The sequence below is a fragment of the Chanos chanos genome, chromosome 2 (assembly GCF_902362185.1).
Source record: "Chanos chanos chromosome 2, fChaCha1.1, whole genome shotgun sequence".
NCBI lineage: Eukaryota > Metazoa > Chordata > Actinopteri > Gonorynchiformes > Chanidae > Chanos > Chanos chanos.
In genome coordinates, this window is record NC_044496.1 from 59,546,780 (window position 1) to 59,689,179 (window position 142,400).

General features: G+C 40.4%; 5 protein-coding genes and 1 pseudogene across 5 annotated transcripts; 4 read left to right on the top strand and 2 right to left on the bottom strand.

The window, feature by feature from the left end:
* Positions 1-25,123: 25,123 nt before the first annotated feature.
* Positions 25,124-71,590, bottom strand: LOC115805856 (ephrin-B1-like). Its single transcript, XM_030766551.1, has 5 exons — positions 71,475-71,590; positions 53,536-53,813; positions 31,091-31,183; positions 26,005-26,121; positions 25,124-25,503 (listed from the first exon to the last, which is right to left on the bottom strand). Exons 1-5 carry the CDS (start codon positions 71,588-71,590, stop codon positions 25,124-25,126), a joined length of 984 nt encoding a protein of 327 aa, XP_030622411.1.
* Positions 71,591-85,320: 13,730 nt separating this feature from the next.
* Positions 85,321-105,104, top strand: LOC115805133 (ectodysplasin-A-like). Its single transcript, XM_030765614.1, has 6 exons — positions 85,321-85,606; positions 98,083-98,259; positions 98,361-98,395; positions 103,299-103,350; positions 104,445-104,575; positions 104,844-105,104. Exons 1-6 carry the CDS (start codon positions 85,321-85,323, stop codon positions 105,102-105,104), a joined length of 942 nt encoding a protein of 313 aa, XP_030621474.1.
* A 2,258-nt stretch (positions 105,105-107,362) lies between these two features.
* LOC115805134 (transforming growth factor beta activator LRRC33-like) lies at positions 107,363-112,425 on the top strand (annotated as a pseudogene).
* A 5,809-nt stretch (positions 112,426-118,234) lies between these two features.
* On the top strand, positions 118,235-119,062 carry gjb1b (gap junction protein beta 1b). The gene has a single exon (XM_030765615.1). It carries the CDS (start codon positions 118,235-118,237, stop codon positions 119,060-119,062), a length of 828 nt encoding a protein of 275 aa, XP_030621475.1.
* A 3,871-nt stretch (positions 119,063-122,933) lies between these two features.
* LOC115830326 (gap junction alpha-3 protein-like) lies at positions 122,934-124,007 on the top strand. Its single transcript, XM_030794494.1, has one exon. It carries the CDS (start codon positions 122,934-122,936, stop codon positions 124,005-124,007), a length of 1,074 nt encoding a protein of 357 aa, XP_030650354.1.
* Positions 124,008-126,034: 2,027 nt separating this feature from the next.
* Positions 126,035-130,807, bottom strand: rnf128b (ring finger protein 128b). Its single transcript, XM_030765616.1, has 8 exons — positions 130,460-130,807; positions 129,125-129,464; positions 128,065-128,309; positions 127,592-127,663; positions 127,344-127,438; positions 126,837-126,932; positions 126,580-126,731; positions 126,035-126,129 (listed from the first exon to the last, which is right to left on the bottom strand). Exons 1-8 carry the CDS (start codon positions 130,805-130,807, stop codon positions 126,035-126,037), a joined length of 1,443 nt encoding a protein of 480 aa, XP_030621476.1.
* Positions 130,808-142,400: the final 11,593 nt, after the last annotated feature.

The following is a 142,400-nucleotide window of genomic DNA, read 5'->3' on the forward strand; positions in this document are numbered from 1 at the left end:
AAAGTTTAGCAGACCGCACAAAAGCGAATGTTTCACGAGCAGAATGTTTCTAACTCAGTCTTCACAGATCATTTTACTGTACCAAGACTACCTGAGTTTGGAGAGAGAATGAAGAGCACATTGACACATTAAAACTATATGGATATAGTAAATCATACAATAGTTTGCAAAGAGCAGTAATTCTATCACCAAATGAAATCATTTGGTAATGATTTCATTTTGTTTTTCTAATGGTAATCATTTACTATATGTATATTGATTAGTGTTGATTATTCTGTGAATGATTTGTTTTATTGTTAATCAAGGAAGATAAAAGGGAACAGGTTGAAGTAATGTCAGGTTTGAAGGTAAAATTTGTGTCACATGGCTAGTGATATTGGACTATAAAATGTGTGTTTTAAGTGTTATGTTTACTGTTTTGAGTAGTTCACGGGTGTGAGAGTGTTTTGTCTACAGTGTGACACAGATGTCATGGTTCCTGTGTAAAGTGTGCGTAGTGTGATTGCAGTGGTGATCACAATGTAAACTTGACTGTAACATATCCACATACTGATGCCCAACACAATCAGTCCAGTGTCAATCAGCTGTACATTGTCTGTCACTCCTCCCTCTCTGTCCAATCAGTGACTAGATAAAAGGCGGTAAGGCACAACCAAAGAGGAGACCAGGGGAGGCTGGCTTATGCCAAAGAGGAGACCAGGGGAGGCTGGCTTATGCCAAAGAGGAGACCAGGGGAGGCTGGCTTACGCCAAAGAGGAGACCAGGGGAGGCTGGCTTACGCCAAAGAGGAGACCAGGGGAGGCTGGCTTACGCCAAAGAGGAGACCAGGGGAGGCTGGCTTACGCCAAAGAGGAGACCAGGGGAGGCTGGCTTATGCCAAAGAGGAGACCAGGGGAGGCTGGCTTACGCCACAAGTTCACAGACTCTGACCCAGAGACTGCTGCTGTGGTTTGACCGGATGCCTGCGTCTGAACCTCTGAAGGGCTGTAACCTCCGTGTAACGTTTGATTCAGAGTCAGTGTGTGCAGCGCCCAGTGCCCACGTTGTCCCTGGGTTCCCTTTTCCTCTTCTCTGTTACCAGGTGGATTGGAGAGGTAGCAGAGTTTTCTTCCATTGCCGCGGTGACGAGAGGATGCTGGTGACACGAGCTGGCCGACACGCGTTCCCCTGCCTTGGGATTTTAACGCTCTTCAGATTGGCCGGTGGTAAACTCTGACACGCACTCCCGACAACCGGATTTGTGACGTCTTAGTGAAGTTTTATTCTGTGAAATGTGGATTTCCCTTGTCTGTTGTTGAGTATTAGATGCTTGCCCACAATTAACATTTTGCTGTTTTTATTTAGCATAATACTTCTAGGCTTTGTGGTAATAAAGTATAATACTTTGCAAAGACATTGGCAGTGTGTGTATTGCTCTTGGACATGGTTATTTGTTAAACACAGCTCACAGGGTTTGAGTGACATTTGCCCCTCTGTTTCCAGCTCAGCGGCCGACATGTCCCCACTGGACTTACGCCATTTATGCGTTTTCCATTGCCCGTGCATAAAGCCTATTTCACAAAAGAGAGCAAACACAGAAACAGTTCTAACAAATAAATGTGACAAATCTGTTTTGTAATGCTGTTTGGAAAGTGGAAAACAGACAATAGGTTTTGTAATCTGAACTGGAAATTACTTTTAAACATTCTGAGGCTCAGCCAAAGCCTACAGCTGGGCATGTGCATTCATTCTACAGCTTGATTCTCTAAAAAGTCTTGGGGCGTTGAACATTCCCTGTTTTTCTTCTTCTTTCTTATTTACAACTTCTTATTTATTCCACACACATTTAGGCCTCATATGTGTCCGTGACATAAAAGTACTGACATGTTTTCTCTCTTCCTCTCTCTTTCCGTGTGTGTGTATGTGTGTGTGTGTGTGTTTGTAGATGTTTACGGTCCAGCTCTCAGACACAAACCCAAATAAATATAAAATTAGCTTTGCATGTCAAACATGTTGCTTTCAAATGTCCAAATCCTTTGTGCATCTGAAACATAATTTTAATCAAATATTTCAGGTTACAGTATGAATTATACATTTCAACAGCCAGGTCTTACAAAAACGATGCCTGGAGTGCTTTTCATTCACGCATGATGGGATGAAATGTGGGAACATGTGTCTCAAACTGAAGCGTGACCTCTTCACAGACGGCACAAAATGATCTTACAGTCTATCTTACAGTTACTGTGCTAAATGCTGTTGACACCTCAGTGACAAAACACCACTAGTCACTGAAACAGAGAGAGATAAAGAAAAACAGAGCAAGACCAAGAGGTAGGGACAGAGAGAGAGAGAGAGAGAGAGAGAGAGAGAGAGACTCTTCGAAAGGACCAGACAATGCAAAGGGTCTTCTCTAAATACCCTAAAGAATGTGTTGAAGGGAGAAAGGGAGAGAGGAGAAAGGCTACGGGAGAAGAATAGCTCAGGGTGTTGTATTGGGTTTCTGTCTCTGTGACCGGCATGGCCAGCATTCCATTGCTTTCTGTCAGTGTTCATGGTCTAGTGGTGCTGCTGACAGAGCAGGCCAGAGTCTGGCCTTACGTGGCGGCTTACCGGCGAGTGTTGCACATACCAACAGTGTTTTAGCTCATCGCTCTCCAACGTCTGTCTGAGTCCATTTCAATTAATGCTCAAAACCTAGTGCAGCAAGACAATTGTTGCTGGATATTGTTGACAAAAGTAAAATAAATAAATTAAGGCCTACTACAACAATTTGCCATTTCAACTCAAGGCAAGTGTATGACTATGTTCTGCTAAGAGCATGGGCCAGTGCTGTCCATGCAGCTGTCACTGCTTTCCACACAAAGGCAGATGACACTCCACCAATCTAAACACACTATTCACTCTTTTTTTAACCAAAAAATTCAAAGTCAGTCTTTCAGAACAACACTCATTCTGAGAAACTGTTTTTTTTATGTTTATCTGAAATGAGACGGCAGATATAGTTACTGTGAGAACTGTCCTCCCTAAATGGATGAAAAGAGGTCAGTTAACACAAGGGCACAGACGCCTTTGCTCCCAACAGTACCAGCAACCTGTGGCAGGTCAGGGGTCCAGTAAAACCATACAGGAGGGCAAGTTTGATCACCTGAATGTGCGCAGTCAACCATATTCTGATAAGTGACTTTAATGACAGGAAATCGGGTCTGGCCCTGGTAGGTGTATTGGATGGTTTGTGCTATTTTTCATGAAGCTCATACCCGCACATGTTCCTACAGAAGCAAAACATGGATATGGCACTGGTGAAATCCATTACTGATTAAGAGCATGGATATGGCACTGGTGAAATCCATTACTGATTAAGCATAGGATTCTTCATAGCTGTGGAAAGTCCCCTCCATGATGTGACAGTGGATTTGTTAGCTTTGTTCAGGCTCACTGTGTTTTTTTCTAAAATGGCAATGTTCCGTAAGGATCCAATAAAGGAACATTCTAAACTGGTGGCTGGTTTATACCAGAGTTGAATAGCTTTTTTTGCTGCAGCAGTAAAGCCAGCTAGTATTAAGTATTTGTTGCGTAATGACAAACTGAAAAAAAAAAAGAATCATTACTTCATCATAAACATAGACATTGAACAAATTTAAGGTTAACACCAGTAGACTTAGACAGCAATGGAAATGGAGATGTGGAGTCAGGGCAGGAACTGCAATGTAGGTTCAGGGATACATTCATTTCATGACATTTGTAGGCTGTGGTGTATACTCGATGGATGATTTTATCATGTATCAATTGGCGTGCCATCCATTTGGATGCTAAATTTAATTTAGATCATATTTTGTCCCAATTTGGTTGGGAACCTGTCCAGCCCAGGTTTCTTTCCCAGACTGAAAAAAATGGATAATGTTTTATTTGAGTGATCAGTTAGCAGATTGTATAATTTTGTGACTAGTCCCCAAAAGCCCTTATTAAGTTCAAGGTGTTTGGATAGATATATAGATAGATAGATAGATAGATAGATAGATAGATAGATAGACAGACAGATAGATAGATAGATAGATAGATAGATAGATAGATAGATAGATAGATAGATAGACAGATAGATAGATAGATAGATAGATAGATAGACAGATAGATAGATAGATAGATAGATAGATAGATAGATAGATAGATAGACAGACAGATAGATAGATAGATAGATAGATAGATAGATAGGCAGATAGATGGATAGATAGACAGATAGATAGATAGATAGATAGATAGATAGATAGATAGGTAGATAGATAGATAGATAGATAGATAGACAGATAGATAGATAGATAGGTAGAGAGACAGATAGATAGATAGATAGATAGATAGATAGATAGATAGATAGATAGATAGATAGACAGACAGATAGATAGATAGATAGACAGATAGATAGATAGACAAACAGATAGATAGATAGGTAGATAGATAGATAGATAGATAGATAGATAGATAGATAGATAGATAGATAGATAGATAGATAGACAGATAGATAGATAATATGCCTGTAAGTAGTATGCCTGTGCCATGGCTAAAATTTGGCATACCCCAAACATGAATGATTACAGCGGGAAGTGTTTGTATAGGATATGTCATTTAGTGTGGGTCACAGAGACGTGATCGATAAGCACATGCTCCCTGAGTCCCTCTCAGAAACATGAATATTTACACTGGCATTCATCAACCATGTTAGCTTGTGTATGAGAGAACAGGTGTTGCCATGGTAACTGCATTAACCTAAAGTGATGAGAGCTCTTGTCAAACCAAACAGGCTGGAATCTGAGAGAGAGAATGTCTCAAATGTCTCCCTCAGAGAGCAGTAAGACTGTTTTCTCTCTGATTTATGATGAAAGCACCAACTACAAACATTTTATGATTAGCAACTTATACGCATATAGAACAATTTTCAATGGTTCAGTGGTAGTTAAATTAACAGCTTAACTGCTGTTTTAAATAAGTCTACATTTTCAAAATACCAATAATCTCCTGTCACTTTCCTATATTCATATGTACATATAATCATATAGTCATGGATTCATTTACAACACATCCTTGTGTTGTACACTTAATATGGATTAAATTGTTTATTTTATTTTATTTTGCTATAAATCAACAGAAACAAAAAACCCATAATAACAAAGTAAAAGCAAATTTTTAAAAAATCAAAAACGTAAAACAAGAACTAGAACTAGAACAAGAACAATAATAATAATAATAATAATAAGAGAATGACTAACTGTGTTCAGACCCTTTGCTATGGCACTACTGTTACAGCCCAAAAGACCACCTGTTACAGCCCAAAAGACCACCTGTTACAGCCCAAAAGACCACCTGTTACAGCCCAAAAGACTACCTGTTACAGCCCAAAAGACCACCTGTTACAGCCCAAAAGACTACCTGTTACAGCCCAAAAGACCACCTGTTACGGCCCAAAAGACCACCTGTTACAGCCCAAAAGACCACCTGCGTGTCAGTAAGCACGGGTCTACCCAGTGGCCTAACAAAACCGTACCACTGGGCATTAGATGTGTCCAAAAGGCATCAGAACACTGTTTATTTAAAACAAAGTATCAAACACACGCACACACAGACACACTCACACACGCACACTCACACACATGCACACACACACACACACACACACAAGTAAAACTAAAACCAAAAAGACACACCTGCAAACCAAAAAACCAAATTGAGCACCGATGAATCCTAGTGCTTTTGATCAGTCTTGAGATGACTTGACTGAAAATGAAGCTGACTGGGCATGATTTAGAAAGGTGCACACTTGTTTTACACCTGTGGAAAATGAAGCTGACTGGGCATGATTTAGAAAGGTGCACACCTATCTATGCACCTGCACCACAGTGCACAGTGGAGCAAAAACCATGATGAGTCCAAGGCAGCTTCCATAGAGCTCTGACATAGGATAGTGTCAGAGCATAGACAATGGGTATTGAAATAATGAGGATGATTTATTGTTGGTGGTTATGGTTATGTTGAATTGCTGCTGGTAGTCTGGTCAGAACTAGAGAATGTCACAGACTGTACTTAGTTGAGCGGTTGCAAATGATCAGTCAGGTCTCCAACAACAGGTTGTTTAATAAGTGTGACTATCTCACATTTGTGACTATTAAACTACAGTCCTTGAAACATGTGGTGAACGACAAATGGTGAACAACGTTCTTCTAGCAACTATGTTTGTAAACAAAATGACAAACAAAATGCTTGTAAACAAAATGACAAACAAATGCTTATAAACAAAATGACAAACAAATGCTTATAAACAAAATGAGGGTTTGGGTTAGGGAGGGAATTGTGGGGTGAGTGTGGAGAGGGTCCACTCTGACTGCACCATTGAAAGGCCAATCACAAAGGATTCAGAACAGTTCCACTAAGATACCGGCCTTTTTTGCAGGTATCTTGGTAAGTATTGAACCAGCAAGACTCTTCCTAGAAGAGGAAGAAGAAGAAGTACTTTATTTGTCACAAACACTGAACAGTGAGCAGTGAAATGCATCCTCTGCATTTAACCCATCCTAACACTAGTGAGCACACACACACTAGAGCAGTGAGCACACACACACACACACTATGAGCTAGGAGCAGTGGGCAGCCCCCGCTGCCAGTCCCCAGTGGGGACTCCAGGTCTTTTTGCCAGTGCCTTGGTCAAGGTCACTGACAGGAGTACTTAGCATGCATGTCTTTGTGGTGGGAGGAAACTGGAGCACCCGGAGGAGACCCACAGGGGAGAACATGCAAACTTCACACACCTCGGATGGCTGGGATTCGAATCCAGGGCTGCTAACCACTGAGTCACCATGAAGACCAAATTTGGTATTAGGGCAAAAGGGGCCTTGATCAGGGAGATGACCAAGAACCCAGTGGCCACTCTACCAGGGCTTCAAAGTTCCTGTGTAGAGATGGCTGATACCATTTGGCTAATATCATCCCTATGGTGAGGCCTGGTGATGGTAGCATCATGCTGTGGTGATGATTCTCAGTAGCAGGGACTTTGAGACTGGTCAGGATCAGGGAGACTGGAAAGCATTTAGAGTTGGGGGTGCTGAAGGTCAGTGGCATACATGCCGTGTGTAGTACAATTTCATACTATATGCTATACATGTACCCCAGTGAACTAAACAGACAGGATCATTTATATCTAATGATTTTAGCCAAAGCATACCAGTGATACAGGCTTACACAATGTGCAAATCAAAAGAAATCATCTCTAACTCAGTTGTAAAAAACTACATTAACAATACATGCCTCAGTTCAATAACTTTAACTTTTACTACTGCTGAATTAATAGGCAATGTTAAACGTTTCGAAGAGCAGATACTGAACAACAGCCGACTTAAACTACTTGGTAAACATTGTAAACATCAGCGCAAACAGAGAAATTATGCACAGGAGAGGAGTGAGATGAGGAGAGAGAGCAGATGGAGTGCCAGACTACAACAACCTGATTTGATGCAAGTGACAGAAACAACAACCACTGGAATACTGAGCTCATTGTCGGAGCTGAGGCCGCTGTTACGGTTGGACACTGCGGCTGAAGCTGAATCATCACTCGTCCTTGAAAGTTTTGTTTAGGGTTTTTGATAAAATCAGAAATTCTCTTTTACGACATTTAGAAGAATGCTACGTGCGTGCAGTGCATGTTGCGTGTCTCACAGAAATGACGTCCCTCTGTGGGTGTGTCGTAATCGGCAAAGACAAATCTGATTCGTCAATAGACATTTTGAAAATAAGTAAACCAAACATAAAAATAAAATCTCCAACCTCTCTGCTCATAGTCTTACACTAAACCCAAAATATCCCAGTATAAAAAATATTTAAGTATATATATTTTAATTGACATTGCAGTTAAACTATACAGAAATAGCAGAGGGTGCTGCAGCGCCCCCACTTCCCGTGTGCATGGTCAGGCTTGAGGGAAAGATGAATTTAGCCAAAAACAGAGATACCCTTGAAGAAACCTCCTCCAGATTGACCACAACCTTAGACTGGGGCAAAGATTCACCATTCAGCCTGACAACATCTTGAGGCACACAGCACAGACAATGCTGGAATGGCCCCAGAAAAGACCCTGAATGCCCTTGAGTGACCATGAGTGACTCAGCTAAAGCCCACACTTGAACCCAGAGGAAATTTGTGCAGAGACTTGAGGACTGCAGTTCAGCAGTGTTCCCCATCCAATCTGACAGAGCTTAAAAGGATTTGCCAGGTTAAATAACTGCCCAAATCCAGGTGTGTAAAAGTGGTACAAGCAAACCAAAGACTACTTGCAGCTGTAATTGTTGCTAAAAGCCAGTCATACAAAGTACTGAGTAAACGGTCTGAGTGCTTATGCAAATGGGAGATTTCAGTTTATTATTTTTAATTAATTTGGGGCAAAAAAAAAAAAAATCAGAAATGTGTTTTCACTGTGCTATTATGGGTTGTTGTGTGTTGACTGATGGCAAATTAATTGATCTTTAAAGTAAATAAGGAGACTGAATATAATTAGAAGGACAAAATGTATATTTCCTGAGGCCATTGTACAACTACTTAAATCCCGGTCGGTCTAAACAGAACACATCTGAAAATATTTGGATCACTGACAATAACTGTTATATCATAGAGATTGGCATATTAAATGAAAGCGTCGGCCCTTACTGACAGAACTTTCTGAATCTCGCCGCCTCTTCAGTTAGACATTTTCATTGGCATCTTCGTGTAAATGACCCTTCTTCTTCACCCTCGGATGTTTGTATTCTTGAGCCAGTCTCATGTTAGAAACGGCATCAACACACTCACTCACTCGCTGTGCATTCTTTATATACTATAATACATTCTCTCTATAACTATAATACATTCTCTCTATACTATAATACATTCTCTTTATAACTATAATACATTCTCTCTATACTATAATACATTCTCTCTATACTATAATACATTCTCTATATACTATAATACATTTTCTCTATACTATAATACATTCTCTATATAACTATAATACATTCTCTCTATACTATAATACATTCTCTCTATAACTATAATACATTCTCTATATAACTATAATACATTCTCTCTATACTATAATACATTCTCTATATAACTATAATACATTCTCTCTATACTATAATACATTCTCTATATAACTATAATACATTCTCTCTATACTATAATACATTCTCTCTATACTATAATACATTCTCTATATACTATAATACATTTTCTCTATACTATAATACATTCTCTCTATAACTATAATACATTCTCTCTATACTATAATACATTCTCTCTATAACTATAATACATTCTCTATATACTATAATACATTCTCTCTATACTATAATACATTCTCTATATAACTATCATACATCCTCTATATAACTATAATACATTCTCTATATACTATAATACATTCTCTCTATACTATAATACATTCTCTCTATACTATAATACATTCTCTCTATACTATAATACATTCTCTATATACTATAATACATTCTCTCTATACTATAATACATTCTCTATATAACTATCATACATCCTCTATATAACTATAATACATTCTCTCTATACTATAATACATTCTCTATATAACTATAATACATTCTCTATATAACTATAATACATTCTCTATATACTATGATATATTTTCTCTATAGTATAATACATTCTCTCTATAACTATAATACATTCTCTCTATACTATAATACATTCTCTCTATACTATAATACATTCTCTCTATAACTATAATACATTCTCTATATAACTATAATACATTCTCTCTATACTATAATACATTCTCTCTATACTATAATACATTCTCTATATACTATAATACATTTTCTCTATACTATAATACATTCTCTATATACTATAATACATTTTCTCTATACTATAATACATTCTCTCTATAACTATAATACATTCTCTCTATACTATAATACATTCTCTCTATAACTATAATACATTCTCTATATACTATAATACATTCTCTCTATACTATAATACATTCTCTATATAACTATCATACATCCTCTATATAACTATAATACATTCTCTATATACTATAATACATTCTCTTTATAACTATAATACATTCTCTCTATACGATAATACATTCTCTCTATACTATAATACATTCTCTCTATGCTATAATACATTCTCTATATAACTATAATACATTCTCTCTATACTATAATACATTCTCTCTATAACTATAATACATTCTCTATATACTATAATACATTCTCTCTATACTATAATACATTCTCTATATAACTATCATACATCCTCTATATAACTATAATACATTCTCTATATACTATAATACATTCTCTTTATAACTATAATACATTCTCTATATAACTATAATACATTCTCTCTATAACTATAATACATTCTCTATATACTATAATACATTCTCTATATACTATAATACATTCTCTCTATAATATAATACATTCTCTATATAAATATAATACATTCTCTCTATACTATAATACAGTCTCTATATAACTATAATACATTCTCTCTATACTATAATACATTCTCTATATAAATATAATACATTCTCTATATACTATAATACATTCTCTCTATACTATAATACATTCTCTCTATAACTATAATACATTCTCTATATAACTATAATACATTCTCTCTATACTATAATACATTCTCTATATAACTATAATACATTCTCTCTATACTATAATACATTCTCTCTATACTATAATACATTCTCTCTATACTATAATACATTCTCTTTATACTATAATACATTCTCTATATAACTATAATACATTTTCTCTATACTATAATACATTCTCTATATAACTATAATACATTCTCTCTATATTATAATACATTCTCTTTATAACTATAATACATTTTCTCTATACTATAATACATTCTCTATATAACTATAATACATTCTCTCTATACTATAATACATTCTCTATATAACTATCATACATCCTCTATATAACTATAATACATTCTCTCTATACTATAATACATTCTCTATATAACTATAATACATTCTCTATATAACTATAATACATTCTCTATATACTATGATATATTTTCTCTATAGTATAATACATTCTCTCTATAACTATAATACATTCTCTCTATACTATAATACATTCTCTCTATACTATAATACATTCTCTCTATAACTATAATACATTCTCTATATAACTATAATACATTCTCTCTATACTATAATACATTCTCTATATAACTATAATACATTCTCTCTATACTATAATACATTCTCTCTATACTATAATACATTCTCTATATACTATAATATATTTTCTCTATACTATAATACATTCTCTCTATACTATAATACATTCTCTCTATAACTATAATACATTCTCTATATACTATAATACATTCTCTCTATACTATAATACATTCTCTATATAACTATCATACATCCTCTATATAACTATAATACATTCTCTATATACTATAATACATTCTCTTTATAACTATAATACATTCTCTCTATACTATAATACATTCTCTCTATACTATAATACATTCTCTCTATGCTATAATACATTCTCTATATAACTATAATACATTCTCTCTATACTATAATACATTCTCTCTATAACTATAATACATTCTCTATATACTATAATACATTCTCTTTATAACTATAATACATTCTCTATATACTATAATACATTCTCTCTATACTATAATACATTCTCTATATAACTATAATACATTCTCTATATACCTATAATATATTCTCTATATACTATGATATATTTTCTCTATAGTATAATACATTCTCTCTATAACTATAATACATTCTCTATATACTATAATACATTCTCTCTATACTATAATACATTCTCTATATAACTATAATACATTCTCTATATACTATGATATATTTTCTCTATAGTATAATACATTCTCTCTATAACTATAATACATTCTCTATATACTATAATACATTCTCTATATACTATAATACATTCTCTCTATACTATAATACATTCTCTATATAAATATAATACATTCTCTCTATACTATAATACATTCTCTATATAACTATAATACATTCTCTATATACTATAATACATTCTCTCTATACTATAATACATTCTCTATACAACTATAATACATTCTCTATATACTATAATACATTCTCTCTATACTATAATACATTCTCTCTATACTATAATACATTCTCTATATAAATATAATACATTCTCTATATACTATAATACATTCTCTCTATACTATAATACATTCTCTATATAACTATAATACATTCTCTATATAACTATACTCCGCTTTATTTACACATGGACTCGATTGAACATGCAACGGACTTTGTACTAGTGGGCTGGAAGAATAAAGTATGTGGAGGATTCGATCCGACTGATTCGGACATTTGCGTTCACCCATACAGCCCCTCTGGTTAGAGTCTAGATTATTTTAGGGTTGCAGTGCATGTGTGAAAGGTACTTAAGAGACCAGCATTGTATCGGGCGGACACTGTGGAGCTTTCAGAAGGAAAAGGACATTTGTTAATCTTTAGTGTTCCTTAGTAATTAAAGTTGCAGTTGTGTCTTTTTCACCCTTCCTTATCTCTCTCTATCATTCTTACTCTGCCTCTCTATCCCCATCCCCTTTGATCCCAATTCTCTCTTTATGGCCCAGGCCTCCCTGTGTTCAGGACCAATGCACACCAAAACAGAAACCACCCCAATGTAACACCTAACAGACACCAGGCTCAATGTTTTAGCGCAGCAACCCCCAGACCATTTGGTCAAATGCTGATAACGTTTAATTGTGAAGGAGACAAGGTCACCTTGGGAGATTAATTCCTGGTGAGAATGGAATTCGGACCACACCACAGACCCCATCTGCATTGCTCCACTCGGGCACAAACTATGTAAGACAAAAGAAAAATTAAACTAACCATATGAGGTTATCTAATAAGTATGTGTATCAAGCCATAACCATTCCTATAGTCATAAAACCGCAGTAGGACTTAAAAATAACCAGGAGCCAAGTCACAAGCAGCTAATTTTATGACCATCGATGTAACTGTGCTGTTTTTAATGATAAAGAAACATTAATGGTAAAGAAAATATTTGGTCTTGTTCGGAAGCATAAAATGCGGCAGATACAGGTAAGCTAATGTAATTTTGCAATACTTTAATGGGAAAAAATTATGTAAAATGATTTCAACTGAGCTCAAATGAATACTTTCTAAATTTGAAGGAGTGTCTCCTCCCTTCACCCTACTGGAGATTCCAGTGCAAATCCAGTAGAAAATCCCAGTAGACATCCAGTTGAGATCCAGTAGAACACCAGTAGAAAACCATTTAAAAACCAATAGCAATTTTAACTGGTTCCTATTGTTTATTATGGGGAAATTGAAACACATTCAACTGGTTTCATAACTGGTTTCTACTGGAATGCCCAGTAGACATCCAGTAGAACACCAGTAGAAAGCCATTTAAAAACCAATAGAAATTTCTACTGGAATGTATTGGTCTGGTTCCAGTTGAAAAAAAACTGATAGAAGCTGTTGGTCTCAAATGGTCTGTATTGGTTTTAGCTGAAGACAGCTGGATTATTGAGTTCACAGTGGTGTGTGAAATGTTACAGTTGGTAAGTAAAGCTGTGTTTTAACCGAAACGAAATTCAAGGGTTTTGATTGCTTGACTTCGCGCGATGTTACAGCAGGGATTTTTGAATACACCAATCAGATTACTCAAGAAGGGCTAGAAGCCACGCCCCTCTCCCAGGTATCTCTTCAGTCAAGAGGAGGACAAGCTGATTGTGTAATCAAAATGCTCCTTCTCTTTCAATTTTCAAGTTTATTTAGAGCCCAATATCACTGTTTACAGTCTCAAAGGGCTTAACAGGCCACAACAGTCAAAATCAAAACAGGACAGCACCCCCTGACTTAATCCTCATGGCGGGCAAGAAAAAACTCCCCAAAAACCCAAAAGTGAAATGGGAAAATGGGAGAAATCTTGAGAAGGACCACAGAGAGAGGAGACCCCTCCTTGGCCAGACAGGTGTGCAATAGGTGCCGACCCAGTGGGCAGTTACAATTGCAAGCAAACTGGAGCATGAACAAAGGGGATGGCAATGCTGACAGGGGGATGAAAGATGATAACACCAGGATGGATCAGTCTAGAGGGCATGTCCAAATAAACAGTGTGTGCACTTCTTTGGTCAGTTCATAGCTGGCAAAATATAATTAATAAAAATTGATCAGTAGGAAGGCAGAAAACTTTCTTTAAGCAATATACAACTTTAAAATTTAATGTTTTTAAATTGAATATGTCCAATTGTTTCCAGTTGAAATAAATAGCAGACAACACCAGTTACATCCTATTGGTTTCAACTGGGTGGAACTGGTGAAGCAGCCACTGCCCATGGCTCTGTTGGTCTAAATGGGTTTTAAATGGTTTCAACTGGTATTCTTAACTGGGCAAACCATTAGAATCTGAAAAACCAATTGGAACCAATTGAAACCAGTACAGACCATTTGAGACCAGTTCATTCCAGTAGACTAGCTACTGGATTTTCAACTGGAATTTCCACTAGGGCAGGCAGAGACACCCCCAAAATGATAGCAGCACCCCCCATCTGCAAATCAAATAACATGCCAGACTCTCTGCTATCCTACAGTTCAGTTATGCTACGGTTCAGCTTTCGGTTCCGATACACTATAGTTCGGCTTGGTGTCAGTTGAGCTCCTGTTGCATCAGCAGTAATGTAGGTCCATCCGTTCTGTTCTGCTCGTCTCCACAAAGAATCGGCCCAGACTCACCACTACGGAAGATCCGCAACGCTAAAAGACTTTCCCGGCACTGACACCAAGTCTCGCTCACAGTCTCCTACTGCCAACCTCAGTAACTCCGGCCTCTCATACCTGAACGTGACTGGGCCTGCTTTTCTTCTTCCTTTTCCTCACTACTACAAGTGTGCGACCTCCTGCTACCTCCAGTCCTGCTACCTCCTTTGACAAAAGCCAATATTTCAGCCTGAATGTGTTTTCTCTCCCTGGAACTGGAGGTAAGACTGTCTAAGGAGTGTCTCTGGTCTTTATTCCACCACGTTTTCCAGTCTTCAGTTTTTTGTGTAAAGTTTGACAGAATTGATTTGTCAGCATGCTGCATGAAATCCATACAAGTTTAACTTGAACTGATGACTAAGGTTTTAACTCATAAAATAAATAAAACAGGAAGACATAAGGAAGTCATGTAATCAGTCAGAGCAGCACAACTGACTCTACTGTGAAATATAGAGCTCTCAACAGGATCAATGTGAAAGCCACAAAGACGGCAGCAAGAGGAAATCAGAATCTCGGAGATTCAATTTATTATTGTCATGCTGGTGGTGAGGTGCAGGACCCAAGTGCAAAGACACAATGATGACGGTGAAAAAGGAGGACTTTACTAACAAACTGTGCAAACTAACACAAACAACGATAGACAATGGACAAGGCAAACACTAGGACTTAAATACAGAGGGAAACTAAACAGGATTGGATAAAACTAACAAGGTTAATAATGAGACAAACGCGAACAGGTGGGGGGCGGAGACAGACAGAGAACAGGCGCACAAGTCCGAAATGAGGTGCAGGCTGTGACAATTATTAGTTTAAATTTCTTCATCCTGCGACTTTAGGGTCACCTTTTATAATTGTGATGTTTAGTCTAAATGCTGTCATTAGAGAGAATTATAATAACAAAACACAATCAATAGTGTGTGAAACATATAAAACACACTCTCCTCTTTCTCTCCCTCTCTGCGTCTCTCCCTGTCTCCTTCTCACATACATATGTGCGCACAGACACACACACACACACACACACACACACACACACACACACACACACAAATTCCTCAATTCTGCCCCTGTTGAGTGAAGAGCATCAGTATTTTATGGGATTGATTTCCTATTTCAGAGGACACGCAAAGCCCCAGTGGCAAAGCCAAGGGAAGATTTGAATAAAACCACAATAGTTTTACTCAGTGGGGACTCAGAAACAGAATATGCAGAAAAAGATGAGCTTACCTGCCTGTGGGTTGCACAGTGCACTTTTTTTGTTTTAAGAGATCACACTCCATGGCCAACACTGCTGGAGGCAACCTAGCTGCCCCAATTTATGCACCGTTCACTCTGTCAATATGATCAAGTCCCTGAAACCAATGGTAATGCTTCCCGTGCAGGCAGCCATCTACACTACAGTGCACAATGAAGTTAATAGCATTTCATGTTGCTCAGTCTTCAGAACCCGACAGAAAAAAAAACATTAATCCCTCAGATATACACTTGTAATAAAAAAACCTCAGTTACAACAAAGGCTTAAAAATCAACCATGACTAGCAACAAGCACACACATACACCTGTCCCACGCTAAAATGTGAGGCCAGTTAAAGTATTACTGACTCACGGCTAGAAATGCCTTCTACAGATATAGAGGTAAGGGATTCAGAAGATGGAGAAGCATGTTTGCCGTCTGACTAACGTGGGTGTTACGGCCGGGCACACCAACCGCAACATAAAGGGGGACACAGACAATTCGGCTCGAAGTCTAGGGTTTTTATTTATTACATTGAAAAGCACGAAAAACATAAATCAACGCAGCCTGCTTCAAAGTTAAACCGCCCGCCGTCTTCATGCCAGGCTTGGGGTGTATTTATAGGCAGGGAAAAACCATGCTCAGGTGAGCCTTACAGGAAGCTTATAGGTGACCCCTACCTGCCTGGAAGAATAGAAAAACAGAGAAATAAAGAAGGCCAGCAGGGGAAAACACAATCAATGTCACTGCGCCAACTCAAGGGGCAGAGGAACATAACAGTGGGGAAGGAGCCCCATCTGCAGAGGCCTGACTGTAGGGCGTGTCACTGACTGAGCTGTGCTCATGCTGTTGGGCCGTAATGTCGCTGAAGAGGTTCTGGCAGGAACTCCTCTAGGGCCGGATGTTAGAACCAGAGCCGGCTAGCCAGACAGCTGCAGACTGCGCCATACTGCTGCACCATATGACATGAGCAGTGTTCAGTAGGTGATTTCAGTGACATGAAAATGTGTAGTGTTCAGTAAGTGAGCTGAAAGAGACAAGTGACATCATAGCTCTCAAGGCAATCACCTGGCTTTCACTGATATTTCGTATTCTACACTCTCACCAACTAAAAAGCACAAGCCATAGCGTGACATTTTAGACTCTCTCACTGTGAGCAGAAATGCTCAAAATGCCTTAGCCTTTCACTGAGCAATTAAAACTGTTAAATGCCACATTTTGTTCTCCAGACCCTGGATACCTCAGACACCACTGGAATTTACTCCAAGCATTTTTTTCCTGTAGACCAGATTTAATTTTATTTGGAGTTATGAGTAAATTTTCACAGCTTGTAAGGGAGTCGCTGCTGGCCCAAAGACAGTAACCAATCTAACGGCCTGTTACGCGCGGCGCACTGTGGTTTCGTTTGTTGTGTGCGTCTTGTTTCCTCCCTGTCTTCCGCCTCTCTCTCTTCTACACTCTCCTGACACAGGTATCCAGCTGTGGCGCGCTGTCAATCCCATCTGGCCTGGTGTTGCGCCTGCCTCCTCTCTCCTGTTCGACCAACCAAGGAGGGAGTGCCCCTCTCGGTTCGACCAACCGGACGCGGAGCGCCAACATTTAAAGAAGCTGGATGTGCTGTGTTGTCAGATTTTGATCTCGTTGTTGACTCTCTGTGCTTTTGTGTTTTTCTCTATTTTTACAAACTTGCCATTCTGTGTATGACCCTGAATTTTCGTTTACTGACTTAGTCTGTGGATTGTGCATTGGCTCTGGTGTTTTGGTTATCGCAGGGAGAAGGACAGGTAAGGCAGGGGATCCCCACGGTAGTGTTCACTCTGTATAGGGACAGGTTAGAGGCGGGTGCCACTCGTGTATGTTTTGTTATTAGATAACTAGTGTAGTTAAGTTTCCTTTGGCTCTGCCACCTTTTTGTTCTGTGGTTCAGTGTATGTTTCGGTGTAGGTATTTAGGGTGGTTTTTGTTTTGTAGTACAGTGTGTGTTATTGGTGTAGGTATTTAGGGTGGTTTTTGTTTTGTAGTACAGTGTGTTATTGGTGTAGGTATTTAGGGTGGTTTTTGTTTTGTAGTACAGTGTGTTATTGGTGTAGGTATTTAGGGTGGTTTTTGTTCTGTAGTTCAGTGTGTGTTTAATGTAGGTATTTAGGGTGGTTTTTGTTTTGTAGTTCAGTGTGTTACTGGTGTAGGTATTTAGGGTGGTTTTTGTTTTGTAGTTCAGTGTGTGTTTAATGTAGGTATTTAGGGTGGTTTTTGTTTTGTAGTACAGTGTGTTATTGGTGTAGGTATTTAGGGTGGTTTTTGTTTTGTAGTTCAGTGTGTTATTGGTGTAGGTATTTAGGGTGGTTTTTGTTTTATAGTTCAGTGTGTGTTTAATGTAGGTATTTAGGGTGGTTTTTGTTTTGCTAGTTTCTTTCCTTTGGCACCGTCTGTCATCCTCTCCCATATTTGTGTGTTTTTGTGTGTGTTTGTAAATATATACCTGTAAATATTTTGTAAATATCACTTTGTAAATATATATATTGCGCACTTTTTTACACATTGATTCCCCGTGTCCGGGTCTTTCCTCCCCCCATCACACCATCCCAAATCAGCACAGGTGGTGGGTTTCCCTTATGCTGCGTCCCCTATACATAACCCTAGACACCATACCACACTGGGGAGGTAACACGGCCAAAGATTTAATGCGTGATTGTCTTATCCGGGGCCTTTGTGAGACTGCTTGTGTGATTGAAGCTACCTCTTAGCTAATTTGACTCCATTTATTATTTATGGGTAAAATTTACCAAAGTGATATTAATATGTTATGCATATTAAAGGTTTTCATTTTTAAGGATCCTGTTATTCCACAGAATTGTGCCACCGAAAACTATACTTTTCGAAAACGCTCTTTGAGGTGCATAAATTTGAAAACGCCACATGTAAAGTGGACAGAGAACACACAGACTTTCAGAAACAATGATGTATGGTTGCCATGACACTGGCGAAAGTTTGGAACACGAAAACAAACATGACGGGGGAAATGCAGTCAATGCTGCTCTATCTATCAGATTTTCTAATCTATCTTCAATTACAGATCATCATAATGCACATGCACTGCTCCAACATAGAAGACGAGCTTTATATTTGCTGCACTCAAGAGTTGGAAAACAACGGCAACGGCGGTTCAAACCCTACATGGAGCGCCGATTTTGCGCGCAACCTGGCCGAACTAGTAGGCAGGTTGGCGGGACAACTTCGTAATGGCGTAACAGCAAACACTAAGGTGTTTCAGCATTTTGGTGTGGACATATAATATTTGGAAAATGGTACGAAAACGATAGTGTGTATGGAAAAATGTTTTTACACAAAATCTGCGTTTTCAGATTTACCCGGCTTGATGTGGACATAACGGTCAAGGTGAACTGAAGCGTGACGTTCACTGTGGTGAGTGGGATGTCAGACACCCAAGCTGAGATAGTAGCCTATATATTTCCACAATTTAATAGTGTAATTAAAAAGTATAAATATAGTACAAGAATGTGCTGACAAAATGTATTTTGCAGTTTGCCTTTACTGATGATTAGCCAAAACAAAAAATAAGTAAGTAAATAAATAAATGAATAAACAAATAAATAAATAAATATACAAATATCTGAATCCCAAAATTGAAAACCAACTACCTACCCAACAAACGAATACCCGAGTGGTTGAATATTCGGGTCCAGCCCTAGACTCCAGCCTCTCCATCCACCTTATCTCAACCAGCTCCCAGTGACCACGGTGACCCAGCCTCTCCTGAGCACTGAGCAGCACTTTAAGTTATGGTGGGCAGCCAGACATAGATGGAAAACAACTCGCCCAGAAAATGAGAAGCTTCCCAGATCTACCTTCAACCAACATGATCCCCATGGAGATCCTTGATTTCTTGCACGAGAAGCGACTATAAGGGATCTACCCAAGCATGTGGGTGGCACTCAGGATATCCGTGACTATCTCTGTGACCGTGGAGTTTTTCAAAGCTCGAGCCGATCAAGACATAGTTGAGGTCTGCCATGGCCCAAGAGCATGTCTGTGGACTCTCAATCAGCAGCATCAACCATGATGTGTCACCGAAAATCTCATTTGATGCTGTCATTGATGACTTTGCACAAAGAAGTCAAGGCATGTTAAGATTTGGTTGGGGGGAGGGGGGTGCACCATTCCTTCTCAATTCGTGGGTGTTTGGCAGATGAGAAGTAATGCTCGAATGTAATTACTGCACGGATAGCCAAAAATTGTATATAATTATTATTTTGTTATTATTATTTTATTATTTTATTTAACTGATTTAAAAAAAAAAAATAGGCTAAATTAACCATCTTTTCTGTGCGGCCTGGTGCCGGTCCACGCGCGGTACCGGTCCACAGTCCACGGCCCAGTTGATATGTTGTACTTTACCTTTACTGTACTTATTCATATTGTTTTACAATCTTTAATTTCTTGCATCAAAGTGTTCAGTTAGAAAATTAAGTGGTGTTTTACTGTTTAGGGTTGAACACATATGTGGAGGGGGCACCAACATAAAATCTCTCCTAGGGCTCCAACACTGTCAGGGCCAGTCCTAACTAAACAGGTGATTAACCTAGCATGGTAAGTAGTTTGTGTGTTTTAGACCATCGCACAACCCTGCCGTGATCTAGAATCAATCCTGCACACTTATTGCCTTATACTCAAACTCCTTGTAACCACGGAAATTAGTAACTTCAGAAGATACAATATTACGGATTAACCGTTAACAATTTATTACAATGCCAGGAATAACCAAAACACTGGATGAATTCAATGAAATATTCAAATCACAAAACACCAGACTACATTAGAAATGACAGAATAAATAATACAAAGAAACTGAAAGTCAAAGATTGATCATACCTGGCAAGATTTTGCTATACAAGGATATGTGTGGGAGTTCTGTATACACAAAAGCTCAATACACAACTTACTGGCCAAATGGAAATTTGCGTGGATGGCCTATTAACATATCTGAGGACCTCAGAAAGGAAATAGGATCCTGGAGCTGCATTTTGCACCTTCAGGCTGAGGTAGAGACAATATTCTCCCAGGTTTCTAAAAACGCTACTGAAACCTATACTGAATCCTATTGTTTTACAACTGAGACCCTTGTACTTCTCGCACTGAGACTATTAAAATGATACATTTTACCCCAATGTGCTGACATCTACCACTGTGACAACAAGATGTCTTGTGTCCAGGAAGCGGGAAGGGGGAATAGAAGGCACATGGGGAACAAACACGAGGAGACAGGGGAACATTAGAATATGAAGTGACTGTCCACAGGCAACACTGGACGTGTATTGCTCACCCCTATAGTTCAAATAGTTCTCAGGAACAAATGGCATAACAAGCTCGAATTCATTTAAAACTCCAATAGGCTTCTATTGCCTTGAAGCAGATCTGAGAGTGACACCTGGAATCCGGGGCTGTGGTATGTGGATCAGGGCCAGGGAAAAACTTGGACATGTTCAGACATTTTCTCTTTTTCAATTGAGCCCAATGCAAATGACTGGTTCTCATATAACACAGAGCTTTGATTAAATCAACTACAATAAACCAACATTAATAACATCACTAAAGTGCAACACACAGATCTCCATGGGAAAAATTATTTATTTATGAGTAAGCAATATAGGGTTTTTGAAATTGTTTAATGGAAAATCACCTTCCATTCTTTGAACTGAATTCATCTGGACATGACTGAAAAGCCTCAATGTGCAAGGCAAAATCAACAGTTATGCAACAAACAAGTTCTCTACTCACATGTACATGAAACATAATATGGTGTATTGAACAATAATATACATCAGATAACAAAGTGCCAATACATCCTGAAGAAGAGATGATGTATGAGCGTTTTATCCATTCTACAGAGAAAATAACATAACCTAACAAACAATGGTGTCAAAAAATTGGAGAAGCGACAATGAAAGTATGTGACCAAAACAATCTAAGTAAAACAGAGTAACACCTTAACAGAGTAAACCCTTACCAATACTGCCACTGAGACAGCTCTGCACATGAGACCCAATGTTAATCTGCTGAAATAATGACCAATGATTGGTCACACCCATGGAAGTCACCGCACTGATCTATCTGAAAATCCTCTGGTGAACAGGACACAGTGGTGCTGAGTGTGAGACGTGAACATTTTGGCTTTGGACGACGGTGAAATCCCGGAACAAGAAACAAAGATAATGGCTGGGAAACTCTTCTGTGATTTTCGTGGGGGTTGAAGTGAAAAACGTTATAGTTCTAAAGAGTCAGTCCTCTTCCTCTGTCTGCTGAGCTCGTTTGGATGGCTTGGCAGATGACCCAAGATGTAGTGACTGATTACTGGGTTTTAATGTCCAACTCCACTCACATCTAACAATTAGACTGAAGCCTCTCCTGAGATGCAAAGACAAAAAGCAAAGTAATACATGCACCAATGAAATCTTAAAATCTAAGCTGTCTAAAGAATTAAACACTTATTACTCAGAAAGTATTCTGAAAATAGAGAGGGGAGCAATGATGAACTGCAACCCACATCCCTCCATTTCAATAGGCCACCAGTACACAGTGAATCAGCTCAAGCCAGAGATAATAGACACAGTCAATCAGTAATGGAAACTCTAAACAAAATGAAATTATACTATTTCAATTAAACCAAACACTAAGTGCTGCTAACACATAACATGATATGGCTGTTGACCTTTATACTGTAACTTTAAAGGTTGTGTGCTTCTCCAAAGCTTTTTCACTCCAACTTAAAAAAATCAATTATATCACATCAAGGTTCTCAAGTGTAATGCACAGGATGTCAGTTTATCAGTAAAAAAACATCTAAAACAGTGCTGCCAGTCACAGGCGCAAAATATTATGTTGCTTTAAAATATCTGGCACTTTGGACATAACCAGCTGTTGAACATCAGCAGTCCGGAGGGTACTGAATCAGCAGTCCGGATACTGAATCAGCAGTCCGGAGGGTACTGAATCAGCAGTCCGGAGGATACTGAATCAGCAGTCCGGAGGGTACTGAATCAGCAGTCCGGAGGGTACTAAATTATCTTTTGTAGTAGTACAAAAAGGCCAAAAACGCAGATTTTATACAAAATGCAGTTTGAAAAATTATTTACAAAATAATTACCTTTACAAAAATTTTGTTGATTAATCAACAAGCCTCAACTTTATTTACATAGGTATATTTTACTGTTTAAATTTCACATTGTCATATTGTAAGTAATGTAAATAATGCAGACAGTTCACTAAAGGAAGTCAGCAGATCCAGTCCCTAAGTTATACTCTCAATTTCTTAAATCTTCACCCGCATATTTTATCAGCCAGAGGAACTTCGTTTTTTTTTTTTCAGAGATCTGTTTGATGTGTCCTTATCTGAATTGTCCTCTGAGTACCTGCCTAAAGCTGGAACAGAACCAGTAACTTCCAAAACCCTCAAAGAGGAAATGTCTTTGATTCACTCATTTAGTTTAATTTGCTTACTTTTTTGTTCAATTTGGTTCATTTATTTTGTTTAATTTATTTTAGCTCAACAGTTTTGCCTCCTACTGTGGACATATTCTGACCAGCCTGGGTGTCTTGTTGTTGTTGGTGGTGTTTTTTTGTGTACAGAAATTAAATGCTTAAATTGAATAATGTGTGTTGATGTTTCTTTTCTCTTCAGATGAACACTGAACATATGAAACATGTTCATGAGTTCCACATTTCTTTGGCTCTCATGGAGCTATGCATGTCTACACAAAGGAAAGACTGCAGAACACTCACATTTGTTTAGTTCATCAGAATTTTAGGGCATATGACTTTCAGCCAACATTTCTTCTAAGTTACATATGTGCCACTGTGAATAGTGCCATTTATGATTAAAGAGTGCCCTTCACTTTATTACATCTCTTTTATTTTTACATCTGGAAGAAAATACAGACTAACTTACTGAGTGACCAAAAGGAGAACACTTTGATTCAGAATAAATACAGACTACAGAAAACACTTCACATTATTAAGTGGAGAAAATGTCATATCACAAGTTAATGGTGTCTGAAAAGAGCATTTCTGCTATGTGTGTCAGTACAGGACCACTGATCTCAGTTGTCTTCATATGAAATGTCTGTCTCTGAAATTTTAATTAATGGGACCCATTACACTGAATATGAGCTGCCTGTTGTTACACCCTCACAGAGTGAACATGCTCCACAGCCTGCCTTGACATGTGGGCTTGAGCAGCATCTGAAATGCCAGTGGTTTTCTCATAAATACCAGTGCCTGAAGTTGGTCACACTTGTTAACAAAAGAGCCATGGACATGTGAAGATTACAAACACATAAAAAATCATCTGATCATTAACCAGTCTTCACAGATAATCAAATTCACCGGAAACAAATTAAGAAATACTAAAGACTAAAGTGGTAACATGTCAGGAGAAGTGAAATGTTCCCCATTACGTACTGTTGACATAAAACAAAACAAAAAGAAAAAATTGCAAAACTAATACTAGTGGAAAAGGACTGATCATTTTTCCATAAAAAAATAGTGAGGCAAACATCAGCATGAAAAACTATCATTTCCGATATTGTTGCTTGTGCCCTTTTACCTGAGCAAAGTCTCTGGCTGCCCAGCCCCAAACGACAGAATTTGGTTGAATTATAAAAATACTTTTTCACTCTTGTTCTGGTTCAGTGTGTGATCTGTAGCTGCTTTGCTTAAAAAGTTTTCTTTTTTTTCCATCAGTTCTGATTGGTGGTATAGGACTTGAGCAACTGTAAATAATGTTGTACCCAAAACAAATGTAGAAAACAAGAGAGCAAGACAAACTGACAAACTCCATCAGCACACCTTTGGCCAAAAGGAACAGAATTGTTGCCTCTTCTACACCTGCAAGCTTCAGAAAAGCATGGACCTTCTCTGCTCTAGTTTCAATTTAGAATCTTCTCAGCATCAAAGTTCAGGTCCTCCAGAGGTTCACAAATGATAGTATAACATTAAACCTGTGTGTTTGTCCTTTTCTTGTCTCATACTTTGTAGTAGATGTTGGCAGAGCTTTGAGGTGGCATTTCCTGCACTATGTATACAGGGTGACCGTAGTCCCCACTCACTTTCTCATAGTGGGGACAATAGTTGTTCTCTGTCCGTAAGGGAATAATGATGTCACTGGCTTCAGTGGCGGCATTGCCTGAGCATTTGGGACTGGCCAGTGTGCTGAGGGAAAGGGCAGCGTGCCGAGGTTGTGAGGGCTTCTGGGATCGTTTCCGGATTTTGATCAGCAGAATGACCAGGAAGATGATGAGGACAAGGAAAATGACACATCCAGCACCAATCCATGCAAATACTGCAATCTTGGAAGAAAGGAAGCTATCGTTGTCACTCTTGCTGTTCTGATTGATGGTTTCTGAGCAATAGAAAAAAAAGGTTGTAAGTTAGTGACCAACTTACAAACAATAGTGATGCTATGACTGGCAAACTGCCCCAGCAGAGATTACAGCCAAACTCTTCTGACACACTGTACCATAAGGATAATAATATGATGCAAAAATTAAAAATGAATCTCATTTTATAATTTTACAAGTTATAGTATATGCCCACCATAAGCAACCTGATGTGATAAGAATAATCAGATTATGATAATATGATCCATATGGTGTATAATTATACAATATTCATTGATTTACACTTCATGGCACAAGTAAAGTACAAATACAGTGTTATAACTAAGTATGATGTGAAATTTTAGCACATCATGTATGTCTAGAATGTGAGGAGAGAAAGTTTATTTTTTACATGACCAAAGATGCCAGAGGTTCTCTCCAGTGTAAATGGCATTCTAACTAATTCTAAAGGCAATCACAACTCTATGACTTTCCCCTCACTGTCAGAGTGTCACAGAGCAGGGCCATGTTACCGGGCTCTAAAGGCTGCCCCATGTATGTGTTTGCCGGGCTGGTCCTGACATGCGACTCTGGCATCGAGGGACCAGTGGGAACTGTGTCCGGCAGCAGCTCTGCGTTTGGGTCTGAAAGACAAATAAACATGAAAATTGACTCAAAGTAATGTGCAAATGTACAAAATGGATTCCAGACATTTTCCATTTGGAAAGAGATCAAAGGCTGTCATCAGAATACGCCTTAATCTAAACTGTCGGATTAATTTGCCTGCCGGCCAATAAACTCTATTGTGTGTTTCCTAAACAAAATAAAACATCTATTAATTGCGCTTCTCACATCTTTTAAAATGCCCCATCACAGCCTCTTCATCTAGCACAAAAAGAGCACACAATAAACAACTGTGCATGTCTGTAAAACGGATCTCCATCACGGTGCTAATGGAAGAGCTTAGTGAAATCTAGATCAGGCCCTTCCCTTGAACAAACAAACAGCAGAATACATGCAGTATGCCTAATGAGACTGATCCTGATACGGAGGAGTATAGGACTCAAACAGTCCCCAACTGCAGAGCATAGCTGAGCTTGGACAGGAGTCAAAGCAGTCAAAGCAGTTACACATTAACTTTTCATTCTTATTTATTAACTGTTAGGGTTACACATTAACTTTTCATTCTGATTTATTAACTGATACAGTTACACATTAACTTTTCTTTTTATTTATTAACTGTTACAGTTACACATAACTTTTCATTCTTATTTATTAACTGTTAGAGTTACACATTAACTTTTCATTCTTATTTATTAGCTGTTAGAGTTACACATTAACTTTTCATTCTGATTAACTGTTACAGTTACACATAGCTTTTCCTTTTATTTATTAACTGTTACAGTTACACATAACATTTCATTCTTATTTATTAACTGATACAGTTACACATTAACTTTTCATTCTTATTTATTAACTGTTACACATTAACTTTTCATTCTTATTTATTAACTGTTAGAGTTACACATTAACTTTTCATTCTGATTTATTAACTGATACAGTTACACATTAACTTTTCCTTTTATTTATTAACTGTTACAGTTACACATAACTTTTCATTCTTATTTATTAACTGTAACAGTTACACATTAACTTTTCATTCTGATTTATTAACTGTAACAGTTACACATAACTTTTCATTCTTATTCATTAACTGTAACAGTTACACATAACTTTTCATTCTTATGAATTAACTGTAACAGTTACATATTAACTTTTCCTTTTAGTTATTAACTGTAACAGTTACACATTAACGTTTCCTTTCATTTATTAACTGTTACAGTTACACATAACTTTTCATTCTTATTTATTAACTGTTACAGTTACATACTAACGTTTCATTCTTATTAATTAACTGCCACAGTTACATACTAACTTTTCATTTTTATTAATTAGCTTTTCATTCTTATTTATTAACTAACTGTTACAGGTACATATTAACTTTTCATTTTTATTAATTAACTGTTACAGTTTAGCTTTTCATTCTCATTTTTTTTTTTTAAGCGTGACAGTTACTTATTAAATTTCCTTTGTACTTACTGGGTTTACAGTTACATTTTGACTTTTGCAGGTACATATGAACTTTTCATTCCTACATCTTAACTTTTACAGTTACATGTAAACTTATATTTAATAGTTACATGTTAAGTTTTATTGTTTTTTATTATTGATGCTGCTGGAAGACCATAGTTTGTCTTACTTATGGCAGAAAAGAGAATGTGGAGTCCAGTCCGAACAGAAAAACTGTCTTTTATCAGCTGCACATCTGCTGTTCTGTTGTGTGGAAATCTACCTGAGGGCTCCTTTGAGCGTATGTCTGTGTGTCATATACATTGCCGGGTTGAAGAGACGTGGGCAAGAGAAACAGGAATAACTCTTATTCAAGCCAGATAAATATACAGAGGGCCACCAAGACCCCACGGGGCTTCTCTGTGTGCCCCTGGTGGGTGTGGTCGCTGGTGTGACCTATACTCCCCAGATGGTGTGGCTATGGGAGGATATATGTGCCAAGCTTTTGGTTGTCTGGGTTGTTCTCTGTGATTCATTGTAGTTTGTTTCTCAGCATGAGGTAGATCTCAGCTCAGACCAAAGACATACATCAACATTCTGATTCCTGTCGCCCATGCTGGGCTTGAAGGCTGCTGGGTATTAAACAACGAGCAAGAGGCCAAATCTTCTGTAGTGACAAGTCTGCTTTTTCCATGTTCCATCTGGGCAAAACTGATGTTTTTCTTTCTTCCATTTAAGTATTCAGAGCCAGTTTGCACAGAAATCACTGAATCTCATTGTTTAAAACCATTCGTTACACATACAGACGAGTTAGAAACAACAACACTTGTGTGTATTATGACCTTTGGAGTCTCTGACAGTCCTGGCGTGTCCAGCGCCACGCGGCTGGCCCAGCAGCCTGTCTTCATCTCTATCCATTTCCTGACCCATCTAAGTGCATTTCTTTCCTGGCATTTTCCCTCAGCAGAAGCAAGAGCACAGGAACAGTGCAGCATGGGAATAATAGAATCTGTGATTCTCGGGATAACAGCACAGGGAACAGCGAGTGTAATGTCTTCAGCAGACCATGCACAGTCAGGAGAGCAACAACTGCAGACAGAGCAGCAAGGCCATGGGGAGTACGGAGGAAACTGTGGTGTTGTAATTGCATGTGGGGGTGGGAAAAGTTCAAATCTAAAATACAGCATAAATTATTCATTACAATATCTTCCTGTAAGTGCCCATTCAATGTCAAAACTTGGCATGAGTTAAGACCCTCACTGTAAATAAGATGAGTATTAAAATGTACTGTAGGAGTTATAAATGGATATTTAACATTGAGCTCTGATATTTGCAGCAGGGAAGGGGCAGTACTTCTTTACATATATGGGAGCAGGTAAGTACATACGAGGAATGTAAAGTCCTTTTGACTGTGGCAGTATTTTACACACAGGAGCTTGTTCAAATCTGTTCTCACACTAAGGTCATGGCCTCAGCTCACAAACTTACATTATCATTAACTTCAAAGGCCAGGGTGGTGCCCGTTACCATGTGTTGTCTGTCAGTTAAAAAATCAGGATGCATAGATGGTTCTGTCAGGCCTGTAGTGTCATTTCAAATGAGCCAAATCTATGGACTCTGTAACATGTCAGCAGTATGTGATATTTCTGTATATAACTGCTTTCTGTCACATTTTAGGATGCAAAAGGACTCGAAACAGATATGAAATAACAATTAATTACACATTTGGATTTTAAACAAAACAATTAACTACACATTTGGATAAGAAATGCAATAATTAATTTGACATTTGGATAAGAAATACAACAGTCAAGTACACATATCTTCAATGACATACAGCACGTGAGAACAACAGTCAACTGTTTCAGACTAGCTGTTGAAATACAAATAGCAAACAATCGCAACAATAAATTATTTATTTGGATACAGCTGAAGTTCATGAATGTATTAAGAATGTAATGAAAATGTAAAATGTTTATTTCCTCTCTGTTTCTCTCTGTGTCATTTTCTATGTGTTTCTCTCTGTTTCTCTCTGACTGTGTTATTTTCTGTGTGTTTCTCTCAGACTGTGTTATTTCCTCTCTGTTTCTCTCTAACTGTGTCATTTTCTCTGTGTTTCTCTCTAACTGTGTCATTTTCTCTGTGTTTCTCTCTGGCGGTGTTATTTTCTCTGTGTTTCTCTCTGTGTCATTTTCTATCATTTTCTCTCTGTTTCTCTCTGTGTCATTTTCTATGTGTTTCTCTCTGTGTCATTTTCTCTCATTTTCTCTCATTTTCTCTCATTTTCTCTGTTTCTCGCTGACTGTGTTATTCTCTGTTTCTCTCTGACTGTGTTATTTTCTCTCATTTTCTCTCTGTTTCTCTCAAACTGTGTCATTTTCTATGTGTTTCTCTCTGTGTCATTTTCTCTCATTTTCTCTCATTTTCTCTGTTTCTCTCTGACTGTGTTATTCTCTGTTTCTCTCTGACAGTGTTATTTTCTCTGTTTTTCTCTCTGACTGTGTTATTTTCTGTTTGTTTCTCTCTGTGTCATTTTCTCTCTGTTTCTCTCTGACAGTGTTATTTTCTCTGTGTTTCTCTCTGACTGTGTTATTTTCTGTTTGTTTCTCTCTGTGTCATTTTCTCTCTGTTTCTCTCTGACAGTGTTATTTTCTCTGTGTTTCTCTCTGACTGTGTTATTTTCTGTTTGTTTCTCTCTGTGTCATTTTCTCTCATTTTCTCTCTGTCTCTCACTGACTGTGTTATTCTCTGTTTCTCTCTGACTGTGTTATTTTCTGTGTGTTTCTCTCTGTGTAATTTTCTCTCTGTTTCTCTGTGACGGTTTTATTTTCTCTCTGTTTCTCTCTGTGTCATCTTCTCTCATTTTCTCTCTGTTTCTCGCTGACTGTGTTATTCTCTGTTTCTCTCTGACTGTGTTATTTTCTCTCTGTTTCCCTCTTACTGTGTCATTTTCTATGTGTTTCTTTCTGTGTTATTTTCTTTCTGTTTCTATCTGACTGTTATTTCTGTGTTTTTATCTATGCCTGTTTCTCTCTCAGAGATTTCTCAGTGTGTTGTTGTCTATGAATGTTACTTTCTGCCTTTCTCTCTGACTGTTGCTGTGGCTATGTTATTTTCTTTGTGTTTTTCCATGTCTGTGTTATCTTCTCTGTGTCATTTTCTCAGCATTTAATGTGTCTGTGTTGCTCTCTGGTTGTTATTTGCTGTGTGCTGCTTTCTGGTTGTTATTTCCTCTATTCCTCTAGTTACTCATTGACTGTTGGGTTTTCTCTGCGCTGTCTTCTGTGTGATTTTCTCTGTGTGATTCTCTCCGTTTCTCTTGGTAGTGTCATTTTACCTGGTGATGCACATGCAGAGGCTCTTCTCAGTATCGCTGCTGTTTGACTGAGATCATGTCCCACTCTATGTTTAACACACAGTGCATCATTTCAAATCTAACTCTTGCTCAGGACAATAATTCCTTTCTGTTATATTCCCTTCTGAAGATAACTACACAGAGACTTGATGACTACAATGTTTGAGTTTATCTTGTTTTCCTGTTACCTTGTCCAACTTTCATAATCATTTTCATGGACCGGCTTTTGCAGACACCTCCCTCCCTGTTCTCCAGACCTTCCAGTGAGCCATTGGATGTTGCTATGAGAGAGAGAGAGAGTGAGAGAGCAAGTGCGAGAGAGATTCAGAGAGAAAGTCCAAAGAAGAGAAAGAGAGACACACACACAGAGGCAGCCATATGTTAATGTGAATCCCACAAAAAATCATTCAAACACTAGATTATGAACCAGTGAGATTGCAGATATTATGGTAGTTGTTAATGTGGCTATGCTGCATACATGTGGAGCTACCATAAGGTGGGATACTCATTAGCATCATTATAAGAAAAGCCCCCATAAAATATTACCAGCCAGTGTTTGTCTCTTTCAATACTTTGTGCCAGTAAGAATTACAACAACGAACCAGGAGCTAAGCTTTGTTTTTCTGCATGTCTTGTAATCAGGAGCTAGTGGGGGCCCAGGCTCAAGGGGGTGGGCCTGCCCCTCATTTAACATTGAGGGGGGTGGGGGGGGGCTGTTTGCATGCTGGCACATTTCACCTACACCACGCAGGAGAAATTACTTGCAGCGAGAGTATATTACAGAGGCCCCAGAAGTGAATGGGGCCCCAGACATGCTGGGCATTTTCATCATGACATGGAGTGTTTGGTGCTTTTAAAGTAAACCTCCCTAGCCCCTGATGTCTGATCCCACTGTTTTCCCTATATTTCATCTTGGCCCTTGTCTCCATCTCAGTCTCTCCCGCCAAGACGGAACCGTCAACTTCAGTTTCTGCTGAAGATTTAAAATGTCACAAGTGGCCACACTGAGTGCAGGTCAGCTGACGAGGGTGCAGGGCAGAACAGTAGTGGCCATGCTGAGTGCAGGTCAGCTGACGAGGGTGCAGGGCAGAACAGTAGTGGCCATGCTGAGTGCAGGTCAGCTGACGAGGGTGCAGGGCAGAACAGTAGTGGCCATGCTGAGTGTAGGTCAGCTGACGAGGGTGCAGGGCAGAACAGTAGTGGCCATGCTGAGTGTAGGTCAGCTGACGAGGGTGCAGGGCAGAACAGTAGTGGCCATGCTGAGTGTAGGTCAGCTGACGAGGGTGCAGGGCAGAACAGTAGTGGCCATGCTGAGTGCAGGTCAGCTGACGAGGGTGCAGGGCAGAACAGTAGTGGCCATGCTGAGTGTAGGTCAGCTGACGAGGGTGTAGGGCAGAACAGTAGTGGCCATGCTGAGTACAGGTCAGCTGACGAGGGTGCAGGGCAGAACAGTAGTGGCCATGCTGAGTGTAGGTCAGCTGACGAGGGTGTAGGGCAGAACAGTAGTGCTCAGCAGGCAGGTAGCTCTCTCCTTAAGCCTGGGCTACAGCTGGGGCACACTTACAAACCTCGGAGTGTTCTCCTTTCCCCTCAGTGTTCACTTCTTTTGTCCAGAATCCGTCTCTGACCTTTCGTTTATAGGAGCAGGGTTATACATAGTAATACACAAACAGGATCTTTGAAACTCAAGCTGAAATGTCGTTGGATAATCTGTTTAATGCACTATATGCTCCCTTCTCTTTAGTTAGTGCTGTCATCTATAAATACCTCTCCTTAGAAATATACTGTGCACACGAACCACCACTTTCAATACTATGTCAGCTCAGCACACTGATGACCATTCAAAAATGTATCTGCACAACGATTGTGAATCGCATCATAATAAACTAGAGCTCTGTAGTTTGTTCTTACTGTTAAACAAATAAAATTTACAATTTAGCACTTCACTGTGCTTTTTTTTTTTTTTTACACATGGAAAGTGCAAAAATATATTTCCATGTAAATTGGAAATATGCATACATTTCCTCTCTTGCTAAATATTCAGCACCAGTGTTACAAGACTTGTAAGGTCGAGTTTAGATGGTAGTCTTAAAGTGTTTTGTTATACATGTTTTAATTATCCCTTTCGGTCCTCTTTGTTCAAGTTCTAAGCATTTGTCTCTGAATTCTTGATCAGTACTCAAATCCGAACATTGCCTGTCTCTGTATTTACTGTGCTGGCCATGTCCATCATGTTTTTTAATGTACATGATGTGATCTAATGGTCTGGAGACAGGGTGACAGGGTATCTTTGTGTGTCCTGTATTTACAGTAGGGATCGTTGCACACATGGACAGAGCAAAGATGAAGGAGGGAAGCTTTAGATGCAAGAGAAAACAATCCCTTGGTGAAAAGGGCAGTTCTAGACATATCTCTGTACAGTAAGTTTGCAGAGAGCTTGGAGCCCACTGTTGTATGTCTCGCTGACACATACTAATTTACTTAGAGACATATTTCAACAGATGTTAAACCCAGGACAGGGTTGTAAATGATGGAGAACAAAGCTGGCCCCAACAAAAGTCTTAAAATGCTAGAGATGGTGGTTTGACAGCCAGCCTCGCCCACACATAGCCTCTATTTTATAAATGCACTGCTTGGTACTCAAGGGACATAACAAACAGCACATGATTCATGTTGATGACAATCAATTCACTACACAAGCTCATCTGAGTCACTCCATTTTCCTAGACAACAGAGGAAATATAGAACAGGGCTGGGATGACTGGGGTCTTCTCTAAATATTTCCCATTTATTCCCAAATGGGTGCTTTCCCTCTTCCCTTCCAACCAAACAGAATATCATAAGAAAACAGATTGAGTGATGTTACAGACAGAAGCTTGATTTACCTGAAGAAAAAAGATCTCTTTTTGTTCATATTGTTTTTGATCATAATATATTTGACATCTTTAAAATAAATGTTGACTTTCATCTACAGGTTGGAACAGAGGGGCCTTACTTTTTCATCCCTATTTCATCCCATTCATTCATTCATTCATTCATTCATTCATTCTTTTTCAAAACCGCTTATCCTAATTGGAGTCGTGGGGTGCTGGAGCCTATCCCAGCACTCACTGGATGAAAGGCGGGGAAACACCCTGGACAGGTCACCAGTCCATTGCAGGGCAGACACGTAGGCAAACACACTAACACACACATTCACACCTAGGGGCAGTTTAGTGTCTCCAGTTCCCCTGACCTGCATGTCTTTGGACTGTGGGAGGAAATGAGAGGAAACCCATGCAGTCACGAGGAGAACATGCAAACTCCAAACTTGTTCAATTCCTGGCCGACTTTGAAACGTGCAGTCATTATCTCACAGATGGGAGCTTCGACGGCAGCCAGTAGTAATGACGACTGTAGTGACTGTTCTCTTTTCAGTCGCTGTAGGAAGTTCGCTCGGTCGAATGTAAACAGAGGTGCCCAATAATGCACCGTGGCGCCTATAGGCGCTTTCGCACCGGAGGAACTTTTCATAGTTCTTAGAACTGTTGGAGAAAGTACCCCCTTTTTGGCGTGTTCGCACCGCAGGAACTTAGAACGATTTTAGTTCTAAGAACGCCGTTTTGAGGGGCTTTTTTAGCCCCTACTCCAGGGTAGGTACTTTTGCAGCACAATAGGAACCTTGTGACGTAGGTGTACAGCCATTGGTCCAGACGCAGGTATACGATGATTGCAACCGCCATTTTTAAAGATCCGTGCAAAATATAAAGTCTTAGAACGTATTTCATTTAGCTTTTGATATTCATGTCTCAAAATGTCTGGAATTGTAGGAGGGGGCACATAGTTTTTATGTTTTATTTTACCGGTATTTTATATCCCCCAACAATGACCATTTTGCAACGTCCAATGTATATTTGTACATTGAAGAGGTAGCGTACACTCCGCTTCGGTAGGTGCTTGTGTGTCCGCTTGTGTGGCTGTGATCCGCATTTTAACCTAAAATAAGAATGTGTTTATCCAGCTTACGATTTTAGGGCTGCGGCGGGGAAAAAGAGGGAAAAAAAAACACGATGCCGCGAGCAAGGGTCAGGCACAGGCGCTATGCTAGCACCCGAAAACTACTATGCCCATCAAGTCATTCACTGCTACTGCGGTGGTAAATGCATAAATGCATTGGGAAATTATTTTCTCCATTGGACTGGGTCTATCGCCATACAGTTTTATTTTCGTTAATGAGAAGGCAGTTATAGGTTATCTAATGTGCAATCAATATTTCTGTCATTCAAATTCAATAAAACTCATTGCGTATACTGTAGTCTAGTTTGTCGATTTCTTTTGCCGCAGTAACGGTTCTTTTTTCCTTTTGGAGGTATTTAAAAGGTCTTAAAAGTCATTAAATTTGTACTTCAAAATGTGCAGCTATCCTGGTTAGTCGTAAACAACAGCTCTTAGCTGTTATACTGTCGGCCGGTTTACGTCACTTCAGCGTTCCTACTGGCGGTGCGAAAGCAAACAGAAAAAAGGCCCTAGAACGAATGTAGTTCTAGGGGAAGCTCCACAGGGGGTAGTTCCTATCGAATTAGACCCTAGAACTGTTCGGTGCGAAAGCGCCTTATGTCAGACGTTGGGACTCCAAAATTTTAAGTTATACTGACTTAATAATCTGGAGTTCATGTTACTTTATCCAAAAGTGATTTAAAAGTCGGTACAATTTATAAGGACATTAAGTTTACACAACTTAATAGAATTAAGTTATTTGAACATTTGGGTTTACAGTGTGGTCTCAAAGCACCTTTAAAGAGATCAGTGCCTAAACCCCAATGAAAAAGCCCATGGTAACAGTGGCAAGGAAAAATTCCCTAATGAAGTGAGCAGGAGGAAGAAACTTTGGGAGGAAGCAAGACTCAAGAGGGGGAGCCCATCCTCTGCTGTGTGTGATTTGTTTACAGGTTAAAAGATTTATATACAGAGGATCTGGGAGTTCTAGGTGGTATCAGATATAGATTAATTTGATAACCAAACATTGTGCATATCAATAAGTTAGTTGTTGTGAGAAGCTGCATAATGGCTGAGAATGAATAGCTTTACTATGGATAAAACGGAGAGTGTGGCGTGGCTATTACGGACAGGCTGATCTTGCTTCCACACTTGAGTCAGCATGACAGGTGGGCCACTGGTCCAGAGTAGCATACTGGGAGCACAGCCTGGGACTGGTAACCTCTTACCTTCACTTCCTGCCAGTGGCTAGCACGGTCTAACAGCTAACCTTCTCAGAATAAATCATTCAACGATTTAGAATTAAAGGGTCCGAGTGTTCTTTTCCTTTTTTTTTTTTTGTCTCTTTTGAAACCATGTATCTTTTATACTGCATGGTTCTAAAGTTCATTGTTTTGTCAGTCTTTGAACTGAATTATTTTGATCTTTTAACATTTTAACTGAGGCTGTTGCCACAGACACTGTAAACTAACTAATAAGAGTGTTACATTTGCAGCCAATGACAAACTTGGGGAAAAAGGTTTTTGGGGGCATAAGGAGCTTTCAGTGAAGCGGGTGAGATGTGTTTTCTGGGGTAAAAGACAATGATTTTCATTGAGTTACAGAGCTATACTGAGTTATGTTCCTTTGATGGGCTTGTGACTGTCCTTCATTAAGTGGGACGTATGCCACCTGTGGCACTTGTGCTGTATGTTTTCTTGGGCAAAGGAACAGGAATTATTCCCCTGTGACTGACAGCATTTGGTACACTGAGTAACTATTTCCATTCATTATTCATTGACTGACTTTCATGTCAGATCCAACATGAAGCACATCAGTGAAATCACAGAGACTTTATTGGGCGTTTTTTTTTTTTTTTTTTTGGTTACTTCCTTTGATCTCTTTGGTTTTATAGAAGGAAATATTTGTTGTTAACTATTTTACACTGGTGAAATGTGTAATACCTTGTTTCATATTCATACACTTACCAAATTCTTAATTGTATTGACTGCAAGAGAATTGTGAATATAAATTGGAATTATAATACTAATATAAAATGCATTAGCTTTGGTAAAACGGTTAAAGCTGCTTGACTTGTGAGGCCTCTAAACACTTAGCACTAATTCAAACAGGAAAAGGAAAGGAAGCCATCCTGCATGCAACCAAATCTCCAGAAAATAAGGGATGCGCAATAACAAGTGGACCATGGGGAACAGAGTTATTCATCTGTGTCAAACCATATCAGACGAGTAGAGCGTTTCCCCCCTGCTCCTCCACCAGCAGCACAGTAACTTACGTTTCTCCCATCCTATGACCTTCAACCCTGTCTGAACATATTCCATCACATACATCTCCCTTAACTGTGGTAAGAGTGAAGGTTTTAGTGTGGAGACAGTGACAGTTTTAGAATGGGGACAGTGAGGGTTTTAGTGTGGAGACAGTGACAGTTTTAGGGGCCAGTGAGGGTTTTAGTGTGGAGACAGTGACAGTTTTAGGGGCCAGTGAAGGTTTTGGTGTGGAGACAGTGACAGTTTTAGAGTGGAAAAAGTGAAAGTTTTGGTGTGGAGACAGTGACAGTTTTGGTGTGGAAAAAGTGAAAGTTTTAGTGTGGAGACAGTGACAGTTTAGAATGGGGACAGTGAAGGTTTTAGTGTGGAGACAGTGACAGTTTTAGGGGCCAGTGAAGGTTTTGGTGTGGAGACAGTGACAGTTTTAGAGTGGAAAAAGTGAAAGTTTTGGTGTGGAGACAGTGAAAGTTTTGGTGTGGAGACAGTGACAGTTTTGGTGTGGAAAAAGTGAAAGTTTTAGTGTGGAGACAGTGACAGTTTAGAATGGGGACAGTGAAGGTTTTAGTGTGGAGACAGTGACAGTTTTAGGGGCCAGTGAAGGTTTTGGTGTGGAGACAGTGACAGTTTTAGAGTGGAAAAAGTGAAAGTTTTGGTGTGGAGACAGTGACAGTTTTAGAGTGGAAAAAGTGAAAGTTTTGGTGTGGAAAAAGTGCTGGACAAAGTTTAGCTCTGCTTTTACTCCTACAGTGAACACAGCAGGAAACTGGAGAATTATTCCTGTGAAAAAATCTCCATTTCACAACAAAAAATTAGTGTTCTAACAAAATGAATAAATAAAGCAATACAGTTTTCATCGGTGAAGGTGACACTACTTAATTTGACGCGGTGACGTGATGTTCATGCAGTACAATTCTTAGCTGAAGTGTTGTGAGATTTACATCTATTTATACATGCAGTACAGGTATTGTAGCTCTCTCTTGGTCGTCGACAACAATGCACATTACTGTGCTAATCTTTCTAATATACTTTCCTTCCATCTCTGATTCATCAACAATCATGTCTTTTGGTGGATAAAGAGAACAGATTGTTAAAACTTCACCAGACATCTAGGAAGTGACTTTAACATTAAGTTATTGTTTTCTCTTAGCAGAAACTCAGAAACTCGAGGTCTCTGTATGCAAGGGACTATATGCAATACAAAGGGTATGTGACAGAGGGCTCTGTCTCAGGCCTCGAGCGGCACTTATACCCAGACACCAGCCTGACCAAATGGTTATTCAGTGTTTATCTGTGCTCCGTTACATGTTCATTTCCCATACAAACACACTCAACTCTAACCCTAACCCTCACACATTCCTGTTTGTAATTGTATTTATAGCACTGATCGATGAGTGTAGAGCACTCTTAACTCACACATTCCTGTTTGTAATTGTATTTATAGCACTGATCGATGAGTGTAGAGCACTCCTAACTCACACATTCCTGTTTGTAATTGTATTTATAGCACTGATCGATGAATGTAGAGCACTCTTAACTCACACATTCCTGTTTGTAATTGTATTTATAGCACTGATCGATGAATGTAGAGCACTCTTAACTCACACATTCCTGTTTGTAATTGTATTTATAGCACTGATCGATGAATGTAGAGCACTCCTAACTCACACATTCCTGTTTGTAATTGTATTTATAGCACTGATCGCTCTTTTTGTCTTGTATTGTTTGTTGGTTGTCTCGTCACTCTACATCGTCTGTGTTCGTCTGTTTGTTTAGACGTGCCGTAATCAGGAAACACTTCCGTAGGAATTATTTGTACTTGTAAATACTTTTTTACACTGTACTTATACAAATGACAATTTTGACACTTTTGTACCTTTTTTTGCACTTTGGTTGGGATTGTGGACTGTGGCACTGTAAATAAAACTACTTGCACTATGGTGCTATCTGCGGCAGAACCATTTCTGTCTTTGTGCTTTGGGGCCTTACCCTAACCCTAACCCGAAACCCGGTACGGCCTATCTAGACCACAGGGTACAAACACTTTGTTAAAAACAAGACTGAAAATCAAGAGTTTGGAATCAAAGTGCTGAGTCTGAGAAAGAGACAGTCAACAGCATAGAGACAGTATATCCTCATAAAGCTTCCTTCTGGACCTAGCTGTTTTATCTTGGCGACTGCGTGCATTGCATTTGGACTTGTTCTGGGCCTTAAGTGGTTTTGATGGGAAACACAAGAGAGATTTGTGGGTAGAACAGTCCCTAGCAGGGGGCTGAGGTGGACTTATGGGCTGCACTAATTTCTGCAAATAAAACAGTGCAGGCTTTGCATATAATACGCAGCCACACAGAGAGTCAGGCCTTTCATAAGCGAATAAAAGATTGAGGAGTTCACTGATTTCCCCCTATACATCTGACATCAGGTATACAGTTTCACACAGTTAGATGTATTTCCAATATGTGACTGACTCTATATTGAAGTCCTTCAAACAGTTTGGCTTTGAAATGTTCAGGCTAATATTTCTACTGCATTGGAATGTGATGTCCTTCCAAACTGTAAATACAGTTGACCCTCCGTATCCACGGGTTCCACATCCACTGATTCAATCATCCGCTTTTTTTGCTCATATGTGACTCAGATCCGTTCGTCTCATGGCTGTGTGAACAGCACAAATCACATGTAATCTGATCTTTTCAATTCTGATTTGGGCCACTTTCATATGTGGTCCTAAATTGGATACAGGTCTAATTTTTTGCAATGCGACCGCAGGCTGAACTGTCATATTGGAATTCATGTGACTTTCACTTCTCATGTCATGTAACTCCCGTGTTTGTGGGAGTCACTCGATGAATACAAACATGTAAGACAGCTGTGATGGAGGTAGTCAGTGGAGGGACAGTGAGGTGTTAGACCTCATAAGTATTTGGGGTGACATTTCTGTACCATCTGCTCACGAATTCGGTCTGTTTCTATGAATTCTATGATCTGTTATTTCTGAATAGCAGACCATTGTTATGGACTGTTTTTTTTTTTTTTTAGCAGAAGCAATAAAATATTTTTTAAATCAATAAATTAATTTTCAATCAATATTTTGTGTCAAATTATTGATTTCTTCAGTAAGTAGCCGTGTATTAAGTGGGAAAATTCCCGCTTCATGTCAGGGTCCTGCATCACCCTGTCGGGGTTTATTTCGCAATAATGAGCAGCTCGCTGGCCATTATCCCTCACTTTGTGCTTGCGGGTCAGTTCAGGGCCGTGACCTGTTCACACTGGAATCTGATACTAGCCACATTTACAAAATAATGTGAACAGCCAAACAAAAACAATCAGATCTGAGCAATAAATCCGAATTGAGCACTAAGGCTTGCAGTGTGGACGTCATTATTGTCACTATTTCCTAAACAATACAGTATAACAACTATTTACACAGCATTCACTCTGTATTAGGCATTCTAAGTAATCTAGAAATAATTTAAAGTACACAGGGAGATGTGTGTAGGTTATATGCAAATACTACGGCGTTTTATATGAGGGACTTTAGCTGGTATCCGCGGGGATTCCTGGAACCAATCCCCTGCAGATACGGAGGGCCGACTGTGCTGATATTCCCTATATCTTTCAGAGGAAATTTGATAGAGAGTTGTCCACATCTCTATCTTATAGACACTAGTAAGTTGAGGACAGTTGAGTCAAAATTGCAGTTACTTTCTTGGTACCATAAAAAAATCAACCCCTCCCATTGGTATGATCCATCTGTATGATAAGACTTATCTCAAAGCACATATTACTTGAAGTGGGGATGGTCCTTTGCACAAGTAGTCTAATTTCATAAAGGCCAAGCTTAGGTGAGCAAGTGAGGGCCCTCACAACCTGTATAGATAAGATCTTGTAATAAAAACTGAGACCAGATGCTGCGTTACTGACAGATACTAGAGAAGCTGTGAAACGATGCATTCAAACGTTGAAGATAAACAGGTGAGAGTCAACAGAGCACATGAAGACAGAGCAGATCAGCCTTTGGAATTACAAAGGACACAGACTCACTGGTCAAACCCAGAACAAAAGTGAGAACAAACTGAGAACCAACCCAAAGCAAGAACAATAACATTGCATTAACTAAGCAATAACATTGATATTTACTGAAACTCTAAAAGAGATTAATGATGGGCTCATGGTGGAAAGACAACGACACTAACAGAATAATTCCATCATCTTTTTCTCAAAAAATGCAAACCAAATCACTTCTAATCATTTGGAAATTTAATGTGAATGAAGCCACAGAAATTAATGACTGATTTATCAGAGGTCTGTTTTTTAGTGATGAGGACAGTCACATTTCACTAAGTCAACACTGTCAGGTTTCATATGACTTCAGCAGATCATCTGTCCTCCACAGAGATTCATATGACTCTGAAAGAGACAGAGAGAGAGAGAGAGACAGAGAGAGAGAGAGAGAGAGAGAGGGAGAGACAGAGAGATAGAGGTGGAGAGAGAGAGAGAGAGACAGAGGGGGAGAGAGAGAGAGAGAGAGAGAGAGAGAGAGAGAGAGAGAGACAGAGGGGGAGAGAGAGAGAGAGAGAGAGAGAGGTTTGCCGTGTTGGAGTAGTCCTTTGACTTCACCCTAAATTGTCTTTCATGCCCGCACAACACTACTGATAGGCTCTACTACACAGATACTGAGGCTCTGTGTAGTATGGCTACTGAAAAGAGGACAGAAATGGGAGAAAAAAAGCCTATGTGAATCTGACACCGGCTCTCCAATAAATATCTGGAACAGAGACAAGTGTCTTTTCTGCCAATGCTCAGGGCATTTCTTCTCCACCTGGGATCCTCTGACCTCCTCCTGTGAGGTAGATGATTATTTTCTCTTCCAACATATGACAGACAGAGAGAGAGAGAACCACAGAGGGAGTAGGTAAATCAAACTCATCTGCAGGCTTCTGCCACCTGACATTCCATGGTGATGGACAGCATGAGAGGGAGAGCTCTCAGTTGGTTGTTGGGTCAAACCCCAGCCACAGATCATATAAAGCCTTCAGTTGTGTCCTGCTGATTACACTGCTGTACATATTAAGCTTTCCCTTTAAGCAGTTACATAAAAATGGTCCTAAGCCAGACTGGTGATATCGAAGAATAGGGTAACGGGACTCAAGCTGTAACACAAGCAGACTTGTCAGTGACATTGCCCTAGCTGATGTGATTATCATATATCAGCACAGATATTGAAAATACCCAAATTCATCCATATATTTTGTAGGACTTTTGCAATCCTACAAGAAACAGCCAACTGCAAGGACATTATAAAACTAAAGTAAGGAAGTCAGACCCAAGCAAACAACAGCGAAAATCTGCAGACAGTATGGAGAGCTGATGATACACAAAGTTCACAGTGACAACACTGGAGTAGACACACTAAGTCGGAAGACTTACTCAAAATAAGATCAGCTTAGGAGACAATTTAATTTCAGAGGCTAAAATTAAAAAACTAAGATATAAAGGAGAACACGTTTAAAACCAATATCTGTTAGACAGTATCATAAAAGCAATATGTATTAGGGGACATGATAAAAATAGTTCAAATGATCTAAATGATCATTTTCTTTAAAATGTTCATTAAGTCCATTTGAATTCTCCAGCTTAGTTTACCAAGCAGTAAACACACACAGTGAAAACTGGCTGTACTGCTGTACTGCTTTGAGGACAATTACTGTATAAACTGTCCATTATATATGTGTCTCCCATGGTCAAGAGCTAAATTACTGTATAGACTGTCCATTATATATGTGTCTCCCATGGTCAAGAGCTAAATTACTGTATAAACTGTCCATTATATATGTGTCTCCCGTGGTCAAGAGCTAAATTACTGTATAAACTGTCCATTATATATGTGTCTCCCATGGTCAAGAGCTAAATTACTGTATAAACTGTCCATTATATATGTGTCTCCCATGGTCAAGAGCTAAATTACTGTATAAACTGTCCATTATATATGTGTCTCCCGTGGTCAAGAGCTAAATTACTGTATAAACTGTCCATTATATATGTGTCTCCCATGGTCAAGAGCTAAATTACTGTATAAACTGTCCATTATATATGTGTCTCCCATGGTCAAGAGCTAAATTACTGTATAGACTGTCCATTATATATGTGTCTCCCGTGGTCAAGAGCTAAATTACTGTATAAACTGTCCATTATATATGTGTCTCCCATGGTCAAGAGCTAAATTACTGTATAGACTGTCCATTATATATGTGTCTCCCGTGGTCAAGAGCTAAATTACTGTATAAACTGTCCATTATATATGTGTCTCCCGTGGTCAAGAGCTAAATTACTGTATAGACTGTCCATTATATATGTGTCTCCCGTGGTCAAGAGCTAAATTACTGTATAAACTGTCCATTATATATGTGTCTCCCGTGGTCAAGAGCTAAATTACTGTATAAACTGTCCATTATATATGTGTCTCCCATGGTCAAGAGCTAAATTACTGTATAAACTGTACATTATATATGTGTCTCCCATGGTCAAGAGCTAAATTACTGTATAAACTGTCCATTATATATGTGTCTCCCGTGGTCAAGAGCTAAATTACTGTATAAACTGTCCATTATATATGTGTCTCCCGTGGTCAAGAGCTAAATTACTGTATAAACTGTACATTATATATGTGTCTCCCATGGTCAAGAGCTAAATTACTGTATAAACTGTCCATTATATATGTGTCTCCCATGGTCAAGAGCTAAATTACTGTATAAACTGTCCATTATATATGTGTCTCCCATGGTCAAGAGCTAAATTACTGTAGAAACTGTACATTATATATGTGTCTCCCATGGTCAAGAGCTAAATTACTGTAGAAACTGTCCATTATATATGTGTGATGTACGGCTGTCAGCATTATGCTTTCTGACAACCAATAAAAAGCAAACATATATATAAGGGAAATGTGTGTGTGTGTGTGTGTGTGTGTGTGAAAATTGGAAAATTTGTCAAATTTTAAACATACACAGACATTTTACATGTTAAATATACAGTCAACCTTCATATTAAGTGAAAAATATTCTTATGACACTAAGATTTAGATTGAAATGAGAAAAATAGGATTAAAATAAGCACAGAAAAAACACAACATAAAGAAAGAATGCAAAATCACCAAACCTGTCCTTTGAATAAGTTCAAGACCATCTGTCTGGCTATTCTTCCTTCATAGCAGACACACATATAGATATGTAAGAACTAGGCCTACCTCCTAAAGAACTATCATGTGAAAAACACAAATCAATCAATCAGTCAATAAAAGTAAATCAAGCAAAGACAAACAGCTTCTTATGTCAGTGATCATTTTACACAGACGCTATTGTGATGGATGGAGGCATCTCTCAGTCAAACTGGTTCAAGGGAAATTTGGTGAGAGTGATTTAACATTACATGAGATAGAGTGTGAGAAGAGCTATGTCTGGTGGCAGCTGTTTGTGATTGATTTGGAGTGGAACAGTCTTGTGCCATTCAGCTGAATTCACAGAAATACATTTGGTTTTGGCCAACAGTCATAAATATTTAGTCTTATGTTTTATATGACCACGGTTATTTCCACCACAGTGCCCTGCTTCATGTTTCTTACTTATTCTTTCATATGTGGGCTGTTTAATCAAAGGCACATAAAGCAAAGTCATCAAGTCATCTGACAAATCTGAAATCTGCATGTCAATGCAGTGAGACATTTGCATTTCCTTTGTGATTTAAACAATGCTATCTGGGCATTCTCAGACAAAAAACAAGCATGCAAGTTTTATTTCCGATGAAATAAAGACGTTTGAAGAAAAAGAGGGCATGGGGCGGCCCACACGTAGGAGCCTTTCTACTAAACAACAGAATCAGATCAGAGAGCTTAGACGCAGTGAAGAGCTTGGCTGCCTGTGAAAGCTGCCTGAGATGTGTCTTGGCATACAGGAGGGCATACAGAGGGAGCCCAGCAGCCAACAAAAGCAGAGGAGGAAAATGTCCCACTGTTCCTCACTGTTCCTCACTGTTCCTCACTGTTCCTCACTGGTCCTCACTGGTCCACCACTGTTCCTCACTGGTCCTCACTGTTCCTCACTGGTCCTCACTGTTCCTCACTGTTCCTCACTGGTCCACCACTGTTCCTCACTGGTCCTCACTGTTCCTCACTGTTCCTCACTGGTCCACCACTGTTCCTCACTGGTCCACCACTGTTCCTCTCTCTCAGCTCTGCTGCATACACAGCTGTGCACTGTGAGCCTCCAAATTCCTATCCCACACAACAAGGCAATAAACATCACTATAAAATATAACTCAGATTGCCTAAGAAAAGACTAAAAAACAAGGATAAAACAGGGAACAGCATTTGATTTCTTGATAAAGAGAATACAGCTGAGCTTCCAATGGGAAAGAGAACTCATACTGTCTCCTGTGTCTGTATACTGAACACAATAAGAAAGACTGAGGAAGCTTTTCTCAGCCACCTCTCTGATAGGTAAGATCCAGACTGAGCTGAAATGAACTGACATGGAGTAAATGAGCGGTAGATTAATGAGTACAAGGTTCTCTCCTCTCTCTCCTCTGCACTCACCACTTAAAATAAGCAATACAGGACAAAGGCAACATTTTGGAACTGACTATGTTTTCAGACAGGAAGACTTCGCTGGTGGGAGGTAACGTCTAACAAATGAAATTTTCGAATAAATGTAAGTGTGTAATAGAGAGACATCATTGTGAAAGATCACACAAATGCAGCATCTTTTCACTGGAAGTGGGAGACTGCACAAGCTACAGGGCAACTAGCCCAATCTCACACCAGTGAGAAATACAACCATACAACCATACAAATGCTCAGAGTGCACACTCTCAGGCCACTCTCATGTGGGACAGGCCATTCTGCTGAGGCTTTTAGCCTTGGCCTTTTCACTTTGTTTCAGTTCGATCAGGTTTTGTTGTGGAGTTTTTTTCTGTATGTCTGTCACCCCATGTAACGCATTATGCTGTATGATGTTTGAGAGGATTCTTAGCAGGGATGTAAAAAAAATAAAAAATCTTGGCAGCAAAGCCAGAGTGGCAGCTGTCTCTACACATCATGTTTATCCGTCATGTCCCTGAGGAAATCCATGGCCACCAGATGACAGCATATCTAGGTTGGACTATACACTCTTAGTTTCGCTGGATTAAGAGCCTCGCTCTTGACAGAAACACTAACCAGATGCCCCTAAAAAACTAAGCCAGGACAAAGACTACACTGGCCTCAACGCTAAACAAAACAACTAGGGAGGAAAACAGCAATTATACGAGTCTAATGACTTCACTTGGGCCTGTTGCCTGATTTTCTCATCAGCCTGGCTTTTGCTGACCAAATACCAAGCTGGTGACCCAGATCTGGTGGTTTGCATCCCCCAAATGACAGCAGGGCTGCAGTGTAGATGAAAGGTGATCAGTGACCACCCCTCACTGGGCTCTCTGACCCCTCCAGACCCTATGAGAGCAGAAAATATTGGACTGTTGTGACCCTGAGTCAGAAGAGTGTTTTACTGTGATTTTTGGGCTGTTCTCCCACTGCCTGAGGGTGGTGCTGTTTCCCCTGTCTGGTGTGTCCCACGTGTTTCTCTGTTTCTTCTGATATGTTGAGTTGCAGGTGGTGGCTGGCGATCGGACCAGACACTGACCCGCCTTCTTTAAAATGACGCCTGTCCGATGCCGGCTCACTCCTGCTTTTCCTGGCTTCCAACCTGATCATGCCTGCTGTTGAGTGACCGCTACTTTTGTATACTGAAATTGGCTTCGTTGTATATATTGTAAATAGTCTTCGAGAGAACAGTTCGGGTGGTTGTAAGACGAAGAAGCCTTTGTTTGTTGATCACTCTTTTGCTCCTGTTTTTGCATTAGGGAGTTAGGTAAGCCACTAGTATTTTCTTTTGTTTTCTTTTGTTTGGGAAATAGGTAATTTAGTTGTACATATAAAAGATTGTTTTGTTTATTGTTTTGGCCGGTGCTCACCCCGGCGCTTACACTACCACCCTTCTGTAATAAATCACTTGCGTGTGAACTGTATGTGAACTGGCACGGGTCATCCTTGGGAGTGGGGACGGGGCATAACTGGCTGGGCATAACAATGAAGCCACTCCCCTCTTTCCCCACTCCCTAGGATGACTCATGCCACAACAGTCAAAAACCGTGGGACATATTTAAATGACATTTTGGCTATTCTCTCACCTGGCCTGAGCATGTAGACATTTTGTGGGAAATATCCAGTCACCTAAAGAATGCCTCTTTGGCTTTGAATTTAGCTAAGTGTGAGTCCAGTAAGGCTGTAGTTACTTATTTGGGAAAGCAAGCAGGGCAGGGGCAGGTGCGCCCTCTGTCAGCCAAAGTCCAAGCTATTTTGGACTTCCTGGTGCCAGAAACATGGCGGCAGCTCCGCCGGTTTCTGGGAATGTGTAGGTATTATCGTGGGTTCTGCAAAAATGTCATTAGTGTGATAGCGCCACTCACTAGTTTGGTAAGCCCATCCAGTCGATTTGTACGGACTGCTGTGTGCCAAGACTCAGTCGATTCTGCCAAGGCTCTTCTTTGCAGTGTGCCTGTACTGGCTGCACCTGATTTTACGTGTCCTTTTAAATTAAAGGTAGATGCCAGTGCTTATGGTGCAGGCGCTGTTCTTTTGCAGAAGAAGGATCAAGGTACTGATCATCCTGTGTGATATTTTTCAAAGAAGTTTAATAAACATCAACTGAATTACAACACAATTGAGAAGGAAGCCCTAACGTTGCTGCAGCATTTTGAGGTTTGTGTTGGTTCGAGCTCAACTCCAGTTCTTGTATATTCAGACCACAATCCCCCCGTCTTCCTATGCTGTATTCACAATAACAATCAGCGTCTTATGCGCTGATCATTGTTGCTACAGGATTTTAACATTAAAATTCACCATATAAAAGGAACTGATAATATTGTGGCTGATACAATGTCATATGTAGGATTTTAAGTATCAAACAGTGATCCTGAGTCATAAGAGACTACAGTTTGTTTCTCAGTACCTCTTAGGCTGGGCATAACATGGACCCTATGAGAACAAGGAGACAATATAGATGGACCCTATGAGAACAAGGAGACAATATAGATGGAACCTATGAGAACAAGGAGAAAATATAGATGGACCCTATGAGAACAGAGCCACAGGACAGTTAGCAGGACAGTTAGTAGGACAGGGGTGGAGGAGTGTGAGACACCTGAACCTGCCATCATTCACACCATTTGGTGTTGTTTTTCCCCCAGCAGGTCTAAACAGAGGGGAATATCGTCTGGAATTCTGGCCTTTTCTGGGCACAGATAAAAAAAAAAAAAAAAAAAAAAAAAACAGAGAGAGAGAGAGAGAGAGAGAGAGAGCATGAGCATCTGCATGAGGTCTGTAATGCCCCCAGATATGACATATAGCTACATTAACAAAAGAAATGAATGAACTGGTGCTTTTAGTTAGGAGCAATTTTTACCCTCAGATGCTGCACTTTTTGCAAGCATAGGTCTATAACACATAGGGTAAGAAAAGCACAAACGTCCCATGTGTCTTCTCCCCAGAGCTCATTAAGATGCGGCCTGTACTAACATCAATGCACAAGCACATTCATTATACACATAATAGATGTTGTATGTTGCTATTTGGGCAAGGTGGGTAAAAATAATGCCCAAACTATCGGAATGTGGAATTTTTGCCTCCGAATTATATATATATATACACACACACACACACGCACACATACATGCACACACACGCACACACACACACACACACATTATATCAGTGGCGGCTGATGAGCTGCATTTTTTGCATCCTTATCAGATTTTGTTACTGGTCACAGAAATTTATAGTGTTACATCCTTAACCCTAAATCTAACCCTAACTAAGTTTTAGACCACACGGTCACATAAATGTAAATATTGCATAATATATCAGAGGTGTAGACATATGACAGAGAAACATTAGATAGCTAGATAGACAGTAAAGTAGTAACTAGCTATCTAACAAACTGTTGTTTAGAAATAGCAAGTGATATAAATATATATATATTAAGGAAGTCCCAATCAAGTCTTATTGCCCCCGATCCCGATCCAAGTCATTTAATATTGAGTATCTGCCGATACCGAGTCCCAGTCCGATACTTGTATTTTCCCAAATAATACAGTTGCACAGTGCACATTTCAAGTACATTAAAAGGTATTAAAAACAAATCAGTGTGTATGTTTGACAATTGACTAGCAACGCATTAAGAAAAAAATAGCCTGCATCCAAGCTATTCTTTTTTTTCTTTTTTACAAAATAACAAAGTAAACCTTGCTGTAAAGCCCCGGTAGGGCAGTGTCTGACGCTAACCCTAACCCTAACCCTAGTGTCGAGAGGGTAGGGCATACCGTGGCTCCACAAGCTCCAAAAAGGACCTGAAATCCTGAGGTGCGTTCAACTAGCAAAGAAAGGCAAACATTCGCGAACATTTTCAAACAGCTTTTCGTTTGCTTTGAGTTCACTGCGAACGTTTGAATAAACATGAACGACGGACTAAGGGAGATGTGTGCCCAGATGGGAGTTGTACCAGAAAATATCCGCAAGTGTTCAATTTTATTTAATCTCCTTACAATAACTCAAGTTGTTAACTTGTCTAACTGTCAGTTTTGTTGATACTTTTTCTGAAAGCCTTGTTTTTGTATGCTATCGTTATCAATCCTTAGCCTTAGTTAAGCAACTGTATTGCTCTCTGTGGTCGTTTAGGCTAACTCGCATACATCACATAGAGCTGAATGTGTTTTTTTGATACCTTGATACCTTGGTTGTTGTTAGTAGCCTTGAGGATTAATGTTGTCGGAGTATGCTGACCTAAAAATGTTCAAATTTAAAAGTTAAAAGAAAACCCATTCGCTTAAGGCCACGCTCAATAAATCCGATACCGAACAGTTAACCAATGCATCGGTCGGCCCCAATACCAGATCGGATTGGGACATCCCTAATATATATATATATATACAGTGTGTGTGGATATATATATATATATGTAGGTCTTCAAAGTGCTGAGAATAACATAACATCAAGTAAAATCAAGCCAGTTACACAAGCGGAGTGGCGAAGTTTAAATTCAGTGGCAAGCTACAGAACAACAAGCTCTGTGTGTTGTGTAAGATTGCATGTCAGTGTCATCGTTTCCATTACATGTAACTCAGTGGTTGCCTTGTAGCTTACAATTAAAATTGGCATCCTCAGTTGCTGGACTTTTCTTTTCCTTAGTATTTCAATGATGTCTCAAGTCCCCCGGTGAAACGTAAGAGGCTTTCGAGATATTGGGCTGAATGATCAGTGGCTCAGCCCTTTCCCTGGCGTCGAATACAAGGCAAACTGTACAGTCTGCCATCGAGGTTTTTCGGTCGCCCATGGAGGGGTATCTGACCTCAAACAGCACACTGCAGGTGCTACCCATGTCTGAACAGAGCAGACTACACAGAGTGGAATCATTCAATTCTTTATACCTCAGACTTCCCCCGAGGTGGACATGATGTATTGTGTAATTAATTGCATATTGCCAGCTGTAGCCTATATTATAGCCTATGTTAGCCTATATTACACAGTTACCAATACAAATAGCTAGGCAATAATCAGTGAAAATATCATCCTGATATTCCATCCATTCTCTTAGATTTTGGGCTGAAGGTTAAGATAGTTATTTATTTTATAATTCATAAATATGATACATTGTATAAATATAACAATGTACAATTTAAAACGTCTAAATAAATAACCCTATCAGTCTATCCTGTATAAGCCATAAACATGATACACTATTAAAAATAATTTTTTTGTTTTTTTTTCTAATTTAGGAAAAAAGGATCAGAGTATCCTTTTGTATTTAACAGCCTAATCCACACACATTTTCAATCCACTTAATGACACCTCCTCTACAGGTAACAGCTGCAGAACTGACACATGTATATCACACTGTCACACTGTTAGGCAAAACCAGAGCTAGGACTTTATTCCCTTATTTCTCCACCTAAAAGGTGGCAACCCTAGCGTAGGCATGCGCACTACCTGCTGGCTGCACCTTCTGATAGGTCACAAAAAATGATAGAACACCGGAAACAGGGGAGAAACCAATAAAATGATAGAACACCAGAAACAGGGGAGAAACCAATAAAATGATAGAACACCGGAAACAGGGGAGAAACCAATAAAATGATAGAACACCGGAAACAGGGGAGAAACCAATAAAATGATAGAACACCGGAAACAGGGGAGGAACAAACCTCCCCTTTAAATCTATCATTAATTTCCACCTGTTCCCATTAATCCACCTTGATTACCAGTGAAACTAACAATTCGCAGAATAATTTAATACCAATCGCATAAATAGAGTACATGATTACTCTATAAATGAACAAATGATTAGAGTCATTTCGTGACAGTATTATTTCTCTTTACCGAACTGTGTAGAAATTGTTATACCCACACATTCTTCTTATTTGTGAATAAGTGTACTTTTCGCTCTCCGCCTGACGTCGGGGAATATTGATATCAAATGTGGTAGCCTGATTTTCAAGATTCTGTCGTTTAAATGCTTGTGAAACACCATGGATTGTCTGACGCCTGTGTTTCTATAGCGAAAGGTATAGCGTGAAACTGTTGAAGGAGGATGGCAATTACCCGAATACATACTGGAAAACTAATCCCTCAATGTGGTTTACATTTTAGCTTTCTTGTGTTACAAAATTTAGATTTACAAAAAACGAAATGGAAGTAAAGTTATTGAAATTGATCTCAAGTTCTGAAAATAAACTTTTAGACTACAGAAAACAAGATCTTTTATCTGTACAATGTATCAGTGTTGAGTGCAAAGCACAATCAAGCTTTGCACTCAGGCCTCAACTAGTTTGCAAAAAACAGTAACTCAGTCACTAAATGACACTGATAATCATTTGGGCTACTCTATTTACGCGACTGGTGTTAATTATTCTGCGAACCACTAGTTTTATTGGTAATCAAGGCAGAGTAACGGGAACGGGTGGAAATGAATGATAGATTTTAAGGGGAGGTTTGTTCCTCCTTTGTTTCCAGCTCACCAGCCACCACTGAATATTTGTATAGGCTATATACACACTAGGGCTGCCCCCTGAAAGTCACCGAGTTGAATCATCTGTCAGAGACCCATCAGTCGACTGAGATTCTTAAAGTCAAGCAGTGGTTTTTTTGGGGGGGGGGGTTTTGTCAGTCAATGTGCATTACAATAACAGGATAAAACAGATGGAAACTTACAAAATGCACAGGGATAACATTTCAACAGGAATTATAAATAAGGAGAATCATAAATATATGTTTCTATTGTAGCAGAGCTAGCTGGCCGCTTGCTAAAAAAAATTCAACGTGACAACATGCGCTTGTCGTTTACTGCTGAGAGAAGCTGAAGCCATGAGGTGGAGTGGTTGGTAAACTGGGCTAGCGATAACCGCGTCTCAGAAGAAGTCTAAAGTATGGCGGCATTTCGAACTGTTGAGGGACAACCCTAACAAATTAAATGCAAACTCTGTATGCAAGAATTCGCTTATCATTCAGGAACATCGAACATAGCAAACCACTTGAAACAGGTAGGTTTGTTTATTCATTTATACGTTTTAATGTTTAAAGTGAAATTAAAAAAAAGGCCATAAGAGCTTGATTTAAACAGAAATACATGTGTGCCGCCTGTCTCATTATTCCGACAAATCCATATGGTAGCCCGACATTATATGTCGGCAGTTCAAATAGGCCACAATTCAAATAATATATAACTGACTTTTATTGATTTTTAAATGCTCGAAAATACGTCCCCATGACATTTGACTATGCTAATGTGGTCAAAATCATCACTGAAACTCATGCCAATGGATTTTGTGATCGCCAGATAGTCTATATGAAAAAAAAAGGAATGAATAGTCAAATCTTCATATTGAACAGCCAAATCCAATTCAACAAAACAAGATTGGGGTACAGTCCTAATACACACACACACACACACACACACACACACACACACACAACTTCTTCTTTTTTTTTCTTTAACCATCAACCGACACCTAACAGCTATAAGCAAAATATATCACACAATGTCATCTTGCTGCATTATTATCTCTAAGAAAGCCTTCAGCATTCCCAAAACAGATGCTATGACAAGCAGCAACTAAGAGCACACACTATGTTACACAGTAACGAATACACGCAATACAAAAAGTGAAGAGCACAAGCTATTTTCTGCAGTAAGGAGCACACACTATGTTTTACAGTAAAGAACAGATGCTATGCTATACGGTAATGTTATGTTATACAGTAAATAGAAACGCGCTATGTTATATTGTAAAGAACACATGCTTGCACTTACATGTTATGTAATAGTTGCTGTTCCTCTTGAACTCCAGGCCCATGTAATTAGGACTAAACTCTTGGAACTTGATAGTGAATTTTATGTCCTTCTCTGGCTTGTTACAGCTGACCAGCACATTCGGGTCCAGTACTGTACTACAAGCTTCAGCCTGGTCTTTCTTGACCAGGTACAGTTTGTAGTACTCATACGGTTGGGCCTCATCGGCCTTAGGGCAGATTATATCCAGTTTGTCTCCAATGTCAGGATAGATCACGAGGCCTTTTCCACTCTGAAACCTGGATTGGAGGAAAGAATGAACGATGTTTAACCAAAGAATTAAATTACTGATATTAAATTACTGATTAATAATAGCCATGTGTAAACATTTAAATGTATAATAGTCAAACTGGTGAGATTCAGGGCTGGTTAACGCTGTTTGAAGTTTGCTCAGACAAAACCTTTTCAATTTAATTTATTTGTACATTGATGAAGAGAAGGCCAAATTTATAATTGATGAGAGCTTATCTATGCCTCCTGCTGAAAAAGCTAAAAACATATGAAACTCTCTCTGTCTCTCTCTCTATGTATGTGTGTATATATATGTATATATATATATTTCTTCAGTCAGCATCAGATGGGTAAATGAATACATGTTCATGGTTTTACGTGGGACAGGGCAGGTGAGGCTCTACAGTGAAGATGCTGAGAGGCAAATGTATGGCATGATACTGAAAAGCTGATGTGGGCTGTTTGATTTGGTGCATGGAGATTCACTGTAACAGACTTCCGGTCAGCTTAAAATGTCAGCAGGGTTCACTGTTCTGTCCTACTTACTCAGGCGATTAACTCAGCGAACATTGTCTAGTTTTATCTCTATAACTTCTGTAATTAAGTGGATTGTGGAACTGGAGGATTGGATAGGTTGTCAGGTATGTTGGACATTAATTTTAGTCATTTATTACTTTTTCCTTTTCTCTGACATAGAGCAGCATATATGAGACTGTGTGTACAGACAACATATACAGGATTTTCCCAAACTGACCTAGATAAATGTGGAATTTCAGATTCCCATCTATATGGAATTATGAGCTAAACATACAATATAAGCCTAGACCTAACCTTACAGCGGCTGACACAACACTCTTCTGGTTTTTATCTGCTATATGTTTAAAGAATCAAGATTATAAAAAAGGTTTAGGGTTAGAGACACAACCTTACAGGATTAGGACTAGGCAAACACACCTTCCTTTCCTCACAGAATGTCGTCATTCTTTAAGAATTCATTTCAAAACAAAATTAATTGAAAAAAGTAGTAAGTGGAGAAAATCTCTCCCACATATGATGTTGAAAGATACTGTAGATATGAATGTGTGCGAGTGAAAGGAGGACCGTTAGTTCTTGTGTATTGTTTAGTGCTTAGGGGGTCATTAATTCACAGAGATAAGAGGAAACTGGCTGTCCTTTGTCCTAACCTCTCCAGATATTTGCCTACTTTTCACTTGCAAGCCCATTTATGCTCAAAAAGACAAGGCCTCAATCTTCCTCTAATTGGATCTACAAGATGCACCAGTGAAGCGTAAACAAGTTGCCATGGAAACACTGGGCTTTGTAGCTGCCACCCCCCCCCCCCCCCACCATGTCTTTCATCCTCTCTCTCTTCTATCCCCTCCCGACATCCATTCTCACTGAAAAACATACAGGGTCAACATTTTTACCACGGTATGATCCAAAGATAATGACAAAACTATAACAGAAGACAATTAGAAGTACCTTTCAGGACTTCTACCAACCGACAAATGTAAAGCATTTAAAAAAAAACATCTTTGAACACATTTAATTAATTTTCTCAATGAATCCTTTCCTTGGGTGTGAAGGGGCTCTGAGAGTGAATTTAGCTGTCTTGTTTCCCAGGCTTTTGTAAAGTGTGAAGCATAATGAGTTTTTGGCTTGAAGACTGGAAGCATCATTATAGATATAGGCAAACTAGCATAAAAGAAACAGGCCAGCAAATAGTGTTTACTCCGTTTTGGTTTGTTTGTTTGTTTGTTTTGTTGTTTTATTTAGGTTTTACATATATAACAAATATTGGTAAAGTCACGACTCCTACCCTACCCTTCTCCAGTTCCCCTACCATCCTCTCCCTCCTACCTCCCCTACACCATTGAGTTCCCATTAACCAAGACCAACTGGGTTATATACATGTGTACATAGGGAACAGATGGACAGACAGACGAGCAAACATGTAGACGGGTAGATGGATGCACAGACAGGTGAGTTATGCAGGTAGAATAACAGACAGACAGGTAAACAGATAGACAAGCAGAGAGACATTAGAACAAAATCAATGAAAGGTAATAAGAGAGTGAGGGATAAAGAAGAAAAGTAAATAGATAAATATATATACAGGACAAGACAAAGGACTGATGCTATGATGGGGGAAGTAATGACAATAATTATAATACGGAAACACAGTAATAATAATAATAACAACATTGATGACAATAATAATGATGACAACAATACTGACAATAAAGCCATCATACTACTACTACTACTACATTTAATACTAACAATAACAACAATAATACTAGTTTCCTTGAAGTGTGTGTGTGTGTGTGTGTGTGTGTGTGTGTGTGTGTGTGTGGGTGTGTGTTTGTGTGCGTGTGCGTGTGCGTGCGTGTGCGTGCGTGTGTGTGTGTGTGTGTGCGTGTGTGTGCGTGTGTGCGTGCGTGTGTGTGTGTGTGCGTGTGTGGGTGTGTGTGCGTGTGTGTGCGTGTGTGCGTGTGCGTGTGTGGGTGTGTGTGTGCGTGTGTGTGTGCGTGTGTGTGTGTGTGTGTGTGTGTGTGCGTGTGTGGAGGAGGGGGCGGATTAGGGGCCTAGATTTTTTGAAAGTGTGAGTTTTGGTGTTGGTATGAGAATCTTTCCATGGATATGTGATCTATGAGAAGGTTTAACCACTGTGTGATGTTTATTGTGTTTCTTGTTTTCCAGTTTAAGAGGATAGTTTTCTTGGCGGTTGCTAGGGCGATGAGTATGGGTTTGGGGTTTTGGATTGGTGGGTTGATCACAGAGGGATCTCTGAGCAGACAGAGGGATGGAGAGAGTGGGATGTTATAGCTCATAATAAGGGATATTCTGTCAGTCACCTGTTTTCAGAAGTGGTGAATTGGTGGGCACAGCCAGACAGAGTGGAAATAATTATCTTGGGTGTTCATTGTGCAATGTAAGCATATGTCTGAATTGAGGAATCCCATCTTACACATCTTGTGCTGAGTGAAATGTGTTCTGTGGATTACTTTATATTGTATTAGTTGAAGGTTAGTATTGTTAGTCACTGTGAAAGTGTTTCTACAGATTTGACTCCAGAAGTCTGCATTGGTAGAGAGTGATAAGTCTTTTTCTCGGTCTTGGATGAGGAGGGATATTGTGGTCCGTGGACGATATTAGTTTGTATTATTTGCAGACAATTTTCTCAATATTGTTTATTTTTCCCATTTCTTCCACTTGTGGGAATGGATGTAGGTTGTTGTTAATTATTTTAATTTTGGATTTTAGAATGGATTTTAATTCAAAGCACTGAAATTATTGTTCTTTCCTGATGTTATCCTTTTGCACCAGATTCTGGCAATTGATGAGGGTGTGGTTATGAAAGATGTGTTGAAGCTGTGTGATACCCCTTTGTTTCCAGGCAGTGAAGTAGAGAGGTGATTTGTTGAGTAAAGGGTTGGGACTGTGCCTTATTGGCCTTATTCACATGGTGACATCGTTCACCCCATTTTACAGTCCTTCCATTTGACAACCATAATCTTCGTTAGCATCCAAAATGGGAAGCTAAAACTCACCACAGAATGTGCCATACCTTTGGTGGGAAAGTTTCATCAGCTGTGTGGTTTTAGCTCAGTAACATTCCACAGACTGGGAGTGATGCTATTGCTAATCTGTTAATGGAGAGGAGGTTGGGCTTTCAGTTCTCATTTCGTCAGTCAGTGATTAAATGACCTATTAATGTTCAACTGTTTGAGTAAATGAATAATTCTCTGCCTCTTAAAGCAGTTATTCCATTTAACTCATTGGTATGTAGGAGATGGAAAGAGTGCTCTTTTCAACAGATTTCTGATTCAGACATTTGTAGCTTGGACAAAAGAAGAATTTGATTTGTCTTTGCCACATTCGCAGTGATAAGACTAGAGCGACAGAGAAGCAAAGACAAAAACCAGTCGAATATGTTAGAGTTTGTGTAGCCCATGCAGATGAAGAGCTATGGCATTTTCAGTTCTCTCACAAAGCTCTGGAGAAAAGAAGTCCAACAGAACTATCACTGTGAGAACCCCACCGCCTCCCCTTCAGACATTCAAAAAAAGAATATAGGCACATGATTTGGCATTCAACCCCAACCCAAAATACCTCAGTGCGGGAGGATGGTCACAAAAGAACAGTAGGGTGCTGAACTAGGCCTGCCTTAGCTCCACAACCACCATTATCCATGTCTCCCTCCACCAGCCTCCTGCTGGCAGTGAGGTACGGCAAAACCCAGAAGTCCCAGACAACCACAGGCAAGCAAATCAAACCGCCGAGTGCAAAAGACCACATGTAGCAAACTGCACTAAATTGATTTCTCCATATGAAAAGCAGCACAAATGCAGTATATATCAATTAAATGAATCTCTGCATTGACAAGCTATATTGTCTACATTGGCTTTATATACCAACAAGCAGGGTTGCAAATATAGGTTAACTATTTTCCTTTCTTTCTGCACTACATTAGTGGACTACATCAGAACAATGTTTCTGAATAAACTTTGATCCACTTAAATCCATTTAAACTTTGATCCACTTGAATCCATTTAAACTTTGATCCACTTGAATCCATTCATTCTCCAGATCCAACCATCTGAGCCTATGCCTGCCATACTGTCAATGAAAACAATAAGATTTTCTACCATGTCTCAACATTGCGCACTTTGTCCGAACATAATTATAGCTAAATGTGTGGCTTTCTTATCTGTTATCACAGAATCAACAGCAAATACTTACCTTGTCAACATTTCCAAGGTCCAATTGCTCATACATTCCTAAGAACAATTTAGCTCTGTCCTGAGAGGTCCAGCTCCATGTACAGGGATGAAAATAAGAACAGGATCATGTTTTTGTCAATCAGTACAGCCTTTTCAAAGCTATATGCCATCATGCAGAGTTGCATTTCTCAGCTCTAATGCAAATGATGATCAGTGCAGTTACACAGCTGTGATCACCAGCTAAAGACACAATTCAGGACTACAAGACCACACACCTCCCTCCTCTGTTTAATGCTCAAATCGATCATTAAACAGAAACACACAAGCCTGATTTGATAAACAGGTTGGTCTCTGTATCTACCATAAGCAATTAATCACCTGAGTGTGTTACAACATTCACCCAGTTAAACTGGAAGTTTAGTATTACAAAAAAGAAGAAGAAAACAAAAAAGTCCATTCTCACTGTCCAAACCACAAAGCTATGATACCCAACCAAGGAGTGATCAGAACAAAACGGGCAAATTAAGATGTCAGACCCAGACAGACGGAGTGAATCTTCCTTCACACATTATTCACAGCTCTGTGAACAGTCGCACCAGCACAAACATACAATCTGTTAGATCAGTAGGAATGCAGAGCAAATGTCATTCAGTGTGACCAATTTCAAAGTTTAGTGTCACGTACTCTAGATTCAGGAAAGGGAAATGATAGCTGGAAGGGGAATGTGTTCAAGGTTCAGACCAGTTCAATTCAGTGTTTTCAGAGTAATTTTATTTATATAGCGCACACAATAGATATTGTCCAGAAGTATCTTCACTGAATAGCAGATCTGAGACCCTGGAGAAGAAGTCTAGATTTAGACAGATTGCAGCCTGGGCCAAAAACACAGAGGGCTCTTTCTTCCCTCGCCCCCACAGCCCAGCCAGCTGCCTTCTATCATGGAAGTAGACTTAGACACAGATGGACTGTTCACGGTCTGTAAAGAAGCCTGCTGCAGGCACTGTGCTTGCAGTGGCCACGCGGGGCCGGCGCAGGCCAAAAACTGCTCAGCCTCAAAAAACATTGGATGCCAGAGTGCTCTTGGGGATGATGGTCCTTGACTCTCCTGAGTTTCCTGATGCCAAAATTGGACAGCAGAGTTCATTATAATAGGAGTAATGCCACCAAGGAGAGGAATGTACTCCTCATTCTAGTGGACAATAGCAATCTCTATTTTCTTTCCACTGGACTGACAGAGTGAAAAATGTTGGCGACATTATAGTTTTAAAAGTTTCAAAGTTGTTGCAGTGCTCAAAAATTATTCAGGATGTTAATCATATACCTATGTATTTTTTTAATGTGAAACAGTTACCTTGGCTGCAGTCAGGTATTATTTAATCATAAAAGCTATTATTAAAACTATAAGGCTAGATAAATTAGATTTTTTTTTATTATTTAACATTGTAGTAGGTCTAACTATTGAAGCAGACGACACCTCTCTGATTTCCACCGAGAGGAAATGCATACGTTTGAAACAAAGTCATAGCAGTCTGTCATGGATATGTGTGCAGCCCAACACAAATGGCTTTTTAACAGGTGCTAACAAAATACTTGTAGCTACAAACTCTGCGTACTGGAGCCATACCAAATATGTCTGAGTACAAGAGTAGGAATGTATGGGGGCAAGAACTTAGTCAGTAAATCTTCAAAGGAATACCTCAGCTTTGACACTATGAATGGAATCTTCTCCAAAGACAAAGTCAAAAGATAGCATGGCCTGAAGTTCAAATCACTTCCATTGTTCATGTGTCAAAGTGGGAAACAAAACCACTGGCAAGATCCCTAATATTTATCATGCAACCCTCTGCCAAATGACTGGGAGCATGTATTAAATTCCCCCCATGGTGGGAGGCTTGGCTTGGGCCAGTGGTAAGGGTCCTCAATAAGCAAAGGGAAGTCCTTCATCTGTTTCCTTGCCTGACTTTTTGCATTAGTATCTGCATTTCAATTTGTTATGTCTGTGCATTGTTTATCATGCTGTTTCCTCAACGAATACAGAACAGCTGACAGAACTGCTGTTTGCAATATCACGTCTTTTAGGCAAAACACAGTTGAGCTTATTCTTTAGGATTCCAAACAGGCCACATAGGTGCATTGCCTGGACATTAAAGACTGGCAGCAGTGGATCTGGGGAATGACTGTGTATAAATGAAGAGGAGAGAGTAAGGCCCTAGATTCAAATAACCGAGAGGTCTATTTAAGGGGCAACAAAGATGGCAGTTTTTGTTTCACGTACCTGCAGATAAATTGGGTTTTGGCTTCATAAATCTCTGGAATAAAGAACAGTCCAAGAGGCTTTTTTGATCTGAATGTAATGCATATTTAACACATACCAAAATGCCTGGGTCTTGCTCTTTTTAGCAACATCCTGCTTTCTGGGCTCTGAATTTCAGCAGTGGAACATGATTAGACAGATCTGCACTCACACAGCCTTCCTCTTTCTACAATCACCACTGGTTCCCCACAAGCATGTTCTGTCTGGCACTTAAGACTGAGGAACACATTTGACCGCAGGGGAATTCCCTTCTGGGCATGCTCCCCGGTGTCTGGGACAAAACAAGACAAGTCCATTCGCTGTGACTGTATTGGAACAGACAAATCAAACCTGGTTTGTTTTAATCTGATAGTGTTTTGTGAGCTGTTTTCTCTTTGTGTATATGTCTCTCTCTTGCTAAGAGAGACAGAGAGAGGGAGAGAGAGAGAGGCAGACAGACAGAGTTTGTGGCCCTGTTTACACTTTGCATTAGATCCGAATTTGGTGATCCTGATCACAAGTGGACAGCTCTAAAGTATGTCCATTTACACCTGGCTTTAGTATCCGTCTCTGGACTGACCACTTCCCTGCTCTATATGCAAATAAACACGTACATCATTTTCGTTTGCAAAGAGCAAATACATTGTCGTTTTGGACAGGTGTCGTATGAAATATGTAACGGCATGAAATCTGGAACATTTCAAAGGAACTGCGTCAAACTGTGTTGACAGTTACTACGGGTGTCCTTGGGTGGGCCTTTACCCATTCAGAAAAGTGTCTTTTCGCCCAGTCTGAGTTGTATGTTGGAAATCGTGTTTCCTTTGATGCTGGTGGCTCGTCCAGTTTTATTTTGTTGTCTCCCCTCGTCCGTCTTTCCCCCAATATCACAAAACCGACAAAATAAATAGAAAGTTGTTTTGTTTTAAACTAACGTTACCTCTAGCTAGCAACCCAGCTTACGGTGGGTTCGTGCCGGCAGTTGCTAGGCAATAAGGTAAGCTTTCGTATTTCTGCTACCAATCAAATCAAAGTATAAATATGGCCAATTGTCACTTTGTTTTACCCATTTTTACCCGCTTACGGACACAGTATTGGATGTATAGACCGTTTCAACGAATATTAATGAGTTCGGCAAATGACGCCATCTGTCCCCCCGATAGTGTGCACCAGGGGGAAACGATACATGTCAAGAGGATGGACAAACAGACAAAATTTAAATAGTCAGTTAAACTGTAAAAACTGATTTAGCCTCTTGAAAACCAGGACATTAAGTGTCCCAGGAGAGAGAACAAATTTTCTGGGACTGACTGTTAAAAAGAAGGACAATCCTTGGAAAACCGGGACAGGTTGCAACCCTACCTCAATAAACTGATTGTAGACAACACGACAATACAAGATGTATATTAAATGTCTATACAAACAGAATTATTATCAAAATTTGTAGTGTGGTGTACTAGCGATTTGGTATCATATTGTTGAGGAGTAAAATATTCATTTCAGAAGTGTTTCAGTTGAGTAGGCGCTCGTTCAGTGTGGTTGAGATCGCATTCGCATTTACACTGCTAAAAGAATGTGGTCATATGTGGTCCAGACCACCTCCGAATGTGGTCTGAGCAATCGGATGTCGATGTGACCTCAATGCACATTACAGCTCTAACAGCAAAACTAACCTGCACAGACAAAAACAATCTCAACAATTGAAACACCTTTTTAAAGGCAGAGGGTATGTATGTGATGCATTTGAATGTACTGCAATGAATATATGCTATCAGATACAGCTTTACTGAGGCTTGCATTATGAGAAAGCCTGTTTAATGTTGTTCAGCCACATTATTCTGCAGTGAATACTCAAGATGACTGACAGTGCTTTACATTTACAGAGTGATCCAGCTGTCTGCCAAACTAAGCTCCAGTCTCGTCCTATGGTAACTGGGCACCTTCGCACAATAAGCATGAAGCAGAGGAAACAAAGGCCACTAAAAATGTGGAACATTTATGAAGTGTAGCCCTACAATTTGAGGGGGCTGAGACCAACTGTGGCAGCTCATGTCTCTAATGGTGGGCTTTGATTTATTTGATTGTCTTCAACACTGAACACACAATAAAAGGAAAACTGGGATATTTGCAATGCTAATCATTTCCTCAACAAGTCTGGACAGCCAGAAACAGCCAGTGCTCTCCTGTGGGATATCATTTTTCTGACTCAAAAATAATGACATACAATCATCGCCATGGATACCATATGATATCCCAAAAGGAAAGAAAGGCAGTATATTAATACACAAGCTCAGAGGACAAAATGAATTAGTGTGGAGATAAAGCTGATACGAGGTTAATGAGTCTTCCAGCTTCTCTGAGAGTGCTCAGATTTCCCTCTTCAACCCTACAGCTCACAGCCCAACACCTGCTGCAGAGCATGTTTTGGCAAGCCTCACATATCCAGGCTACAGCACAAAAAATGGATGATGGAAATGATTCTCCAAGGAATATTCTGTCAAATAATAAAATAATTAAACAGATTAGTGGTAACTCCAGTGACAAACTCTATTTCACTGAGCAAATGACAGAAATGAACCCCATCTGTCATGTTCTGTCACTGCCTTTGAACATGAACATTCATGTGATAATAAATGCTTAGAAAATGTATGATACAGAAAAGGCCGGATATCTTTGGTGTTTCATTTATATGAAAGGAAGATATTGCTACTGCCAGTCAACAGCAAGTTCTATGTAATGCTGAATGTTAGACTTGTGTTTGTTCAAGCAAAATACAGCACATTAGATACAGATAATTACTTCTCTCTACTCTGTCAAACACTATACAGATAATTACTTCTCTCTACTCTGTCAAACACTATCATAAAGCCCACAGAACCTGAACCTTATAAAGCCCACAGAACATGAACCTTATAAAGCCCACAGAACATGAACCTTACAAAGCCCACAGAACATGAACCTTATAAAGCCCACTGAACATGAACCTTATAATGTAGCAAAGTGAGTCAGAACAATGAGATACATGTCCATCTGTCATCATAAAAGACTTCTCTGTCCTTACTGTTTGGGCCTTCACCATGGCTATGGCACCTGCAAAATGGATTTCAAAGTCATTCAGATCTCAGGAGAGAACTAGTCTGAATAGGAATATGTAGTAGGAATATGTAACACATCAGGAATATGTAAATCATATTCTCTATGATATTAGTCCTTGTTTATGTAGAAAATACTCTTGACTTGCAGAAATTGCATTCCCTACTTCGTGTTTGACAAAGACAGTGCATAAGTAACGTGAGGTAATCAAAAATGTCGATGAACAAAGTAATTCAGAATTGTCTTGGCTTTCTCGCAAGGCTTCTCAGATCAGGTATTTTGAATATATTCAGCTCAAGCTTTCTTCCCTCTGAGATGTGAATAAGCCTGCGATGCCTGAGAGAAAGCGTTTTTATCAGGGGGAATTTATCGGCAAAAACACAAGTTCTCAATGAATCAAGTAAGACTCTTGTCCAAGTCTTTGATAATGAGACTGTAATAAGTGTCTCATTCTTTATGGCTGAATGTTACATTTGTCTGAAGCCCCCTGAAGGTTTAAATAATTTACAAGATGGTCACCATTGTGTTGATGTATCAGCAAAGATCCCAAAATGAACGAAAAATGTTCAAATAATGATCAAATATAATCAGTTATAACATATTGATAACATATTTGTTTTTTCCTACTTCTAAAGATTCTTTTCAAAGTCCTTTCAGAGTATGTTCTCCAATGTTGTATCAAGGAAGCTGTACAAGTCCTAAGAAAACAAGGGAAATGCCATTATAAAAGCTTTTTTCATCATTCAAGCCATTTGTTACACTACCTTAGCCTTAATCTCCAGCAGACACCTCCAGCACTCATACTGCATGATTTGTAGTAACAGCTGAGCTCATGTCATGTAGTGTTGGTTTGGGCATACATTATCCTTACCCACCTGACCATAGCCACACATTATCACCTGCTCTCGCAATGGAGAGCTACCAACAACATGTTTACCCATTTAAAGCTACAGATTTGGGGTAAACTGGAAGCAGTTAGCTGTTAGCTAAGAGTTGTGCAAATAAATATTTGAGTGCTTAGAAACCACGTGTCCTCTTTCTCTTTTTCAAAGCACAGGTCTGTAAAGTGAGCTGTCTGCTTTGGACTGCTGACATTATCTTCCAGTCAGAACAAAGCATGTTTCAAAACAGAGTTATGGATTAGCCAAGAACAGCAGGTATTCCATCCTCCAATGCGTATACAGCAAAAATTCTGTTTCATGAATGTTCCAGTTATCAATCCAGTTCCTAAAGCACATAGGTCACTGGATGATCGAATATGTACGGATGCAAATAATAAGAATAAACTTGTGAAAAATCCATAAAATATGCTGGGCCTGCTCTATTCCAGGGCATTACACCATTTAAGAGAAACATTTAATTTTCCAGAGTCACTGAGACCATCAAGGAGAGAATCATAGGTGTGTCTGGAAGAGCAAATGAGCCTGACAGAGAACATCAAACTGACCTTCAGACCATGCACAGTAGGTGAGGACAGAAAACAGCTCATGAGCATGTCCACTGCTAATGCCATCCAACAGCCTTTTCACATTAACTTCACTGTTACAGGAAGCTCACAGATTTGCTAAATTTCATTCAAGAGAACACGCTTTGTTGCATATTCTCAATTCTCTGTTAAAAAATGAAAATAAAAATGGTGGGTAATCAAAAACATACAATGTAGAGATGAAATATTCTCCTCCCCACCTGAATACTTACTAAGATACTAGCAAGGAGAAGGGAAAGGCAGAAATAGGCTGGTGTAATCCTTGACAAATTTGACTGACTTTGTCTTCTTCTTCTTCTTCTTTTTCTTCTTTCTTGCTCAAGCTAAACCAAAACTCTCGTCCAATCACCAGCAATATGGATGGGGCCTGGGAGCTTGATTTGTATTGGATTTACCATGGCATTAAAATGGATTACATTTGATAGTGAATTTAATATCTGATACCACTGTCCAATTTAAACTGTAAGATGCCTGCTTCCACTCCACATTAAACAGCATAAAGACTCATTGAATTGAGGATAAAATAAATCAATAAAAACATGCTTTTCATTTCAAGACTTTTCAAATGCCATCTATTAAAAAATAGTTGTTTACAAGTGTTGTTTCAAAAGAAACTGCTTTGGATTGAGGGGAGAAAAAAGCGTGTTAAAGTTCAAACGACGCTTTTTGTCTTCAGAATGACGAATGTAAAAATGAACTAACATAGCTTAGTTAATCCCACATATGTAAATACATGACGTAGACTTGAAAAGTAAGGTTTTCTGGCAGTCATTTGCTTTTCAGATTTCTGCAGTATGAAAGAGGGAGAGAAAATGTAGGGGTAAGTTGTGGCCTCCTATAGAAGACTGACTAAAGCAGGCGGTCACAGCTGCCTCGCTGCCTGGAGTTTAGAGCCCAGCGATCCCGGGACAGCATGACTTTTCATCCAGTCTTTTCTTAACTTGCCGCAGTGAACTGAGAAGCATTTCATGCTGTGCGTTTGCATTGAAATGACTGGCAGAATGGGTTAACCAGGGCAACCCCCAAGCAGGAGACAGTGGGTTTTTAAGTTGCCTGTGCTGCACGGCTTCATGGTGGGAAAAAATGGAGTGGAAAAGACAAGACAATGTAGAAAAAGGCTCCTGATAAATCAAACTTCTAGTCTGCAGTCTGACTCTGAGGTCTATAAGATGTTTAAGAGGGCTGTTCCTGCTATGTGCCAAAAAGACCACCAAAACAGTGATAAAATATCAAGCTTATGCTATTTCTAAGTGTGCCTAATGGTTTCCATTTCTTTCGTCTTTATTCATGGGATGGATTAGAACTGTTTTATAATTAATATTGAGGATTGTGAGTAAAAGTCCATCTGGTGCAGTGACACACTTAGAGTGGAGTCGGCCCAGCAGGAACACTAGCATCCATTCAATTAGCACTGCACCCAGAAGTGGCTTCAAATGGGTTTTGAAATGCCTGTCACATCCATCCGTTCCACTGGCCCTTCCTCTGAGAGCTATGCCACGGTGCACTGATCTCATGCGCCCGTCTTCTCCCTATTCAAAATGCACACAAACTTCTCTTTTCCTTTTTCTTTTCTCTCGTTCCCTTTCTTCACTTTCCCTCTGCCATGCTCTGCCTAGGCCTGACACATGGAAACAATCTCTGGCCAGTGAGCAGAGGGCTGAGCTGATGGGTTCTGATATCCAGAGGAGAGCCACAGTTCTATGTTCACACCAGCTTTGCTCTTCACCAGGCCTCTAATTTGCGCTTTCAGTGTTGATGGCAGCTTCCTGCTGGCGAACTTTTTAAAATGGCTGTGGGCTTAGCCTCATTTGACCTTTTGCCACCACCTCAGAAGTTTGAAACAAATGTAAAAAAAATACCCCATCATTTTAGACAAGAAAAAGGAATTGTAAGCACATGTGGAGTTTTGCGTTTGTTGCTGATGCTGCTTTTTTTTTTACCATATAACACAGAGGCTTGTATTCATAAATGCTGTGCTTCACAGTCATCTTTCTTATTCAAATTCAAATAACAGGCGGTAGTACAGGCTCCATGTCTATGTTCAAAACTGATGTAACAAAGTGTTTTAGCACTGTGACCAGGTGATGATTTCAGCACTCGGAGAGAACCTTTATTTTCAGTAATGTGAAATAATGGAGGGACTTAAAGTAGATATAAACCGACTTCATCTTTTGGGGGGCGGGGTGGTGTGTATGGAAAACTACACTGCCCTGAGAAAGTCCCTCAGTCTTAATGACTTCTCCTGCCTATTGAGGTGGCTGGAGATGAATGAGCATTAGCACAAGAGCAGACACAGCTGTCCAAGATAGATACAGCCACTCTTTAAAGCAAGAGGACCAGTTGCTTCCTATAAGAGCTAAAACAGTATGCCTGGGCTCATACAATGGCTGGTTTCACTTTGCCATTATTCTGGGCCTAAGCAGTCCTGAGAAGTCTCTAAGCCTTCACTCTTTGTAATGAGATCTGTATCACTGGGAAACACGAGAAAAAGAGGGTCACAGGTCACATAGCCATGACGGCACAAAAAAACAGTTTCTCTGCCACTTACTCACTGCTAGTGTGAAACTCAACTAGGAGGCCCCAATGAATGGATGTGGGCCAGTTCATCCTAAGACTCCTACTTCTGATCACAGGAACATTGCTAGAAACATCAGGACTCTCCCTGTCTGCCTTTAATATGTTAAACACAGGGCACACTGCACCACCTGATTCACTATGCATGACACATGGTCCAAGCTGGATGAGCAAGAGAAGAAAAAAAATATGGAGAAACATCGACGCTGAGGAGACTCAGAATCTCGAACTCTCGGCACATAGTGTCTGATGCAAATCAGAATGACAATGTTTGTCAGTCCCCGTTTTTGTTTTCCTTCTGTTTGTGGTTGTCTTTTACAAGCTGCGTCTCAATAAATATGCAACAGACAAGCAACCCATCCTCGGACACTTTCGAGATGCAATGAATGCCCCAAAGAGAAAAGTTGCTCATAATTGCAGTTTTTAAAGTAGTGTCTAATGTGCATTTTTCCTCTCCTTGCTCTTCTTGTCCAGAGGAATAAACAACAACTGGTATTTGTGGTCTTTGGTTTAAAAAAGAAAGAGAAAATCAGCGTGAGCTCTACATGGTAAAAGATCCTAAAGTGGAAACATCACAGCTCCTCTGTATAGAGCTAAGTTTTCAAACCTGTAATAAAAAATGACTGACTTAATGTGGCATGTTTTACATATCTATAAATTATACTGTATGTATATCAAACTGTTTACAATTTCCACTACAATTTGAAAAACTCCATCCGAAATGTAAAAGAAATTGAACTCTTTTTTTGAAAAACAGCTGACAGGCTTTTTTTAATTGACCTGCTCAGACTTTTATCCAGCTTAAATCTTTTCATACTGAGCAACAGGTCCACCTCACCACTGAATTTACACCGTGATTCCTCTCCATTGTTCTCTAACCTCCTGCTCTCTGCAAATGACCTGGAAGTGAAGGGTTGAAATTAAACAAGTCAACATCTGCCATTAAGAACAAAGAGGATGAGTGATAACCTTGAGTGAAAACAAGCTGCAAACACAGAAAACTCAAAAGCTCCACATTCTCACTCTCATCACTCGTGACCTGTTGGACAGTGCTCTATAAGAATGTGTTGTCATTGTTTCCAGCATGGTAAGGGGTGGACAGATATATTTACTAGCTACAGCAGTAATGGTCTCCAAAGAGAGTCCAACACACTGTAAATCCAGATGAGACTGGAGGAAGTTATGAGACATTGTCCTGCTGTGTAAAAACAAAGAAAACAAAGAAAAACAATGAAAGAATGAATCAGACAAAATTTGGTGGCGATGGCAGTTCCTGTGCCGTCATACTGCTGCTGTATTTACCTATATATCTTTTATACTGTTTTTTTTTTTTTTGTATTTTCCCTTACCTTACATTTTTTTATATTTTTCTCTCTCCATCTGTATAACAGTAATTTCTGGTCAATATGTGAATATAACAGTTTATCCTTCACTTTTTATCTTTATGTCACGGTCAGTCATAATAAGCCTTTCAGTGCGCGTCAGACTGTTTTATGGTTGTGTGTATGACAAATAAAATTTGAATTTGAATTTTTATTCTCAGTGATGCTGGGTTGTTTATCCATGGCTAAATAAATTGTGTATGTGTTTTCAACATGATGCTACAATAGAATTTTTGTTCTTACTGGGCACAGTCGTACTTTGGCCAAGAGCTAAACCGATATTAATTGATTTATGTTGCAATACAAATACGAGTTGCATGGAGGGTTGAAATGGGGACAGAGGAAAGATGATTTTTAAAATAAAATTTTAACATCTTTATGTACAAGAATATAAACAATGAAAAATACGATATTGCTTTTAATCAAATTGTTTTGATCAGTGCTAAAAACATCAACCAGCATAGAACACTAAAAAATCTAAAGAATAATGAGCGATTCATCTCCAACAACAACAACAACAACAACAACAACAACAATAATAATAATAATAATGTTAGTAGCAGTTTTAGTTTTGTGTAACTTTACTTATTTTATTTTTATCCTTCAGTGAATCAAATAAAACACTGTGTGCTCACACAACTGGAAAACCACAAACACTTGTACACAACAGTTCAGCATACTCAGGCTCCTACTTTGCAGAAGGACTGAACAGAACTAGTACGGCTAATACTATCTGAACAGGTCAATAAAAAGCAACAACATAGAACTAATCCAACTGGTGAACTTTCTTAGTAATTGCCCTACAGTGAAACTACCCTGGCACATGATTTCATGATTTCACATGATTTCATGAAAACCTTCAACATTAAGCACTTGACATGGCGTTGATAACAGACTGAGAGAATCTGAATGTTGTAGCATAACAGCACTGAAAAGAGACAAACGTGTTAATAGTTAAAAAAGAAAACTGCTGAACAACACTGTTCAAGTTTCTTCCAACAATTAGATGTTTATTCAACTTATTCACGTTACATACGGGCATGTTTACAACTCCACCTCCGATAGGGTTGCACTTTTGGACTCAGTGAAGACAACACTACGGATTAAAAACTGAAAACTGAAAGATTAAGTCTGTCTCTCAGTCATAACAAATAATTTATATGCGTCACGTGGGGTAGAAAATATATTAATGAATATATTGACTGGCATTGTAGACTGTCAATGTGTGACACTAAAAATCTACACCGCTTTCTTCATTAAATCATCTGTATCTGACCTTGTAAACTAGCCAAAAAACAAACAAACAAACCAGACAGACCAGTCCAGGCATCTTTCAGCGACAGATGCTGAGCGCTTGTCCAGTTGAATTTCAGATGCGCTAAAACAATGGTTTCTCCGCAGCACAAGAGCAAACAAATATTGTTGTTGTTGTGATTATTATTATTATTATTATTATTATTGTTGTTGTTGTTGTTGTTATTTTTAGTATTTTCTCTAAACGTTAGAATGTAGAAATGATTACACATTCCAATAACACATACCATCAAGTTCCGAAAGTACCATCAAGTTTCGAAAATCAAAGAAATTCGAACGGTGAACAACTAAACTACTAAGACACTTTACATCGTAATTTTGATACAAAGACTTGTAAAAAGTGTTTGGACTTCTGTCTGATTATGCTTTTTGTTTATTCATACATATGTTGTCCCTGCCAAAGCGACTTGCAATTTTATAACTTGCAAAAAGTGATGGCGGATTGTACGGCTTGTCCTAGGTTTTCTTCTAGGAATTTCACAAAACATGTGGATTTTATTTTTAAAGGTTCATGTACTGGGTTTTGCCGAAACAGTCCTTTAATCGTCAGCACAGTTAGATATGTCCTGAACCAATGTAAAACTGTACATTCTCCTTGACACAACTGACTGTTTAGGGGCTGCAATTTCCACATATGCATTTTAGTATGCGACTGAATACACCATTTTGTCTACCTAAAACCGGTATGCTATGTTGTTGAAAAATGAAGAAATGAAACACCATATAAGTAGAGCCGAGTTGCCTACCTTTAGGCACCTTTGAACGTTGTAGAATAGGATAAAGTACCAAAATGCTACACTTACTTGGGATTTTGTGTGTTCCATATGACTGTTTCCAGGGATTTGGCTAAAGGCGATGTAAACCTAAATACGACGACACAAATCCAAAGGTAAAATCTCCAACAACCGTTTCTAGCCATGGTCACCGATGCGCTGAAGGATGTTTCAAAGGGAAGAATGAAACGTTTTTTTAATGAACTGTTTGGCTCGCAAATTCTGTTGCTGGTCAATCGGGAGCATGTGCAATCGTTATCGAATACATATCCTATTGTACTGCTTCTTGAACACTTGTCCTTGGTTGAACTACAAAGAGTCTCTTTTTCGTCAGCAAACTGTATTCCTTTGCGGTCGATGGTCAGTGAACACAAGCTAAGGATATCTAAGTATATTATTCCCGAGAACCTGTGGCTTCACATGAGACAGTTCATTTCGCCAAGTTCCATCAGTTGCCCGTGTCTCTCCATGTGACTAGACTGATGTTTCGGCACTGGTATTGCAGGTGTCTCGGACTACAAAAAAAAAAAGAAAAAAGAAAGAAAGAAAGAAAAGAAGAAGAAGAAGATCATCTTGCGAAACTGCGTTCTGTCAGCTGTTCATGGATGCATTTTTTTTTTTAAAAAATCAAAGATAAACGATCTCTATCTGATCCTATAATTCATCATAATTAACAGACATATGCATGGATCGAAATCCACGGGACTCATTTTACGCACTGCAATCCTCTCGAAAGTATTCACCTTATGATAATTGTTTAGAGGATCTGTTCTTGTCTTTTCAGCAGTACAATTTCCGTGAAAAATGTTTCGTTGGTAATGCTTCTGCGCGACTTCTCTGCCCAGTAAATAGAGGTCCGGATGAAATTTTGTATCCCCGCGTGAGCAATGGTTGATACCAGGAGGTTCATTCACTTGATGGAAATTTCTGCGACTCCCATTATCTATGTGGGGATTCTGTAAGAAAAAAAAATAAGCAGGGAGTCGGATGGTACGATCTTTCCGCCCTCTTTCAGTGCGATCCCAGTCGGAACGCAGTAACTGCGATCTGGCAGATTGGCCACCTCTCGCAGAACACTGCTACTGTAACCTGACGCTCATACAAACGGGGACAACCCCACATATGTATCTCAACCAATCATGGGCCATTACCCAGTTTCAGCATTTCAAGTCCAGTTCGCTTTGGGTCAATTTACACAGATGTGATTTTCTTTTTACATGGCAGCTGAACTGCACTCAGTCCAAAGATTTTTCTCCAGTTTTATTTGATTTTAATGTCACTGAAACTTGTTTTTCTCGTTGAGTTAATGCTCAGATGTGAAATGTAAAGCCTAATTCATAAACGTGAAATATTACGAAAAATCATCAACCCAAATTCACTGACATAAATTGAATGGACTGATCTCTTATGTACATTCTGTCACTAAAAGTTTGAGAGAGAGAGAGAGAGAGAGAGAGAGAGAGAGAATTGCTTTAGTTCTATTGAAAATATGTACATATGTTGCTTGTAACACCCTCTACAGTTAATTATCCGAATGATTCATAAATACAAAGAGATGAATATATTGATATGCTTTTCAGGAAGCATCAAGTACAGTGTTGCCTCAAAGTCAATTTATAATATTCATAGGCCTAATGCATTCATCTACAAAGAACAAAGTAAATGTAAATCAATCAGTCAAATGTTTACTCCATCAATAAACCAAAAAAAAAAAGAGTATATGAATTTTGCATTTTGTTTTTCTTCGATATGTTTTGGTCTGGGGTCTCTCTGCCACCATTTCTCTGTATACGTGTGTGTGTGTGTGTGTGTGTCCTCTCTTACTGGATCTGGTTCTTTAAGGTCTTGCAGTATAGGAACCTCTTTCAGGTGTGACACAAACATGTACAGAATGTACTAGAGCAGACTCAGCTTGTCTGGCTGTGATTGTCAATCTGCAGTCATAGGCAACTTGTTTCTTTAGGACCAGACAACAAACCCATCAACTGTTCTGCATATTCTCTCCTCTCAGGCAGATAAAGGTATCAAACTATTTCAGAATCAGCATTTTGATGTTTAGTTCATTTTCCCTAGTCCAGTTTGGCCTCAGCAGGCCTTCAGAGCATTGAGCAAACAGGGTTTCCATGGTGACTGGAAACACTGCTGGATAAGATAGTTGTCATATCCCAAACCTAACCCTAACTCAGAGTCTGGTTAGAAGGATAACTGATAACCCTAACCCTAACCCTAACTCAGAGTCTGGTTAGAGGGATAACTGATAACCCTAACCCTAACTCAGAGTCTGGTTAGAGGGATAACTGATAACCCTAACCCTAACCCTAACAGACAGAAGCTCACACTGTTCAACCAGTCTCAGAACCACAGAACCAATCTCAGAACCACAGAACCAATCTCAGAACCACAGAGCCAGTCTCAGACCCACAGAACCAGTCTCAGAACCACCGCTGTCTCTCAGCTCTAGGCCTTAAAGCCATTGAGGAGTCAACTTAGAAGAATTCCTACTGATGTAGTATATACCAATACAGGTGTCAATGTAGTGGTCCAGTCCACAACAAAGTGTAGATATCCACACAAATCCAAATGCATTCATGTTGGTCCTACCCATGGGCAGGATGTCCATGCTAAACTTCATAAGAGTAGGTATTCCAGAGCTGTTTAGCTCACATGTAATTGCTTTGGAAAGTGATAGGAATGTGAGACACTTATGGGCCTGTAACATTGCTGTGTCAGCAGAATCAGCTGGCACCTTCTCTTGGCTCACACTTTGCCTGTGAGTGACTAATATTAATATGCATGCAAATACTGAGAAGAAGACCAGAGCTGAGCATTACTCAGACTCCAGCTATGGGCAGCTCCCTTTCCTCTACTACATTTGTAATTTATTGTAAACAAGTGATTTTTGTGCATGTGCAGGTTTACATGTGTTAAAATCGAGATAAGGAACATATAATATATTGGAATATATAATATATCCCCAGTATTTCCTCTGAGTCACTACTGACCCAAGAAAACTAAAAGCCTGAGACACAAGCTTAACCTGAACTCTTACCCTAACTGTACACAAGAAATATTATTTTATTACAGCTATTTATATACAGTATAAGGGTGTTTTCACGTATAGTCCCTTTTAAACGAACCAAACTCAGTCCTTTTAAAGTGGACCAAAAAGTGGAGCACGAGAAAAGAGACTCAGTTCTTTTTGTGTTCACACTGTGAGTTCATTTGAAAGAGGACTCAGTTCTCTTCCTGGTCCACTTCAGTTCTGATGGGGCCTCAGTCCTCTTTCTGTTCACACTATAGTTCTTGCTATCATTACCCATGGAAGCCCTAAGATGCCATGAATTCCGTTTTCCCGTGATAACGTGTTATTTTTCGTTGTCTTCTCGAGATCTCAATTTATTTATGTCATTATCATGAAATTACAAAACTTTGTTTTCCCGTGATAATGGCATAATTAATTCATTATCACGGGAAAACAGTTGTTTTCTTGAGATCTCAAATACCGATCAATACCGAGTACAATTTCCACATGAGACTTGCAGCTGAAGCCCTATATGTTCTCTGAACTCTAAAGTTCCCTATGGTTTGCCTAACCCTGACCTCAGCATTTATTCATGTTGTCACACACTTGTTCTCACTCTCCCCCGCGGCTGGCCAATTACAGCTAAGTTTTCATTGATTTAGCCTGTGTGTTGTCTTCTTCCTAGTCACACCTTTGTTCTGTTAATTAACTCTGCTCTTAAACGTGTACATATACCCCTATCTACATGTATATACACCATTCACTGTCTACATGTATATACACCATTCACTGTCTACATGTATATACACCATCCACTGTCTACATGTATATACACCATCCACTGTCAACATGTATATACACCATCCACTGTCAACATGTATATACACCATCCACTGTCTACATGTATATACACCATTCACTGTCTACATGTATATACACCATCCACTGTCTACATGTATACACACCATTCACTGTCTACATGTATATACACCATCCACTGTCTACATGTATATACACCATTCACTGTCTACATGTATATACACCATCCACTGTCTACATGTATATACACCATCCACTGTCTACATGTACATACACCATCCACTGTCTACATGTATATACACCATCCACTGTCTACATGTACATACACCATCCACTGTCTACATGTATATACACCATTCACTGTCTACATGTATATACACCATCCATTGTCTACATGTATATACACCATTCACTGTCTACATGTATATACACCATCCACTGTCTACATGTATATACACCATTCACTGTCTACATGTATATACACCATTGTCTTTTCACTCTTCACTCTGTCTTTTCTTGGATAAGTGCTGTTACTCTTAGTTTACCTGTCTCCCTGACCTGATGGTTTCAAATAAAAGACTTTTTCAGGGTTTTTTGGGGTTTTTTTTTTTTGCAGTTTTTGCACTTGCACTCAGTCTCATCCAGTTCATGACACATGACTCTACACGATCTGGCATGCCCAGAGATGACTGAGCCCTGGGAAGTAGTGGTTTTGAATCTGCAGTCTCTGGTGGCTAGACCCATTTCACTGTCTTGTGCTGTTCTCATTTTGCATGACCAAGCTCATCACTGCATATTTTTAAAGAATGAAGAGGGTTGCCGTGTGCTGGAAGCCATCACACTCTGTCTTTCTGCAAAAGAGTTCCTTCTTTTAAGTTCAAATCCTTGTGAAGTTTCCGTAGGGCAGCGTCTGTGGCAGGGACTGTATTTCAGTTATATAATACACAGTGTCATATTTGTACAGAAACATCCTTTTAAAAAGACAAACATTTAAAAAAGAATAAAAAGAACCCATTTAAATGGTTCTTCAAAGTCAAATTGGAAATATTCAGCACACAATCTATTTAATCATACTTTCACTGTCAGACATTAGGGCTTTTGAAATACTAAATAAGTTTTTCTGCTTAAAAAAAGGGGGAGGGGGCAAAGTACTGAAGCAAATATTCACAGGTCACTCACATTGCCTCTCTGTAAATAGCTTGATTGCTCATTTTTTAAATTTATAATTTGCTATTAATATTCTATTGCTCACAAGGTTTGTGTTAATTCAGACTCATGTTACCGAGACAACGACATTTCCAGTGTCTTATAAGTTAATAATAATGCTGCAGTAAAAATACAACACTAAAATATTTAGTGTAAATGTTTGTAAGGTCATAAGAAGTTGGTCTGTTGCAAGTACATTTAGCTTACACAAATGTTATTATGCTTGTTTGATTTGGCTGTGGTGGTCAGGTGTATGGGTTCTAGGCATACGGATTCCTGTCTATTTTAATGGAATTACAAGCACATGTTATTAGGGCCCATTCTGCCAACCACCTTGTCTGTCAAGCATTAGGTCAAATACTGCTTTGAGACATGGAGTAAAAATGGGTGATTGTGTGGGCAGTAGGTGCAGTCTCCTCCAAATGGGTAAAAAGAACGGCTAAAGAAAAGGGATTAGTGGGTGACAAAAGCTGGTGCCTTAATCCAGTTTAATGAAGGCGCATTCGTTTCATGTGTGATTGACAAGACCTGCAGAAGTGTCTCCTTTCTCAGAGGCTCCATGGCTCTCTATGTGAATGCTAATGAAACATACACTTAAGCATAAGTGCTTTGGCCCAGCCACGATGTAATGATGGGAAGAGATGTTCGCAACCGCTCACTAGAAGACACAAAGCTGTGAATGGAGACTTCAAAGAAGTCTGTGAAAGCTTTTCTGGACGGAGGCAAAAAGAAACGCCCCAAGCACTCTGATGTGCACTGCTCCCCTGTCTGTCGGTCACCAAGTCCCTGCTGTGTTTTTGTGGGCCTCTAGGGTGGTTTCAAATTAGAGATGTGTCTCTAACCTAATTGGGCCAGAAGACATGATTCACAATTTGCCTCCTCTGGCTGTTTTGCTGTAGGAAGAAAGTGGGAGTTTTATTCTCTCCTGCTTTTAGCTGGAACAGAGATAAATACATCAGCACTGTAAAAGTGATCAGGCCATGAGGAGAGCATCTTTTTTATGGCCATAAAGTGTCCTTAAAGTAATAGGACACAAACAAATAGGGAGTAAAAAGTAGAGTGTATGACATGTTGTTGCGTAACTTCAGCAGGACTGTCTCTTCAGTAGCCAAGGGAGTTTTCAAAGCTGCCATTCTCATATGCATTATTGTATTATTGCATTATTTTGTTATTGTCCCGTATAAACGCCAAAATATTCCCAAATTCCTTTGTTGCTTCTTTCTTTACGAATGTCTCATTAGCTTTCATAACAGCCCTCCATTTTCAGCTTGGGTTTTATGAAGCCCTTCCTTTGCTGGGTAAATTCAAGTTGATGTGAGAAAAGGCAAAATTTCAGCACATTAAGAAAGTCTGTGTCATGTTAGAGCATTTGTAAAGCATGTGATGCTGTTTTTAGTAGACCATCTTCTATATAAATACATTTTAAAAGTACATTACACCAGGGCATAAATGTAGGGCTAATTGATTTTCCTTTAGCAGGGTCCAGATCAGGGCTCATCTGAATGTGAGTTGGTCTGATTAAGATTAAGAGAGAGGTGTAAACAGTGTTATCTGACCCAAATTCTCTCAGTCCTGCTCCTATCACAGCTCAGTTCCCAGCTCTTAAATCCTGGGATTAAACTGTCACCAGTGCTGCCTGTGTTTATCATATCTCTCAGGTGACACTCCACACAAATGGAGAACAAAGCCACACAGCCTACGCCTCAACAGCAAGTATCAATACATCTGTTTACAGAGATCATTAGCAATGACAGCAGGAAGCCAACAGGAACATTATTCTGTGTGTTGAAGTAGCTAGATTTACAACAGACTGACAGTTCAGCAACTCACAGTGCTTTTCTAGGTTTGAGCCTCATATTTGAAACTTAACATAGTGTGAATCTGAAAGAGCTACTGAGGGGGAGAGGGAAGGGAGAGTTTTGGAGAGATCAGCTCCGTGAGGGGTTCACCACAGATTCTAAATGATGAAGTTGACAGTTTAAACTGATTAGACTGTCCCTGCTGCCTTCAGGGCTCTGTCATTAAAGCCAAATACTAGTCACATCAAGAGTATGACTGCGCTCAAACTCCTCTGCTGATCCTTCAAAAAGTTTGTGAGTTTGTGTAATGACACACTTTAGCATTCTTTACCTAGTGATCCCACAGCATAGTGAAGACACCATCTGGGTTTAGGGGAATAAATTAAAAGTGGACAGCATAGTGCAGAACCAATGGAGATGAAAGCTAGAAATGTTAGAACATAAAAATCTGTCTAATTTCCTTGGGTTTAGTACATCATCTGTCAGATATTATCCACAAGGTTCGCTGTTCATTTTTAACTTAAGATTAAGAAATTAAGTAACTCTAAGCTGGGACACATCTGTCTTCCTACATTTTATACAATGTGTCAGGAGGATGTTTTGTGTTTGTAAGGATTGTAGATCAGGGTCTCTTTGTTCACCTCATACCTAATATATCCCCCCACTCAAACCCCACTGACACACAGGACATCTGGTCAGGTCCTGGTTAAGGAGATACAGCCCATACAACGTTTCATCGCATCAAAGGGCTTTTGCCAATTACTCCCATACATAGCATTTAGACATAAATCTCCCCTTATCTCTCTTAGAATATTCTACATATCTGTTTTATCTTCTGATGCAGCCACTAAAAGGAGAACAAAGCACTATGGTGGGCATAAATAAACCCGGGGGGGGGGGGGGGGGGGGGGGGGGGGGTTCACTGATTTGGGCTGTTCACTGATACCTCGGCAATGCCCAGGCCAAAGACAAGAGTGCCCTCTGGCTCATAAGTATGCCGTGGCATTGGCCTGGGTCATGGGTCAGCCTGTAATGTGGACCAAACTCTAGTCTGACCTCCTCCTCATGACTTATGAGGGTGGTATTTGTCTGAGGTCTAAAAGTGCACTCAGCAGCTTCAGGAACTTGATGTCCTTAGAACTATTAATCAAAATGATCTTTTCATTTACCAACACATAATACAAACTAGTGTTGGGGTAAATAACCATTTTTTTGTTGTTGCTGCTGTTTTTTTTCATTTCCCCCTTTTTTCTACATTCAGACCACTGCATTGCAAATGCATTTTTGCTATTAACTCTGAGCCTGGAATTCATTCACACAGTATTTTGATCGCTCATTTATTGCACCTGCTTACTAAAATGTTTTAGTTAAAATCATGTACAATGATTTTAAAATCATTTACAATTATAATCTAAATGATTGTTACATGGACACTAAAGTGCAGATCCCAAACACCCCAACTCCATGCAAACACTCTGCTATTCTACACTGCCGATTCAGACAGACCAGACAGAATGTGAGAAAACAATTCCTCTGTGTATTTAAAGTCTGCAGGTTCACTTCTGCAGCTCCTTCCTCATACTCCATTCATTCCCAGCATCCCAGCCCCTTCTGGAGAGTTCTGAGGCTTTGGAGGTGTGTGGGAACCATTCCATTATTGCCCTACACTCAACACATCTCTTCTATGAGGCCGCAGCAGACTTACTCGTCAAGTGGTCCAACCCTCTGAAAATCTTATCGGGTTTCTAATAAAAGTGTCCCATGAAGTTATCGCTCCTCAGGCTGTCAGCATGCAGGAGGAATGCATGACGAAACACTGTTATTTTAGTGGAAGGAAAACTATCAGACAGAATGTCAGCAAAATGCTGTCAAGGTGTCAGAACAGAGATTTATGTTGGTTGGAGGCTTCAGTTAATAAAAAGCTTGAAAGGGTTCCCTTTGTTGACATATGGGATCATTTTGACAACCTATCTCGTCAATGTTATTGTTGTGATATATTATTTCTGTCATTTACAGTTTAAAAATTAGTAAGTCATATTATGCATTAAATATGCAGTCTGACAGAGCTAAAACAGCGTTATGTAATTTTACAAATTCATTCTGACATTGAGCATCCACACAGCCACCACTGTTAAGAACACTGACATCAGTAGATTTTTTAATGTGTAACGAGTCCATATGTTGAAAATGTGAAGTTTCACTAATGCAGTTTTGGATGACATGTTTTCTGTTTTCAGACTGGCTGTACAAAAGTGTATTTTTCTAATCTCCAAAATTAGTTACTGGGCTCAGTTACTCACTAATGTAAGTTAAAAAAAAAAAGAGAGAAAGAAAGAAAGAAAGAAAGAAAGAAAGAAAGAAAGAAAGAAAAAAAAAAGAAAGAAAGAAAAAGAAATCCTGTCTTTGATAATGCGGGTGAGTGCGGCCTGGTAATGTTATATGCTGCCCTCCTGTGGTGGTCTTTCAAGCAGCAAAGGTCACTGAGTGCAGCATTCTACATGTCAATGCAAACTTCGAGGACCCATTCACCTGTCAGGGTTTCAATTCAGCCCAGGTGGATGTCGGTGGGTCAGAGGAGCAAGGCAAGACCATCTGTGATACTCCTCCAGGCTCTTATGATCCCTGAGAAAAGACCGCACAGATGAATGGAGTGCTAACGAGGAGCAGTGAGCAGCATCAGAGGCCTGCTGCATGTGCAAGTGAGTCCTTTGAGTCATCACACTCAGGCTTGTCACCTGAATGTCAGAGTGACCTGGCCTGACCGCTGCCCATTGCTCAGCTCTCACTGCAGCCAAATAAATACACAGATAGAATTGGTCAATACTCCTCATGACAACTTCCAATGAAAAGTACTACAGTACTCATAGCAATGAGACACATTCTTTTTGGTCTATGTCACACTTTGATGGGCCCCTAAATCAAGCCCATTCTGGGGTAGACCTCAGCAATGCTGTATTTCAGAGGTTCTTATTTATGACATTTGAACACATCTAATTACGCAGCTTAGGCTCATTAGTAGTAATGACTTGGCAAAGATTCTTGTCTCTGGTTAACTCCATTTTTTTTTGGCTGAGAACTAACTTCCACATTTCATTCTCAGATCTGATCACCTAACAAGGCCTTTAGACACATTAGCAAGAGGACTTTGTTAGATGCTCAGATCTGAGAATGAAATTAGATGAGGCAGCTTCAGTCAGCCTCTTAAAATAGGCTTTTCCCACTGAATGTTTTGCATGTAGGGAATGCTAATCTAGTCAGGGCTCTTTGTCAGAGTGACTTTGTGAGGACTGAGTGGGTGTTGAAACCATCCATTCTCTGTCAGGTAAAAGAGAACACACTGCTACATGTGCTTAGCCTCAGAGACAACTCCAAATCATACCATAAGACAGAACTACACAGCTGGACACCTTCAGTGGGCCTTATGATTCCTGTCTTGGTATCGAGACTTCTTTCTCTTCCATGGCATATGGCCTAAAAATAAATACCTTTTGAATTTATATATCTGCAATTTATATATCTGCAAAACTGTCAATTTCTACTTATTCATTTAATTTATGGTTTTGCTACTTTTCCTGTTCATCTAAAACTTATGTAGTTTTCTATCAAGCATAGGATCATGTTTTGATTAGTTAATTCATGTCGCACCCTGTCCCTCTGTGTCCTGCTCTGTCCTTACCTGTTTTATGTAGTTCATCTCATTTCTCCCTCTAGTGGTCAGTGTTGGTTTAAGTCTCTATTTTCTTCATGGTTTCTTGGTTTAGTCCTGTTTTAATCAAGTTCTGTTACTTCCTGGTTTTGGTGTAGTCCTGTTAGTGTAATCATTGTTTCCACCTGTCTTTAGTTAGTTAAGCCTTGTTTAGTTTCGTATAAGTGCTCCTGCCTTTTCCATTGTTTGGTGTTAACCTTGGCGTACTCTGTCTTCCTGAAAACCCTGATTCTACCATCTGTGAGTTCTTTGAAGTTCTTTTTGTTATGTTTAATCTTAATGTAGACTGTGTTTATGGTTGCCTTGACAACCATCTCTGTCCGCAAGAGATGACGTGGAGGTGTCAGTATTTTTTTGGAAGAACATTGTTGTCAGGAGAAGCTAGCCTTCGTGTTAATAAAAAAAACCTACATCTCTGCTACATAGTACGTTGGGCATCTGTAAGTCCTTACACAACATCTACACTTAATAAAGTAAAACCTGACCTGCAAATGCAAATCCAGCATCTCTGAACAAGCATGACAATTCACTTCAATATTCAACACAGAACAGTCTTTTTTTTCTCTTTTTTTTACATATTTCAGTACTAATTAAATGTGAACTGAGCTGGTTACCAGGATGTCTACTGTTCTCAGTTATTTATGATCAGTGAGATGTAGTGAGAGAATAAGTACAGAGAGTTACTTTGAAGTGGAATGTCAGTGTTGTGTGCGTGTAAGCATTCTGAGCTGCCATTAGCATATGTTGGCATTTGCCTCCTGACCCACAACTAAAACTCTCATCTAACCCTGATCTTTCATCTGACCCTAACCTTTCATCTGACCCTAACCTTTCATCTGACCTGAACTTTCATCTGACCCTAACCTTTCATCTGACCTGAACTTTCATCTGACCTGCCCGACTCTCCCAGCACATTAGGCAATTGGTGATGACACACAGTAGAATGCAATACAAACTGTCAACATTAACCTGACATCATATAAAATAATTTCCAACCCTATGCCTTGTTCATTTGTCTGCTACATCTTTCCATCTGTAGTGGACTGATATGATGTTCAGAGAATTTCTGTAATGTCTCTTGAGGAGCTGTTGGTAAAGAACCCATTCTGTTGTTTGGAGAAGCCAATCCTGAGCGTTAAACATCACTGAAAGCAGATCACAGCCACTCTCAATCATTGCTTGTGTTTGCTAGAGTTTAATTTGTAATCCACTACCATTCTAACTCTTTCTGATTCCACATGAGTGAGGAAAGACTATAAGTCTTTGTGTAGATGCCATCACACTGTGCATGGTTTTCAGATCTAGAAATTGGGTGAATTATTATCCAACACCAAATATATGATAGGTTATTAGATCTATGTTGGTAAATGATTATCTAATCCGGGATTGCATGCCACCAAAACTCTCATCATTCTAAACTCATTACCATGCTCCATAAGATAATCTTATCACTCTACTCAGAGAGCCAAACAGATGGTCGCTACATAAATCATTTCGAGATGAGGTACTTTCTGTTTATTTATTTGTTTATTACTCGACCTGTTTAAACCACCTGTAAGGATGGTGATCAGTCCATTGACAAGTTTTTTACCATTCTGTCTATTCAGTTGTCCATTGCGGTTCAAGTTCAAGTTCAAGTTCAAGTTTATTTAGAGCCCAATATCACTGTTTACAGCTTCTAAGGGCAAAGGGTTCCTCTTGACTGAACTGGAATCACAGGAATCACTGGAATTACAGTAGTTATCTGTCCATTACAGAGTATCTACAGTCAATTCCAATGTATCTACAGTCAACAAGAATCACAGGAAGATGTGATTGTAATTGAATTGATCTGTAATCAGATCAGTTAAACCAGTGTCTTCCACTGGAACATGGTCATTTGTTTCCACAGAGAAAGAACATAGCAGATCTCTGTTCTGTTGCTCACTATTTGGACTCAACCTTTTAAAGGCTTACGGAAATTTACAGACCAGTTTTCCCAGTTTCCAATTCTATTTGATAACCTAATTAAACAGGTATAAGTGGTTCAAGCAGTTCCATTTCAATCTTTATACTTTTCATCAATTTTTTTCATCTATTGGTTTAAAACTGAGATATTGCTGGTTGAGCACAGATCTAAGAACCATTATGTTTAAGGACAAAAAATGTGTTTTTGTTATCTCCAGCGCCGATAGAGATTTTGTTGTGATTTATATTTCATAATTTATTTTATACTGTTAAAGATTATCCCTCAGACATTTAGAGATGATAGTTTTTTGCTGGTAGACAGGAATTTCTTCCTTTTGTTTTGGTAAAACCTGTAAAAATACCCACTGAGAACATGGCCATAGCTGAGAGCTACACTAATGGAAAAGTGTTTCTTACAGTTTAAAAATGAATTCGACCTCTCTTTAACTGGGAGGGAGAGGAGAGCGCAGAATAAATCAGTTACACACCTCTACACAGAGCTTTACTAATGCCAATATGCACTGAAAAGAAACACATATACATACTGTATATGTAGACATATATACTGAATTATTTACTTAATATTTCTTTTAATACAGTAAGACGTTAAAATTCACTTCACACAGTAGAAAAACGTTTTCATATGTATTCACCCGCAGGCCTCGCATCTCAGAAGCAGATCTCAAACGGACGAAGACGAGTTGTAGAAATGACTCTGAATGGCAAGCTCAGTCCTAACCCATAGTACTGGCAAGAATTTTGATTGTCCACTAGATGTCGAAACTATCTTTTGAATTAGACATACTAAGGGCAAAGGATGCGATCTTGGCTTTTCACATCACAAAGCGTACGACAAATGAACTTTTCGTTCATGTAAGAGGTAGTATTCATACGTTAGCGTTTTAAAATGTTCAGAGGACGTCACCTAAGCATTTTGTTCAGTGGTCCATGGAGAGACACAGATACACAAAAATACGAACTGGTCTTTAGGTTGTGGTTGATGGATGAGATGCGGCGCTTGTGTTTTGGCTTATGTGATTTAATTGTCAGATCTTGTAAAATTTTGAAAATTAGCAACTGAATTTTCTAAATGTGACATGACGACGGAATGTAATTGTGAAGTGAACAAGCCAATCTTTAATGGCGATCAAGAGCACTGACCAATCAGAAGCGGACAAAGGCGGATCCCAAACACGCTTACTACAAAGTAGTAACCGCAAGTGTACTCATGCAATAGTGTTGCCTGAACTCTTTTGACAAGAGTACCGATGTATGCTTCACGGCACATGGTCATTTTCTCTAATAAATTGCTCTGGAGCAAGGACAACAGTCGAACTGATTGTCCCGAAGTAGCACTGTTTCTCCTTCCAAATAACGATGGGATGCCAAAGCTTACAGGACAATTTTCTCGAGAAAACATCCGCCTCTCAAACCCATCCCTCTTGCATGTGCAAGAAAAATTGTAACAACTTCAAGATTTTCTTTGGATTCTTTGTTTTCTCCTTCTCGTTACATGTTGTGACAATTTCTTGTTTTCTTGATCTTCGATCTGAATTCAAACGGGAGATTGCCTGGACAAGAGCCGAACCCACACCGGCGGTTGGTGGCGTAGTGCTCAATCGTCTGAATCCTGAAGGCGTCCTACAGGTGAACATTACGTTTCGTAGTTCTGTAGTCAATAGTCTGGGGGGGGTGGGGTGACGTTGAGGTCCAATATTTTAATTTTAAGGGTAATGTAGGAATTGTAATTGAGATCATTTTACTGATCATTTCGTACAGTTCATGTGTTGTGTCAGAACATATCAGGTCACAGGGAACAGTCTCAGATGTGTCAGACAGTTTGGGCTGCAAGTCTTTTGATCAGTGAAATGAGATGATGAATCTCTCCCTTGCAGCCTTTTACGTTAATGCTTATTTTGTTAGTAACATATCAAAACCAGTAGAGGGGGGCAAAAGCTGATATAGTAGTAAATTAATAGCGCTGCCATGTAATGCTGGCTTTACACGTTATACATTTTTCTTTGTCTGGTGGCAAGGCAGATGAGGAAAAGGAAATTGTTTCTAACTGAATAATAAGAAGAAACATGGTATTGTTTGTTTCATGTAATTGATTTCATTCTAAAAGGTGATAGCATTGACTGCAAAGGCAGATGAAGCTGAATACCTAAAGACATAAGTTGTGTTTGACTTTTGAAGCTGGTTCTTTATGTAAATTACTGCTGGATATGTTGTCTTCATCATCAGAGATGTGAGAATTTTAAAAATGAGCACAAAGAGCCCAGATTTGTTTTCCCTCTTTGCAGTAACTTTCCATATTGAAATAACTGAAAAACAGAACGATGTATATTTGAGGGTTATGCCTTCTTCAGTAAGCACCACTACCAGTGTGTGCAGTCAATACATACAGAGTCCTGCTCAGTCCAGATACATGCAGAACAAAGAGGAAAATGACAGATACATACAGAGTCCTGCTCAGTCCAGATACATGCAGAACAAAGAGGAAAATGACAGATACATACAGAGTCCTGCTCAGTCCAGATACATGCAGAACAAAGAGGAAAATGACAGATACATACAGAGTCCTGCTCAGTCCAGATACATGCAGAACAAAGAGGAAAATGACAGATACATACAGAGTCCTGCTCAGTCCAGATACATGCAGAACAAAGAGGAAAATGACAGATACATACAGAGTCCTGCTCAGTCCAGATACATGCTGAACAAAGAGGAAAATGACACTGTGGGGGATCAGTCTCACATGAGTGTTAACAACTGGAGCGTGATAAAGCAAATATTCAGAACACATGAAACATGCCAGTGCTGCTGAACAGATGTTAGGCTGGATCTACACAGCTTGTTTCATCTGTTTTTGTACTTGTCCCAAATTGGAAATATCTGAGTCCACCAAGAATGGGCGTACGTGCCATAAGGAGGGTTTAGCGACCAGTTGACTGTGAGGTAGCAGGTGGAAAAACACTGGCCAAATTGCAAGCAGGTGCAATGGCTTGTATGAACTTTATGAGATTTGGATGAACATCAGGAACTTGGATGTGTGCCAGTGAAACTTTATATGTTAATATTGAATTGTGGTATCAGGCTTTGAAAGAGCAGAGGATGGAATGTATCATTAAGCTCTAGACAGTTCACAACACAGCAATGGCCAGCCTAACTGCCAGACCCTGGACTAACTCCAGGTTACCAGCTTGTGCAGTGCATTTGCCTTGGGAAATTTTTCAGAACAAGGCTCCTAACAGTGCCTTAAGATGTATATTGTTCATTAATAACTGTACCATCATTAGGGCTACATTTTATCACTGCATGCTCAGGATCTGATTAAACAAGCATATTCAATAGCATATTCATACATTTTAATTTTTCACTCCTGGTTGTAAGTGGACTTAAATGAATCCTAAACCTCTCCTGAAATTTCCCACATGTATTGACCGGGAAACTGTCAATCTGTAAAACTGTGCAGGCTAATACACCTGTGGTATTGTTACATTTGTATAAGTAATCTTATAGCAGCTGGAAATCAGAATTTTTTAGACCTGACAGAGTTTTCCTTTTTAAATACTTTAAATTGATTTTGGCTGCAGGAAGAAAGCATAGTGAAATGTCAGTGGTATTTAGACCAGAGTACAGTTCTCTGTGAGGTGAAAAACTCTAGTGCAGCTGTAAATATTTAATGACAATGGTGTCTGATCCAGATGTCTGCATTAAACAACCGTGATTACAGATACCACAGTTTACATAGCTGGAGAAACAGGAGCATGTGGGCCCAGATAGACTGGTCTCCCCCAAGAGCTGCAAGACAGCTTCACTTTGAAGATTTAACAGCCCCTTAATTAATTGTTTCTTTTTTATGTGCATGCCTTAATTGTTGGAATTCTAACACCTGCCAGTCTGTACTGTCCCCTAGCCTTTAATCAGGTCCATGGAGATACAGAGACCAAAGGGGTATCAATGTTCTCAATTGTCTTATATCCAGAGTTGTTCCAAACGCTCTCACTTCTCCCTTTATGAGTAATGGAGGGTTTCTGACAGATTTCTGTGATGGGGCAGAAGAGCTTTTTGTCAAACAAAATGTTTCAACTCTTATTGGCACTACACTGATTTGAATTCCCAGAGCGTACAGCTGTATCCATGCTGTAGAGACACCTGTGCATCAAATGAGCAATACTGCTAGAGGACCATGTGGAAAGCTGCTTGCAGTTAAATGCATTCACTACATAGATAGATGGATAGATAGATAGATAGATAGATAGATAGATAGATAGATAGATAGATAGATACTTTATTGATCCCAAAGGAAATGTAGGTATCCAGTAGCTTCACATGACACAATTAAATACATACAATAAGAATTTAGCAATACACACAATATAATAAAATAAAATAAAATGAAATAAAATAAGATAAAAAAAGAATTGTGCAAAAGAATGTGCACTGACATTAAATAAAGTGGCTTAGTGAGCAGGGCTTATATAGCCAGTGAAATAAAGCAAACACACACACACACACACACACACACACACAAAGCAAAGCAGAAACAGAGAGCAGAGCATCAGACCTAGTACTAAACTTCCGCCCGCCCCCGGTGGGACGAGCTGAAGAGCCGAATGAGTCTGGGGACAAAGGATCTCGTGAGTCTGTCTGTTGAGCAGCTCTGAGACAGCAGCCTGCCACTGAATGGGTCTGGGGACAAAGCATCTCGTAACTCTGTCTGTTGAGCAGCTCTGAGACAGCAGCCTGCCACTGAATGGGTCTGGGGACAAAGGATCTCGTAGGTCTGTCTGTTGAGCAGCTCTGAGACAGCAGCGTGCCACTGAATGGGTCTGGGGACAAAGGATCTCGTAAGTCTGTCTGTTGAGCAGCTCTGAGACAGCAGCCTGCCACTGAATGAGTCTGGGGACAAAGGATCTCCTATATCTGTCTGTTGAGCAGCTCTGAGACAGCAGCCTGCCACTGAATGGGTCTGGGGACAAAGGATCTCGTAGGTCTGTCTGTTGAGCAGCTCTGAGACAGCAGCCTGCCACTGAATGGGTCTGGGGACAAAGGATCTCGTAGGTCTGTCTGTTGAGCAGCTCTGAGACAGCAGCCTGCCACTGAATGGGTCTGGGGACAAAGGATCTCGTAGGTCTGTCTGTTGAGCAGCTCTGAGACAGCAGCCTGCCACTGAATGGGTCTGGGGACAAAGGATCTCGTAAGTCTGTCTGTTGAGCAGCTCTGAGACAGCAGCCTGCCACTGAATGAGTCTGGGGACAAAGGATCTCCTATATCTGTCTGTTGAGCAGCTCTGAGACAGCAGCCTGCCACTGAATGGGTCTGGGGACAAAGGATCTCGTAAGTCTGTCTGTTGAGCAGCTCTGAGACAGCAGGCTGCCACTGAATGAGTCTGGGGACAAAGGATCTCGTAAGTCTGTCTGTTGAGCAGCTCTGAGACAGCAGCCTGCCACTGAATGGGTCTGGGGACAAAGGATCTCCTATATCTGTCTGTTGAGCAGCTCTGAGACAGCAGCCTGCCACTGAATGGGTCTGGGGACAAAGGATCTCGTAAGTCTGTCTGTTGAGCAGCTCTGAGACAGCAGCCTGCCACTGAATGGGTCTGGGGACAAAGGATCTCGTAGGTCTGTCTGTTGAGCAGCTCTGAGACAGCAGCCTGCCACTGAATGGGTCTGGGGACAAAGGATCTCGTAAGTCTGTCTGTTGAGCAGCTCTGAGACAGCAGCCTGCCACTGAATGAGTCTGGGGACAAAGGATCTCCTATATCTGTCTGTTGAGCAGCTCTGAGACAGCAGCCTGCCACTGAATGAGTCTGGGGACAAAGCATCTCGTAAGTCTGTCTGTTGAGCAGCTCTGAGACAGCAGCCTGCCACTGAATGGGTCTGGGGACAAAGCATCTCGTAAGTCTGTCTGTTGAGCAGCTCTGAGACAGCAGCCTGCCACTGAATGGGTCTGGGGACAAAGGATCTCGTAGGTCTGTCTGTTGAGCAGCTCTGAGACAGCAGCGTGCCACTGAATGGGTCTGGGGACAAAGGATCTCGTAAGTCTGTCTGTTGAGCAGCTCTGAGACAGCAGCCTGCCACTGAATGAGTCTGGGGACAAAGGATCTCCTATATCTGTCTGTTGAGCAGCTCTGAGACAGCAGCCTGCCACTGAATGGGTCTGGGGACAAAGGATCTCGTAAGTCTGTCTGTTGAGCAGCTCTGAGACAGCAGCCTGCCACTGAATGGGTCTGGGGACAAAGGATCTCGTAGGTCTGTCTGTTGAGCAGCTCTGAGACAGCAGCCTGCCACTGAATGGGTCTGGGGACAAAGGATCTCGTAAGTCTGTCTGTTGAGCAGCTCTGAGACAGCAGCCTGCCACTGAATGAGTCTGGGGACAAAGGATCTCCTATATCTGTCTGTTGAGCAGCTCTGAGACAGCAGCCTGCCACTGAATGGGTCTGGGGACAAAGGATCTCGTAAGTCTGTCTGTTGAGCAGCTCTGAGACAGCAGGCTGCCACTGAATGAGTCTGGGGACAAAGGATCTCGTAAGTCTGTCTGTTGAGCAGCTCTGAGACAGCAGCCTGCCACTGAATGGGTCTGGGGACAAAGGATCTCGTAAGTCTGTCTGTTGAGCAGCTCTGAGACAGCAGGCTGCCACTGAATGAGTCTGGGGACAAAGGATCTCGTAAGTCTGTCTGTTGAGCAGCTCTGAGACAGCAGCCTGCCACTGAATGGGTCTGGGGACAAAGGATCTCGTAAGTCTGTCTGTTGAGCAGCTCTGAGACAGCAGCCTGCCACTGAATGGGTCTGGGGACAAAGGATCTCGTAGGTCTGTCTGTTGAGCAGCTCTGAGACAGCAGCCTGCCACTGAATGGGTCTGGGGACAAAGGATCTCGTAGGTCTGTCTGTTGAGCAGCTCTGAGACAGCAGCCTGCCACTGAATGGGTCTGGGGACAAAGGATCTCGTAAGTCTGTCTGTTGAGCAGCTCTGAGACAGCAGCCTGCCACTGAATGAGTCTGGGGACAAAGGATCTCCTATATCTGTCTGTTGAGCAGCTCTGAGACAGCAGCCTGCCACTGAATGGGTCTGGGGACAAAGGATCTCGTAAGTCTGTCTGTTGAGCAGCTCTGAGACAGCAGCCTGCCACTGAATGGGTCTGGGGACAAAGGATCTCGTAAGTCTGTCTGTTGAGCAGCTCTGAGACAGCAGCCTGCCACTGAATGGGTCTGGGGACAAAGGATCTCCTATGTCTGTCTGTTGAGCAGCTCTGAGACAGCAGCCTGCCACTGAATGGGTCTGGGGACAAAGCATCTCGTAAGACTGTCTGTTGAGCAGCTCTGAGACAGCAGCCTGCCACTGAATGGGTCTGGGGACAAAGCATCTCCTAAGTCTGTCTGTTGAGCAGCTCTGAGACAGCAGCCTGCCACTGAATATACTCCTCTGCTTTGTAATGATGGTGTTCAGTGGGTGACAGCCCTTGATAGACAGCAGTTTGCACAGTGTCCTTCTCTCTGCCACTGTGCCCAGAGAGTCCAGCTCCATACAGAGCACAGAACCAGCTCCCCAGACCAGCTTATCCAGCCACGCAGCCTCTCTCTTCTTAATGCTGCCTCCCCAGCACTGCAGCATGGAGAAGAACACATGTAGTCTGGTTGGAGAATCACTGCCAGCAGTTTGATATCTCAACAGCAGATCATCTCTTTATCAATCCCATACTCTGGGTTGTACCGTCTGATGTTTACAAACAGTGTGAGTCCACCTTTGCTTTTGCCGCATAGTTTAACATCCCAACTCCAGGTTTGAGAGACCCCCTCTACAGCAGAGCGCCTCTCACACAGAAAGTCACAAACTTGACTCTTTACATATTGGGCTCCTTGATAGTGGAATGAGTTGCCCAGTTCCATCTGCTCTGCTGACTCCCTCACAATTATCAAGCAGTGCTTAAAGAACCATCTCTTTTGTAAAAGCCTGGCCTCCACAGTTATCATCTACTCCACCCCTCTATACTTGACCTCTGTCCACTGTTTTGATGGCTCAAATATTCCGATGTGTTACTCATCTTTCTCTGATGTATATTTTATGGAAATTCCTATATTCAATAAATCCCTGCTGATGCTTATACCGTCCTGTCTGCACTTATTTTTACGATGCACATTTTCTTCCCTCTATGATAGGTACTAATTAGAATGTATTCTGTGACACTTGTTGCTGGAGGTCCTCAGTAGTTGATATTATGGGGCCTGCTGTCCACTCTCCTATTTTCCCTCAGCACTCTGGCATTTGTATGTGCAGTGTTTGAAATGAAATGTTTGCTAAATGGAGAAATGTAAATGTAATATAAACATTAACTTTGTCTCACTCATGAGAAGCACTCCAACAGTGGTAAGGTCACACTCACGTCCAACATTAAATGAATTGTCTTGTTGCTTTGATGAATTGCTCACTGAAGAGAAAAGCAATGAGAATGTTTGAGTTGTCTTGTTGCTTTGATGAATTGTGTACTGAAGAGAAAAGCAATGAGAATGTTTGAGTTGTCTTGTTGCTTTGATGAATTGCGTACTGAAGAGAAAAGCAATGAGAATGTTTGAGTTGTCTTGTTGCTTTGATGAATTGCGTACTGAAGAGAAAAGCAATGAGAATGTTTGAGACAACCACAGTCAAAACTTGGACACGTTTCCATACCCACGGCACACGTGGCGAGACAAACCAGAAGGGCAACCGTGACTCAGCGGTTTGTCTCCCACATCATGTCAAAGTGTCACGGCATCATACACGCCAACAGGGCGATCACATCCAACAGGTGGCGTACCTTTACCAAATCCATTACAGATGCTGGGAGCACAGTTCTGAATCGTCAGACTATTTATGCACAATAACTCATGAGTGTAATGACATCAATTCTTCTTCTGTGATTTGTCTATAAATTTGCCTCTTTTTCTGCCCAAAAGGAATGTGTACCTGGGAGGAGGAGCGGTAGTCCAGCTTTCTGAACTGAGTGAGCCGTGGGGGTTATGCTTAAGAATATTTCAAGCCCTCCAATTTTTAAGCCAAGCTGAAAGTCTGTTTTCCATCAGACTCAGACAGAGGACCTTTTGCATGCATGAACTGCCATGCAGAACAAACCATTGTGTCTCGCCTAAAAAATTACAAAATACTTCAAAATACCTGGTCTTTTTTGCCCTGTTTTGATTTGAAAACATCTGGACCTCTGTGTGATAAAACATGTTTCCAGAGGGGTCTTTACATGTTGCCCATAAGTGTATAGTATTAAATGCTTGATAGAATGAAAATTAAACTCTTAGACAGGGTCTCAGAATCATGTTGCATTGTCTAGACAGAGTGTCCTGTTTTTGCTCTTAGCCCAGAGTACACACCCCTGATCATCCTAAACATAAACTCAGATCAATCAGTGCTGGCTGAGCACACTAGCATGTGACTCTAATGCTCAAATAAAAATGTTATTTAAAACTGAAAAGCAGTGAGAACAGCAATTAGGAAAAGAAAACATCTTTGTGTTTTTGACCTTATCACTCGTGTCAAATACAGTAGTGTAATTGAAGCAGAGAACAGTCCATGTTCAAATAAAGGTGTGGCATGTTAGACCATCTGCAATGTCACATAGACACCTACATGACTTTTGGTCCAATTGTCCTCAATTCACCCATGTACAAAATACAGCTGATATTTCCTGTTCACATCTCTAACTCTCTCTTGCTACTTGAGAACACTGGCTGTGGTATTTTTATTGGGTCACTCAAGCTACTTTGAATAGGGCAGAAACTGGGGGGCCAGAATGGGTGCGCTGCTTGGACAAGTGACAAATATCCAGCTTTTGTATCAAAAGATGAAATTCAAGGCACTTATACCCCAGTGAGAGTCTAAAACAGAGAAGAAGTAGACAAAAGTGGCTCAGATTACAGCCTGGACTGAGGCCGCTGTGACTCAGACAGCTGAAGAACTGGCCCTCTTTTATTTGGTTTGGCTGGGACTGTGTAGCCTTTGAATTTGTAGAAATTGTCTTTGTTTGAGCCGTACACACTAGAACAACTGGTAGAGCCAAAGTAAGATGGGTCACAGAGTTCTCCATTTTAAAACATGTACACTATCTTGAAACTGCTCTGCAAAGTATGATGACACCCTGTTGGAAGGGTCCTGCAGATTTTCACAGCGCCATAGGACTTCACCACATGCCGTGTGTACATGTGTACTTTTTGTTGACAAATGACAAGAAATTACATCATAATATTATTTGAGATTGTAAAGTTGTGGAACTTTCTGCTTTGTACTGACAGAGCTTTTGGCATTGGACTGCGTCATATCAGAATTATTTCAAATGAATTCAAACTGTAGGTTCAGTAGCAAAACTCCTATAATGTAAAATCCTCTAAATGTGGTAGGATACCGCATGCCTCCTTGGACACATGTGGGGTCACCCACCATTTTTTGTCACAGGGCCTTGGAGGACTTCCAGGAAGTTGTAACACGTGCAAAGGTTCAAGCTATGCACCTGAGATCTGCCCATTGCTAATCTGGTGCCCCAGTCAACCTGTGGTAGTCACCATTGCACTGATGGGCAGTAAAATAATATACAAAAAGTATACAGCCATATTTTCCAGAATAATGTGTGAGCAGACACTTTCCTATCTGATATTAGGTTAGATTACAAGTGATTTATAAAACCCTTCAGTGACCAGTATGCTGCCAAATCTAACAAACATACAAGCAAACAAAACTGGTGAATATTCCATGGGTCCAATAACTATCACCTTTTCAAAGTTAAAGCTGATTGCCCATACAACCGGAGTCATTCAGTATAACCAGAGTAACCTAGACGAGCATAGAAAATATGATGGTTTTAGGTTATCCTCAGCAGATGTGTTTTCATACCCTTTGTTGATCTGATCAGACATGACAGTGGTAAGCTATATATGCTGGAGCATTTGAATCAGTTAAAAGTTAAGGTTCAGCCAAAGTATTCAGACAGAATTAAGAGTATTCACTGTTTTTGCAACACATACGAACATTGGAAATGGCTGTATGTTGATGGTTGCATGCATTGTCATTAGACTGTATCATGTAGACAGTCTAAAGGTCAGTTACAAAGCATTGGCAGATGGAAGAGCAGTAATATGATTGAAGGACAAGTTTTCATTGTGCTTATGAGCACACAGACAGTCTGGTGATATCCAAGTCTCTGTGGCAGTGCACTGACTTTATATTTGATACATAATGTTGTAACATGCTTAGATAGTTCACAGAACCTATGTAACTCATTACCATACAATAAGTTAATGACTGAATAATGTAGTTTATTTTTTGTACACCAAAGAATCATTTTAAGTGACCCTAACTTTGAAGACTTTTCATAAATTCAGTCAGATTATACATAGAACTTCACACATTGACAATACCTGACATCATGTTTCCCACTGAGTTTTTCCTTTTTGTTAAATACCGAAGTTTATATCTGAAACTGTCATAGACTGTGTAAAAGTTAAGTATGTGGCATAATAAATAAACCCTGCTGTACAGAACTGAAACATCATTACTGTATGCAGTGCAGTTTTTCAGAGAACAAATGCATTTAAAATCAAAAATTGCTTTCATGTTATGGGACAACATTTTCAGAATGTATAAAGACCTAATGTGAATCATCCCCATGAGTGTGCTAGGTGAGTCTGAGGATTTACTTTGATGTATTACGGCTGGTTATGCTGTGAATACATGGAAAATTCCACTTTAATTTTCTAAATTCCATATAGGATGAAATGAAATTCTCAAAGTTTTGATTTCCAACAGAGAATCAGAACGTGTTTATTATTGCAAACATTACAGACCCTCTCTATCTTTCCACAGACAAACACACAAGGCAGAAGCACTGAAAATTATGACAGTCATTCTGAGACAAAAAGGAACAGTCTTCAGAGAACAAAGAGAAGTCCAAACAGACAACAGGATTCAGGTAGAGTTCTCAGTGAATGTCACTGCTGGGTTCAGACTGACATTTCCTTTTCTAATATAGGAGTCCTAACTGTTTGCGTCTGTTTTCCATACTTGAGGTAGTCGAGCAACATTTCTTTGCATTGCATCTCCTCTGATTAAATGTGAAACCCACTTAACCCCAGTGGTGATGCCAGCAATAACTGGAAGACTCAGGCATGCCAGTAACAGCCAACTGCACTATTTCTCTTAATTAAAATGTTAAATAATTGAGTAATTGTATAATTTTATTATTATTATTATTATTATTATTATTATTATTATTAGCATCAGTCGTTTTGAAGTGTTCTTATTTTTAAACCTTATTTGCAGTTAAATTTAACTCATCAGACCTGCAGATCAAAATTAAACAAGGATAACTTAACACAGCAGTGTTAGGGTTAGGGTATACAAATACATATGTCAGATACTCAGATTATTAAGGAGAGAAGGTAACGCATTTATTTAGTGAAAGCAGTGTCAGAATTATGCTTGTGTAAGATTGTTGTGCAAACTGTGTTCCAAAGCGCAAGCCTGTACATACTCAGAGCATATTTGATATGTACTGTTGTAATGTTAAAAGTAATATGTTAAATAATATGTATAAAAATCATATGCAAGGATACTTTTTGTTATTTTGTATATGTTTTGGATTTTTGTTATGCTGTACCCCAGTATTACATGTAATAACACATACAGTAAGTATGAAAGACTGGATATATTCACAGTATCTTTGATATGGGCAAAGGTTGCTCTTACTGGATGTGTATTGACACTGAGATCAATGTTGTGATTGCCAGTACACTGTAACCTCTGAGACAGCTATCCATATGGTCTATGAAGCCCTGATGTTTACCCTTGAGTGAATGCAAATCCCCAAATACTCATCTGCTGTGAGAATTGTTCACATCCTGTTTAGCGGCTGTTTCACAGAGCAAAAAGAACTGGAGCTAGCCGTGATCTGAAGAAAATTCTGGGATTCATTTGCGTGACAATGAGTGCTTCAGGAGAGAACAGTGATTGTGCTTAAAGGAAGAAGAAATACCTTTTGAGACTTTTGCTATAAATCAGTAAAAATTCAGACTCTAAACAATAATTACTCCCAGCCCTTTGCACTCCACACAGACAAAAACCTCTGTAATCTCAGTGAGAAATCAGGAGGCCGTCGGTATTTCAGACGTTTGCACTTATAACATGGACCAGATTTCAGATAGTTTGCTCATTAGGAAAAATTCATGTGGATGCATCTAGTAATTCAGCTAGAAGCAAAACACTGGCCATATGTCTTGAGAGAACTCAAACTGTGAATATTTTAAGGTTAAACTGCCTTTGTAGTTATAATGACATGGTATAGACTAACCTAGAGGAGTGTACTTTCAAAGGATTCTTCTGTACCAAACAAGAGTGCTCAGTTTACTAGTCTGCCAGGCATAGTAGTGAGGCCCTACAATCTGCATGGACATTCACAAAGGTACACCAGCATTTGTACATGCATACACACACACACTTTCATCTACATTCTCCATCTGGGCCTAATTCAGGGAAAAGATTTTGGCAGGATAATATATCTCCCTAATTAACCTCTCCTGTTGCATTGCCGACTAATGCTTCAGGCACATGTGTGTACAGTGTACGGGAATCCACACTTACAAGCTCCAAGCAGACAACTCTGAGATACCTTACTGGGCTAGAGTCTCTGATCACATCATTAAAGCATGAGGAGGCCCTAGTCTACTCAAAAACATGAAGTAAGTGTGAGTGTGTGTGCGTGCGTGCGTGTGCGAGTGTGTGTGTGACCATAATGTATTCCAAAGCCACTTCAACATCCTCTGTGCAGTACTGAGTCATAGATAAAAACAAAAGAAACTTTCAAGGAGTGGTGGTTCTCTCCAGGAAATAGCAGTTCTAGGACTGAATGATATTTCATTTTTGTTATCTGATGTTTCTTTCAGAATCCCGCGGAAAACGGAAAAAAGGTACAATCTGAGTCTACCAGTACTATTTCAGAAGAATTGTTTTCAGCAAAAGCATGCTGTTTTTTACTACCTGGTGATATAGTAAAATTGACAGTAAAGATTGTATATCGTTCTTGGGATGCTTAAAAAGATGTTTAAAAAGGGCATTGGAATAGATGTTTAAAAAGGGCATTGACTTAATCATCTGTTTCTCAGGAAGAAAACCAGTGCCTTGTTCACCTGGCCCCCCAGGGCCGCAAGGCCCCCCAGGGCCGCAAGGGCCTCCAGGTATTCCAGGGATCCCTGGTATTCCCGGGAGCAATATCCTAGGCCCAGGAGGACCACCTGGACCCCCCGGGCCAAAAGGACCCCCTGGTCCCCAAGGGCCAGCAGGTAGAGTTGAAAACAATGAAACATTTTACCATTGTTTATTGAAATGAGTAACCTAAAATTTGGTATGATTTGGTGTTGGAATTTTTGATTCTCATTCACAGGGATTGTCAATAAAGCAAAAACAAAGGAGTTCCAGGTGAGTTGTCTTACTCTGCTTACACCATTTACACTCCAACTTCACATCCTACACTGCTATACTATACTATATTTTTTAAGGTTGATTTCTTTATGTCACCGGAGATTCAAGTTTCAAGTTTATTTAGAGCCCAATATCACTGTTTACAGTCTCAAAGGGCTTTACATGCCACAACAAACAAAACAGGATGGCACCCCCTGACTTAATCCTCATGGCGGGCAAGATAAAATTCCCCCAAACCCAGGTGTAACAGGAATAACAGGGAAAAAAATGGGAGAAATCCTGAGAAGGATCACAGAGAGAGGAGACCCCCTCTTGGCTAGACAGGTGTGCAATAGGTGCCGACCCAGTGGGCAGTTACAATTGCAAGTAAATACAATCAGAACACAAACAAAGGGGATGGCGTGCTGACAGGAGGCTGACAGGGGGATGAAAGACAATAACACCAGGATGGATCGGTCTGGAGGGCAGGAGTCAGGATCACTGGTACCTCAGGAGTAGCATGTGTGGCTACGACAGAGAGAGAGAGGGGGGGGGAGAGAGAGAGAGAGAGATTGTGAGATATGTTCATTTCCACATAATGGTTAAGGAGCAATGTACATCGTGTGCTGAGTGCAGGCAGGGACTCCAGCAAGACTAGCTATTACAGCATAGCTAAAAGGGAGAGCTAGAAGGTAATGCGGACATGAGGGCACTCTGGGACACAAGGCGGCCACCCACTCCACTGTCAACAAACCTGAGTGAACGTGTTGGGGGGGAGGCAACAGCATCCAAACATCCCAGTTCACCAAACACTCTATGCCCGAGAACCCTTCAGATCTGCTCTTTTACCTAGTAAAGAGCTGTTAGCAAAAGGCTTGGCTAAACAGCTAAGTTTTCAGCCTTGACTTAGAGACTGTGTCTGAGTCTCGAACATTAATTGGGAGGCTGTTCCATAACTGTGGGGCTCTGTGAGAGAAGGCTCTGCCCCCTGCTGTAGCCTTCACAATTCAAGGTACCAACAAATGGCCTGCACCTTTTGATCTAAGTAGGCATGGCGGATCATAAAAGACCAGGAGTTCACTCAGGCACTGTGGTGCAAGACCATTTAGTGCTCTATAGGTTAATAGTAAGATTTTATAATCAATACGAGATTTGACTGGGAGCCAGTGCAATGTGGATAAGATAGGAGTGATGTGATCATATCTTTGGTTCTAGTAAGAACTCTGGCTGCTGCATTCTGAACTAACTGCAGCTTATTTATACACCTACTAGAACATTCAAGATTCAAGAGTTTTATTGTCATGTGCACAGCAAAACAGGCAGTTGCACTGTACAATGAAATTCTTACTTTGCTCATCCTCTGTTACCAGACGAGTGTGAATAGACAATGTATAAATAAGTAGAAAAAAAATCTTATATGGAGACGATATAAATAGCAAAAGAACTTATAGAAAAACAAGAGAAGTGAGGTAGATGAATGTGCAATGTCGCAGTACCTGCACAGTATGTGCAAGGGGGCAGAGAGCAGCAGTCATAAAGTGCATTGTGCAATATTACATGATGACAGTGGTGGGACAGCAGTGCTAACAGCTGTCTTGTGTCTGCAGAGTTTAGTGTTCGTTAAGTAGTGTGTGTTTTCAGTAGATGGCCCACCAGTCAAAGAGGTTGGAAGGGGCCATGTGTGAAAGAGTCATTCACAAGCCTGACTGCCTGTGGATAGAAGCTGTTTGTCAGTCTTGATGTTCTGGACTTCACACTTCTATTACGCTTGACTGATGGTAGAAGTGTGAAGAGGTTATGTTGGGGGTGTGAACTATCCCTGATGATGTTGTGGGCCCTCCTGATGACCCTGGTGTTGTAGGTGTCCTGCAGCAGGGGGAAGGCTGCTCCTGAGATGGACTGAGCAGATTTAATCACGCGCTGGAGAGCCTTCGTGTCCTGAGTGGTGCAGTTTCCATACCAGACTGTGATGGAGCTGGTAAGGATGCTCTCGATTGTACTCCTGTAGAAGTTGCTGAGAATTTTGGCTGGCATGCCAAATTTCCTCAGCCTTCTCAGGAAGTACAGTCGTTGTTGGGACTTCCTGATGATGTGCTGTGTGTTGTGAGACCAGGTGAGATCCTCACTGATGTGAATGCCGAGGAATTTGAAGGTTTTCACCCTCTCCACCTCAGTCTCACCTATGTGAAGTGGTGTGTGCAGCTCCCCTCGCCTCCTTGGGTCAACAATCATTTCCTTAGTCTTGTCTGCATTAAGGGAGAGATTGTTGTTATGACACCAGGCCACCAGATCTGCAACCTCCCTCCTGTAAGCTGTCTCGTCCCCTCCAGTGATCAGTCCAATGACTGTTGTGTCATCAGCAAACTTGATGATGCTGGTGTTGTTCTGGGAGGCCACGCAGTCGTGCGTGAAGAGGATATACAGCAGGGGGCTCAGCACGCAGCCCTGGCGGGTCCCAGTGCTTACAGTTCTTGTGCTTGACGTGCGGTTGCCACCTCTGACTGACTGGGGTCTGTCCGTTAGGAAGTTCAGTACCCAGTTGCAGAGGGTGGGTGTCAGTCCCAGGGTGAGGAGCTTTTCGGAGAGTTTGTGGGGGATGACCGTATTGAATGCTGAGCTGTAGTCGATAAACAGCATTCTGACATACGTGTCCTTGCCCTCTAGGTGTGTGAGGGCTGTGTGTATGGCAGTGCTGACTGCATCATCAGTGGACCGGTTCCGTCGGTAAGCAAACTGTAGAGGGTCTAAAGTGTCTGGAATGATCTCCTGGATGTGAGTCATGACTATCCTTTCAAAGCACTTCATCACAATTGGAGTGAGTGCCACAGGGCGATAGTCATTCAGGCAGGTCACGGTGCTTTTCTTTGGGAGGGGCACAATGGTGGTGGACTTGAAGCAGGAAGGCACAGAAGCTTGCTTGAGGGACAGATTGAATATGTCTGCAAACACATCAGCTAGTTCTGCTGAGCAAACCCTGAGTGCAGGCCCTGGGATGTTGTCTGGGCCAGCCACCTTCCTTGGGTTTAATCTCCTCAGAGCCACACGCACATCTGCTGCTGACACGGTTAGTGATGAGTTCTGTGTGCTCTCCGTGGCCAAGGCCTCTCTCTGTTGTTCCGTGTTGAGGGCCTCGAAGCGAGCGTAGAACTCATTCAGCTCATCTGGCAGTGTGGCGTGGCTGGTTGTGACCACCCTGCTCCTCTGCTGGTAATCTGTGATGTGCTGCAGGCCCTGCCACATGCGCTGGGAGTCTGCGGTGGTGTAGTATCCCTCCAGCTTCAGTCTGTATTGTCTCTTGGCCTCTCTGATAGATTTACGCAGGTCATATCTGGCCTTTTTGTACTCTTCAGCGTTGCCTGAGACAAATGCAGTGGTGCGAGCACGTAGCATGGATTGGACTTCACAGTTTACCCAAGGTTCTGGTTGGGGTATTTTCTGCAGTGTTTAGTGGGAACAATGTTCTCAATGCAGGTACTGATGTAGCCAGTTACCCCAGAAGCGTAGTCCTCTAGGTCAACAGTAGAGTCCTCTCTCAAAGCAGCAGTTCTGAACACATCCCAGTTTGTACTGTCAAAGCAGTCCTGAAGTACCATGTGAGTTTCTTCATTCCACACTTTAACAGCTTTACTTACTTGTGGAGCTTGCTTGAGTAGTTGTCGGTAGGATGGGTAGAGGAACACGGAGATGTGGTCGGACTGTCCGAAGTGCAGCCGCGGTGCAGCCTTGTAGGCGCCCCTCACGTTGCTGTAGACTTGATCGAGAATGTTGCGCTCCCTCGTCGGAAAGTTCACGTGCTGATGGTACTTGGGGAGAACAGTCCTTAGGTTGCAGTGGTTGAAATCGCCAGCTGCGATGAACACGGCGTCTGGGTGTGCAGTTTCTTGTTTGCTGATCGTGTCGTGCAGCAGCCCCAGCGCCATCGCGGAGTTTGCCCTTGGCGGTATGTAAACAGCCAGTACGAATACTGCGCTGAACTCCCTCGGCAGATAGAAGGGTCTATACTTCACCATCAGCAGTTCTATGTCATTTGAACAGTGTTTCTCTACAGTCTGTGCATCTGAACACCACCTGTTGTTCACGTAGATGCAGATACCACCGCCTCTGTTTTTTCCGGATGCCGCTGTGCGGTCCCCACGGTGGACGGAGTGAGTTTGTAGCTGAATTGCCGAGTCTGGCGTGCTGTCCGAGAGCCAGGTTTCCGTGAGAATTAGAGCACAGCAATCTCTGATCTCACGCTGAGTAGTAATCCTAGCTCGCAGCTCGTCCAGCTTGTTTTCAAGGGAGTGGACATTGGCTAGAAGTAGGCTAGGTAGCGGCGGTCTTGTAGCTCTAGCTTTTAGCCTAGCATGTAGCATGAACATCCAGACAGTAGGGCATTACAATAGTCTAACCTAGAGGTAATGAAAGCATGAACTAGTTTTTCAGCATCATGAAATGACATATTTCTGAGATGAAAGATGGCTATCCTGGTAATATTATCTACATGAGCTTCAAATGAAAGACTGGAGTCAATAATTACACCAAGGTCTTTTACTGCTGCACATGATGAAAAAGAAAGGCCATCCAGTATTACTATTTGATCAGAAAGCTTACTCCTAGCTGCATGTGGTCCTAGTACTTCTGTCTTTTCAGAGTTAAGTAAGAGGAAGTTAGTAAGCATCCAGTGCCTAATATCCTTAACACATTCCTCACTTTTGTTAAGCTGTTGTCTCTCCTCTGGCTTCGCTGAGACATACAATTGTGTGTCATCAGCATAGCAGTGGAGGCTAATACTGTGTTTACGAATAATATTACCCAGAGGTAGCATGTATACTCTCTCACATTTCTTCCTTTAAAAATGATAAATTAATGGCAATAATTTAATGAAACGTAAAAAGCAAACCTAAAATGGTGATCATTCCTTATGTCTTCTGGGTTACAGCCTGCAGTGGTACACCTGCAAGGTCAAGAAACAACAATACAAGTGAGAGAAGGTAAGGGCCATATTTCTTGTTTTTAATTTTGGTGTTAATTGTAAATAAATATTTAAAAACACTTCAGATAAACGGTCTTCACACTACTGCTCAAAGGAGTGTTTCCCCTATGCTTAGATTAGATTAGATTAGATTAGATACAACTTTATTGTCATTGTGCAGAGTACAGGTACAAAGCCAATGAAATGCAGTAGCATCTAACGAGAAGTGCAAAAGCATAGTGTTATTTACAGGTAAGTGCAGGTAGTGAGTACTGCAGTAGTGATATTGTATCTTACAGTATATACAGCATTATAGACAGTGGAGATACAGTATATACAGCATTTAAGGCGATGGTGAGCAAATATACAGATATGTACATGTGTATATATTAATAAATAATGTTCTACACAGAGGTGAAGCTGCCAGAGTAGACAGCGGAGTGTGTATGTATAGGTTGAATAGATATAATAGACAAAATATATACAGTATGTTTATGTACAGTTATAAATAGGGTACTCAGAGCAGCATGAGCGGAAGCCAGTGCAAAAGGAGCAGAAAACAGTGCATATAGTACAGAGATAGTGCATAAAGTACAGGTAGTGCAGTGGAGTGCAAATGAAGCTTAGCGCTGTGGTGTGGAGTTCAGCAGGGTCACAGCCTCATGGAAGAAGCTCTTCCTGAGCCGGCTGGTGCGGGAGCGGAGGCTCTTGTAGCGCCTGCCAGATGGGAGGAGGGTAAAGAGTCCGTGGTGAGGGTGGGATGCATCCTTGATGATGCTTTTCGCCCGACCCAGGCAGCGTTTGGTGTAAATGTTCTCGATGGTGGGCAGTTTGGTGCCGGTGATCCATTGGGCAGTTTTCACCACCCGCTTGAGAGCTTTACGGTCTGCTGCGGAGCAGTTGCCATACCACACTGAGATGCAGTTAGGATCCCTAATCAGCCAAATATTTTACCCTCACCCATTTCATTTGACAGTAATGGACTTTTCTGAAGAAAAATCTGACTGCTGGATTGATTTGAGGGGGTTAACCTGAAAAATGTACAGCCTTTTTTTGGATTGTCCCTGTGCATACATGATTGTTGTTAAATGACTTTCCTTTTCCTAAACTGAGATCTTTCAGAGGGTGTGCTAAAAAACTGGAAAATGATCTGTGTGCACCATAAAGTGTTTAAGATGCACTCACGGTCAGGAGAGCTGGAGGTGCTGGTGGATGGAATCTACTTCATCTATAGTCAAGTAGAAGTGAGTATACTTCTTCTCCACCTTTCTCCTGCTGCTTCTGCATCCACAAACCCAGATCTTAAACATGCTTGAAAGAGTAATGGTGCTAAAGCTAAGTCTGGAACAAGATGGTCAAAAGTTTGTGTAGGCTGTGATAACTTAGCCTAGGACTGAAGTATACACAAAGAGATCTCAGCTTTACACATGCTTTTCAAAAGGCAAAATCATCATCATCTCTGAAAGCATGATGAAAAAACCTTTTGTTGTTCTCTCCTGCCCTGTTAAGCAGATATACTATCTCAACTTCACGGATATAGCCAGCTACGAGGTGTTGGTTGACCGTTCGCCATTCCTTCGCTGCACCTGTAGCATTGAGACTGGACAGCGCAAGTTCAACACCTGTTACACAGCTGGTGTGTCAATGCTCCGCGCCCACCAGCGCATCTCCATCCGCATGGTTTATGAGGACACACTGATAAGCATGAGTGATCACACCACCTTCCTTGGCAGTGTACGCTTGGGAGATGCACCCCCTGCTGGCCGCTCCTAAGCGTAGAAAATTCCTGCCTCATGGAAAGGCATGAAGCATCCTGAAACAGCAAAGACAGCACATGGAAATGCATGAACCACCCATGCATGGACCATCCACGCAGAGACAGCACATGGAAATGCATGAACCACCCATGCATGGACCATCCACGCAGAGACAACACATGGAAATGCATGAACCACCCATGCATGGACCATCCACGCAGAGACAGCACATTGTCTAAGATGTGAGTCTCATGCACTCTATGGCCGGTGACACAAGTATTTTAGTTTACTGTAACACTACTGTAATAATCAGTGTCTTTGGAGAACAGAAAGGCAAACCCTGCTGCAGTGAACTGTAACTTGTAGAGGAACTTGAACACAGATTTTTTCCCTTTTAAGTGATTTGATGGTTTTGTATACTTGTGTATTTGCACACATTTGCACTGTCATACTTTGCCTAGTTACACTGTTTCAAGAGTAACGAGTATTTAGTTGGGTTAATAATTATTCATTTTGTCTTGTAAATATGTAAATAAAATAGGGTGTACTTTTTTGAAAATGAACTTCATTCATTAATTAAAATGCTTTAACAGTCAAGTATGCTTTTCTTTCAGAGAACATTTACCTTACCTGTTACGTATATCAACCTTACCTACTACCTACATTTACCTATTACCTATATTTACCTATTACCTACATTTACTTTACCTATTACCTACATTTACTTTATCTATTACCTACATTTACTTCACCTGTTACCTACATTTACTTTACCTGTTACCTACATTTACCTATTACCTACATTTACTTTACCTATTACCTACATTTACCTATTACCTACATTTACTTTACCTACTACCTATATTTACTTTACCTATTACCTACATTTACCTATTACCTACATTTACTTTACCTGTTACCTACATTTACTTTACCTATTACCTACATTTACCTATTACCTACATTTACTTTACCTACTACCTATATTTACTTCACCTATTACCTACATTTACTTTACCTATTACCTACATTTACCTATTACCTACATTTACTTTACCTATTACCTACATTTACTTTACCTTTTACCTACATTTACCTATTACCTATATTTACTTTACCTTTTACCTACATTTACTTTACCTATTACCTACATTTACCTACTACCTATATTTACTTTACCTATTACCTACATTTACCTATTACCTACATTTACTTATTACCTATTACCTACATTTACCTATTACCTACATTTACTTTACCTATCACCTACATTTACCTATTACCTACATTTACTTTACCTATTACCTACATTTACTTTACCTATCACCTACATTTACTTCACCTTTCACCTACATTTACTTTACCTTTTACCTACATTTACCTTTTACCTACATTTACCTATTACCTACATTTACTTTACCTATCACCTATATTTCCTTTACCTTTTACCTACATTTACTTTACCTTTTACCTACATTTACCTATTACCTACATTTACTTTACCTGTTACCTACATTTACTTTACCTTTTACCTACATTTACCTATTACCTATATTTACTTCACCTATTACCTACATTTACTTTACCTATTACCTACATTTACTTTACCTTTTACCTACATTTACCTATTACCTACATTTACTTTACCTTTTACCTACATTTACTTTACCTATTACCTACATTTACCTATTACCTACATTTACTTTACCTACTACCTATATTTACTTTACCTATTACCTACATTTACCTATTACCTACATTTACTTTATCTATTACCTACATTTACTTTACCTATTACCTACATTTACTTTACCTATCACCTATATTTACCTATTGCCTACATTTACTTTACCTGTTACCTACATTTACTTTACCTTTTACCTACATTTACCTATTACCTATATTTACTTCCCCTATTACCTACATTTACTTTATCTATTACCTACATTTACTTTACCTATCACCTATATTTACCTATTACCTACATTTTCTTTATCTATCACCTATATTTACCTTACTTACTATATAATTGCTGTAATGTGTAACACTAACATTGATACAAGATAGAGACACACAAGCACACGAGATGTCTGCATACAAGCTGTTTTTTTCTGTTTTTATTTTGTTTTTTAAATAACTCACATACCAGCCTTTTTGGGTTTTTTTTTAAATTACCCAAGTACTGGCCCTCTCACCAGCATAGCTGGCCCTTACTCACGACGCACAGAGCTATTTTCAGCATTTTTGCAAGCAGGACAATATATACAAGACAAAATGTTTCACACTGAGAAGGTAAGATCATTGATAATGAATAAATCTGCCCAGAATTTATCCAAGGATCTATACTGACAGGCCCAGTAAGTGTTGTGTTAAACGTGCATTATGGACACAGAAAAGAGCAAATTGATTTAGCTTGCAATTTATCTAGTTCACTTGTTACCATATGCAGACCCATACATCAGAAACTTTAAATATTATTCTAGCTGGAATCACAAATTCTTTATATTAGTTGTCATTTATGCCACTAAATTAATGTAAAAATGTATTTTAGCATTAAAAGTCTTCAACCCTACACTAGTGCTCCTCACAAGTGTATTCTGGTTATTTCTGAAAGAACCACAGTATTGTTTGATTTTCTGCACAACCATCCTGATGTTAGCATAACTAAGGTAATCAGCACGTTCTTCAGCCCTCTTCCTGTAGTTGCTCTTCTAAGGTTATTTCTTCTTCACATTTTACAGGCTTCAGCAGAACTCAGCATTCTCTGTAATCCGTGCGGAATTACACAAACGGTCTGCGTAAAGGTCTGTTTAAGAGGAGGCTGTTCTTTCACACAAATTTGCACCAGTGTTTCTGTAAATTGAGTACTGTACTCCCATGACAAATGGGAGTAAAGGCATTCCAGTTCTACCATAATAAGGTAAACTTGCACCGGATCATGCAAAGCACTTACAGTCTGTTTGCAGATAGCCAGTTCCTCATTTTCTGTCTGTTTTTAAGTTTGGTTTGATTGTACTGACAACCTCTTGCTCTGACACTTCTTGAGACAGTAGGTTTTTTAAACTGGGGATTAAGCTTGTACTTGGCCCGTGTTCTCGAGCAGCATGCTCTCAAAAAGACATTTTTTAACCATCATAGTCTCCTTATTTCTGTAACTTCATTTGCTTTATGTTTGAGCTGTTTAGTAATCCAGGAAGTCAGCATTTTAAAGACCAAACTGAGAATACTGCAAGGGGACATAGTTTCTCAAAACTTCCAGCAGCACCTCGAGAGCTGTGTTTTTACGTCCGGAACACAGGAGGAAATTCAGCAGTTTATTCAAGTTTGTTGCACATTTACATTGATCACCTCAAGTGCCATACCCTCTCAGAAGAAAAGTAAGAAGGCTCGTCATTTCCTTTTTGACACATCCTTTCAATGGATCAGATGCAAGCTCACTGACTGTATGGGACGGTGTCAGCTCTATGGGCATATGTAGTTAGTATGCAGTTAGTATGCTCAGAATTTATGGGATGTTTCATGTTATAGCTTGATTATGTCAGGGGCCCATGTACAGTATTTGACATGCATTATAAAACCCAGTATAACCTCACAGGTTATGTTACTATCAGCACAGTGGTTGTTTCTGCACCGCACAGCAGAAGCTGATGCCAAGCTAAAGCAGACAGGTAAGAGGGTAACGTACTGCATAACTAGTATATCTCCATCGACTGTTGCTGTCATTTATGTGTTAAAAAACCCCTCTTCCATCAGATTCACAAAACACTGTGTAAATTTAGACAGTATGGCATGCCTGGAACAATTGCTGCATGTCAAACCATTGAACAATAGTAAACATATTTCATTTCTCTTGTTTTTGTTTTTTCTTTGTTTGTTTGTTTTTTGCTTTTGAAAAGTTATTGTGACTGTCATTCCTTGGACTGTCGCTCTGCGGTAGACTGTTGCCTGCTATCTCACCATGGGAGAACAAAATCATAATACAGGACGACAGCCACTTCATACTGCAAGGTCAGGTCAAATATTTAAGAGATCACTTAATATACGTGAAATCAGCTGTACTCTACTGAAGCATAAATGCCATAATAAGACCACAAAAGGTGGCCCAGCATCTTTCTCATAGATTTCAGAAAACAGCCCCTGAACCTTGGTAGTCTAAAACAATATGAGATGACTCCAGTTGTCATATCAAGGCAGTAATGCTGTGGACCAAGAGTCTGCTTTCTTTGGCATCTTAGAGCTTGTGCTAATAATTAATCCTGACTCTGACATTGTGTCCCTATAGCCAACACAAACTAACATCCAGCCCCAATGTTCTACAGCCATAGCTAACCCAAGCTGCCAGCATTCTACACCTTTACCTAACACAAGATAACAGCTAACTCCAACTCTAACCCTAACATTCTACACTACACACACTAACCTTAACAGCCAACCCTAACATTCTACACTACACACACTAACCTTAACAGCTAACCCTAACATGCTACACTACACACACTAACCTTAACAGCCAACCCTAACATTCTACACTACACACACTAACCCTAACATTCTACACTACACACACTAACCTTAACAGCTAATCCTAACATGCTACACTACACACACTAACCTTAACAGCTAACCCTAACATGCTACACTACACACACTAACCTTAACAGCTAACCCTAACATGCTACACTACACACATTAACCTTAACAGCTAACCCTAACATTCTACACTACACACACTAAACTTAACAGCTTAATCTATCTCAGTTTAGTATATGATCTGATTACTGTGATGCACTGGGAGGTTGTTGCTTCCCTAGGAATCATTTATTGTTGATGTAAGAACACAGACCTCAAAGAAATGTTGCTTTTTGGCAAGTGAGGTGGATGTGTTTGCATTCGTGTAGCTCAAATATCATATGCTTATTGTCAGTAAAAAATGCATTAAAAATAGTCATCCCCATTTCAGTATCGTAAATGGTTTGACACAGCTGATCAAAGGAAGAATGAGTAAAGTGAACATGAAACAGATCAAAAAGAGCAACTGAGTCAATCTATTGTTTCTTTCACACATAAGAGACAGGCGGAGGAAGAGCGTTAATGTCATGCAAATTCGCTAGAACACTCTAAACTTTCAGCAGACAGTCCTGTTAATGGTCTGACCTTACGAGGTAGATCGTTATGATTTGTTTACAGTTTACCGACCTGTACTAAGCAGGTAAAAAAAAACAGGAGAAATGAGGACGCGGTACATCTCGTTTGTTCCAGATTGCTTCTGAGGAAACCATGGAAATGGACAATCTCTAACCGATACTCCTAAACTAAAATGAACACATTCCGCCTTCTGCCTCACTACCACCTAAATGAAATGTATCCCTCACCCCATTAGTACAATGGCAATTAGTTTGGATTTCACTGTTCAACAAATGAATGGGCTTTCTTTTTTTCTTAAATACAAACATAAATTCACACAATAGCCCAAAATTATTAGTATAATGATTACACATAAATGTGATCACGCTATTATAGCTGTGCCACATAAGTGAACTGTTATCTTCCTAAAAAAGATGCTGTACCCTGCGATTCGGAGACAGTGAATATTGTTTAACTTGTCTAATTTTCTTCTGTTTGTGTCTGGGATTGGACCAGAATTTGAGGCAACTTGATCTGTCAAACAATGCAGTCGAGCGATTAACCAAGCTCAACCTCAGAGCCCTGGAAATGCTGGACCTGAGTTACAACCATCTGAATTTCATGCACAGAGAGGTTTTCATCAGCTTGGTCCATCTCCAGAATCTGACCCTAGCGAATATCTCACTGGATAACAACAGGGCTGGCCCAAGCCTTTATGGGGCCCTAAGCAGAATTTGATTGGGGGCCCCCTACCACCTTGGCACCGCCAGTACTATTGACTACTGTCCATGCCTTATCATTCACACACCTACTGTAAATCTAACACACCCATTACCAATTTTATTAATTGTAGCTGTGTTGCTTACATCATACCAATGTCAGCCTGGTGTGTTTTTACCCTTCTATGGTTTTTGATCTTAAAAGGTTGCAAACTCACAAGAGTAGTCTGCTGTTAATTTAATGTTCAAAGTGATACAGTACTAAGTGGCATACTGAACGTGGTGGACTGAAAAGTAACAATATAAACCAGCAGACAATGCATTTACTATCCAAAAATTTCTGATCTGTAAAGAGGACTTGACTAATGGTTAATGACAGCCATGCTCGTGAGTCACGTTCATCATCACAACAAGCACAGTTGGCTGGGAAGACATCACAGAGATGCATAAACACAGACACAGGATCCATATTTTACTATCCTGATCATGTCGGGAAATTAATTAAAATGAGATAGCCTAGAAGACTGATTACAACTACTAATACAAAGTGTCACAAAATGATCAAATTATCGTACATTGTGGAACTTTTGGCATTATTGATCATACATCGTACAGAGGGCAGAATTATCGTATAAGCACGACAATTATCGTACATCTGGCAATGCTGAGTTCGACTGACTGTGCTTGCATCAAAATCCAATTAATGTCTGTTACAGTGCACATGCACATGAACGTGACACCTGCTCTGGCAGCGGGAATTGATTAAATCAGTAGTATTAGCTAGCTAGCTCAAGATATCTTGTGGGACATTTCATGCGCTCTTGGGAGCCCTCTGGTAGCCATGGGGGCCCTAAGCAGCCACCGTAGTTCGCTTATGCCTCGGGCCAGCTCTGGACAACAAGTTACTCAGCAGCAGCAAAGCCTTCCAAACCATCGATGCACTCAAAACCCCAGACCTCTCTCTGAATAATCTGGAGAATGATGCAGGAGAAACACATGTCAGGGATGTTGTCTCTGCACAACATCTGACTTTTACTGGTAACAGCTTGACTAGACTTACATCAAGTCTATTTGCAAACAACAAAAACCTCAAAAGTGCTGACATTAATCAGAAAGAATAATCACATTTTAGAAATTGAAAAGGAACATGTAAACCCTTGAAAAGCCTTTCAAAGCTAAACCTAGACAGGAACATTTTAGTTCACTTTTGCAATTTTCAGCTCCATCAGATGCAAGTTTTAAACTTCAGCAGAAATTCATTCAAGCTCTTCCTGACTCATGAAAATCAAAAGATGTATAAGATTATAAAATTGAAGTTTTAGATTTAAGCTACGACAATCTCCTCTATTTCCCCTTGCTACCAAACACACACACACACACACACACACACACATACACAAAAAAAAACAACAGAAAAAAAACAGACTGAAGTCTCTTCATCTACAGTATAACACAGTAGGTACCTTGGACATTTCTTGTTCAGATGCAGTGTAATTTTATAAGATTATAACAGGTATGGAACTTAATTGACAATAATTTATATTCTAGTACAGAACCCATGACTTTGTAGTGCTTAGACTTAAGTGGAAATCATTTCAAAACCTTCCCTTTGAATATTTTTGGCAATATATTTATTTTCTTTGGAAATCCTACATTTCAGAGTCAACTGCTTGGAGAATATTAGTCTTGACTTGTCCAAAAAAGAGGTCCAACAGGGAGTCATCTACATGTTCCCTTTGTCCTTGTGCCACACTGATTTGCAACGAAAGGAGACTGGATATTCACCACACGTCTTTTTCAAGATGTTTCCACCATCAAATAACCTCATATTATGAAACAATTTTGTGAGACAGTGTGGTGACAGTGTTGAGTCTGAAATGACAAATGTCACAAAAAATATTTCCCAAAATTTGGCTTGTGTGTCATTTAAAAAAAATACAGAGCTTGAAGCATTTGGATCTCCTGTTAAATGGAACCAAAATGATATTTCCTAAAATTTCCTAAGGCTTTCCAGTCTCTCTTGACTTGTCAGGCAATAAAACCTTCATTTTGTTAAAAGAATCACTTGAGGGCTTGCAATGTTCTCTAGAGTCACTGAGCATTGCATTAAATAACAAAAGCAATTCCTGTCTTTCCCTGCAGTGTATGAGAATGTTGAGTGTGTTGTATATTTCCCACAGACTGTATGAAGACATTCCTGATTTCATAAGCTTTTCTTCACTGGAACATCTTGATTTCACAAATAATAGTTTTACCTCTTTAAATTCTGTTTTAGCACATTTGCAACTAAAGCTAAGTTTGAAAAAATAAACTGCCTATATATGACGTCGGACAATGTTACACGCCGTTCCCTAAGAGTCACTTACATTACTTGCTCTAAAGAAAGTTAATAACCACAATTCAATCTCAGATTGTCTCCATCTTAATTTCAGTTGCAGCTGTGTTTGTAGTAAAAAGAGGTTGCCCAAAATGATTAGTCATTGTCTAAGAGTGTTCAATAGGCTTTCTTGAAAAAAGAAAAATAATAAGAAGAATTGTTTTATATGATATTGTTATCCTGCATTCTAAAATACAGAATTTGTGGTCTTCATAATTAAAAGGTCATAAAATTATATCAGCTGATTGAAGGACCACACTTAAATTAAAGCAGAAGAAAAATTACAGTTCATATATAAGTCAATATCTAAAGTGGCCTCCAGGAAAAAACAGACAGCTAATACCATTTAACCACATCAAATTTGAATGGCACCTCATCTCCCATTATCAGTTTGGAACACATTAAGTCATCAGATCACTTCCTCACATGTCCAGGCAAGGCCTGATTCAGATTAAGATACTTAAATATGAAACACAGCAAAATGTCTAATCCACCATGCACTTCCTTCAAATATAATGAGAAATGGATTAAACCTGAATTGTTTAATATCATGTTGGTCTAAGAGGAGCCAATTCCCATTAATATCATGTCAATTTGGCATGGTATTTGTATATTACAGGCATTGACTGCTTAGATATCATCTGAGATATATCCACTGATATCTAAGTAAAGTGACAACAAGGACAGTTCTTCCAGTACTCCACTGTGTGATATTACTCCAGAAAAGCTCAGGCTAACATCCGATTGGTTCATGGCCATGCAAACCCCACCACTGTGTATAACATATATTGGATATGTCTCTATAACAAGACAAAAAAGATTTCCACATTTAGGACTGAGCAATGAGGAGTATACTATTTTGTTATGCCCCACATTTCTTTTTTTCATTAATTACACTTACATCTCTTTTATCTAAAGCAACTTCCACAACGGGCAGAAAAAAACTAAGCATATAGCCATTAAGGAGCTGTCTACTGCATAATGCACTGCTAAGTTCAGTATTAGATCAGATACAAATGCAAGGAATGTTGAAGGAGAATAAGAGTGGACCAAGAGTGGATTTACATTTCAAAACTCCCCAAAATTTACTTCTAGGTAGGTATTGTACTATTCCTAGTCCATATAAATGACATTGTCCACATCAGCTAAATAATTCAGGTATGGACAATCTGATTGAAAAATTATTTCAACTTTAAAAGCACTTGAATGTACTCAGTTTGTTCTTTGCTAATTCGGAAGTACAAGAATCCAACAGAACCTGAATGTACTATGAATCTTCTCCGAGGACACAGTGGATATTTAGATATATACAGGAATTAACAGTAAAATTAAATAAAATGTAAAAAGAATGTTGTTCTCAGTAGTACAAAAGTTGTGTAGTAATATTGGAAGCATTAAGAACATTACAGTTAGGGGTAGGATCAGGGTTGGGTTCAGAGTCAGGATGACAGACAATGGAAAATCACTGGGATATCAAAGAGCTTATGAGCTCCCCTAGAACTACATACATTATAGGGCTTTTTATTCTGTTTGCATTTGCACCACCAGTAGGAACGCTGAAGTGATGTAAGCCGGCCGAAGGTGGTATAGCACCGTCATGCTAAGAGCTGTTGTTTACACTGCTAGCCAGGGTAACAGCACATTTTTAAGTACAAATTTAATGACTTTTAAGACCTTTTAAATACATCTAAAAGGAAAAAAACAATACCATTACTGTAGCAAAAGAAATCGACAAACTAGACTACAGTATACACAGTTATTGAGTTTTACTGAATTTGAATGACAGAAATACTCAGTGCACATTACATAACAAAGCTGCCTTCTCATTAACGAAAATAAAACTGTATGGCGATAGACCCAGTCCAATGGAAAAAAAAATATCCCCCTGCATTTACCACCGCAGTAGCAGTGAACGACTTGATGGGCATAGTACTTTTCGGATGCTAGCATAGCGCTTGTGCCTGATGCTTTTGGTTTTTTCCCCTTTCCCTGCCGCAGCCCTAAAATCGCAAGCTGGATAAACACATGTTTCTTCTAAGTTAAAATGCGACTTTCTAATACCTTATATTTTACATGGATTTTTAAAAATGGTGGCTGCAATCACTGTATACCTACATCTGGAGCAACCACCACACACCTACATCACCCAAGGTTCCTGTTGTGCTGTGAAAATACCTACCCTGAATCAGAGCTAAAAAAAAAGCCCCTGGAGTACTAACCTTTAAACTCTGGTGGAAAAAAATAGATACAAAAATGTTATAAAAATTAGAACTCCCCTTTGTGACATGGTTGCCAGATCAATGAAAACTACCTTTTATCTCTGTGGATTTCCCACTGTGAAATTTCTCTTGTTTTGACACTACTTAAGCTGTATACCTTTACTATGCAATACATGGGATCATTCTCAATTTAGAAAACAGAGTCCCTGTGAACATGAGACAAACATTAGGATGTGATCAGTAGTGACATTTTGTGTTTATAGAGAGTGTCACAGTCATTGACACCAGCTCTGAATGACTGGGCATTGCATGTAGAAGTGAAAAGACATCAGTCTGCAAATATTGTGCTAGTCTTAATTAGTGAATACTCACTCATGATAACTACCAGTGGAGGGCAGCAAAATGTTGATAGACTATTCTTCTCCAAAATTACAACATGATCAGGATTTAATACCAAGATGCTTCTTTAAAAATATACATTACCTCAGAGATTTGAAGTAGTTAGAAGTTTTTATACTGAAAAAAATCATCTCATGGGGTTACATGGTAAAAATGTTTTGTAGCTGAATTTAATAAAAAAAAAATTGTAGTGATTTGCCTTTGAACAATGGACATATTGGCAGTAATACGTTAATCAACAATACCACAGAAGATCAAAACATATAACATAAATATGATTTACTTATACTCATTTATAATATGGATTTGCTCACACTCAAAATTTAATGAATAATTCACAGTTGAGGATTTTTTTTGTTTGTCAAACACTGAAGAGAGGTTGCCCCCCCTCCCCCCCCCCCCCCCCCAAAAAAAGATAAAATAAATAAAACAGAAGAAAAATCTCTTTCTATGGGAGCCCTCAGGTCATATCAATATTTAAAATGTTCCAAAAGGAAAATGAATAGCATATTTTGCCCATTCGCTTCTAAAGCAATGTCTCAGCAGTTTGCAAGATCAAGAACTGAAACTGATGGGTCGTTCTTTTCAATAGCTGCTTTGTTTTACGGTTGCAGTTCCATTTGCTCCTCTCTGGCTGTAAATCTTTGCATTGTCTTTCCGAAACGGAGGAGTTTGAGCTGATGAATAAACTGAGTTCTCATTCAGGCAAAACGGCAGGCCAGCTGATGGTGGTAGGAGCCACTCTGATGGTAGCAGACAGATGCCTGATGTCATAGGATCAGTGTGAAAAATAATTCATCTGCCATTTTCATAATGAATAAAACACAGAAATGGTCTTAATACTCAACGATGGCTGTTGTTTGACTGTTCCAGCATCTAAAGCAGTGACATTAACCAGATAAATGTGGGATGAGTTTACTTCTTGAAATGTTTTTGGCTGCAGAGTAATTTGACTTTACAAAGTTCTGTTGTATGAAAATGATCTTTATAAAGTTTGTTTCAAAGACAGGCTCTGAAGAACTCATGGATTCATCATTAGCTTTCATTGCACTGATCCTGCCTTCATCAAAAGTCATTCAGGTCAGAAACACACTGCACTTCCTTGGGCTGCCAGGCACAATGAATAATGTTGCTGAGGCCTTTTGTGTCCACACAGATTCTTTCTTTTGGTTGGGGTAGGCGGAAATTGAGGCGTTTGATCTGAATTCTAAAGGGTCTTTTTAGTCTCGATAAAGGCTCCTATTGTATGTAAATAGTTTATATAAGAGCATATGACTTCTATGGTGCAGGGTAGTGGCTAGTGTCAGCTAAGTGATTAGCATTTTCCAAAGGCATGGTGTTTTCTCCAGAGCACTTTAACCATTTAGTATTGTTTGCCTGTGTCTGGACATAGTTGTGGAGCACCACAGTTCAAGGTAAAGTGTTTCTCAAATTTATTGATATGTTGTTTTGTTGTTTTATATTGTGAACATGTTGGTTCAAATTCTCTGTACGTGGCACACACCACAACAGCTGAACCATAAAAACACATGGATGGATATCCCTTTTTTTATCTCAAATAACACCCATACATTCACACATAAATCATCATTTAGGTAGAGATAAGCTTATTGCCCACATGGTGTGACTGGGTTGGAAGATAATATTTTTTAACTGGGATAAATCTTTTATACAGAATGAAGTGATCATGTGACTTTTCTTAAAGTTTGCTATTGGCTTTGATATTTTGTGTCAGGTGACAGCGTGTGACGTTTGACCATCGCCCGTGCTCTTAAACAGCCAGTGGGTGATAAGAAAAGCTCTTGTCTGGCTTTTCTCCTTGAAAAATCCAAATGTCTAGCCAACACCTGAGAGTCAACATTTTTGGAGTTGGTGCAGCATACTCTGCTTACACCACGGGCTGAACCTGGTAAAATGCTTTTGCGGAACTTCTGTTTCGTATTCAGGGTGTGTACATAGTCATTGAAATTTTTGCTCTATCCATCACTTCAGTGTAATAAGTTTTCCATAACTGATAGAAATTCAGATTCCTTATTGCTATCTAAGTTGCTATTCATATTAACAGAAGTGTGAACTAAAAGCATTTATGAAGAATTTTTACTAAGAAAAAGGGGGTAAATGTGTATTTCTGCAGTAACATTCTTGCAAATTTGTGTGCTGATTCAGATTTTGTGTTGATTCAGATTTGACATGTGGTCTTGAAGAAAAACTACGTCCTACATTTTTTTTTCTGAAGTAATATTGTAATTCTGTGCATGTATACAACTTTATAAACTGTGTTCTTTTCATTGCAGACCTGTGATTGAAAATGAACTGGGCATCTTTTTATGCCATTATAAGCGGCGTAAACAGGCATTCAACAGGCATTGGTCGTATCTGGTTGTCTGTCATCTTCATCTTTCGCATCCTGGTTCTTGTTGTGGCTGCTGAGAGTGTGTGGGGTGATGAGAAATCTGGCTTCACTTGCAACACCCAGCAGCCTGGCTGCAACAGTGTGTGCTATGACCAATTCTTCCCCATCTCCCACATCCGCCTCTGGGCCCTGCAGCTCATCTTAGTGTCCACACCTGCACTGCTGGTTGCCATGCATGTTGCGCATCGTCGGCACATTGACAAAAAGATCCTCAAAATATCTGGCCGGGGAGGTCCCAAGGATTTGGAACAAATCAAAAACCAGAAATTCAAGATTACAGGGGCACTCTGGTGGACCTATATGATTAGCATCATCTTCCGCATCATTTTTGAAATGGCCTTCTTGTATATTTTCTATTTGATCTACCCTGGCTTTAAGATGGTACGTCTTGTGAAGTGTAATTCCTACCCATGCCCAAACACCGTTGACTGCTTTGTGTCTCGCCCGACGGAAAAGACCATCTTCACAATCTTCATGCTGGTAGTGTCTGGAGTTTGCATCCTGCTGAATGTTGCAGAGGTACTGTACCTAATAGGCAAGGCTTGTTTCAGATACTTTCAGAGGCCGGAAGGGGAGCCCAAAGGTGCTTGGATTTCTCAGAAACTGTCCTCTTACAAGCAGAATGAAATTAATCAACTCATCTCAGAGCATTCGTTCAGGCCCAAATTCAATGTGGGCCGCAAAAACCCTGTTGATAAGGGGGAAAGATGTTCTGCTTGCTAGCTTTTTCTAGTATGGAAATTTAAACTAACTGTCCTTAACTAGCTTGCAGCAGTGGGTCACTGTAAATAAGTTTTTCATTTGGTCAGTGGTTTGCTCTGTGACAGGATCATTGCTTTTTGGAGTTCTGTCTTATGATTACACTGACAGCTACACAGTAAGGAAGAACCACAGAAACCAAAATGCTGGAGGATAAGGAAATAATGGACTCATGTCTGTTATGGGAAAAACACTTATTTTGTTACAGGAAGATTTGTAAAGAATGGCATTCAGGGTTGCAATTTGATTTTTTTCTTTTTTTTTTTAAATTAATTTATTTATTTATTTTTTGTGGTCATTATAAACTACTATTGGAAACACTACAGAAAGTGGACTTAATTACCAACATTTTCAGAGCTTGAAAACCCAGGGTAATCTAATTTGTGTTGGCCAAGAGAATGTTGAAAATGTTCCATTGTTGTAACAACTGACAAATGAACTAATTATCTAACAAAACGTGCCACAGGTTCTATTTGCTCTGTCATAAGCAATGCTGTGCACTGTTTGAATTTGATTTGTTTCACTAGACTGTGGTTGTGTTCAACCAGTGCCCAGGCTGTAGTCCAAATGGGGCTGTAGTATTGTTACAACAGTTCTATTGATAGTTCCATCCTCTACATTTATAAATTACACACATTATAGAGATGATCCCCTATTCTACCTGTTATATTTGATGAATTTACCGCTTTTCATTTAAGACTGAATGAATATTTTATTTTGTATATCTTTACACTGCAGATTTTTCATAGAATGTCATTTTTTTGTGAACAGCATTACAAGAGCCACACAATCAAATTCACTTGATCTGCTGCTGAATGTCGACATGAAGAAATATCCCTACTGTAAAAGTTCAAGTAAAAAACTGATGCTGCTGATTAGTTGCAATATTAACATCATTATCATGCTTTAGATAATCAGTTCAAATCAGTTGACACTAATCTGTAAGTAATTTATTGAATGAATAAAGAATTATTTGAATTCTGTGCTTTTTTCATTGTCATTCTGTGTTGCATTTAAAAATGCTTTATGGTGCAATTAATCTACATTTCTATATCTTGTCTGAGGTCCTAGTTCTTCTGTGAGATTGACTGGTGTAGTGGACAGCTGGAACTAAAGCCCTCTCCCAAGATGCTAGTCACAGCTATTACAGACTTCATGGCTCATGGAAACAGACTGAGGGGAACAGACTGGAGGTAAAAGTTGTGTGAAACACTTCCTCAGGTGATGTCCACCACATTAACCCATTAAGGCTGGATGCAACATTTGCGTGATCCCTTTAAGACCAGGTGCAACGTTCGCATCCTTCTGCCTTAAGAGCCGGATACGATGTGAGCGCGGTCTAGATGATGTTGGCGTTTTCAAGACTCGTGACCAATGTAATGCATCGTGATTCACTGAAATACAGGTGGGGAAGGCGAGAGGCAAAATGCCCTCAATGGGTTAAACCGCTAGAGACGTCCTGCCCAGAGTAATACTGCCATGAGTGACTTCAGCACCCAACCGTCTCTGCTCTTCCATGTCATACCCTCTATGATAGGAGAGACACTGATACTATATTTAGACCTGCCTTAGGGTTAGGTTCGTACCATTTCATTGGTCTGCTGTCCTGTCAGTGAACAAATGGTGGGCCTGATAGTTTACGTTAGAGTGTGTGCTTTGTGCCAAATTTAACCTCAGAGAACCATAGGAGGATCAACAGAAGACAGTGGCAGTGTTTTGAACTGGCCCTAAGCACTGTTAAGAACTAGGAAACCCCCTAGACCTTAGAAAGTGTTGTAAAATTATTTATTTTGCTCAAAGCTGAGACGAAAAGCAACATTTCTTTTATGCCTACGCAAGGACATTGCCTTGGCATGGCATATTGACTAAGTCTGTGGCTGTGTAAATGACCCACATGGAGGAACACACACTACAAGTGTTCAATCACAGGAGATGTCCTCATTGACAAGGTGGGTTCTATACTATTTACTGCTATCACTGTGGCAAACAGTAAATCAATACAGCAGCTACATGTAAAGCTAGATGACTCTTACGGTTATCAGAGCAGCACCAACTGTATGGAGTATTGTATTATAATGTCAAACCAATAATAAATGAGTAATGCTAAGGATGAATGCTGTCAAACCTCCATGCATACTCCTGCTGGATATGACTATGCACATATTTTACTAAAAGTTCAGTTAGAGTTAGGTTTTGAGGTTTTGATATTAATTTCACTGCTGTGAGCTGTGTTTAAAATGACATGTTCGCATGAATTAAAGGAGCTGAATGTCTGTTGTGACCAAGTACTAACTACTGTTTTTCTGCCATACCTCCCCACACATATAGTATACCCCATATTTTGAAAAACATTAATTGTTTAATTATTTATTCATAACTACCCACTTTTTCTGTTCATTAATGTCGATATAGACTTTCCCAACTATAGTTTTGACAAAACAATCACTGGTCATTTCCGCTTGGTTACTTGATGTTTGTAGTACATTAAGACATCTGAGAATGGACACACAAATGTCCATGTTTTAGCTGTCAGGCAAAACAGATGTGGTGAATGAATTTCTGTAACAAGACGCAAGCTCTTATTTTTTTACACAAATAATAACACGACAATGAACTCCATTCTTTCATCTATTTGTGGTTTCTGCAAAGTGTGGTTTCTGCAAAGATTCTGTCTTTGTTCATTTGTTTCATCAGTATATGTTTGTGGCATCTATTTCTTCCTGACAAGAGACCTATTGAAAGTCCAAAAACTTCAAATTTACTCCCTTGGAAATAATAATACTGCAGTCTATACGTCATGTTCTTAACAGTCTGTTGAATTTACCAGATGAAAATGCGTAGTTTCATTTGAATTGTCAGCATATCTGTCATTATTCAAGCATGCATCATAAGTACTTAGATGTGACAGGCTGACATATGCGGTTTGAAAAAGGAACCCTGGTGCTGATAGTTGTGTATATAAACAGGCAGAGATCTGAGGAGTGCACTGGATCACAAGGAGTCAACGCTACCCAACAGAATAAGAGAAAAAACTTTCTTTATGGACAATTTTTATGTTTTACTTGTTCTACATCTAACTCAGAACTCTTGTTCAATGGTATACGTCTCTGGACTTACTCTGAACTTCCCAAAGCAGCAGAGCTTGCATTTGTACAGGATAATGTTATGATTACAGTAGCCCTGGTAACGAGATAAAGACAGCAGAGAGAACTTGACATGTCGGTTTCAGTCAACTTTCTCTTGGGATATATTTCTGGTGGACTCTATTATTTTCTCTCAGTCTCAAGTCCTAAATTAAGATCTTATCAAATTCTCAAGGAAATATACACCTCCAAAACTATGAATCGAAAAACATTAGTAGCAAAATGTTTCAGTTTAAACTTAATAAGTAACTGAGGGCAACATGGAGGACTCTTTGACACAGTCATTTCTGGCAAAATGCTTGAGGTATTGTAGTAGAAGTGCTCTCATTGTTTTGCTTCACTGTATGCAAAAGCTATCTCACCCTTTGACAGAATAAAATGCTATATTTAGGTCTCTGTGTCATCAATGAGTTTTCTGTTTTCTTGTTCAACTCAGTGCTAGCAGCTGACCTTGAAAAGATTCATGTCTCATTCCAACTACAAAACTGGTTTTCCACAAATTGACATTCAGGGAGTGTTTCCCAATCTTTGTTCATGTAGGTCATAACATTTACAAAAGCCGTCAGTTTCAATCGCATGTGAAGTCTGAGAAAAGTCTGAGAGGTACTTTGATATTTAGTGTTTTTACTATTCAGACACAAACCTGGCTTTCTGTCTGTTTGCTGCAGGGCCCAGCTTAAATACGTGTCACAATGGGAGACTGGAGCCTGCTGGGAAAGCTGCTGGAGAGTGCCCAGGAGCACTCCACAGTGGTGGGCAAGGTCTGGCTGACCGTTCTCTTCATCTTCCGTATTCTGGTGCTTGGCACAGCAGCCGAGAAGGTGTGGGGTGACGAACAGTCAGGCTTTAGTTGTGATACCAAGCAGCCTGGTTGCCAGAACGTCTGCTACGACAAGACCTTCCCCATCTCACATGTCCGTTTCTGGGTGCTGCAAATCATCTTTGTGTCTACACCTACACTTATCTACCTGGGACACATTTTACATCTAGTGCGCAGGGAGGAGAAGTACAAACAACAGGAGAAGAAGTTGTCCCAGCAGGGTGACCAACAGCCCTTTATAGCTGAGATCAAGTTCAAAAATGCCCCTGTGCGGGATGAACAGGGCCATATTCGCCTCCAGGGTGACATTCTGCGTACCTATGTTTTTAATATAATCTTTAAGACCCTCTTTGAGGTGAGCTTCATTGTGGCACAGTATTTTCTATATGGCTTCAACCTCAAACCCCTCTACCAATGTGACCGGCTACCCTGTCCTCACATTGTGAATTGCTATATCTCTCGGCCCACTGAGAAGACCATATTCATTATCTTCATGCTGGCTGTGGCCTGCCTATCACTTCTGCTCAACCTGGTGGAGATGTATCATCTTGGCTTTACTAAGTGCCGCCGGGGCATCAGGTACAAAAGAGCTGAGCTTTCATCAGAGATATCCACCAAAGCTCCAAGTGAGGTCCCTATGTCATTTATGCCCAATTACAACTACCTCCATGGACACCAGACCCATTACCAGTCAGCCCGGGGTTACAGCCTGTCCCCCATGGGTGACCAGAACTCAGTTTTTCAGCAATATAACAACAAGGCAGCTTACATGCAGAACAAGGATAACTCTTCATTTGAGAGGAGTAGTAAACCTGAGGAATGTGATCTAAATTTAAAGAAGATCTTAGATTCAGTGCCTGGCACACTGACGGATTACCAGGTCCAGCCCAGCCAATCTGGAAAGTACAGCAATAACAGGACAAGAATAGATGATTTGAAGATCTGATGTGTCCACTCTCAAGCATGCTGAAGAGTATGATTTTAATGTTTTTTTGTTTTGGGGTTGTTTTTTCCTGTGGATTCAACAATTAACATGTCTACACTTCATGGGTGCAGGTTTGTGTGATTTAAATGATTGGAGAACTCTGTTCACTGCCATCCAAAATTTCATAACCTTTAATTACAGCAGACTCACAAAACATTCAGTTCACATCTCATTTTCAGGGCTTGCCAGATTATTTCACAGGCTTGAGCACAATTTATGTGCTTTTATGTGCCTCAAACTTGATGATTTAATCATTTCTAATAGTTATTTGTAATGTTTGTGGCTGATATTGTTTTCCCAGATGATTGATAAGGATTGTAATGCAATGTAGATGTTTCCTCTACAGAAACAGTGATTTTGTTTGTCTTAATTTGTGTACAGAGCTGTGATTTTCTTCATCCATCTAAGTGTGTCATATTCTTTGATTTACAGTAAGACCTTGTATGTACAACTGGATAAATCAGATGTACGTTAAGATATTAAAACGTTTTGGTAAGTTTATTTTTGTGGTAACAGCCCTTACAAACAAATAAAGAAGATCAACATTGACAGATTTTATAGTTGCTGTGATAACTAAAATTAAGTTAATCAGGGTCATCAGCTTGTTCATTCTACCCGAATAACAGTATTTTACACTGGGTGTTTGCTGGTTAAGAGGCTTGTGTGTGCTTGTCTGACATAACTGTTGAGAACTTGGTGCTTTATGAACATTCAACACAAACAGGGTGTACGTTTTCTTCTCACAGCATAGGGGCTTTGGAGCTCGAGCACCACAAACATTTCAGACTTCAAACATAAAAATATCCAACAGCCTGCCTATATCTATTCTAATATCCATTTCCTTGATCTCCATCAAGTTTATAAATCAGAACCCATAAATTACCAGTTTGTCTACTCATAAGGTATGTACACTGAAGTCTGCCTGCAGGCACTTGTGAACAGACATACTATTTTGTGCATCGGAGAAAACTTTTAAAGGAAACCAGAAATCCGGACTTGTCAAAATATTCCATATATGTTTATGACCTGCTCTGGTACAAGGGTCATTTAATGGCAGGGTGATAAGAGAGTGCAGGGAATTGAATATGCCAAATTGAGGAGAAAGGCAGGGGAAAATCCCCCTCCAAATTATTATTAATCACAACAAACTAATGGTGGTGTTAAATTACCAGCCTCTGATTTTAGGCCTAGTCTGTCTCCTAGTCTCACAGGAAAGGACCATTTGGCTTAAAGGGTTAAAATTAGCAGTCTTCTCCACCATTTCTAAGTCACATACCAGCTTGCACCTCCTACACTGAGCAGCACTTCAAAGATCTCCACTCCAGGGATATAATTAGCTCACCAACAGCTATGGAGTAAAGCTGGACAAACATCCTGAGTTTCCTAGTATTAGCCCAGTAAAAAATAACACCAACAAACATACATCATACATAGCTACACGTCCAAGGAAAAGAATCAAAATGGTAATAATTTTGTTTTAGTACCTGACAGGTTTATTCACACAAATCTCTCTTTCAAATTAAAAGACCTTGTTGACCCCTCCCTTCTTTCAAATAAAGTGAACCACCTCTGAAGACAAGATATCAATTGAACTGTTACTCAAGGCAGTTTATTCCATTTTTCTTGCAGTTGATATAACAACATGTTTAAAATTTTATGGAATAATCCATGGAAATATATATTCCGTTGATTCTTAGAATCTATTAATTGACACAGTAATGAAGCATTTCATGCTGTTTGGCATAACATTATCCTCTGAGCAGATTTCTGGCTCACGTTTCCAACTAGTTTTTATAACAATGTGAATCCTACTTTAATTTCAGAATATTGTCATTTCAAACTTATTTATAATGCATTTTCATAGAAACATTATATACACAAAGTAATTACTAAATTTAACTGTACTTGAATCGATGAGGCCAACCAAGACAAGCTAAGGAAGACATTTTTTGCTTGATTTGTTTGATTACTTGTTGCAGATGGTGGTCCTACTGTTCTCCCTCAAATGCCGGATTCTCATAAATGTGATCATATCTCTGAGGATCCAGGTCATCAGCAATGTGATCCGGCATCTTTACAGCAGCTGAGGTCATAAGGCATAAGCATTCAGACAGTCATACTTTCTTATTATCTCTCACTGGTCAACACTCTGTCCACTGACCATTCCATTAATTTATAGCAAGGTGTTAAGTATGGAGGGCTCAGTGTCAAAATAAAATAAACATATTTTCCCCTTTCATTTCTCCAGGTGCATGTATTACCTTTTTATTTATATGTGCTTATATTGATGGTTCATTGTAAACACTATGAAAATGTCACACTATATACACACTATATACAAATAGTAATCTACTTTTTAATATGTATTATATAAATGCATATACTTTACACCATTTTTTATTTTTTAAATTTACTTAGTAAGTTGTTCATGAGCAGGAGCTCACCAAAGACAGTATGCTTTGAAATAGAGCAGACTTGAATACGCAATGTACCACATAACACAAAACAGGAGAAAGTCAGAATACAGACTCACATTCTGAAACCTGAGTATCAGTGTTTGGTCTTGTATGCTCAGGCTGGTTTCCCAAGGTTACCTCATCAATGGTATGCACCTGAGAGTTAGATGTAGTGATTGGGTAAAACCTGACATCTGCTGGTGGTGCGGAGTATTCTTCATTTGTGCGTTCATGCTTTAGGGAAAAAAGGACATTTAGGTAACACATTTTACAGGATTTGTTTCTCATGAATTTTACAATATTTTTAAATTGTGAGCCAAGTGAGTGACAAAGCAAACTGACCTCGCCCTTAAGAATGTCATATTTACACATGGGGCAGGTGCGGTGCTCCAGTAGCCATGGTTCAATGCATGTCTTGTGGAAGAGATGACTTTGAAGAAAATAAACTTCTTAAAATTGGCATTGGTAATCCTCATTATAGACATATAGTCATGCTATCATTTAAGCAGATTAGCCCAGAAATTTATGAGAATTTTCTTGAATTAGAGGCAATAAAATGCTTAGTATGTAGGTGAAAAGAACAGAATAGCAGTCTAAACAAAATGTCCTTTCACATCTTTTATCAGTCCTTTATTACTTTCTTCCAACTGCCACTATCAGCTGTTGTTAAGCAATGCAACCACACTCAGACTGCCCAGTGACTCAGCAGTGCTGCCATTGTGTTGCTCAGTACAAAGGTAAATGAGGAATTGGTTTGTTTTGGGTGTTCGGTCATGGCATATCTTTCACTTCCAACTCTCCTACATTTTAACACATTTTTAGTCAGGTTCATGTCTTGTACCTGCAAGGAAGGACTGTCACCACATCCCCATGCCTGAAGGACTCTATACAGACAGCACAGCTGTTTGTATTTGATTCAACATTTGATTCCACCTCCTGTAAAGATAAACAGGTGGTATGAAGATTATACTTGTACTTTTATACAGGACAATAAAGCAGCTTCTGCAATTCAGAAAATGAAAAAATCTTGAAATTCAGGAAGTGGAAAAAAAACTAAATCCCAGTCCAATCTTTGCAAGGACACAGTACCGGGTCATTGCGGCGCAAAGTCCGGACTTGCAATTTGTCAATTGCTTTCTTGGCCACGGTTTTAAGATGTCTCTGTGAGAGTGAAACAGAAAAAGGACATAAACTAAGTAACCAAGTCCCAATGGTGGCATGATTTCATTTCAATGCCACTCCATCCCAGTTCTAGTTCGAGTTAGAATATGCCTCCCTTCAATCCTGTGGTTACTGCAGCAATGAAGTCTCGGAACCTTCACAATAGTGAACAACCTCGTGACAGAAGAAAGAATTGCCAAAGAAATACCGCTCCACTGACAGTAAGTTGACAATAAGGAAACAACATAGACGTATCAAATTGTCGTTCTACATCAGTGAGTGTTCATGAATTTGTTCTTCCATCTTAGTCTCTAATATTGACTATTGTCTAAATCAAATTAACACACGCAAGTTTTAATTTCCCAAGATTCTGTTTCCAAAGCCCCTTGTAAGTCTCCTACCTGCTGGAGACGTTCTTGTCGAGCATGGTAGAGCCGTCTAATAGTAAGAACAACAAAGTAGCCCAAAGCAATGGCTGTCACCCCAAAAAAGGTGAATGACATGACATAAACCCAAAGCTTGTTCCAGGGACCATGTGCACTGCCCACTGCAATCTGCATATAGACTGTCACCCCACTCTTGATGAGATCACTGATCTCCCTGCCCTGAAGATTGCCAATCATGATGACAACAGTGTCCCCAGTTCCTGTGGGATATGACACAAGATGTATTAATGGTATTTCCATGTTAAATACATTGTATATTTGTGTAAACCTTATACATGACACCTTATACATATTTATATGGGTTCAAGAATCTGATCCAACATTACATGCACCAAACTATTCTTATTTTGATGACGTAAGAAATAATTTGTTTTTCAAATTCTAAAATATGACTCAGTATTTCACATGAAAAAATATCCACTTCAAGTGATATCTGTATCCTTGTGTGATAACACAGGTGTTCCTGCTGCAGTTAGGCCTGTTACTGTTGTACTCCTAAAAACAGCACAATATGAACAGTATGAAATAGATGTCCATGGCTCTGTTTCTATATAGAGACAAATATCTAAATATAGTCTTTCTTCTGCTTCTGTCGTTGGCTGATAATGTAGCCGCCTCCAGACCAAACTGGCAAGTCGTTCAAATGGTAATAGTACTAAGATGTCCACTGAAAAACAAAATGGATCATTCTGTTCCTTAAATATTGAGTGGCAGACACACAGATTTTGTCGAGTGTTATGATGTTACAATGTGGCACATACCACGCAGGCACAGGTAAATGTTTGAGGAACAAAAGTGTTTGATCAGCTATGTAAAGCACACATCAAACACAATCTACTCTGTTTGCTTGATTTTACTTTACCATTTATTTAGCTGAAAGACTGTTTTCCATAGCTGTGCATATGAAGGTCAGGATTAGAAGAAGCTGAAAAGCTGATTCATCTGATCTTTTGAAACTGTTTATCCTTAGTTTTATATAACTTTCATAGAAAAACGAGGAACCTCCATGTCATACCTGGGTGACTCATGTAGTTTGTTTCATTGCCTGTGCCATCAAGGTTGTAGATGACCACAGCTGAGGCTCCGTTTTGCTGGGCAGCTTGAATCTTCTCAGTGTATGTACAGTCCCCCCGTTTGATAAGGGCAATCCAGGGCTCCTGGCCCACTGAGAAAGTAGTGTTGCTACTGCAGGCAAGGGGGTCTAAATTGGGGAGCACCACTTGTCCAGATGCTGGTAATAAAGGTGAATTTGAACCATATATGCCACACTCACACATCCTGCTGAAAGTTCTGTTCCATTGGTCAGTATAGCTTACTTCCACATAGGCTGTCCAAAAGACATTGGCACTCGTACACTGAAACAAGCATAATACTAAACAGGTCCATGTAAAGTCATACATTCTTCCCTCGCTCACTGTTGTTCCTCTGAAGCCAAGGAAATTATCCGGTCTCTGTCTGCTTTCAATGTCAGGGTACCAACTAGTGCCACACTGTAACTGCTTGTGATCATAATCAAATGTCTCTCTTTGGTAATCCAAGACTGCTTGACGTCAGCTAGTGTTGCTGTTATCTCAATGGACCTTGGACACTGGTTTAGATAGTATTCATTTAAGAGGGTTGGGCTCAAGCTTGTCCTCAGGTATGGAAACTAAGCATTGCGCAAATAAGGGAGAAAGGATAAATGGAAAAATATATATTCATGACCCCAGTTAAAACCAAAAGAAAAGAAAAGAAAAAAAAAAACATTTCTTTGGGGTGAATATTCCAGAAGGAAAGCAAAGACTCCTAAGTGTTATCAGTACATGTTTATAAATGTTTTACGTCTGTTTGATTAGTTAGTTACTCTTTGTTGTTTTTTATTTTTGAACCTTTTAAGTTTTTCTTTCTTTTTCTTTTCAATTTCTGTTCTTTTATATATATATATATGTCATGCCCTGTCTCTTTTTGTTCTTCTGTTTTGTTTCTTCCCCCTCTAGTGGCCAGTTTTGGTTCTGTTGTGCACTTGGGTTTTGGTTCAGTCCTGTTGGTCCCTTTAGTTTAGTCTCCTTTTGGTTTATCCCCGTTAAGTTCTGTTCAGTTTTCACCTGCCTTTAATTCATTAAGCCTCGTTTAGTTCTGTATAAATATTCCTTGGTTTTCCTGTTTCTTTGTCTTGTGTTGTTTGCTGTTCTGTGGAGAGTGTCCTATCTGTTCGCCAGTTCTTCAGGTTGTAAGTTTTAGTAATCTTGTTTGGCTTGAATAAAGTGACCTGCACGTGCATCCAGCCTCTTCCACCAAGCCTGACAGCACGCAAGACCTACCTTTGGCTGCAGCAGGTGAACACCAGATGGACCACAGACCAGGACCTTACAACAGATCCCCTGAGAGGTGCAAGGAGTTTCTGGAGGAATGCCTCATGTGCTTTTCTCTCATGGGGATCCATGGGGACCAGGAGCAAACCAGTTTCATCACACTCAACACCTGACTCCTTGCTGCTGCCAGCTATCTCACTGCTCCAAACCACCACACCCTCCAGCCTGGTGGCTCCGGAGCTAGCTCCTGGTCTTGTTGCTGTTTCTGGTCCTCTGGACTCCCTAGAGCCACCTTTAAAAGCTTCTAAAAAGACGCATAGCTCTAAAAAATGTCGGGTCTTTCCACCGCCCAGCACCATCGAGGTTCCCGAGTCCGCTCCTGTGCCTGCTCCTGCTGCCAGGTCCATTCCAGTGCCCAGTCCTGCTGCCAGGTCCGTGCCACTCCAGCTCCTGCTCTCGAGTCAGCCACTCTGATTGGCGACCTGCCCACTCCCAAGTCAGGCGCCCTGGTCAACCTCCAGCCTTCTCCTGGGCCTCGGCGGCTGCTCTGGTTGCTATTCTGTGGAGAGTGTCCTTTGTGTTCAGCAGTTCCCCACTCCAGTCCCCTCGAAGGCTGCTCCTCCGGCTCCTGTCTCCGCTCCAGTCGCTATATGTTTTTAGCACGATTTACACAGAGGGCCACCCCCCCCCCCCAACAACAACAATTTACATACAAAAAATGGTTGTAGGGCACATTAAGAGCAACAATAATTAGATGACATATTAAAAGACTCTAATTATGTATCACAATCCAGCCCTCAAATATTGGTTAATTGTAATTTTAAATTTTTATACTTTGCCAATATCATTCCAACCACTAGATTTTATTGATTTGTCAGCAAGAAGTTTTTGTAAGGAAGTGAAATTTATTCAAAATACATTTAAATTTAGTTTGATCACATATTCTTTTATATATTGTAATAAGTACAGGCCAGTATAAGTATATTGTTGCATTTTTACAGAAATATAACTATTACACCAATGAGCATGGTTTGCTACAATTAGGGTTAGGGATTGGGAAGGGTTACATCTAATATTATGTTAAGAGATTGATTAGGGCGATGACTAGAATTAGAATTTTGGTTCGCTTAAGGCCAAAAATGGTATTGGGGCCAAATGGGGTTAGGGATTGGTAAAGGTTACATGGGAAATTGTGGTATGAGATTGGCTAAGGTGATGACTAGAATTAGAATTTGCATTGGTTCAAGACCAAAAATGGGATTGGGGCCAATTGGGGTTAAGGTTAGGGTTGGGGGGGGGGGGGTAGTTAAGATTAGGGTTGAGGGGGAGGTAGGGTTAGGTTTTTGGACGTTGTCCGGCGACGCTCCCCACATTTGGTCCTTCTAGACCAAATGGTTGACATGGAGTGTCGAAGTGAAGGCACGGGCATGTTAAACTGAACACCTGTTCCTTTATTTAACGTGGATGCACGCAACTCTCCAATTCCTTGGGCAGGAGGATGTCAACTGGGAAGAGTGAAGATGAGGAGTGAGGCCGCAAGCTTAGCAGGTCACCCTCCACGCCGAGCTTGGCATGTCTTCCTCTCCCATTCAAACCCCACGCCCAAGTTCCAAGAGTTAGGAGGTTGAACGGGCATGAATTTGAGCCTATTTAATCTATTTTATCCTATTTTGAAGTGTTGGGATAGCCTAAGCTTTATTCAATTTCAGGACACATCATCAGTAGTGTACCTCAGGTTCATCGGGTGTTTCAGCCTTTATACACTATACACCCTCCTCTGAGGCGGCCAGCCAAGGGCGATCAATCCTTGACTTGTGTCCCATGTCCAATTAGGTTTTTTGATGATTTTCTAGTCTTTACAAGTCATTCTTTGTCTTTTTTTATTTGTCTTTGGTTTAATAATGGCATTATTTCTAATGCTGACCTTTTGAGGGGTTTTGTCTTCTGATAATTTCAGTGTTGTTTTTGTCTATTTCTGTCCTCTTTTTGTCCATTCCTTCACCAAATTGACTGCTTTGTCTTTTCTTTAATTCCAATTGGGATTTTTTTGGCTCTTCAAATCTATCCGTGTAGCGTGCGAGTGGAGCTGGTGTGTGAGTGGTGCTAATCACCATAAAAGACTGGGCCCCATTTAAGGTCTGTTGGCCTCAGACCACCCGTCCTGCGTGCTGTCCAAGTGGACCCAGGGGGGCTGGCTACCTACCGTGGCAGACTGTTCGTTGGCACCGCAAGGTATCCAAGCCTGCTAAACCAAGGTCCTGAGGAGGCAGGTCCCGTGCATTATGTCACCTCCCAGACAACCAAGGGGTTAACGTCATCCAGTGGGTTAATTTCCCTACCATCTCAGTCCCCGAGCAGAATCTTTGGGAAACAACCAAGCTTCTACTGGAAGTGCGCCCCCCAGCCTGTCTTTTAGATTAGCGCAGTATCTAAGGGCCTATATTCCTGTTACTTTGTTAAATGGCGGTGACCCCAAGCAACCCTGCCGAGTGGTGTCATCTTTGAGGGGGTGATTTGACATTTCCGAGATAAAAAGAATTTTGTTTCTATGTTGTACGGTCACCGAGCTATTCCTCTTTAAAGTTTGTAAAAAACTGATTCCCCATAAGTCTTTGGGTTCGTATGTCCGCCATTTTCTCATTTTCCCGCTTTTTAGGGTTAGGGTTAGGGATTGGTAAGGGTTGTAGCTAAAATTATAGTGAGAAATTGGTGAGAGTAAAGACTAGATTGTTAATTTGGCTTCGCTTAAGGCCAAAATTGGTATTGGGGCCAATTAGGGTTAGGGTTAGCATTGGAAATTGGTAAGGGTTACATTTAAAACTGTATTATGAGGCTAGGGTTATGACTAGAATTAGAATTTGTGGGAACAGGTTAGGGTTAGGGAACGGGTTAGGGTTAGGGAACGGGTTAGGGTTAGGGTAATAGTATAATAACCACGATCATCAAATGATGATCCTCTTGTAACGCCCGAGCCGTAAGGGATACAGCCACCAATTTTGTTGTGCATGATGCTCTCCTCCCAATGGCCATGTGTAGCAAGTTTGGTGCCACTGGCACATCCCTATCACATAGCTGACATAGACTCCCATTCAGCATATTTAGGGAACGGGTTAGGGAGCGGGTTAGGGAACGGGTTAGAGAACGGGTTAGGATTAGGTAATAGTATAATAACCACGATCATCAAATGATGATCCTGTTGTAACGTCCGAGCCGTAAGGGATAGAGCCACCAAATTTGGTGTGGGTGATGGTCTCCTCCCACTGGCCATGTGTATCAAGTTTGGTGGCACTGGCACTTTGCTTTCACATAGCTGACTTAGACTCCCATTCAGAATAGGGAACGGGTTAGGGAACGGGTTAAAGTTAGGGAACTGGTTAGGGTTAGGGAACGGGTTAGGGAACAGGTTAGGGTTAGGGTTAGGATAAGGGATGAAAACCACTCGGTTAGGGTTAGGGTTAGGGTTAGGGTTAGGGTTAGGGATGAAAACCACTCCAAGGTCATCCCTCAGCCAATAACTTTTTTTCTGAAGGTGGTAGAGACTTGGAACCAGTGTCCACCTGAGGGTTTTTGAGGATGCCCTTTCCAATGGTACCAACCCCGAGTTTGTACTACAAGCGGAAGTGCCCGAAACCTCTGTCGAACCAGTTTCGAAGTCATCCCTCGGCCAATAACTTTTTTTCTGAAGGTCATAGAGACTTAGAAGCAGTGTCTGCCTAGGGGTTTTTGAGGATGCCCTTTCCAACGGTACCATCCCCGAGTTTCTAGGTCAAGAAGAAGTGTTCTTTTAGTTGGCAGACTTGGTGTTTGTTTTATTTCGTTATTTGTTAGGGTTAGGGTTAGGGTTAGGGTTAGGGTCAGAATAAGGGATGAAAACCACTCCAAGGTCATCCCTCGGCTAGGGTTAGGGTTAGGGTTAGGATAAGGGATGAAAACCACTCCAAGGTCATCCCTCGGCCAATAACTTTTTTTCTGAAGGTGGTAGAGACTTGGAACCCGTGTCCGCCTGGGGGTTAGGGTTAGGGTTAGGGTTAGGGTTAGGCTTAAATCTGAGTTAGGGTTAGGGTTAGGGTTAGGGTTAGGATAAGGGATGAAAACCACTCCAAGGTCATCCCTCGGCCAATAACTTTTTTTCTGAAGGTGGTAGAGACTTGGAACCCGTGTCCGCCTGGGGGTTTTCGAGGATGCCCTTTCCAATGGTAGCAGTCCCGAGTGTCTAGGACAAGGGGAAGTGCCCGAAAGCTCCGTGGAGGCCATTTCAAAGTCATCCCTCGGTCAATAACTTTTTTTCTGAAGGTCACAGAGACTTGGAAGCGGTGTCCAACCAGGGGTTTTGGAGGACGCCCTTTCCAACGGTACCAGCCCCGAGTTTGTGCGACAAGCAGAGGTGTTCTTTTGGTCGGCAAACTTGGTGTTTGTTGTATTTGGTTGTGTTTTAGGGTTAGTAGTCGAATGAAATTGGAATTGAAAGTGTTGTTAGGGTTAGGGTTAGGGTTAGGATAAGGGATGAAAACCACTCCAAGGTCATCCCTCGGCCAATAACTTTTTAGGGTTAGGGTTAGGGTTAGGGTTAGGGTTAGGATAAGGGATGAAAACCACTCCAAGGTCATCCCTCGGCCAATAACTTTTTTTCTGAAGGTGGTAGAGACTTGGAACCCGTGTCCGCCTGGGGGTTTTGGAGGATGCCCTTTCCAACGGTAGCAGTCCCGAGTGTCTAGGACAAGGGGAAGTGCCCGAAAGCTCCGTGGAGGCCATTTCAAAGTCATCCCTCGGTCAATAACTTTTTTTCTGAAGGTCACAGAGACTTGGAAGCGGTGTCCAACCAGGGGTTTTGGAGGACGCCCTTTCCAACGGTACCAGCCCCGAGTTTGTGCGACAAGCAGAGGTGTTCTTTTGGTCGGCAGACTTGGTGTTTGTTGTATTTGGTTGTGTTTTAGGGTTAGTAGTGGAATGAAATTGGAATTGAAAGTGTTGTTAGGGTTAAAGACTTGGACAGAAAGAAAAAGGGTTAAGGTTAGGGTTAGGGATTGGTAAGGGTTCCATGTAAAAGTGTATTATGAGACTGTCTAGGGTTAGGGTTAAGGTGAGAATTGATGGTCATTTAAGGCCAGAACTGAAATTGGGTTAGGGTTAGGGTGAGGTTAGGGTTAGGGATAGGTTAGGGTTAGGGTTAAATCTAAGTTTTAGGGTTCGGGTTAGGGTTCGGGTTAGGGTTAGGGTTACGTTACAGGATAAGGGATGAAAACCACTCCAAGGTTAGGGTTAGGGTTAGGGTTAGGGTTAGGATAAGGGATGAAAACCACTCCAAGGTCATAGGGTTAGGGTTAGGGTTAGGGTTAGGGTTAGGGTTAGTTAGGGTTAGGGTTAGGGTTAGGGTTAGGATAAGGGATGAAAACCACTCCAAGGTCATCCCTCGGCCAATAACTTTTTTTCTGAAGGTAGTAGAGACTTGGAACCAGTGTCCGCCTGGGGGTTTTCGAGGATGCCCTTTCCAACGGTACCAGCCCCGAGTTTAGGGTTAGGGTTAGGGTTAGGGTTAGGGTTAGGGTTAGGGTTAGGATAAGGGATGAAAACCACTCCAAGGTCATCCCTCGGCCAATAACTTTTTTTCTGAAGGTGGTAGAGACTTGGAACCCGTGTCCGCCTGGGGGTTTTGGAGGATGCCCTTTCCAACGGTAGCAGTCCCGAGTGTCTAGGACAAGGGGAAGTGCCCGAAAGCTCCGTGGAGGCCATTTCAAAGTCATCCCTCGGTCAATAACTTTTTTTCTGAAGGTCACAGAGACTTGGAAGCGGTGTCCAACCAGGGGTTTTGGAGGACGCCCTTTCCAACGGTACCAGCCCCGAGTTTGTGCGACAAGCAGAGGTGTTCTTTTGGTCGGCAGACTTGGTGTTTGTTGTATTTGGTTGTGTTTTAGGGTTAGTAGTGGAATGAAATTGGAATTGAAAGTGTTGTTAGGGTTAAAGACTTGGACAGAAAGAAAAAGGGTTAAGGTTAGGGTTAGGGATTGGTAAGGGTTCCATGTAAAAGTGTATTATGAGACTGTCTAGGGTTAGGGTTAAGGTGAGAATTGATGGTCATTTAAGGCCAGAACTGAAATTGGGTTAGGGTTAGGGTGAGGTTAGGGTTAGGGATAGGTTAGGGTTAGGGTTAAATCTAAGTTTTAGGGTTCGGGTTAGGGTTCGGGTTAGGGTTAGGGTTACGTTACAGGATAAGGGATGAAAACCACTCCAAGGTTAGGGTTAGGGTTAGGGTTAGGGTTAGGATAAGGGATGAAAACCACTCCAAGGTCATAGGGTTAGGGTTAGGGTTAGGGTTAGGGTTAGGGTTAGTTAGGGTTAGGGTTAGGGTTAGGGTTAGGGTTAGGATAAGGGTTAGGGTTAGGGTTAGGGTTAGGGTTAGGGTTAGGGTTAGGATAAGGGATGAAAACCACTCCAAGGTCATCCCTCGGCCAATAACTTTTTTTCTGAAGGTGGTAGAGACTTGGAACCCGTGTCCGCCTGGGGGTTTTCGAGGATGCCCTTTCCAATGGTAGCAGTCCCGAGTGTCTAGGACAAGGGGAAGTGCCCGAAAGCTCCGTGGAGGCCATTTCAAAGTCATCCCTCGGTCAATAACTTTTTTTCTGAAGGTCACAGAGACTTGGAAGCGGTGTCCAACCAGGGGTTTTGGAGGACGCCCTTTCCAACGGTACCAGCCCCGAGTTTGTGCGACAAGCAGAGGTGTTCTTTTGGTCGGCAAACTTGGTGTTTGTTGTATTTGGTTGTGTTTTAGGGTTAGTAGTCGAATGAAATTGGAATTGAAAGTGTTGTTAGGGTTAGGGTTAGGGTTAGGATAAGGGATGAAAACCACTCCAAGGTCATCCCTCGGCCAATAACTTTTTAGGGTTAGGGTTAGGGTTAGGGTTAGGGTTAGGATAAGGGATGAAAACCACTCCAAGGTCATCCCTCGGCCAATAACTTTTTTTCTGAAGGTGGTAGAGACTTGGAACCCGTGTCCGCCTGGGGGTTTTGGAGGATGCCCTTTCCAACGGTAGCAGTCCCGAGTGTCTAGGACAAGGGGAAGTGCCCGAAAGCTCCGTGGAGGCCATTTCAAAGTCATCCCTCGGTCAATAACTTTTTTTCTGAAGGTCACAGAGACTTGGAAGCGGTGTCCAACCAGGGGTTTTGGAGGACGCCCTTTCCAACGGTACCAGCCCCGAGTTTGTGCGACAAGCAGAGGTGTTCTTTTGGTCGGCAGACTTGGTGTTTGTTGTATTTGGTTGTGTTTTAGGGTTAGTAGTGGAATGAAATTGGAATTGAAAGTGTTGTTAGGGTTAAAGACTTGGACAGAAAGAAAAAGGGTTAAGGTTAGGGTTAGGGATTGGTAAGGGTTCCATGTAAAAGTGTATTATGAGACTGTCTAGGGTTAGGGTTAAGGTGAGAATTGATGGTCATTTAAGGCCAGAACTGAAATTGGGTTAGGGTTAGGGTGAGGTTAGGGTTAGGGATAGGTTAGGGTTAGGGTTAAATCTAAGTTTTAGGGTTCGGGTTAGGGTTCGGGTTAGGGTTAGGGTTACGTTACAGGATAAGGGATGAAAACCACTCCAAGGTTAGGGTTAGGGTTAGGGTTAGGGTTAGGATAAGGGATGAAAACCACTCCAAGGTCATAGGGTTAGGGTTAGGGTTAGTTAGGGTTAGGGTTAGGGTTAGGGTTAGGATAAGGGTTAGGGTTAGGGTTAGGGTTAGGGTTAGGGTTAGGGTTAGGGTTAGGGTTAGGGTTAGGGTTAGGGTTAGGGTTAGGGTTAGGGTTAGGGTTAGGGTTAGGGTTAGGGTTAGGGTTAGGGTTAGGGTTAGGGTTAGGGTTAGGGTTAGGGTTAGGGTTAGGGTTAGGGTTAGGGTTAGGGTTAGGGTTAGGGTTAGGGTTAGGGTTAGGGTTAGGGTTAGGATAAGGGATGAAAACCACTCCAAGGTCATCCCTCGGCCAATAACTTTTTTTCTGAAGGTGGTAGAGACTTGGAACCCGTGTCCGCCTGGGGGTTTTGGAGGATGCCCTTTCCAACGGTAGCAGTCCCGAGTGTCTAGGACAAGGGGAAGTGCCCGAAAGCTCCGTGGAGGCCATTTCAAAGTCATCCCTCGGTCAATAACTTTTTTTCTGAAGGTCACAGAGACTTGGAAGCGGTGTCCAACCAGGGGTTTTGGAGGACGCCCTTTCCAACGGTACCAGCCCCGAGTTTGTGCGACAAGCAGAGGTGTTCTTTTGGTCGGCAGACTTGGTGTTTGTTGTATTTGGTTGTGTTTTAGGGTTAGTAGTGGAATGAAATTGGAATTGAAAGTGTTGTTAGGGTTAAAGACTTGGACAGAAAGAAAAAGGGTTAAGGTTAGGGTTAGGGATTGGTAAGGGTTCCATGTAAAAGTGTATTATGAGACTGTCTAGGGTTAGGGTTAAGGTGAGAATTGATGGTCATTTAAGGCCAGAACTGAAATTGGGTTAGGGTTAGGGTGAGGTTAGGGTTAGGGATAGGTTAGGGTTAGGGTTAAATCTAAGTTTTAGGGTTCGGGTTAGGGTTCGGGTTAGGGTTAGGGTTACGTTACAGGATAAGGGATGAAAACCACTCCAAGGTTAGGGTTAGGGTTAGGGTTAGGGTTAGGATAAGGGATGAAAACCACTCAAGGTCTCCCCGGCCAATTAACTTTTTTTCTGAAGGCGGAGTTTTAGAGACTAGAGACTGGACACCAGCTTTCCAACCTGGGGTTTTGGAGGATGCCCTTCTCACGTAGCAGTCCCGAGTAGTCTAGGACAAGGGGAAGTGCCCGAAGCTCCGGGTTTTGGGGGGGAGGGCCATTTCAAAGTCATCCCTCGGTCAATACTTTTTTTCCGGAAGGTCACAGAGACTTGAACCGGTGTTCCAACCAGGGTTTTGGAGGACGCCCCTTTCCAACGGTACCAGCCCCGAGTTTGTGCGACAAGCAAGAAGTTTCTTTTGGTCGGCCACAGACTTGGATGTTTGTTGTTCATTTGGTTGTGTTTTAGGGTTAGTAGTCGAATTAAATTGGAATTCAAAGTGTCATTAGGGTTGAAAAAACTTGGGGGGGGGGGGGGGCGTAGGGGTAGGGTTAGGGTTAGGGTTAGGGTTAGGGTTAGGATAAGGGATGAAAACCACTCCAAGGTCATCCCTCGGCCAATAACTTTTTTCTGAAGGCGGTAGAGACTTGGAACCCGTGTCCGCCTGGGGGTTTTCGAGGATGCCCTTTCCAATGGTAGCAGTCCCGAGTGTCTAGGACAAGGGGAAGTGCCCTAAAGCTCCATCGAGGCCATTTCAAAGTCATCCCTCGGACAATAACTTTTTTTCTGAAGGTCACAGAGACTTGGAAGCAATGTCCAACTAGGGGTTTCTGAGGACGACCTTTCCAACGATACCAGCCCCGAGTTTTTGCGACAAGCAGAAGTGTTCTTTTGGTCGGCAGACTTGGTGTTTGTTGTATTTGGTTGTGTTTTAGGGTTAGTAGTGGAATGAAATTGGAATTGAAAGTGTTGTTAGGGTTAAAAATCTGAGGAAAAAAAAGGGTTTAGGTTAGGGTTAGGGTTAGGGTTAGAATAAGGGATGAAAACCACTCCAAGGTCATCCCTCGGCCAATAACTTTTTTTCTGAAGGCGGTAGAGACTTGGAACCCGTGTCCGCCTGGGGGTTTGGAGGGTTAGGGTTAGGGTTAGGGTTAGGGTTAGGGTTGGGTTAGGGTTAGGGTTAGGGTTAGGATAAGGGATGAAAACCACTCCAAGGTCATCCCTCGGCCAATAACTTTTTTCTGAAGGCGGTTAGGGTTAGGGTTAGGGTTAGAATAAGGGATGAAAACCACTCCAAGGTCATCCCTCGGCCAATAACTTTTTTTCTGAAGGCGGTAGAGACTTGGAACCCGTGTCCGCCTGGGGGTTTTGGAGGATGCCCTTTCCAACGGTAGCAGTCCCGAGTGTCTAGGACAAGGGGAAGTGCCCGAAAGCTCCGTGGAGGCCATTTCAAAGTCATCCCTCGGTCAATAACTTTTTTTCCGAAGGTCACAGAGACTTGGAACCGGTGTCCAACCAGGGGTTTTGGAGGACGCCCTTTCAACGGTACCAGCCCCGAGTTTGTGCGACAAGCAGAAGTGTTCTTTTGGTCGGCAGACTTGGTGTTTGTTGTATTTGGTTGTGTTTTAGGGTTAGTAGTCGAATTAAATTGGAATTCAAAGTGTCATTAGGGTGAAAAACTTGGGGGGGGGGGTAGGGGGTAGGGTTAGGGTTAGGGTTAGGGTTAGGATAAGGGATGAAACCACTCCAAGGTCATCCCTCGGCCAATAACTTTTTTTCTGAAGGCGGTAGAGACTTGGAACCCGTGTCCGCCTGGGGGTTTTGGAGGATGCCCTTTCCAATGGTAGCAGTCCCGAGTGTCTAGGACAAGGGGAAGTGCCCTAAAGCTCCATCGAGGCCATTTCAAAGTCATCCCTCGGACAATAACTTTTTTTTCTGAAGGTCACAGAGACTTGGAAGCAATGTCCAACTAGGGGTTTCTGAGGACGACCTTTCCAACGATACCAGCCCCGAGTTTTTGCGACAAGCAGAAGTGTTCTTTTGGTCGGCAGACTTGGTGTTTGTTGTATTTGGTTGTGTTTTAGGGTTAGTAGTGGAATGAAATTGGAATTGAAAGTGTTGTTAGGGTTAAAAATCTGAGGAAAAAAAGGGTTTAGGTTAGGGTTAGGGTTAGGGTTAGAATAAGGGATGAAAACCACTCCAAGGTCATCCCTCGGCCAATAACTTTTTTTCTGAAGGCGGTAGAGACTTGGAACCCGTGTCCGCCTGGGGGTTTTGGAGGGTTAGGGTTAGGGTTAGGGTTAGGGTTGGGTTAGGGTTAGGGTTAGGGTTAGGATAAGGGATGAAAACCACTCCAAGGTCATCCCTCGGCCAATAACTTTTTTTCTGAAGGCGGTAGAGACTTGGAACCCGTGTCCGCCTGGGGGTTTTGGAGGATGCCCTTTCCAATGGTAGCAGTCCCGAGTTAGGGTTAGGGTTAGGGTTAGGGTTAGGGTTAGGATAAGGGATGAAAACCACCCCAAGGTCATCCCTCGGCCAATAACTTTTTTTCTGAAGGTGGTAGAGACTTGGAACCAGTGTCCGCCTGGGGGTTTTCGAGGATGCCCTTTCCAATGGTAGCAGTCCCGAGTGTCTAGGACAAGGGAAGTGCCCGAAACCTCCGTCGAGGCCATTTCAAAGTCATCCCTCGGCCAATAACTTTTTTCTGAAGGTGGTAGAGACTTGGAACCAGTGTCCGCCTGGGGGTTTTCGAGGATGCCCTTTCCAACGGTAGCAGTCCCGAGTGTCTAGGACAAGGGGAAGTGCCCGAAACCTCCGTCGAGGCCATTTCAAAGTCATCCCTCGGCCAATAACTTTTTTTCTGAAGGTGGTAGAGACTTGGAACCAGTGTCCAACTAGGGGTTTTCGAGGATGCCCTTTCCAACGGTAGCAGCCCCGAGTTTGTGCGACAAGCAGAAGTGTTCTTTTAGTTGGCAGACTTGGTGTTTGTTGTATTTGGTTGTGTATTAGGGTTAGTAGTCGAATTAAATTGGAATTCAAAGTGTCATTAGGGTGAAAAACTTGGGGGGGGGGGGGGTAGGGTTAGGGTTAGGGTTAGGTTTTTGGAGGTTATCCGTCGAAGCTCCCCACGTTTGGTCCTTCTAGACCAAGTGGTTGAAATGGAGCGACGAAGTGAAGGCACGGGCCGGCGCATGTTAAACTGAACACCTGTTCCTTGACCCACATAACAAGTTCCAAGAGTTCGGAGGTTAACGGACATGAATTTGACCCTATTTAATCTATTTTATCCTATTTTGAAGTGGTGAGATAGCCTAAGCTTTATTCAATTTCAGGACACATCATCAGTAGTGTACCTCAGGTTCATCGGGTGTTTCAGCCTTTCAACACTATACACCCTCCTCTGAGGCGGCCAGCCAAGGGCGATCAATCCTCGACTTGTGTCCCATGTCCAATTGGGTTTTTTG

Bases quoted from the DNA above. Each gene is read 5' to 3' on its own strand.
- LOC115805856 (XM_030766551.1), bottom strand. From the start codon at position 71,590: ATGGCTAGAAACGGTTGTTGGAGATTTTACCTTTGGATTTGTGTCGTC. The intron at 53,814-71,474 runs GTAAGTGTAGCA...CCTCCAATCCAG, and splicing joins TGGAACACACAAAATCCCAA to GTTTCAGAGTGGAAAAGGCC. The intron at 26,122-31,090 runs GTAACAGGAAAA...TTTGTCTTTCAG, and splicing joins GATTATGAAAGTTGGACAAG to ACCCAAACGCAGAGCTGCTG.
- LOC115805133 (XM_030765614.1), top strand. From the start codon at position 85,321: ATGGGATGCCAAAGCTTACAGGACAATTTTCTCGAGAAAACATCCGCC. The intron at 85,607-98,082 runs GTAGTTCTGTAG...TCTGTTTCTCAG, and splicing joins ACAGGTGAACATTACGTTTC to GAAGAAAACCAGTGCCTTGT. The intron at 104,576-104,843 runs GTGAGTATACTT...CCTGTTAAGCAG, and splicing joins TCATCTATAGTCAAGTAGAA to ATATACTATCTCAACTTCAC.
- gjb1b (XM_030765615.1), top strand. From the start codon at position 118,235: ATGAACTGGGCATCTTTTTATGCCATTATAAGCGGCGTAAACAGGCAT.
- LOC115830326 (XM_030794494.1), top strand. From the start codon at position 122,934: ATGGGAGACTGGAGCCTGCTGGGAAAGCTGCTGGAGAGTGCCCAGGAG.
- rnf128b (XM_030765616.1), bottom strand. From the start codon at position 130,807: ATGGACCTGGCAGCAGGAGCAGGCACAGGAGCGGACTCGGGAACCTCG. The intron at 128,310-129,124 runs GTATGACATGGA...CATATCCCACAG, and splicing joins AAACTACATGAGTCACCCAG to GAACTGGGGACACTGTTGTC. The intron at 127,439-127,591 runs GTACTGTGTCCT...TTATCTTTACAG, and splicing joins CTTTGCGCCGCAATGACCCG to GAGGTGGAATCAAATGTTGA.